The sequence below is a fragment of the Amia ocellicauda genome, unplaced genomic scaffold (genome assembly GCF_036373705.1).
Source record: "Amia ocellicauda isolate fAmiCal2 unplaced genomic scaffold, fAmiCal2.hap1 HAP1_SCAFFOLD_29, whole genome shotgun sequence".
NCBI lineage: Eukaryota > Metazoa > Chordata > Actinopteri > Amiiformes > Amiidae > Amia > Amia ocellicauda.
In genome coordinates this window covers 1,277,598-1,399,493 of record NW_027102854.1, presented here as the reverse complement: position 1 = coordinate 1,399,493, position 121,896 = coordinate 1,277,598, and the positions used below count along the sequence as shown (strand labels likewise).

At 43.3% G+C, this 121,896-nt stretch overlaps 9 non-coding genes and 40 pseudogenes across 9 annotated transcripts; 29 read left to right on the top strand and 20 right to left on the bottom strand.

The window, feature by feature from the left end:
* Window positions 1-10,716: 10,716 nt before the first annotated feature.
* LOC136727849 (uncharacterized) lies at window positions 10,717-10,835 on the top strand (annotated as a pseudogene).
* Window positions 10,836-11,048: 213 nt separating this feature from the next.
* Window positions 11,049-11,167, top strand: LOC136727983 (uncharacterized; annotated as a pseudogene).
* Window positions 11,168-11,386: 219 nt separating this feature from the next.
* Window positions 11,387-11,505, top strand: LOC136728304 (5S ribosomal RNA). Its single transcript, XR_010808661.1, has one exon. It is a non-coding gene; the product is annotated as a 5S ribosomal RNA (ribosomal RNA).
* A 219-nt stretch (window positions 11,506-11,724) lies between these two features.
* LOC136728453 (uncharacterized) lies at window positions 11,725-11,843 on the top strand (annotated as a pseudogene).
* Window positions 11,844-12,060: 217 nt separating this feature from the next.
* On the top strand, window positions 12,061-12,179 carry LOC136728514 (uncharacterized; annotated as a pseudogene).
* Window positions 12,180-12,389: 210 nt separating this feature from the next.
* Window positions 12,390-12,508, top strand: LOC136728414 (uncharacterized; annotated as a pseudogene).
* Window positions 12,509-12,727: 219 nt separating this feature from the next.
* On the top strand, window positions 12,728-12,846 carry LOC136728725 (uncharacterized; annotated as a pseudogene).
* Window positions 12,847-13,056: 210 nt separating this feature from the next.
* On the top strand, window positions 13,057-13,175 carry LOC136727941 (uncharacterized; annotated as a pseudogene).
* Window positions 13,176-13,396: 221 nt separating this feature from the next.
* On the top strand, window positions 13,397-13,515 carry LOC136728300 (5S ribosomal RNA). The gene has a single exon (XR_010808658.1). It is a non-coding gene; the product is annotated as a 5S ribosomal RNA (ribosomal RNA).
* A 220-nt stretch (window positions 13,516-13,735) lies between these two features.
* LOC136727773 (uncharacterized) lies at window positions 13,736-13,854 on the top strand (annotated as a pseudogene).
* A 210-nt stretch (window positions 13,855-14,064) lies between these two features.
* On the top strand, window positions 14,065-14,183 carry LOC136728303 (5S ribosomal RNA). Its single transcript, XR_010808660.1, has one exon. It is a non-coding gene; the product is annotated as a 5S ribosomal RNA (ribosomal RNA).
* A 219-nt stretch (window positions 14,184-14,402) lies between these two features.
* LOC136728645 (uncharacterized) lies at window positions 14,403-14,521 on the top strand (annotated as a pseudogene).
* A 217-nt stretch (window positions 14,522-14,738) lies between these two features.
* On the top strand, window positions 14,739-14,857 carry LOC136728547 (uncharacterized; annotated as a pseudogene).
* A 210-nt stretch (window positions 14,858-15,067) lies between these two features.
* LOC136728413 (uncharacterized) lies at window positions 15,068-15,186 on the top strand (annotated as a pseudogene).
* A 226-nt stretch (window positions 15,187-15,412) lies between these two features.
* LOC136728641 (uncharacterized) lies at window positions 15,413-15,531 on the top strand (annotated as a pseudogene).
* A 210-nt stretch (window positions 15,532-15,741) lies between these two features.
* Window positions 15,742-15,860, top strand: LOC136727743 (uncharacterized; annotated as a pseudogene).
* A 210-nt stretch (window positions 15,861-16,070) lies between these two features.
* LOC136727940 (uncharacterized) lies at window positions 16,071-16,189 on the top strand (annotated as a pseudogene).
* A 220-nt stretch (window positions 16,190-16,409) lies between these two features.
* LOC136728342 (5S ribosomal RNA) lies at window positions 16,410-16,527 on the top strand. Its single transcript, XR_010808696.1, has one exon. It is a non-coding gene; the product is annotated as a 5S ribosomal RNA (ribosomal RNA).
* Window positions 16,528-16,746: 219 nt separating this feature from the next.
* LOC136728546 (uncharacterized) lies at window positions 16,747-16,865 on the top strand (annotated as a pseudogene).
* A 210-nt stretch (window positions 16,866-17,075) lies between these two features.
* LOC136728486 (uncharacterized) lies at window positions 17,076-17,194 on the top strand (annotated as a pseudogene).
* A 215-nt stretch (window positions 17,195-17,409) lies between these two features.
* Window positions 17,410-17,528, top strand: LOC136728127 (uncharacterized; annotated as a pseudogene).
* Window positions 17,529-18,083: 555 nt separating this feature from the next.
* Window positions 18,084-18,202, top strand: LOC136728339 (5S ribosomal RNA). The gene has a single exon (XR_010808693.1). It is a non-coding gene; the product is annotated as a 5S ribosomal RNA (ribosomal RNA).
* Window positions 18,203-18,426: 224 nt separating this feature from the next.
* LOC136728742 (uncharacterized) lies at window positions 18,427-18,545 on the top strand (annotated as a pseudogene).
* Window positions 18,546-18,763: 218 nt separating this feature from the next.
* LOC136727752 (uncharacterized) lies at window positions 18,764-18,882 on the top strand (annotated as a pseudogene).
* A 209-nt stretch (window positions 18,883-19,091) lies between these two features.
* LOC136728655 (uncharacterized) lies at window positions 19,092-19,210 on the top strand (annotated as a pseudogene).
* A 205-nt stretch (window positions 19,211-19,415) lies between these two features.
* On the top strand, window positions 19,416-19,534 carry LOC136728129 (uncharacterized; annotated as a pseudogene).
* Window positions 19,535-19,750: 216 nt separating this feature from the next.
* Window positions 19,751-19,869, top strand: LOC136728529 (uncharacterized; annotated as a pseudogene).
* Window positions 19,870-20,090: 221 nt separating this feature from the next.
* LOC136728564 (uncharacterized) lies at window positions 20,091-20,209 on the top strand (annotated as a pseudogene).
* Window positions 20,210-40,620: 20,411 nt separating this feature from the next.
* Window positions 40,621-40,735, bottom strand: LOC136728244 (U5 spliceosomal RNA). The gene has a single exon (XR_010808608.1). It is a non-coding gene; the product is annotated as a U5 spliceosomal RNA (small nuclear RNA).
* A 6,462-nt stretch (window positions 40,736-47,197) lies between these two features.
* LOC136728268 (5S ribosomal RNA) lies at window positions 47,198-47,316 on the bottom strand. Its single transcript, XR_010808629.1, has one exon. It is a non-coding gene; the product is annotated as a 5S ribosomal RNA (ribosomal RNA).
* A 216-nt stretch (window positions 47,317-47,532) lies between these two features.
* Window positions 47,533-47,651, bottom strand: LOC136728191 (uncharacterized; annotated as a pseudogene).
* Window positions 47,652-47,856: 205 nt separating this feature from the next.
* Window positions 47,857-47,975, bottom strand: LOC136728512 (uncharacterized; annotated as a pseudogene).
* A 216-nt stretch (window positions 47,976-48,191) lies between these two features.
* On the bottom strand, window positions 48,192-48,310 carry LOC136727994 (uncharacterized; annotated as a pseudogene).
* Window positions 48,311-48,523: 213 nt separating this feature from the next.
* On the bottom strand, window positions 48,524-48,642 carry LOC136728044 (uncharacterized; annotated as a pseudogene).
* A 547-nt stretch (window positions 48,643-49,189) lies between these two features.
* LOC136728680 (uncharacterized) lies at window positions 49,190-49,308 on the bottom strand (annotated as a pseudogene).
* Window positions 49,309-49,528: 220 nt separating this feature from the next.
* On the bottom strand, window positions 49,529-49,647 carry LOC136728405 (uncharacterized; annotated as a pseudogene).
* A 213-nt stretch (window positions 49,648-49,860) lies between these two features.
* On the bottom strand, window positions 49,861-49,979 carry LOC136728668 (uncharacterized; annotated as a pseudogene).
* A 211-nt stretch (window positions 49,980-50,190) lies between these two features.
* LOC136728535 (uncharacterized) lies at window positions 50,191-50,309 on the bottom strand (annotated as a pseudogene).
* A 209-nt stretch (window positions 50,310-50,518) lies between these two features.
* Window positions 50,519-50,637, bottom strand: LOC136728440 (uncharacterized; annotated as a pseudogene).
* A 220-nt stretch (window positions 50,638-50,857) lies between these two features.
* LOC136728207 (uncharacterized) lies at window positions 50,858-50,976 on the bottom strand (annotated as a pseudogene).
* A 211-nt stretch (window positions 50,977-51,187) lies between these two features.
* LOC136727806 (uncharacterized) lies at window positions 51,188-51,306 on the bottom strand (annotated as a pseudogene).
* A 219-nt stretch (window positions 51,307-51,525) lies between these two features.
* Window positions 51,526-51,644, bottom strand: LOC136727852 (uncharacterized; annotated as a pseudogene).
* A 219-nt stretch (window positions 51,645-51,863) lies between these two features.
* Window positions 51,864-51,982, bottom strand: LOC136727930 (5S ribosomal RNA). Its single transcript, XR_010808553.1, has one exon. It is a non-coding gene; the product is annotated as a 5S ribosomal RNA (ribosomal RNA).
* Window positions 51,983-52,202: 220 nt separating this feature from the next.
* LOC136728122 (uncharacterized) lies at window positions 52,203-52,321 on the bottom strand (annotated as a pseudogene).
* Window positions 52,322-52,532: 211 nt separating this feature from the next.
* Window positions 52,533-52,651, bottom strand: LOC136728737 (uncharacterized; annotated as a pseudogene).
* Window positions 52,652-52,869: 218 nt separating this feature from the next.
* On the bottom strand, window positions 52,870-52,988 carry LOC136728416 (uncharacterized; annotated as a pseudogene).
* A 220-nt stretch (window positions 52,989-53,208) lies between these two features.
* Window positions 53,209-53,327, bottom strand: LOC136728485 (uncharacterized; annotated as a pseudogene).
* A 220-nt stretch (window positions 53,328-53,547) lies between these two features.
* LOC136728118 (uncharacterized) lies at window positions 53,548-53,666 on the bottom strand (annotated as a pseudogene).
* A 50,148-nt stretch (window positions 53,667-103,814) lies between these two features.
* Window positions 103,815-103,929, top strand: LOC136728246 (U5 spliceosomal RNA). The gene has a single exon (XR_010808609.1). It is a non-coding gene; the product is annotated as a U5 spliceosomal RNA (small nuclear RNA).
* Window positions 103,930-121,896: the final 17,967 nt, after the last annotated feature.

The following is a 121,896-nucleotide window of genomic DNA, read 5'->3' as shown; positions in this document are numbered from 1 at the left end:
TCTCTCACAATGGGAGTGACTGTGGCTATTCTCTCTTGCATAGCATTGATGTGCTCGACTACACTCCGGAAAGGAGTGGACTCGTGTTCCCACGTTTCACGGGCTATGTCTAATATCCCCCTGGGGTGCCTCCCATATAACAGTTCAAAAGGCGAAAAGCCCAGGGAAGCCTGTGGGACTTCCCTAATGGCAGACATCAAGTAGGGCAGCATGAATTCCCAATTTTTCCCATCCTTATCGATTACCTTTCTTAGCATGGACTTCAGGGTCCTATTAAATCTCTCAACCAACCCATCTGTTTGTGGGTGGTAGACTGATGTTCTCAACTGCTTAACCTGCAACAATTTACACAGATCGGTCATAACCTTAGACATAAAGGGTGTGCCCTGATCTGTTAATATCTCCCTCGGTATCCCCACCCTACTACACATCAACATTAGCTCTTTTGCAATACCTTTTGAAGCCATGGTCCGCAGTGGAATGGCTTCTGGGTACCTGGTGGCATAATCCAAAATAACCAGTATATACTGATGCCCTCTGGCTGATTTCGGGAGAGGTCCCACCACATCCATAGCTATCCTAGCAAAGGGGGTCTCTATGATGGGCAAAGGGACCAGTGGGCTTCTGAAGGCTGGTTTAGGAGCATGTAGTTGACATTCAGGACATGAGCTACAATGTTCTGTCACGTCTGCATGTACGCCTGGCCAGTAAAACCTCCTCAGGAGTCTATCCTTGGTTTTGTCCATCCCCAGATGTCCCCCCAGGATATGCCCATGTGCCAGATTGAGAACTGTTCGTCTGAATGGGGTGGGAACTAGCAATTGCTCCACAATGTCCACCCCTATCTTATTTACACGGTACAATAGGTCATTTTTTACCATAAAATAAGGATAAGCTGTTGGCGGGTTTGCAGTAGTCATAGGGGTCCCATTTACTACCTTCACATTTTCTTTAGCATAGTGTAGAGTGAGATCTCGCACCTGTGCGCTGCCAAAATCAGTGGGGAGTCCCTCTAACACTGACACTTCTACATTGTCAGCTTCAGGGGTCTCTATGAATGGATTCTCACCCACCCTGCTAGTGCTGGGTTCCTCACCCTCCATAGGGTCATCTACGTCACTACATTCCACCCCTATGTTTTCAGTTTAATTTTCCCCAACAGGCAGGCATAAAATACCGGTTTCTCTTTCCCCATATCACACACATTACATTGCATTGGTTCCTCTCTACCTGGGCAGTGGGCCGCAATATGTCCTACTTTGTCACAATTGTAGCAGACAATTGGTTGTGATGGTGACCCCCTATAACCCTTAGTCTCGGCTTTAGGCCCCACCTTTGCCCCCCCCAGTCTTGCTCTTTTCTTCCAACCCAGCGCGTCATGTTTCCCAGAGTACTTTGGAACCATCTTACCCGGTCCGCTGGTTCGTCATGGCCTGGGGAATGAGTTTTTAACCTCCGGTACATGCTGTGCTGCTCCGGCTGTATAGAACCGCTCTACAATGGCCACCAAGGTGTCAGCGGACAGCACCTCATTCTGGCCAACCCAGCGTCGAACGTCCTTGGGCAAACAGCGTTGGTAGTTGTCAAGGACTATGGCCTCCACCACCTCGGCTGATGAATGGACCTCTGGCTGTAGCCATTTCCTGGCCAGATGGATCAGATCAAACATCTGCGTTCGGATTGGTTGTCCTGGTTTGTAGGCCCACTGCTGAAACCGATGTGCCCTCACTGCGGTGGTCACGCCCAATCGGGTCATTATCTCCGCTTTCAATTTATCATAGTCCTGGGCGTCCTTCAGCTCCAGATCAAAGTACGCTTTCTGTGCATCCCCTGCCAGATAAGGTGCCACAAGCCCTGCCCAGGAATCTTTTGGCCATCCCTCTCTCTGCTGTCCTCTCAAAGGTCATAAGGAAGGCCTCAACATCGTCCTGTTTTGTCATTTTCTGCAGAAAGTGATTGGTGCGGGGAGTGGAATGGGTTGCAGCCCCCTGTGGACCAATCCTGGTTGCAAGTGCTTCAACACTCTCTTTCAGCTCTTTAGTCACCTTTTCCTGCTCTTCTCTAAACATTTTATTTGTATCATGCTGGACCTGCAGTGCTTCCTGATGCATCCGCATAGCATCCTGGTTAGCCACCTGCTGCACCCTGGTCGCTTCCTGTTGGGCTATTACAGCCTGTAGTTTTTTTTTTTTGGATAAAAAAATTCACTCAGCCAGTCTGGGTTTCATGAGGTGCTGCCCGCATTCTACACCAAATGTGACAAAACGCCTTGGCTGTACACATGTGCGGGTCTTCTCTGTGATCTTCTTAGGAGTAAAAACCAGTCATGACCCAGGGAGGAGGTTGCAAATACAGGGCTGTGCCTGTATGTTTACTTCAAACAAAACAAATCTGAAAACAAAACCTAACTCACACTGAAGTTGTAACTAATCTTACATAATCATTCTATTTTAAACAAAGTCTGGAATAAATAAGTCTTGGCTTTCTCCTTATGAGCTACCTCTGTTTTCCAGATAACTCACCCTATTGTCTCTCACTTCTCTCTCTCTCAGGCCCGCCTTATATACCTGGTGAATAATTGAGGAAGTAACACCAAGTGACCACATTAGGTGCTAGAATGGCTGCCTGAGGGTTTCTGGGGAGTGTAGTTGCCTAGGGTCGGTATTCTACCCTAGAGTACACACCTTGCAGCAGACCTGGCCTGACATATCTGCCATGTATGACCCTGCCCCTTGGTTTGTCACAATACATACATACATACATATACACGGAAAATAAATAATAGAATTATGAATCACAATAAGATGTAATGAAGTACAGAAAAAGAAAATGTAATAAAATGCGATCTTTAATACATACAAATAAAGAAAATAGGTATACCATTTCCAGATTCCTTTTTTGAAATACAATGACATGCATTACAAACGAGTATTTACATTATATTTACAGCCGGTGCTCGTGTGTCACTGTGTCCCTCAGGCTGTGGTTGGCGCTGACATATTGGGCAGAATGTGTCCCTTATTTTGGGCTAAAGCTTTCTGTGGAGGGGAACGTGGATCAGTTTGTACCATTTTTGGGAGGATCTGCCTTGTTGGGGCGGAGCTGTGATCCAGGTGAACAGCAGATCGGGCATAGGTGGGCATGTGGGCAGAGGAGTAGGAAGGCCGGTCAGGCAAATTAGCTTGCTAAGATACGCAGCAGCAGCAAGCAGCCCCCCCATCCAGCCAGCCAGCCAGTCTGGCTGGCAGTGACTGAGTGGTTGACAGACGGCAAGCAACGGAATGTACGTGCTCTGTGATGTCATAGCAGTCAGCTGAGAGAGGCTCGTGATGTCATGGCTGAGCTGGCTGGCTGTCTGGCTGGCTGGCTCTGTGTGTGTGTGTGTGTGTGTGTGTGTGTGCGTGTGTCTGTCTGTCTGTCAATTCATTTCAATTCAATTCAAAGGTGCTTTATTGGCATGATCTATCACAATATTGCCAAAGCAGATACAAATGTTCTATCAATCAAGACAAAACATTGCAATACAAGATTCAGTGGAACAAATATAGTACACATTGAAATAAAATTAAGTAGGATATAAACCATATTTGTTGTTTGTATCAAAATTTGTGTCATGACATCAGAAAAATCACTGTTTTTATTTTGTTTTGCAAATGGAGTGCCACAGGCTGGTGTCTACACACTGTCTCGCAGGCTGTGGCAGGTGGATACATATTGCGCTGCTAAGAAGGCAGTGCGCTCCTCCTCTCCCAGCAGGACGGGGAGTTTGCAGCAATCGGGGATCATGCTGAACTCAGGGATATGCATTTTTAATATTTTAAAGTATGTCTCCCTGATTTTTGTGTATTTAGGGCAGGACAGCAGGAAATGCGCCTGTGTTTCGACCTCCCCGAGGTCACACTGGCTGCACAGCCGCTCTTCTCTGGCAACCCAGAATTTTCTGTAGCGGCCTTTTTCAATGGCGAGGCTGTGGTCACTGAGCCTGTATTTAGTTAGATTTTGTCTCTCTTTTATATTTTGGATTTTTAAGTATTCAGCCAATGTAATGTTTCTATTCAGGGCCCGGTAGCATTCCAATTTGTTTTGTAATTCTAATTCGTGTCTCTAATCTTTTGTGTATTTGCTTTTCAGGTACATGTCAATTTTCCCAATTGTAGTTGTTTTGGTCATTGTGTGTTCGGGCTCTGTGAGCCTCAGAGCCGTGGGGGCGTTTCTGTGTACGTGTAAGATGTTTTTATTAAATTCTAGGTGGAATATTTCCATGGGGCTTTTGTCCCAATTGCTGTTATTGAGGTTCATGAGGGGACCCCACACTTCGCTCCCATATAGCAGGATTGGTTGGATGATGGAGTTTAATATTTTAATCCAAATAGTTATTGGTATTGTTGTTTTCCCAAATTGTGTCTTTATGGCATAAAATGCCCGGCGTGCCTTGTCTTTTAATGCGTTTATAGCCAGGCTGAAGCTCCCTGACGCACTGATGGTCAGGCCAAGGTAGTTGTATCTGGTGCAGTGCTCTAATCCAGTGCTGCCCAGAGTGAAGCGGTACCTGTTTCCCTGAGATGGGGCTTTTTTCTGGAAAACCATAACTCTGGTCTTGTCCAGATTGACTGCCAGGGCCCATTTCTGACAGTACTGCTCTAGCAGCGCCAGGTTCTGCTGAAGCCCCTGCTCTGTGGGCGACAGCAGCACCAGGTCGTCTGCGTAGAGCAGGAACTTGATCTCTGTGTCATGGAGAGTTAGGCTGCGGGCGTCAGACTGCTCCAACACTGTGGCCAACTCGATGATGTAGATGTTGAACAGTGTTGGACTCAGACTGCAGCCCTGTCTCACTCCCCGCCCCTGAGTGAAGAACTCTGTTCTTGAGTTGCCAATTTGAACTCCGCATTTGTTTTCAGAATACATTGATTTAATGATGTCATAAACTTTACCCCCTACACCACTCTGTAGAAGTTTATAAAATAATCCCTTGTGCCAGATTGAGTCAAATGCCTTTCTAAAGTCTACAAAACAGGCAAATATTTTTCCTTTATTGTTTTGGGTATATTTATTTATGAGGGTGTGTAGAGTGTAAATATGATCGGTTGTGCGGTGTTTTGGTAGGAAGCCAATCTGACTCTTATTCAGGACATTGTGCTTGGTAAGGAAGGCCAGTATCTGGGCGTTGATGATACTGCAGAACACCTTCCCCAGGTTACTGCTCACACAGCTGCCCCAGTAGTTATTGGGGTCTAATTTGTCTCCACTTTTAAAAATCGGGGTGATCAATCCTTGATTCCCGACCTCAGGGAAACACCCGGCTCTCAGCACCAGGTTAAAGAGTTTGAGCAGAGCCTCCTGCAGCTGCGGGCTGCTGTGCTTCAGCATCTCAGGGCTGATGCTGTCGGGGCCGCTGGCTTTCCTGGGTTTGAGGATTTTGAGTTGATGTTTTAGTTCCTGTATTGTAAATGGGTTATCTAAGGGATTTTGGTTATTCTTAATGATTTCTTCCAATTTATTTAGGTTTTTTAATATTTTAACCTGTTCTGGCTTTGGATTGTTTTCAACATTTTGGTAAAGTTTTTCAAAGTGTGTTTTCCAGATTTCTCCATTTTGAATTGGTATTTCATTTTTTGTTTTTGGGGTATTTATTCTGCCCATATAGTGGTCTTTTTTCTTACTGAGGAGTTGCTTGTAGTGCCGCAGGGCCTGGCAGTAGCTGAGGTGAGCCTCCTGGTTGTCGGGCTCTCTGTGTTTAGTGTTGGAGAGATGTCTCAGGTGTTTCCTAGAAGTTTCACACTCCTGGTCACACCACTGTTCTTTTTTTCTTTTAGACGATTTCATATTTTGGTTTTTAATTGTTTTAATGTTTGATTTTAAAGCCAGTCTCTCAAATATTTCATTCAGTGTTTTGGTGGCTGAGTTTATTCCGTTTTGGTTTATTTGATAGTGTGAGGATTGATATCTGTCTAACATGTTTTCAATCTCATAACTATTCAGGGCTCTTGTGTAGTTCTCTGTGCTGGGCTCTGACCATCTCTAACTGGGTGGCAGGGAGACCAGTTTTGTGGGAAGTTTGGCTCTGACTTGTGGCTGCGCTGATCTTTTTAGGTAAAGTGTTATTTGGCTGTGGTCTGATAGTGGAGATTGTTGTCTGACTATAAACGCATTGTTGGCTTGTGGGTCCAGGTCAGTTATGGCGTAGTCCACCACACTGCTTCCCAGAGCCGAGCAGTATGTGAATCTCCCCAGAGAGTACCCCCTGGTCCTGCCATTGATGATATATAGACCCAGGCTTTTACATAGGCGCACTACCTGCTTCCTGCTCTTGTTTACCACGCTGTCGTGGCTGTGTCAGTGTGGAGGTGTGTGTGTGGCACAGCGGGGAGTCTCCGAACAGGTGTGTGTTCCCCTCTGTATTGATGTAGTCCATCTCTCTGCCAGTCCTGGCATTGAGATCGCCACACAGCAGTACAGAGCCCAGGGTCTGGAAGTGGCAGATTTCGTTTTGAAGCTCATGAAAGCCTTCCTCATTATAGTAGGGGGAGTCTGCGGGTGGCATATAAATTGCACATAGGTATATATCTGTGTTATTTTGTAGGGTGTCTTTTCTGATTTTCATCCACAGGTGTGTGTCTCCTCTCTGTACTGGGCATAGGGCTGCTCGGAGCTCCTCCCTGTACCACACGATAATCCCCCACGAGGCCCTGCCACACCTGACTTTGGGTTTTTTATAGGAGGGCACAATCAGCTCCCTGTATCCATTGTATCCATCCAGTGTATAGACATATCTGCACAGCACCAAGTCTCTACAAGAATGAAAACATCTGAACTATTTACAGTGTTGATCAGTTCAGGGCCTGTGCTCTTCATTCCAAAAGTTGAGGAGCGTAAACCCTGCATATTCCAACTGCTTATTTTAAAGGACATGTTAATATATTTTATTATACTTGTCTCTTCTACATAAGAAAGTTTAATTTGTGGTCTACAACTGATATTATATTACTATTAATAATTATATATGGATATACATAATAATCACTCAAAGATTTTATCTTTGCATCAAAATATCAGAATAATTAAATCACATTTTTTCTTACTCTCCATCTCCACAACCATATATATGTGTGTTGAGGCTCAGTTAACTCAGCAGTGTGGTACAGATGACACTGAGGAGTTGCCTTATCTGGGCCAGCTGGGCAGCATCGGGCCTCCAGGCTCTGGAAGCCGCTGCTGCGTGGCTGTGTGGCTGTGCTGGTCCCCGGCTGTCCGCTCTGCTGTGCTGGACGGGCCCTCTGGGGATGGGGGGGTGGGGAATGGGGCCGCGGGGTCTCAGGGGCTGGGGCTGGGGTGGAGCTGGTGGCTGGGGATGTGGCCGGGGGCTGGGGGGTTTGCTCCTGGTCTCGAGGTGGGGGTGTGTGGGGTTTCGGCCCAGGGTTGTGTCCTTGAGGACCTTTGAGATGATCCTCACACCCGTCTTGTTGAGGTGGACGTGGTCATACAGGTGATGTGGCTGGATGTCTCAGTGGTGTGCCAGGTGGACGTTGGGGAGGAGGGCACATCTTCGGGACACTTCTGCGTTGATGGCCTGGATGATGTGCAGGGGCACGTCTGTGTGGGGCAGCAGTGTGGAGATGGAAATTTTGGCAGTTGGGAATTCCTCTGTGGCTTTCGTTGCTACCTGTCTCAGGGCTGAGGCCACATCGCCCCTGCGGGCACTCAGGTCGTTAGTGCCGGTGTGGATGAGGATGTGTTTGACTTGGCAAAGCCTCCTCTTGGAGAGCAGCTCCAGGGCTCTCTGTGCTGTGGAGCACCAAAGCTTTTTCACTTTTCGCCCAGGGAAGAGGCGCCTCTCAACCAGGAACTTCCCATTGGATTCGCTCAGAATGACCACCTCTGCGTTGACCTGCCACTCCGGGTTTGCGTCGGGAGTGGTGGGGGCAGCGGGTGTGTTTTGGGGGAGTGGCGTTTCAGGGGGTTGTGTATTAGTGGCAGGTCTGGTGATAGTGGGTGTGTCAGGAGTGGTGGGGAGTGTGGGTGGATCAGTGGGTGCGTCAGGGGTTGGAGGTGTTGTGGGGTCAGTGCAGTGCAGTCTCTGTGCTCCAGTGATGTGTAGCTCCTCTCTTAGCTCCTCCAGCTGGCTCTGCTGGCTCTGCAGGCTCCTTAGCTGGCTGTGCTGGGGTGTCCTGGTCAGCTCCTCCCTCGCTCTGCGCAGCTCCGTCCTCAGGGTTTGGCTCTGCTCCTCCAGGTCTCTCACTGCTGCTCTCAGCTCATGGATCTCAGCCTTGTGCTGCATCTTTAGTCTGTGCATCTCATCCCGGAGCTGATCGCACAAGGAGGTCTGGGCCAGGGTGCTCAAGGTCTGCTCCCTGAACTCCGCAAACTCCAGCTCCAGCACTGATAGGCATTCCTTTAGTGTTTTAATGTTGCTGGAGAGTTTTGGGGAGACAGGGGGGCAGTCTGTGGGAGATGGGGCACTGTCTGGCTCCGTGTGGCTGGGGGCAGACTGCAGGGTGGCCGGCTCTGGCTCTTGTTTCTCTACCTCAGTCTGCTGCTTTGAGGTGTGGAAGCCGAGAGCTAATTGGTCCAGGCTGCTCTCGCTGCCCTGCACCATGATGGTCCCGTTGTGGTATACATTAAAAGTGAGCATCACACTGTCTGTGTCTTTCTCTACCAGCACTGAGATCTGCCTGCCTCTGCTAATGCCCCTCTTGTTGTTATTGGGGTATGTCTGGCACAGGGTTTTGTGAAAGGCGGTGTAGAACAGTAGATTGTTCTTGACCCTGTTTTCTCCTTTACCGGTGTAGTCTAGGATGAGGGTCTAAGGAGATGCTCTCATCACAGCTTGTTTGTAGTCCTTCTTAGCCTGTGCAGAGCGAATGTCTTCAGGGTATCGGATTTCAAAAGGCAGCTCTGCAGTCAGACTGCTGTTCGATAGATATCTATCAGTCTCAGTGGCAGTTGGGCTCTCTCCTACTGTCACTCTATTCAAATCGGAGCTCTGCATTTTCATTGGCTGAGTCAACTACTGAGAATGCTTATTTATTTTATTAACACATATTTTTTTGTTTAAATATTTGTCTCTTACCTCCAATTCTTGTCTTCAGCTTTTCTTTTCTGACTTTTCTTCCTGAACTGTCTCTCTGCTTTCTTCTTTTTGTGTTTCTCTTAAAATTATTATTTTTTGAATACTTTTTCTTCTGAATTTCTATTCCATGTCTTCTGTGTATGTTTATAGTGCTATATATTCATTTGTAAATCACAAATTAAATCCGCTTATGTATAAAAACAAATGTTTTTAAGGAGCTCATATTCCTCTCTCTCTCTCTCTCTCTCTCTCTCTCTCTCTCTCAATTCATTTCATTTGTATTGTCAAAGCAATTGGACATACATACACATACATACATATACACTCACCTAAAGGATTATTAGGAACACCTGTTCAATTTCTCATTAATGCAATTATCTAATCAACCAATCACATGGCAGTTGCTTCAATGCATTTAGGGGTGTGGTCCTGGTCAAGACAATCTCCTGAACTCCAAACTGAATGTCTGAATGGGAATGAAAGGTGATTTAAGCAATTTTGAGCGTGGCATGGTTGTTGGTGCCAGACGGGCCGGTCTGAGTATTTCACAATCTGCTCAGTTACTGGGATTTTCACGCACAACCATTTCTAGGGTTTACAAAGAATGGTGTGAAAAGGGAAAAACATCCAGTATGCGGCAGTCCTGTGGGCGAAAATGCCTTGTTGATGCTAGAGGTCAGAGGAGAATGGGCCGACTGATTCAAGCTGATAGAAGAGCAACTTTGACTGAAATAACCACTCGTTACAAACAAGGTATGCAGCAAAGCATTTGTGAAGCCACAACACGTACAACCTTGAGGCAGATGGGCTACAACAGCAGAAGACCCCACCGGGTACCACTCATCTCCACTACAAATAGGAAAAAGAGGTGAGACATTCAGATGGTAGAGTCAGAATTTGGCGTAAACAGAATGAGAACATGGATCCATCATGTCTTGTTACCACTGTGCAGGCTGGTGGTGGTGGTGTAATGGTGTGGGGGATGTCTTCTTGGCACACTTTAGGCCCCTTAGTGCCAATTGGGCATCGTTTAAATGCTACGGCCTACCTGAGCATTGTTTCTGACCATGTCCATCCCTTTTTGACCACCATGTACCCATCCTCTGATGGCTACTTCCAGCAGGATAATGCACCATGTCACAAAGGTCGAATCATTTCAAATTGGTTTCTTGAACATGACAATGAGTTCACTGTACTAAACTGGCCCCCACAGTCACCAGATCTCAACCCAATAGAGCATCTTTGGGATGTGGTGGAACGGGAGCTTCGTGCCCTGGATGTGCATCCCACAAATCTCCATCAACTGCAAGATGCTATCCTATCAATATGGGCCAACATTTCTAAAGAATGCTTTCAGCACCTTGTTGAAGCAATGCCACGTAGAATTAAAGCAGTTCTGAAGGCGAAAGGGGGTCAAACACAGTATTAGAATGGTGTTCCTAATAATCCTTTAGGTGAGTTCATCGTAGCTCTTAATACTCTCTTTCTGTCTGGAGAAGATATAATTGAAGAATTGTACACGTACCCGGCTACTTTCAACACCCTTTGCTGCACTGGTATTTTTCCCTCTATTTTTCTTTTTTTTTTTTGCTGGCAGTTCCGTCAATACCCGCCAGCCTTTAAGAGACATCATGCAGCCAGGCCTCTCGGCTTGCGGCCACACCATCCTGAACGCGCCCGATCTCGTCAGATCTCGGAAGCTAAACGGGGCAGGACCTGGTCAGTACATGAATGTGAGACCTCCTGGAAATACCTCGTGCTGCAAGCTTTTACGTCTCCAGGGTAACTTTATCGTAACTCTTAATACTCTCTATCTGTCTGGAGGAGATATAATTGAAGTATTGTACACGTACCCAGCTACTGTCAACACCCTTTGCTGCACTGATATTTTTCCATCCATTTTTTTTTTTTTTTTTTTTTTGCTTGAAGTTCTGTCAATACCCGCCAACCTTTAAGAGACATCATGCAGCCAGGCCTTTCGGCTTGTGGCCACTACATCCTGAACTCGCCCGATCTCGTCAGATCTTGGAAGCTCAACGGGGCAGGGCCTGGTCAGTACTTGGATGGGAGACCTCCTAGAAATACCAGGTGCTGCAAGCTTTTTACGTCTCCTGGGTAACTTCATCGTAGCTCTTAATACTCTCTTTCTGTCTCTAGGAGATATAATTGAAGAATTGTACACGTACCCGGCTACTTTCAACACCCTTTCCTGCACTGATATTTTTCCCTCCATTTTTCTATTTTTTTTTTTTTTTTTTTGCTGGAAGTTCCGTCAATACCCGCCAACCTTTAAGAGACATCATGCAGCCAGGTCTCTCGGCTTGCGGCCACACCGTCCTGAACGCGCCCGATCTTGTAAGATCTCGGAAGCTAAACGGGGCAGGGCCTGGTCAGTACTTGGATGGGAGACCTCCTGGAAATACCTGGTGCTGCAAGCTTTTACGTCTCCTGGGTAACTTTATCGTAGCTCTTAATTCTCTCTTTCTGTCTGGAGGAGATATAATTGAAGAATTGTACACGTACCCGGCTACTTTCAACACCCTTTGCTGCACTGATATTTTTCCCTCCATTTTTCTATTTTTTTTTTTTTTTTTTTTGCTGGAAGTTCCGTCAATACTTACCAGCCTTTAAGAGACATCATGCAGCCAGGTCTCTTGGCTTGCGGCCACACCGTCCTGAACGCGCCTGATCTCATCATATCTCGGAAGCTAAACGGGGCAGGGCCTGGTGAGTATTTGGATGGGAGACCTCCTAGAAATACCAGGTGCTGCAAGCTTTTTACGTCTCCTGGGTAACTTCATCGTAGCTCTTAATACTCTCTTTCTGTCTGCAGGAGACATAATTGAAGTTTTGTACACGTACCCAGCTACTGTCAACACCCTTTGCTGCACTGATATTTTTCCATCCATTTTTCTTTTTTTTTTTTTTTTTTTGCTGGAAGTTCCGTCAATACCCGCCAACCTTTAAGAGACATCATGCAGCCAGGCCTCTTGGCTTGCAGCCACACCGTCCTGAATGCGCCCGATCTCGTAAGATCTCGGAAGCTAAACGGGGCAGGGTCTGGTCAGTACTTGGATGGCTGACCTCCTAGAAATACCAGGTGCTGCAAGCTTTTTACGTCTCCTGGGTTACTTCATCGTAGCTCTTAATACTCTCTTTCTGTCTGCAGGAGATATAATTGAAGAATTGTACACGTACCCGGCTACTTTCAACACCCTTTGCTGCACTGGTATTTCTCCTTCCATTTCTCTTTTTTTTTTTTGCTGGATGTTCCGTCAAAACCCACCAGCCATTAATAGACATCATGCAGCCCGGCCTCTTGGCTTGCAGCCACACCGTCCTGAACGCCCCCGATCTCATCAGATCTTGGAATTTAAACGGGGCAGGGCCTGGTCAGTACTTGGATGGGTGACCTCCTGGAAATGCCAGGTGCTGCAAGCTTTTTACGTCTCCTGGGTAACTTCATCGTAGCTCTTAATACTTTCTTTCTGTCTGGAGGAGATATAATTGAAGAATTGTACACGTACCCGGCTACTTTCAACAGCCTTTGCTGCACTGATATTTTTCCCTCCATTTTTCTTTTTTTTTTTTTTTTTTTTTGCTGGAAGTTCCGTCAATACCCGCCAGCCTTTAAGAGACATCATGCAGCCAGGCCTCTTGGCTTGCGGCCACATTGTCCTGAACGCGCCTGATCTCGTCAGATCTCGGAAGCTAAACGGCGCAGGGCCTGATCAGTACTTGGATGGGAGACCTCCAGGAAATACCTGGTGCTGCAAGCTTTTTACGTCTCCTGGGAAACTTCATCGTAGCTCTTAATACTCTCTATCTGTCTGGAGGTGTTATAATTGAGAAATTGTACACGTACCCGGCTACTTTCAAAACCCTTTGCTGCACTGGTATTTTTCCCTCTATTTTTCTTTTTTTTTTTTGCTGGCAGTTCCGTTGATACCCGCCAGCCTTTAAGAGACATCATGCAGCGAGGCCTCTTGGCTTGAGGCCACACCGTCCTGAAGACGCAAGATCTCGTCAGATCTCGGAAGAAAAACTGGGCAGGGCCTGGTCAGTAATTGGATGGGTGACCTCCTGGAAATACCAGGTGCTGCAAGCTTTTTACATCTCCTGGGTAACTTCAGCGTAGCTCTTAATACTCTCATTCAGTCTGGAGGAGATATAATTGAAGAATTGTACATGTACCCGGCTACTTTCAACACCCTGTCCTGCACTGATATTTTTCCCTCCATTTTTCAATTTATTTATTTTTTATTTTTTGCTGGAAGTTCCGTCAATACCCGCCAGCCTTTAAGAGACATCATGCAGCCAGGCCTCTTGGCTTGCGGCCACACCGTCCTGAACACGCCCGATCTCGTCAGATCTCGGAAGCTAAACGGGGCAGGGCCTGGTCAGTACTTGGATGGGAGACCACCTGGAAATACCTGGTGGTGCAAGCTTTTTACGTCTCCTGGGAAACTTCATCGTAGCTCTTAATACTCTCTATCTGTCTGGAGGAGATATAATTGAAGTATTGTACACGTACCCGGCTACTTTCAACAGCCTTTGCTGCACTGATATTTTTCCCTCCATTTTCCTTTTTTTTTTTTTTTTTTTTTTGCTAAAAGTTCCGTCAATACCCGCCAGCCTTTAAGAGACATCATGCAGCCAGGCCTCTTGGCTTGCGGCCACACCGTCCTGAACGCGCCCGATCTCGTCAAATCTCGGAAGGTAAAAGTGGCAGGGCCTGGTCAGTACTTGGATGGGTGACCTCCTTGAAATACCTGGTGCTGCAAGCTTTTTACGTCTCCTGGGTAACTTCATCGTAGCTCTTAATACTCTCTTTCTGTCTCCAGGAGATATAATTGAAGAATTGTACACGTACCCGGCTACTTTCAACACCCTTTGCTGCACTGGTATATTTCCCTCTATTTTTCTTTTTTTTTTTTGCTGGCAGTTCCGTCAATACCCGCCAGCCTTTAAGAGACATCATGCAGCCAGGCCTCTCGGCTTGCGGCCACACCGTCCTGAACGCGCCCGATCTTGTAAGATCTCGGAAGCTAAACGGGGCAGGGCCTGGTCAGTACTTGGATGGGAGACCTCCTGGAAATACCTGGTGCTGCAAGCTTTTACGTCTCCTGGGTAACTTTATCGTAGCTCTTAATTCTCTCTTTCTGTCTGGAGGAGATATAATTGAAGAATTGTACACGTATCCGGCTACTTTCAACACCCTTTGCTGCACTGATATTTTTCCCTCCATTTTTCTATTTTTTTTTTTTTTTTTTTTGCTGGAAGTTCCGTCAATACTTGCCAGCCTTTAAGAGACATCATGCAGCCAGGTCTCTTGGCTTGCGGCCACACCGTCCTGAACGCGCCTGATCTCATCATATCTCGGAAGCTAAACGGGGCAGGGCCTGGTCAGTACTTGGATGGCTGACCTCCTAGAAATACCAGGTGCTGCAAGCTTTTTACGTCTCCTGGGTAACTTCATCGTAGCTCTTAATACTCTCTTTCTGTCTGGAGGAGACATAATTGAAGTATTGTACACGTACCCAGCTACTGTCAACACCCTTTGCTGCACTGATATTTTTCCATCCATTTTTCTTTTTTTTTTTTTTTTTTTGCTGGAAGTTCCGTCAATACCCGCCAACCTTTAAGAGACATCATGCAGCCAGGCCTCTCGGCTTGTGGCCACACCGTCCTGAATGCGCCCGATCTCGTAAGATCTCGGAAGCTAAACGGGGCAGGGTCTGGTCAGTACTTGGATGGCTGACCTCCTAGAAATACCAGGTGCTGCAAGCTTTTTACGTCTCCTGGGTTACTTCATCGTAGCTCTTAATACTCTCTTTCTGTCTGCAGGAGATATAATTGAAGAATTGTACACGTACCCGGCTACTTTCAACACCCTTTGCTGCACTGGTATTTCTCCCTCCATTTCTCTTTTTTTTTTTTGCTGGATGTTCCGTCAAAACCCGCCAACCATTAATAGACATCATGCAGCCCGGCCTCTTGGCTTGCAGCCACACCGTCCTGAACGCCCCCGATCTCATCAGATCTTGGAATTTAAACGGGGCAGGGCCTGGTCAGTACTTGGATGGGTGACCTCCTGGAAATGCCAGGTGCTGCAAGCTTTTTACGTCTCCTGGGTAACTTCATCGTAGCTCTTAATACTCTCTTTCTGTCTGGAGGAGATATAATTGAAGAATTGTACACGTACCCGGCTACTTTCAAAACCCATTACTGCACTGATATTTTTCCCTCCATTTTTCTTTTTCTTTTTTTTTTTTTTTTTTTTTTGCTGGAAGTTCCGTCAATACCCGCCAGCCATTAAGAGACATCATGCAGCCAGGCCTCTCGGCTTGCGGCTACATTGTCCTGAACGCGCCTGATCTCGTTAGATCTCGGAAGCTAAACGGGGCAGGGCCTGATCAGTACTTGGATGGGAGACCTCCAGGAAATACCTGGTGCTGCAAGCTTTATACGTCTCCTGGGAAACTTCATCGTAGCTCTTAATACTCTCTATCTGTCTGGAGGTGTTATAATTGAGAAATTGTACACGTACCCGGCTACTTTCATCAGCCTTTGCTGCACTGGTAATTTTCCCTCTATTTTTTTTTTTTTTTTTTGCTGGCAGTTCCGTCAATACCCGCCAGCCTTTAAGAGACATCTTGCAGCCAGGCGTCTCGGCTTGCGGCCACACCATCCTGAACGCGCCCGATCTCGTCAGATCTCGGAAGCTAAACGGGGCAGGACCTGGTCAGTACTTGGATGGGAGATCTTCTGGAAATATTAGGTGCTGCCAACTTTTTACGTCTCCTGGGAAACTTCATCGTAGCTCTTAATACTCTCTTTCTGTCTGGAGAATATATAATTGAAGAATTGTACACGTACCCGGCTACTTTCAAAACCCTTTGCTGCACTGGTATTTTTCCCTCTATTTTTCTTTTTTTTTTTTGCTGGCAGTTCCGTTGATACCCGCCAGCCTTTAAGAGACATCATGCAGCCAGGCCTCTTGGCTTGAGGCCACACCGTCCTGAAGACGCAAGATCTCGTCAGATCTCGGAAGAAAAACTGGGCAGGGCCTGGTCAGTAATTGGATGGGTGACCTCCTGGAAATACCAGGTGCTGCAAGCTTTTTACATCTCCTGGGTAACTTCATCGTAGCTCTTAATACTCTCTATCTGTCTGGAGGAGATATAATTGAAGTATTGTACACGTACCCGGCTACTTTCAACAGCCTTTGCTGCACTGATATTTTTCCCTCCATTTTCCATTTTTTTTTTTTTTTTTTTTTGCTGGAAGTTCCGTCAATACCCGCCAGCCTTTAAGAGACATCATGCAGCCAGGCCTCTTGGCTTGCGGCCACACCGTCCTGAACGCGCCCGATCTCATCAGATCTCGGAAGCTAAAGGGGCAGGGCCTGGTCAGTACTTGGATGGGTGACCTCCTGGAAATACCAGGTGCTGCAAGCTTTTTACGTCTCCTGGGTAACTTCATCATAGCTCTTAATACTCTCTTTCAGTCTGCAGGAGATATAATTGAAGAATTGTACACGTACCCGGCTACTTTCAACACCCTTTCCTGCACTGATATTTTTCCCTTCATTTTTCTATTTTTTTTTTTTTTTTTTTGCTGGAAGTTCCGTCAATACCCGCCAACCTTTAAGAGACATCATGCAGCCAGGCCTTTCGGCTTGTGGCCACAACGTCCTGAATGCGCCCGATCTCGTCAGATCTCGGAAGCTAAACGGGGCAGGGCCTGGTCAGTACTTGGATGGGAGACCTCCTAGAAATAACAGGTGCTGCAAGCTTTTTACGTCTCCTGGGTAACTTCATCGTAGCTCTTAATACTCTCTTTCTGTCTCCAGGAGATATAATTGAAGAATTGTACACGTACCCGGCTACTTTCAACACCCTTTGCTGCACTGGTATATTTCCCTCTATTTTTCTTTTTTTTTTTTGCTGGCAGTTCCGTCAATACCCGCCAGCCTTTAAGAGACATCATGCAGCCAGACATCTCGGCTTGCGGCCACACCGTCCTGAACGCGCCCGATCTCGTCAGATCTCGGAAGCTAAACGGGGCAGGACCTGGTCAGTACTTGAATGTGAGACCTCCTGGAAATACCTGGTGCTGCAAGCTTTTACGTCTCCTGGGTAACTTTATCGTAGCTCTTAATACTCTCTATCTGTCTGGAGGAGATATAATTGAAGAATTGTACACGTACCCGGCTACCTTCAACACGCTATGCTGCACTGATATTTTTCCCTCCATTTTTCTTTTTTCTTTTGTTTTTTGCTGGAAGTTCCATCAATACCCTCCAGCCTTTAAGAGACATCATGCAGCCAGGCCTCTTGGCTTGAGGCCACACCGTCCTGAAGACGCAAGATCTCGTCAGATCTCGGAAGAAAAACTGGGCAGGGCCTGGTCAGTAATTGGATGGGTGACCTCCTGGAAATACCAGGTGCTGAAAGCTTTTTACATCTCCTGGGTAACTTCAGCGTAGCTCTTAATACTCTCATTCAGTCTGGAGGAGATATAATTGAAGAATTGTACATGTACACGGCAACTTTCAACACCCTGTCCTGCACTGATATTTTTCCCTCCATTTTTCTATTTATTTATTTTTTATTTTTTGCTGGAAGTTCCGTCAATACCCGCCAGCCTTAAAGAGACATCATGCAGCCGGGCCTCTCGGCTTTCGGCCACACCGTCCTGAATGCGCCCAATCTCGTCAGATCTCAGAAGCTAAACGGGGCAGGACCTGGTCAGAACATGAATGTGAGACCTCCTGGAAATACGTGGTGCTGCAAGCTTTTACATCTCCTGGGTAACTTTATCGTAGCTCTTAATACTCTCTATCTGTCTGGAGGAGATATAATTGAAGTATTGTACACGTACCCAGCTACTGCCAACACCATTTGCTGCACTGATATTTTTCCATCCATTTTTCTTTTTTTTTTTTTTTTTTGCTGGAAGTTCCGTCAATACCCGCCAACCTTTAAGAGACATCATGCAGCCAGGCCTCTCGGCTTGCGGCCACACCGTCCTGAACGCGCCCGATCTCGTAAGATCTCGGAATTTAAACGGGGCAGGGCCTGGTCAGTACTTGGATGGGTGACCTCCTGGAAATGCCAGGTGCTGCAAGCTTTTTACGTCTCCTGGGTAACTTCATCGTAGCTCTTAATACTCTCTTTCTGTCTGGAGGAGATATAATTGAAGAATTGTACACGTACCCGGCTACTTTCAAAACCCATTACTGCACTGATATTTTTCCCTCCATTATTCATTTTCTTTTTTTTTTTTTTTTTTTTGCTGGAAGTTCCGTCAATACCCGCCAGCCATTAAGAGACATCATGCAGCCAGGCCTCTCGGCTTGCGGCCACACCGTCCTGAACGCGCCCGATCTCGTCAGATCTCGGAATTTAAACGGGGCAGGGCCTGGTCAGTACTTTTATGGGTGACCATCTGGAAATACGAGGTGCTGCAAACTTTTTACGTCTCCTGGGTAACTTCATCGTAGCTCTTAATTCTCTCTTTCTGTCTGGAGGAGATATAATTGAAGAATTGTACACGTACCCGGCTACTTTCAACAGCCTTTGCTGCACTGATATTTTTCCCTCCATTTTTCTTTTTTTTTTTTTTTTTTTTGCTGGAAGTTCCGTCAATACCCGCCAGCCTTTAAGAGACATCATGCAGCCAGGCCTCTTGGCTTGCGGCCACATTGTCCTGAACGCGCCTGATCTCGTTAGATCTCGGAATCTAAACGGGGCAGGGCCTGATCAGTACTTGGATGGGAGACCTCCAGGAAATACCTGGTGCTGCAAGCTTTTTACATCTCCTGGGAAACTTAATCGTAGCTCTTAATACTCTCTATCTGTCTGGAGGTGTTATAATTGAGGAATTGTACACGTACCCGGCTACTTTCATCAGCCTTTGCTGCACTGGTATTTTTCCCTCTATTTTTCTTTTTTTTTTTTGCTGGCAGTTCCGTCAATACCCGCCAGCCTTTAAGAGACATCATGCAGCCAGGATCTCGACTTGCAGCCACACTGACCTGAACGTGCCTGATCTTGTCAGATCTCAGAAGCTAAACGGGGCAGGGCCTGGTCAGTACTTGGATGGGAGACCTCCTGGAAATACCTGGTGCTGCAAGCTTTTTAGTCTCCTGAGTAACTTCATTGTAGCTCTTGATACTCTCTTTCTGTCTGGAGGTGTTATAATTGAGGATTTGTACACGTACCCGGCTACATTCAACACCATTTGCTGCACTGGTATTTTTCCCTCCATTTTTCTTTTTTTTGGTGGAAGTTCCGTCAATACCCGCCAGCCTTTAAGAGACATCATGCAGCCAGGCTTTTTGGCTTGCGGCCACACCGTCCTGAACGCGCCCGATCTTGTCAGATCTAGGAAGCAAAACGCGGCAGGACCTGGTCAGTATTTGGATTGGTGACCTCCTGGAAAAACTAGGTACTGCAAGCTTTTTACGTCTCCTGGGTAACTTCATCGTAGCTCTTAATACTCTCTTTCTGTCAGGAGAAGATACAATTGAAGAAATGTACACGTACCCGGCAACTTTCAACACCCTTTGCTGCACTGATATTTTTCCCTCCAGTTTTCTTTTTTCTTTTTTTTTTTGCTGGAAGGTCCGTCAAAACCCGCCCGCCTTTAAGAGACATCATGCTGCCAGGCCTCTCGGCTTGCGGACACGCCGTCCTGAACGCGACCGATCTCCTCAGATCTCGGAAGCTAAACAGGGCAGGGCCTGGTCAGTACTTGGATGGGTGACCTCCTGGAAATACCAGGTGCTGCAAGCTTTATACGTCTCCTGGGTGACATCATCGTAGATCTTAATACTCTCTTTCTGTCTGGAGGAGATATAATTGAAGAATTGTACACGTTCCCGGCTACTTTCAACACCCTTTCCTGCACTGTTATTTTTCCCTCCATTTTTTTATTTTTTTATTTTTTATTTTTTGCTGGAAATTCCGTCAATACCCGCCAGCCTTTAAGAGACATCATGCAGCCAGGCATCTCGGCTTGCGGCCACACCGTCCTGAACGTGCCCGATCTCGTCAGACCTTGGAAACTAAACGGGCCAGGGCCTGGTTAGTACTTGGATGGGTGACCTCCAGGAAATACCAGGTGATGCAAGCTTTTTACGTCTCCTGGGTAACTTCATCGTAGCTCTTAATACTCTTTATCTGTCTGGAGGAGATATAATTGAAGTATTGTACACTTTGTCTTAGGGACAGTCTGGCTAGCAGTGACTGAGTGGTTGACAGACGACAAGCAACGGAATGTACGTGCTCTGTGATGTCATAGCAGTCAGCTGAGAGAGGCTCGTGATGTCATCGCTGAGCTGTCTGTCTGTCTGTCTGTCTCTCTCTCTCTCTTTCTCTCTCTCTCTCTCTCTCTCTCTCTCTTCCTCTCAATTCAATTCATTTGTATTGTCAAAGCAATTGGACATACATACATACATATATATATATATATATATATATATATACATACATACATACATCCATACATGCTAGAAAGTCATTACTATGTTATCTTAAAGGCTAACTAAGCAGAACATATATCATTATAGAACAGAGTTCATAGGTCAACACATGGTTTTAGGGAACAGGCACGTAGGTCATACCGTTTGACAATGTCTCCAAGGTTCTCATCGTAAATAACAAACAGAAATCAAACTATCTTCTGGGCTGACCTTCTAGCTTGACCGTATCTTTCTTAAGTATACAAGAGAGAAAAACAGGTGTAAGAAAATAATTTCTAATTTTCCTTCTACACATATATACATACATACATACATATGTAGCGTTATGTTGGGTGTATTTGGATAAGAGCATTTGGGCTCTGAGCTGAAGCACTGATCTAAAGAAGACCTCTCCCCCCCCAAAGTTATCAGATTTCCTTAGCTCATCAGCTTGGAACTGGTTTGCATCAAAGTGACAGTTTTGGGGAGGATGGCACCGAGAAGAGGCCAAATAGTTTGGAATTCTGCTATGAGATGTCTGGAGAAAGGGGCCTGTAGGTGATAAAAACTCTTTGAAGTGGATGAGAGCCGAAATCCCGACATAGAGCTACGAACCCAGGCCAACCGGCATTTCCAAAAGATGGCATGGATTGACATCAGTCATAAATCCAAAGTCACAAAAGATTAAGTCTGTTTTAGTTACTTGTGATAAATTGTTGATATCCTAAGCGTTGGCATTAGAGTCATTAGGTGATTAATCGAGTACTGTTCTGTTGGGTTGTTACTGAATAGCCAAAACAATGATTACCCAAATGTCCCCATGTGAAGCATTGATTGTTAAGGTACCAGGAACAGAGATTCCTGAATTCCTTGGACGCCTAGGCAGTTTGGACTTTGAAGTAGAGTCGCGTTGAACTCAGTTGGTAAACGACACTACGACGCAACTCGAAAAAGAGTCGATAGAGGTGATGAAAGTTATGGCTAGCTTAGCGCTTGCGAGCTCAAGGGTAGTGAACTGGATCATAAGCAAGTTTGAAAAACTGAAAAAGCTAGGAGAAAAGTATGCTAAAGCGAAAGAAGAAAGAGCCAAACGGCATGGAATGGTTTTAGAATTTGAAGGAAAGCTAGATACTTGTGGAAAACAAGTCATTGTGTTGAATGCTGAAAAAGAGGACTTAATTGAACAGAGAGAGCAATTAGGAAATGATTTAAGACAATGTCAAGTTGAATTGGAAACAACTCTGATCCAAGTAAAAGGTCTGCAAAATGACAGATGTAAAGCGGTTGAAAATGAAAGGATAGTTTTGAAGGACCGGGATGTTTTGGAAATGCGTCTTTGCAAAACAGTCAGGGAGAAAGATTTGGGCACTGTAAAAATGGAGATACTCGAAGGCGAGGTCATACATTTAAAAAGGGACAGTGAAGAAATGAGGAGAGTAAATCAGGTGCTTAGGGGAGAACTCAAATCAACTGAAGTTGAAAATGAGCATCTCAAGCAACAAATAGGGGCCCTGAAAGCTGCCTCTTGGTGGGCTGCAAAGCTGACACCTGACAGCATAAAGGAACAGCCGGAACCGGCCAATGCACGGAGTCGCACACCGTCTCCACATTTAGGCCCCGGGTTGCCTCGTCCTGATCGTACCCCTCCCTGTAGTCTTTCTCCACCCAGGGTAAGAAGCTCGTCGCACAGACGAACTTCCTCTCCCGAGAGTCCAGACCGAAAGGTTAACATGCGCCAGTTGAGAGAACTGGCTAAAGATTGTGAAACCTTTAACCCAGCAGACAAGGAAGGAAATGTGGAAGCGTATATTAAGGACATTAAGTATGCTTTGAGTTTCTATCCTGAGGCTACGGAGAAGGAAAAGGTTCTCCTAATCCGCAAAACTACCTCTCGCCAAGTCCATTCTTGGATGGAGAGGCAAGGGTCCATGGTCTGCGATAGGTTTCAACGCTTGTGCAGAGCATTAGTTAGGGACTATTCCAGGTTCATTGATCCAGTGGCAGCAGTGACTGCCGCACACCAGATCAAACAGGGTAAGCATGAGTCCCCCCGTGATTACTATGAAAAGCTTAGGAAAACCTATTTTGCGGGTCAAGATCGACCCGGGGCCGAGGAAGAGGTGAGCTTTAAAGGGTTGTTTGTTGCTAATTTGTTCCCAACGATTAAGGAAATGATCATATTACATGCAGACGCAATGTATATGAACATAGCTGAAATTCGAAAAAATGGCACAGAAAGCTTGGGAAAGCAAGTACAATAGCACTTCTGATCGTAAAGATTCAAGCACCCAAGTACTGGCAAGGCGCTCTGAGAGCCCTATTTCTCCACTGGAGTTAGAGGGGACAGAGATTCAAAGAAGGAAAGAACCTCCCAAGGATGGAATCCAAGACACCCAGGCTTACAATAAAAAAAAGAAATCTGCTCCTAGCCTAGGTGGGTTAACTCAGTCTCTGAGCAATGTTGCAGTTTCTGAGCTACTGCTACGCTTAGCTCTGCTCCCTTTGCCCCCTCTTCCCAAACTGGAAGTTAGTAGCCAGGGTAAAGGGCCGGACTCGCCACCTAAGGAATGACTAGCTCTGGAACCACCCCCTGTCCCCGCCTCTGTGTTTTTGATTGGATGTGAGGAACAGCAGGGGGGTTTCTCTGACACATCAGCCCACTGGGACCTCCCAGTGGGGGAAGTTGCCTGCAGGCAAGCTGAACCTTTGGTGATGTTACTGGGTGATCTGACACAGAGAGGCAGAGCCAAGCAAGTTTACATAGAAGTGACCATTGAGAATGTGTGGGAGTGAGGAGCCTTGTTGGACACTGGGGCTGAAATTTGTTTAATGTCTGCCACCACAATGGGCAACCTGAAACAAATTATGGAAACCTCAGACCAACGACTGAAAGTGGAAGCTTGTAGTGTGAACATTACAAGTTACACAGAGACTAAGGCACAGCTCACTCAAAAGGCATTGTTAGAGTTCACCTTTGGGAAGATTAAGTTGGTTCATCCAGTTTATATTTCCAAATTTGAAACAGAGAAATTGATCATTGGTCAGGATCTATTGAACAGGTTGTGGGCTCAAGTTGAATCACCAAAGCCGGTGGAATTGAATGACAGATATGATACAGCCACCAAGGTACAACTTCCCAATGAGACCATTTTTTGTGCATGTCCCTAAAGGGGGCACCGGCTTACCATGTAAGCCAACCATTCGAACCCAGGTCCCTACCAACTATTATAGACATAGTGAAGGTCAGGTGCCTGAATAACACCTGAATTCCCAGTCACCTCCCTCTGTTAATCAACTTCCACCTATTGGTTACCGTCAGTAACCATACTCAATACTGAGTAATACCAATAGTTTTTTTGTTTTAATGTACTTGTGTTATAATATGTAACCTGTATATGTGCTAGTATAGGATTGTCAATTTGATTGGAATACATTCTGCTTAAATAATGAACTATTAGTTTGTTTTCTTTGATTTCTCGGGGTCATGAATGGTGAAGTCCACTGTTGAATTCTGTTACATAACTTTGAGATAAATGCTTAACGTCTTATTTTGTCTTGAAGGGGATAACGTCCTAGTCAACCTCAGTCCCATTCAAGAAAGGGGGTATGTAGCGTTATGTTGGGTGTATTTGGATAAGAGTATTTGGGCTCTGAGCTGAAGCACGGATCTAAAGAAGACCTCTCCCCCCCAAAGTTATCAGATTTCCTTAGCTCATCAGCTTGGAACTGTTTGCATCAAAGTGACAGTTTTGGGGAGGATGGCACCGAGAAGAGGCCAAATAGTTTGTTATTCTGCTATGAGATGTCTGGAGAAAGGGGCCTGTGGGTGATAAAAACTCTTTGAAGTGGATGAGAGCCGAAATCCCGACATAGAGCTACGAACCCAGGCCAACCGGCATTTCCAAAAGATGGCATGGATTGACATCAGTCATAAATCAAGCCCCCCTCCAATAGGACACTGGGGGCTGAAACCGAAATCCAATCTCAAGAACTCAGGAACCAATCACCTATTGATCTGACAGACTATAAAGGACAAACACGGCCTTTCTTTCTCTCTCTCTCTCACCTGAACCAGTAACTCGCTGCCACAGCTCAACCTGTAGCTCTGTTGCCCGAACCGGAACCAGAAACCAACAAAGTCTTTGCCGGCAACAGAAGAGTTAAACTGGGAGAAGGAGATTGAGCCGTACAAAGAATTCTTTTAAAGGACTTTATTAAATAAAGAACTGTACAGACTGCGCTTCCCGCCTGTGCCCACCTGATCAGTGGAGTTTTACAGCTGGACAAATGACTAAGTCGACTGAATACGAAAGTGTCAGTCATTTAAATAGCTATTTGAGTTTTAAGAAACTTGACCCTTGGAACAAACAGGGCCCTGCTTTCCTCAAAGACTTTGTCTTCAAGTAACTACGGTGGAAACCTGCTTACAAAGAAGATTTTGTGCACAACCTTGGAGCCTTCAAACCAGTGGAAAATCTGTTTGGAAACGACTCTACTTTCGCGAAACCCCAACTTCCAGGTGCATCGACTGAGTGGAAGTTCTTGGACAAAGCCGAACCGGACTGCCTTTGTTCCAAACCACACAGACCTCGTGCCGTGTGCTGTTATCTGAGCCCGAAGCCAGAGAGGCCTCTCTGCGACGAAGTTCAGATAAGTTTAACAGTTTGGAGTTCATGATTCATGACATTTGAGAAATCAATTAGAAATGTTAATCTGTGATTCATAACTCTAGAATGTGTAATATCATTTAGTTTTCTTAAATATAAATGTGTGTTGCATTAAACTGTTTTGTTGATAATTTTAGAAATAAAATCTGTCAACGCCGAGAAATATCTTCTCATTCCTGTTTAACTGTTTAGTCTGAAATTGACACAAGTTAATGGACACCAGATTATAGGTGGCCCTGGCTATCCTTAATCATTGAATAATAATCAGTTAAGGGAAATTGTGGTAACAAGTAATGATAGGATCTTTCTCTCCACCTAAACGTTAATGAGACTGATATATATATAACGAGAAGTTACCTGACATAAATACTAACCTGCGTAGTTATTTAATGTCTGACTAATAATACTAACAAGAGACTCACCTTCATCTTACTAACTGGTATTGTAGTCAATGTGTTTATAACCTCTTTTGTTTAACGATTTGTGTTATCATATGCGATCCCATGGTCTTTGATTTGGTCACGGAAGTGATTTGTCTTTGATTTGTTGATATAGAGTTGAATTTTAATTAGTTTTTCCCTTTTGTATAATTAGTGTAGTGCTACATTTAGTCTTTGTTTTGAATAAATTTGACAATTTATATCTTTGGAATTGGTGTCTGCGTCCAATTATTACAGAAATTGAGTTCTACAAGATTCCAGGATTCGTGATAAGGTGATACTATAAATTCACTTCTTTAATTGAAATTTATAAGTGTACCTTACGCTACAGGTGGAACGGGAGCTTCGTGCCCTGGATGTGCATCCCACAAATCTCCATCAACTGCAAGATGCTATCCTATCAATATGGGCCAACATTTCTAAAGAATGCTTTCAGCACCTTGTTGAATCAATGCCACGTAGAATTAAGGCAGTTCTGAAGGCGAAAGGGGGTCAAACACAGTATTAGTATGGTGTTCCTAATAATCCTTTAGGTGAGTGTATATGGAAAAGGAACAATATGTGTACATCTCTGCATATGGTGCCCTAACAGATGTGCAAGTTACATGACAGACAGACACTCACACACACTTTCAAAGACAGACAGACAGACAGACACTCACACACACTTTCACACACTCACTTTCACAGACAGACAGACACAGACACAGACACACTCACTTTCACACAGAGACAGGCACATTTTCACACAGAGACAGACACACAAACACACACAAACAGACACAGACACACATACTTTGACAGACAGACAGACAGACACATGCATATTATGGGTCTTTGTTGGGTAGTGAAATGGGTAGCATCAGTCGCAGTGTGGGTAATGTCAGGGAGCCAATCATAGTCCCCGTTATTTGCATATCGTGCAAAGCATTCTGGGAAAAGCAACTAAACACGTTTAGTCATGTATTTGTCCATAGTTTACACATGAGATGAAAGAGACAGTATGACGTATTGAGCACCTGGGATTCCTCATGTGTATGTGAGGGGCAGAGGAACCGGATCCCAAGTGTGCGTCCCAGGTGCTATAGGTTTCAAAGCATGCAGGGGAATAGGCACCCCACCCTGACACCTATAGAAGACTGGATAGGGAGATATAAATAGCAATGGGGAGACTCTTGTACTTGGTGTGGCTCTATCCATATAGTGGGGCCAGCAGCCACTTAGCAGGTGTAGCAATAGAAGCTCAGCCTGGGGAGACTGGATTTAGCATTTCCTCTCCATTTTGATAACTATCCATAATCATTTCTGCAAAATACTTCTATGATACCTATGTATGTTTTTTACTTGTACTATATTATACTATCAAGTATCAGTGTACACATACAATGTGACCTGTTACATTAATACAGAGGCCACGGAAGGCCAGATCACTAATAGCCACTGTCCCCTGATATTACACTTTTTTACAATCACTTTGGCACTCATTTCAGAACCTTGATGTCATTTTTCAAAACTCTAGACACTAAACTCACACCCGATGATCAAAATGCACATTTTTCAAAACTCTAACACTTTTTTACAATTGCTTGGATACAATACACATCAACCTCAGATCATTTGTTCATTGAACTAAAATGACACAACTTAACATCAAAGTATTACCATTTCAAAATGCAATTCACACATTACATCTGAGATCACTGTCTATTCATTTCATTACAAAGATCTAACTATCAATTGATACAGCTGCTCAAAATGATAAGTGACTGTTGCATTACTCTTAATGCATAGTTTTATGGAAACTGACAAACAGTATTCCATGTTTCGATCATGAAAGTTTCAGGATAATGAGATCCATTGACACCAATAACCGAGGAGCATGGTTTCTTAGGGTTACCATAGACTTGACTGTGTCTTCTTGTTTGTGAAGGAACAGGACTGTGTTTTCCTGTCTGGGTTCCCGCAGGCTTAAGTGTGTTTGTAAACTGCAGCGTAGGTTTGACCTACTATTAGAAAAAAAAAAAAAAAGGAGCGCTAATTAATTGTTCAATATCTGATACGCCGGTGATAATATAAAATAACGTGTTTATAGTTTATAGAAGTTTATAGTGTTTATGGTAAATGAAGAAAAGTCATTAAGTTATATACAAGTTCTATAAATGCAAACATTGAAAAGCATGTTTGTTGTTATTCCTATATAGGATTTAGTATTATTTGTGTTTTCTTGTTTTTTGCTATGTTTTCTCCCCTGTCGTTTATTGTTATTTTGCGGGCTTGCACGCCTTGGTTGTTGTGTACAAAACGATACATAGAAAATGGGAAAACGTGTTACTGTGTGGGAACAGCTCTAGTAAGACGGGCGACCCGCCACTTAAAGGTACACATGTAAGGTACATGTATGATAACTATGGAGTGAAGCGGTGCGTTTGACTGGACAATAGGTGACAGAAAATTAAGGTTTCCAGAAGATGGGACTTTTGATTCAGATAGACTTGAGCACCTAAAAACGGTTTTGCAAAATAGGAATACAAAGCATTAAGAAATGAGAAACCAAAGCTAGCTATCTTAAAACATTTGTTAGAGAAAAGAAAGAAAAGACAACAGGCATAATTCAATCTGAATGCCCCGAAGACAAATTAAAAATATATATATATATGTTTTTCAGTATAAATGACAGTCCTCAAGATACTGAAGGAAAATTACTAGATAAGTAATAAATAAGGGTAGTTTGAGACACTGCAGGTCAATATAACATGCCAACCAAAACCATGGTATCTGAATTTACTATGGATATAAATTAATATGTGTCTCTTTGTATGTTTGTACGTTTTCAGTTTGCGCAAGGTAAATGTCCATATTTTGACTTTTTCATGTACTGTATAGTCCAGAATATGACTAAGAGAGTCATAAGTCACAAATAGTTACAGAATGATAGCTAAAAAACGCCAGTTAAATATGTTGTAATAACAGACCTACAAGAAAGTCAGCATTTAACTGTACACAGAATGCTATTGCAAACAGAAATAATAATACAAAATTAAGTTATTTAAATAGGTCTTACGAATACAGAAGTTAAAAGTAACATGTTAGAAATGGAATTAGAGCCAAATTTAGAAATAGGAATCCGAGGCAACCACAAACATTCGGTGAAGGTTTCTTACATATTGATAAATAGATAACCAGATACTCCAGGAAATTAACGATGTGCTCATTTGGAAGCTATGAGTTCCACAATGAAGAGTTTTTAAATCCCTAGAAATAGATCCCTAAATACAATGTGTAGGTAAGAAATTAACTATTGATCAGTTCAATCTGGATTCAGGAACAGTTCTTCTGAACCTGTACTGGTGTAGATTGGACTTCAATAGGAGGAAGTGACACAATAAAGACATGAGCCGCGCAGGAGGACAGTCTTAGTGCCCACGCAGGTTCTTAGTTGGGGAAATCATTGACTGGACACATTTTTTGAAAATGTGCTTTCCTGAAGTACCTGGACATCATTATTGAGATCAATGAAAAGGCTTATTTTCCAAAGATTAAATACATTCATTAACTACAATAATGTAGTGAAATGTATATAAATAGTAATAATACAAATCGATCAAATATAACTTGCATTTTCTTGTAAGAAATTAGGAATAGGAGAAAGAACAGCTGTTGGGATGCAGTGCGATGTTATCCAAAATTGAAAGCGGTTGAGAAAGGAGAGTTTGTTCTGTGTGAGACAAATGTACTGCCACGAGAGACTCTGATGGTGATTGACTGGAATATGAGGGAAAATAATGAAGTTACTACAGGTATAACTAAAGGTGTAACATAACTAATTTAATGAAACATAGTCATGGCAAGTTATAAAACTGTTTGGAAATAGTCCTTTCACAAACAGAAATACCCTATCAATTAGGAAGAGGGGGGCAGCGGGCAAGGGCCGTATGTGCTCCTCTGCTCCCCCTGTTCGCCTGAGCAGACAAGCAGCCTGAGATGAGAGAGAGAGAGAGAGAGAGAGAGAGAGAGAGAGAGAAGTCAGAGACAAGGCAGAGACTGTAAGTACGTGTAAGGGTTCATAACTTATTACAAACAGAGCAAGAGTGTAATGAATGGTAATTTACACTGCTTGTATTAATAATGATAATAATATTGATGTTGATACAGACGAATACATCACATACTAGATGACAACCGCATAAAACTAATAATAATGAAAATAGGAATAATAGGAGTATGGAAATAATTTCAAATTATGGTTTATTGGTAAAAAATGAATTGAGAAACAAAGATTAATAACTGCCATCATTTACCCAACTACTATTAACTATGGTGTTGAAGGAGCTGCTGTAATAGTTATTGTAATGTTCTCAGGTATTTAAGTTAGATAAAAGGACAAAGATAAGCACATTGTTTTGAAACTTTGACAACTCCACACAAAAAGAGTATCTACACTAGGAAGTAAAGCTGATTCAATAAACACAGGAGATATGATGCTGCTGACGACAGCTGAGTGCTGTACTGAAATAATTTGATAAATGAGATAAATTGGAATCAAGATTATTATTATTTTGAATTGTCCCTTTACTAGAAACCTTATAGATTGTGCGAATGTCAACTAATGTGATAGAGATGCCTTTTATAAGGACGATCTCTGATGTTGTGTGAACCACACATTGTGTCTTCAGACTGATTTATTCCACATGGCAGATATGCATATTATGAATCGTGTCCTGAAGGAACCGATGTCTGACCCATATGGAGAAGATGCTGGTGTTCTTGTTGAGACACAGTAGGCCGAGGGCGCGGCTTTAAAGACAGCCTCACAGCAACTTGAACAGACCAATGCTGAGGTCCACTACGCTGAAGTGATGCTTGACTCAGTGGAGAAATAAGTTAAAATACTATAATTAAAGGTTTTCCAGATTATAGGAATCTACAATATATTGTGAAACTGCTCAGATGACGTCCGCAGTAGCACATATTCTTCTATTGATAGTTTAATTTATAATGTACTATTAGTGGAGATGTCACATTATTCAAATGAATAGAATGACAGCCATGAAGTCAGAATCAGTCCATTGCCCTTCACTTAAGATTTGTACAATGTATAATGTTTATAAATCAAAACGCAACAAATATATGTACAATACAGTTTACAAACTGAATTTGTAAAAAAGAATGTTTTGCTGACTTTTGTATTCTCTTTGAAGCAACAAAATGTATGTGTTATGTATGTCGTAACTAGGGTTTGACTTTTATGACCTGGGGCTGGATGAAATTTAATTTGAGATGCACTGTAAAAGCTCCAGGAAATTGCAACTGGCCACTGCACCTTCCATAAGAGAGCTCAAACATTTGCTAATGCATTGGTTGCCTCACAGGCACTCTTTCCCTGGTTTGCCCATGTGGCGCATGGTGTTGGCCACACGGGCAAAGGGGGGATGTGTGCATCAGTCTTTTAAATTGGTTTGCCCCAGGTTTTATAGTAACAGCTTAGCAATATTGTAGAACTTGCCACATTTGTCAAGCTCATAATCCTGCAATATGCAAATAGATTGTGTTCAAAAGCTTAAATGTTGTGGATATGAATATATACTAGTAATAATATATAGGTGTTCTAAATGGGTTGAAGCCTATCCCGTAGGAAGGCTGAAGTAGTAAAAGTAGCAAAAATACAGTTAAGGGATGTTATATGTAGATTTCGCATTCCAGGGAAATTTCCAGTGATAGGAACACTCACTTCACTGGGACAATAGTGCAGGAACTATGCAAAGCCCTGCGAGGTAAACAACATTTTCACTGCCCCATCAGGCTCAGTCAGCTGGAGCAGTGGAGAAACAAAATGGGATATTAAAGAATAAGCTGTCTAATATATGCAAACAAACAGGACTCAAACGTCCAGATCCCCTTCCTATAGTCCTAATGACAATGAAATCGTCAGCAAATTGAGAAAAACAGGTCTTTCTCCGTGTGAGATTATTATGGGATGACTTATGAGACTCTCCATCACTCCTCCATTGTCTGTAAGGGAAATGGACATCCACTTGATGGATGATGCTATGTTGTCTTTTTGTATGGGACTAACACGTGCTTTCGAAGCTGTCCATTCACAGATGAAAGCCGCCCAGACTGAACCATCCCAGCAGGTTTACCACCCCTTCCAGCAAGGTGACTGTGTATATCAAAGCACACAAGAGAAAGTCCTCCCAACAGCCCAGGTGGACAGGGCCCTACCAGGTGCTCCTGACCACCCACACAGCTGTGAAGTGCCTAGGAACGACGACATGGATCCACTCCTCACACTGCAAACTTGCCAATCGAGGCGAACAGCACAACCCTGGTGGAGAACAGAGGGATAAAGGAATTGTTCTTCCACATCAGATTTGACATTACTGTATGTATGCAGGCCCTTGTAATTGCTTTTCCAATACTGCCAACTGGTTATTGATGATTGATTTCACATTGTGGTACGAGTATCGAGTGAAATGAGTGCTATCCACCTCAACAACACAGCGATAACATGGAGCCGGCAGGTGATCCAGGTCACAATAGAGGTCAAGCAGTGGGAGGAGGAAGACGTGGTGGTCAAAGGTGTAGCGTAAGGTACACTTATAAAATTCAATTAAAGAAGTGAATTTATAGTATCACCTTATCACGAATCCTGGAATCTTGTAGAACTCAATTTCTGTAATAATTGGACGCAGACACCAATTCCAAAGATATAAATTGTCAAATTTATTCAAAAACAAAGACTAAATGTAGCACTACATTAATTATACAAAAGGGAAAAACTAATTAAAATTCAACTCTAGATCAACAAATCAAAGACAAATCACTTCCGTGACCAAATCAAAGACCATGGGATCGCATATGATAACACACAAATCATTAAACAAAAAAGGTTATAAACACATTGACTACAATACCGGTTAGTAAGACGAAGGTGAGTCTCTCATTAGTATTGTTAGTCAGACATTCAATAACTATGCAGGTTAGTATTTATGTCAGGTAACTTCTCGTTATATATATATCAGTCTCATTAACGTTTAGGTGGAGAGAAAGATCCTATCATTACTTGTTACCACAATTTCCCTTAACTGATTATTATTCAATGATTAAGGATAGCCAGGGCCACCTATAATCTGGTGTCTATTAACTTGTGTCAATTTCAGACTAAACAGTTAAACAGGAATGAGAAGATATTTCTCGGCGTTGACAGATTTTATTTCTAAAATTATCAACAAAACAGTTGAATGCAACACACATTTATATTTAAGAAAACTAAATGATATAACACATTCTAGAGTTATGAATCACAGATTAACATTTCTAATTGATTTCTCAAATGTCATGAATCACAAACTCCAAACTGTTAAACTTATGTGAACTTCGTCGTAGAGAGGCCTCTCTGGCTTCGGGCTCAGATAACAGCACACGGCACGAGGTCTGTGTGGTTTGGAACAAAGGCAGTCCGGTTCGGCTTTGTCCAAGAACTTCCACTCAGTCGATGCACCTGGAAGTTGGGGTTTCGCGAATGTAGAGTCTTTTCCAAACAGATTTTCCACTGGTTTGAAGGCTCCAAGGTTGTGCACAAAATCTTCTTTGTAAGCAGGGTTCCACCGTAGTTACTTGAAGACAAAGTCTTTGAGGAAAGCAGGGCCCTGTTCGTTCCAAGGGTCAAGTTTCTTAAGACTCAAATAGCTATTTAAATGACTTTCGTATTCAGTCGACTTAGTCAATTGTCCAGCTGGATGGCTGGGCACAGGCGGGCAGCGCAGTCTGTAAAGTTCTTTATTTAATAAAGTCCTTTAAAAGAATTCTTCGTACGGCTCAATCTCCTTCTCCCAGTTTAACCCTTCTGTTGCTGGTAAAGACTTAGTTGGTTTCTGGTTCCGGTTCTGGCAACAGAGATACAAGTTGAGCTGTGGCAGCGAGTTACTGGTTTAGGTGAGAGAGAGAGAGAGATGCCGTGCGTTACCCTTTATACGCCTGTCAGATCAATAGGTGATTGGTTCTTTAGTTTGTGAGATTGGATTTCGGCTTCAGCCCCCAGTGTCCTATTGGAGGGGGGCTTGATTTATGACTGATGTCAATCCATGCCATCTTTTGGAAATGCCGGTTGGCACGGGTTCGTAGCTCTGTGTCGGGATTTCGGCTCTCGTCCATTTCAAAGAGTTTTTATTTCCTACAGGCCCCCTTCCCCAGACATCTCACAGCAGGGATTCCAAGCTATTTGGCCCATTCTTGGTGCCATCCTCCCAAGACTGTCACTTTGATGTAAACCAGTTCACATGCTGATGAGTTAAGGAAATCTGATAAATTTGGGGGGGAGAGGTCTTCTTTAGATCAGTGCTTCAGCTCAGAGCTAAAATGCTCTTATCAGAATACACCCAACATAACGCTACACTGGTTAATTCTGTTCTGGGAAAACCACAATCCTGCAGGTTTAATAAGTCTCTCTACACATCAGTCCCTGAGTACCTTCAACCAATGGTCATTTTGACCAATTAAGCCCAAGAATTGAGTCAATTAAGTTGTCATGGACTACCCAGTGAAGACGTGAACTCACGACTAGGTCACACTGTGAGCTCACCAGAGCAGACATTACACTGAGCTCACTGTGAGCTCACTTAGCGCTTTTCCAGCGACATGGTGCCGGTGCTGGAGCCGGAGCTGCTGCTCGGCCTGGGATCCAGCTGATCTTTTTTGAACCGGCCCGCTTTTCCACCGGTTTTGACGTCACTGGATGTGGGCGTTCCCAAGCATGGAGTAGAAGTGGAGAAACACAGCAATAGTAATCAGCACCGAGGCGACTGCGTCTTTAAACCCCATTTAACATCACAATCAAACTCATTCCGCGTCTATGGCAAATCGTAACCCTAATGTTACAAATGTTCCCTAAACACCTATTTTGCAGGATCAATAAAAAATTATTAGGATTTTTTAAACTTTTACTGACACACATAGTTAATAGCAATGTGTTATAACTTTACCGAAAATAATAATCTGTATATCTTTAATTGTTTAGACGTTATTAAGATATAATGCATCTTTCACATAGGGAACATTTGTAACATGTTAGGAAAAACAAACAAATGATTTGAAAATATTCATAATTACAGCATACAATTTGTCAGGCTTCATAACAATGGTATTTATAACATACTCTGTAAAAATCAAGCAAATAGCATTTGTGGTTCACGAGAAAATATGTATATATAATCAAAGCTATCAGACTATAGCAGCCGGTGTATGAAGACACATACGATTATACAGCATTATTTGGCAGCTTCGCAAGACCTAATTTTAAACGTTGTTGGTAAGTTAGATAATTAGTGGGGACCCGCTATTTGCAGTTCTTCCCCTCCATAATTGCTAAAATAAAGTTTTACTGACATTTTATTGACCCTACCACTGCATAGGGCACATCTGTAACATGAACGCTACTGAATGGCACATACATTGAAAACTACGGAGAACTGAGACAAATCCACTTTACACTTCATAAATAATCTTAAAACGTTTCCAACCAAGGCAACACCCACTTGAAATACGTTCATTCTCATTTTTGGTAAACAAAAAGAGAGATTGTTACATATGTTCCCTATGATGCATCTACAGAGAGAGAGAGACAGACAGACACTAACTCTCTCTCTCTCTCTCTCTCTCTCTCTCTCTCTCAGCTGGGAGTGTGTGGGAGGGGTCTGCAGTGAGCGGGAGTGCTGCTGAGAGCTCTGTCCTTTGGCTGCGTTTTTTTGTTGCTTTACTTTTTTCAGTTTGTTTATTTTGTCTTCTGTTTTCAGTGCTTTTCTTATTGTGGGGGAACAGGGGAGGGGAGGGGGGAGTACCGGTAGTTCTTCCCGGGTCGGGGGGTCGGACCCCCTGAATGCGTCTTTTGAAAAACTGACCCGACGCCATGGAGTCAAGATCGCTCCGGTGCAGTTCTGCCCCCTAGAGCAGTGTGTGTTAGCGGTTGGGGAGGTAGCAGGGTGTGAAAATATCAAGTCTGCTGCCATTGTTATCTTCTTAAAAACCACTGATCTGCTCAATCAGCTAGTGGCTAATGGCACAGTGTTAGACGACACTTTCACCCCGGTGTTGCCGCTCGCTGCTCCTGCCCGGAAGGTAACGCTGTCTAACGTCCCTCCGTTCATCCGCACCGGCTCGGGCAGCTGATGTCCGGCATTAAGAGGGTCCCGCTGGGCTGCAAAGCCCCGCAACTGAAACACGTCGTGTCCTTCCGAAGGCAGCTGTATATGATCCTCAATAACATCAATGAGGATCTTAATGTCTCCGAAGTTGGATCTCTCTTGCTGCCACCACCACGAAGATTGCTCTTTAGTAATGTTGGAAAGTCAAAGACAGCAACCGTCAGGGTTCTTGCATATGACGTATTCGTGCTGCACCTCTCTGCAAGGATCCAGGACAGTTTGTCAATGTAAACTCCAGTGCCTGGGAATATTTCCACCTAAAAGACAATGGTAAATAAAAAACAAGTTTATCCCCAAACTATTCTTATATTATGTTAAGTGGAATACATTATCAGTAAGGCTGTGATTTTGTTACAGAAATGTGTTATTAAAGACCACAGTATGTCTCAATTCTAAGTTTATTAATTTACAGACATAATAAAGTCAGTGAATCTGTGACACCCATAATTCAATTACATTCTTATTATCAACTATAACTATGAATATAACTGATAATGTAGCATCATTAGATTGTTTACAACCAATATTTGTTTTCAATATATATATTTTTACCTTGTCTTTGTAATATTGTAGACCAAGAGTGTTATACCTGTTTTGGTGATTCTTTGTCAGATTCAGAACAATTTGCTGTGGGGCTGTCAGAACCACTTGATGGTGACACACTTTTGTCTTCATTGCTGATAAATGTGGCTTTTGTTACAATTTTTTTCAGATTGTCCAAAAGGTCTGGAATCTCTGGAGAAAAAAACCTTAGTATTAAATGATAATCATTTCTAGTAATATATTTAATACAAAGTGAAAACAAAACCATCAATGCCTGCAATTATACTTGAGAGACTTGCTCTATGTTATTGGCAAACTGACCTTTTTGTGGGTCATTAACATTAGCTACGAAAAAAATAAAAAAGATAAAATACAACAATTACCAGGTCTAATGTAATGCATATAGTCATTAATGTAGGATTATGAAGTTATGTTGAAAAACTTTATTTAATAATCAGTATTATTAAACTATTAGACAGTGCACATTAAGAGTCTGTATTGTGGTTCTAGATTACTTCAGTATGATCAACTATAATACATTACTCTGGAATCTAAATTACTGAAGAATAACATTTATCAAGGTAAGGAATTATTTGCTATAAATAAAAAAACTTACCATCAACCATACGGTTTCGAAGACATTGGTTTTCATTTTTAAGTCTTGTGTTTTCCTTTTCGAGCTGCTTAACTTTTTGCTGTAGCTCAACTTCACTGGACTCTTTAAATGTCTGTAGAATATGACGGGATCTAATTCTTGAAGCTCCATCGGTTTTCTTTCTTATTTTGTGCTGTATTCAGAGAGGAAAAGAGTTTAAAATGAAAATATATATATATATGAATATGATTAAAAAAAAACAATCCTGCAATACATTTATTTAATATTTGCAGTAATTATCTCACCGGTAACTGTGGTTCATCAAGGTCACTATCATCTGAAATTTGAAGTTTTTTGTTTGGTTTAGGTACTCTCTTCATTTTAGGACAGGGCATTTTTGTTAGGTCATTAAGTTTTCTTCTTAGTTCGCCTTCTTTTCCTAAAATAAAAATAAAATAAATAAAACCCTGCATTATGTCCACAGATATTTGGGGATTATATTTATTTGTCATAAAAATACTGTGCTTTGACCATACAAATTAAGATGAACAGCCAACACTGAATCAAAACTGAAGTTAAATTATATCTGGTTTAATTTATTTTGTGATTTGGGGGATTTTATTGTAAAGCACAACACACAATAAATCGTTCTTACAAATGCCAGTCAAGTATGACGAGTTTTTAGCGCCCTCACCACCACCTACCATGTTATAAGAGTATGTTAGAAGTACAACACATTAATAACTTAAACATTCATTTCAAATATACTGTGATTGTATATATCAAATAGCATGTAAAGACTTTAATGTTTTTTTTTTTTAAATAAACATTGTTACCAGTCATAATGATCTGCGCTTCATGGACAGGCCATCCACCTTTTGGAGGTTTGTTCGTGTCTCTCCACTCTGCTCTGAAGTTTCGAGTCGTCTCTTCGTCATCATCAGCAATGCTGAATAAATCAAAATTGCGAAAGCAAGCAGTGGGAATCACGCTGTAAGAGTCTTTGTCGACCCCGCTTTCCCACTTCACCAACGCGTGCATCACCGCCATACTACCTTCACCTTCTCGTCCGTTTTTTCTGCGCCTTTTTCCCCCGACAAGTCACGGCACAAAAAACAGTCCCGCTCTGCATTCTGGTACTTGGCGTTCTTAATAACACCAACAGGGTGTAATCGCATAGACCACTCGAGTATAAAGTACTACATATCCCATCTGTTACAGTTTTTTTTCTTCTTCTGAAACTGCAAGCGCACTACATAAAGTTTGGCAAATGAAGAAATTTGGATGATGAGTTTACAATCTTATAAACAGTATTTAAGTAAACCTAGATATGCAATTCCAAAAAGAACAGCATCGAGATGGAGAAACAGGATACAAAAATAATAATACAATGTTTATACTTTTTGTATTTTAATTACAGTATGTAATTATTGCCTTTTGATTTACATTTACAGAAAAAGAACGGCGGCAAACGTGGACTACCCAACAAGAAGCAACAAAGTTACTAAAATATCAGATTCTCAGGTAAGCTTCATGCAGCCATACATGTATAATTATAAAATCAATCCAAAAAATAGACCTTGTTTACCCTACAACTGATTTGAGTGTTAATTCTATTTAAGATATAAAAAAATATTTTGTTTTCTGAACTAATAATCTGTGAACATTCTATTATCTCTATAATTTTAATAAATACATTTATTTTATTATTGGTGGAACATTATATTTTTCAGCTCAGATGATTTCACATACCATCAATTTTTCTGTTAATAAATGTGCAAAAACAAATCAGATGGATAGGCCCCTACATATGAACATTAAGTTAAAGGCCTAGAGTGAGTGTTCTTCACTTCCAGTCATGGCGGGCCACAATCCAGCTCTTTGTAACTCATCAACAACCAAAGACCTGGGAAAAGGGTTAAATGGCTTCAGTTAAGCCAATTAGGTAATTAAGAGCTCAACTGGAAAAAAAACAGCAGGCATAGGGGTACTTTAGGACCACAGTCACTGATATAACCTACAATGTTGTTGTAATGAAAATCAGCAGACAGTGTGCCTCCTCCAGGACTAAGGTTGAGAAGCACTGGTCTTGAAGACCACAATAACAATCGACCTCAAGGGCTAGGGATATTCGAGGTGATGCTAAACCAGTCCTGAATGTTTAAATATAATGTTATTTTCTTGTAGTGTGCCGTTGCTGTTAATGCAACCAGTTATATTGAGCCATCAAATACAGAAGCTGACGAAAGACATCAACATGTAAATTTAGTTGTAAATTTAAAGTGTGTGTGAAAAGTATTTTGTATATGGAGATTAACCCATAGTTTCACAGATAAATTGTGGACCAGTGATATTCAGGATCTTCAAAACAAGTCCTGAATGCTCAAACTTAACACTTCTTTTTTTAGAGTGTCGTTGCTGTCAATCCAGCCAGTGATGTGGAGCCATCAGATACAGAAGCTGATGAAAAACAACATGTAAATTTCCTAAATTAATATGGTGCATCAAAATACTTATTTAGCACTTTCAACTGTTTCTTTGTGATTCCTAAAATTACTTTACAGGCTGGGGCTGGGGGAAGACACTGCGCCTGCCTGGAGAAGCCTGTACAAGCCCCCCTCAATAAGAGAGCTGGCAATCTGCAGTGGAGGGTGTTACACACCATTATTGCTGTCAATTCTTTTATTACTGTTCTTAACCCTGCTGTGTCCGACGCCTGCCCATTCTGTGCTCAGAGAGAGACCGTGTTTCACTGTTTCAGCACTTGCTCTCGGTTGTCACCCATTTTTAGTCTTTTAACTCGTCTTTTTACTGATCTTAACCTGATTTTTAACACAAAGGTTTTTATTTTAGGGGCGCGATACACCAGAAAGACCAAACATGTGGACCAGCTGGTAAACTTCTTGCTGGGCCAGGCTAAAATGGCCGTCTATAAGACTAGGAAGAACAGAGTGTGTGGGGAGGGCAGTGAGGATGCAGTGAGAGTGTTTGCCATGCTGGTCAAGTGCAGAGTCAGACTAGAGTTTAACTATTACAGGCTGATGAATGATTTGGAGAGTTTTGAACAGGTCTGGTGTATTAATGATGCCCTTTGTGAATTGTATGACGGGGAGTTGGTTTTTATTATGTAATTCATTTATAGGGTTTAGTATTTGATGGTTGTTTTGTTGTGTGTATTGGGTTGCTTTCTTTAAAAGTGTACAGATCAGTGGCGGAGTTAATGCTTGTTGGGGGGAGACAAACAAAGGGGAACACTATTTTTTATTTATTTATTTATTTTCTTTTGTATGAATTATTGCGTGTTGCAAACAGGCAATGAAGTCTGATAAAAGTCAAAAAGTCTCTCTCTCTCTCACACACACACACACAGCCAGCAAGACACACAGAGCCAGCCAGCTCAGCGATGACATCACAAACATCTCTCTCAGGTGACTCCTATGACATCACAGAGCACGTACATTCCGTTGCTTGCCGTCTGTCAACCACTCAGTCACTGCCAGCCAGACTGGCTGGCTGACTGGATGGTGGGGCTGCTTGCTGCTGCTGCGTACCTTAGCAAGCTTATTTGCTTGACCGGCCTTCCTCCTCCGCCCACATGCCCACCTATGTCCGATCTGCTGTTCACCTGGATCACAGCTCCGCCCCAACAAGGCAGAGCCTCCCAAGAATGGTACAGACTCACCCACGATCCCCTCCACGGAAAGCTATAGCAAAAGGCAAAAGCATTATACGTAATGAAGAGGAACCCGAGTCCAAGACGCATCCGACCAGCCATACATATTTGTGTGTATTAAAGATCACATTTTATTACATTTAGATTTTCTGTACTTTATTACATCTTTTTGTGATTTTTAAATGTATTGTTTCTTTTCCTTATATATGTATGTATGTATGTATGTATGTGTGTGTGTGTCTGTGTGAAAGTGTATGTGTTTGTGTGTCTCTGTGTGAAAGTGAGTGTGTGTGTGTCTGTCTCTGTGTTTGTGTGTCTGTCTCTGTGTGAAAGTGAGTGTGTGTGCGTGTGTCTGTCTGTGAAAGTGTGTGTGTGTGTGTGGGTGTGACAGTGTGTATGAGTGTCTGTCTGTCATGTAACTCGCACATCTGTGAGGGCACCATTTTTGCAGAAAGAGATGTACACATTTTGGAGCAACATATGCTGCCATCCAGACATCGTCTTTTCCAGGGACATCCCTGCATTTTTCAGCAGGATAACGCCAAACCACATTCTGCCCAGATTACAAGCGCATGGTTGCGTAGGCAGAGAGTGCGGGTGCTAGCATGGCCTGCCTGCAGTCCTGACCTGTCTCCGAATTGAGAATGTGTGGCGCACTATGAAGTGCAAATTAAGACAACGAAGGCCCTGTGCAGTTGCGCAGCTGAGGAAATGCATAATGGATGAATGGGGGGAAATCCCACTTGCTAAACTTAACCAAGTGGTGTCTTCAGTGCCCAAGTGCTTAATAAGTGTTATTAAAAGAAAAGGTGATGTTACATAGTGGTAAACAGTCGACTGTCCCAACTTTCTTGGTTTCTTTTCACTGCTAATGAGATGCTGTAGAGTGAGTTAGTTATATTGCTTTCAGGAGCTCTAATCGTATTGATGAGTTCATGCAGCATTTGTAATTGAATTTCAAAAAGAAATCCTTGCTGTCTGGCCTGTGTGTATGAGATGTACTCTGTCAATCTTTGGCTAACAACTGAAACATTGGTAGAACAGAAATGGCAACATAAAAAAGAAAAGTACATTTTAAAAGAGCACATTAAATAGGATGAATATACAGTTTTTTACAATCACTTTGTCACTAATTTCAGAACCTTGATGTCATTTTTCAAAACTCTAGACACAAAACTCAAAACGGTCATCACTTGTAACACAGGCTGTCCAATGTTCAAAACATTGCATTGTGCATTCATATCTTTAAAGAAACCTAGCACTTGCAGACTTGTTGGTTCAAATAACTCATTTATCATGAAATACCATAGTAACATAGTAACACAGAAGATACCGATAGTTTCACTGTGTAGTTGTTCGTACAATCATTAAATATTGTAGTACAAAATATGTGATACATGTTTCATTATGGTACTACACATAAATACATCACTGTAAAAGGACTAGTAGAGAGAATACTACAGACACAGTGGAATCATTGAACAAAATCTGAAATGTATTGATGCAATACAATCAAATCACACCATAGGTTTCTTTGAAGCCATGCAACAATAATTAGCTACAAAAAAGAACAAAACTACAGTAAAATGTCAACTGCAGTGTTCCTCACCTGGCTTAGTGTAAAACAAAGGATTGATTACTGTACTTCTGAATTTCCATCAGCCCTGTGTTCAGGTTCAGGTTCTCACAACCATTTTTCACAAGAGGCATCTTGAAACTGAACATACCTGAACATACTCAGTCATCAGCTGCTTCACTCTGTCTGCATTTCTTTCAAAAGGCACACTATACTCTGTGCTACACATTGGTATGCAGTATACAGTCATTTGACAATTGAGAGTAGCCTAATGTTTAGTGCATGCTGAAGACTTGCCGCTTCTCAGTACGGACATTTCTGATGATTGAGGCCACAGTTGATCCTGAGTTGATTCTGAGGTTTGATTGAATCATTGTAGCTGCCTCAGTCATGGTCATTCCATGATTTACAACATGCTCTACAACTATTTCTCGGATTTCACTGGACACTATTTGCTGTTGCTGCCGCTGTCTGGTCCGTGGCCTTGTCCTCTACCACGTTCCCCCAACACCTCTCAAATGAGGCCCATGGCTGCCTCTCTGGTGAGGCCTAAGCCCTCCTCTATGACGAGGCCCACGACCACCTCTCAGAAGGGGTGCATGTCCCCTTCCATTCCTTTGACCACCACGTCTTCCTCCTCCCACTGCTTGACCTCTATTGTGACCTGGATGACTTGCCGGCTCCATGTTATCACTGTGTTGCTGGGGTGGATAGCACTCATTTCACTCGATACTCGTACCACAATGTGAAATCAATCATCAATAACCAGTTGGCAGTATTGGAAAAGCAATTACAAGGGCCTGCATACATACAGTAATGTCAAATCTGATGTGGAAGAACAATCATCTTCAACCAGGTTGGAGCGTTAGTTGCAATGCCTTTAATACACGCAGCGTGGAGAGGAACAGTGACTCAAGTAGATCCCAAAGTCGCTCTGCCTTCATTTTAACAGTCAGAGCTTTTATACACAAAAATCAAAGAGCTGGTTATAATCAGAAAGTCATTACTATGTTATCTTAAAAGTTAGCTAAGCAGAATTTATATAATTATAGGACAGAGTTCATAGATCAACACATGGATTAGGGAGCAGGCACTTCAATCATACTGTTTGACATTGTCTCCAAGATTCTCATCGTAAATAACAAACAGAAATCAAACTACCTTCTGGCCTGACCTTCTAGCTTGACCTTATCTTTCTTAAGTATACAAGAGAGAAAAACAGGTATTAGAGAAAAAATTTCTAACTTTCCTTCCACACTGCAAACATGGTGTGGAAAAGTGCTACATGATGATGAATGATGATGAAATATTACATCCATAGATAATGTAGTCCAACTGGTTCATGCTCCTCGTTTATTGATGTCAATGGATCTCATTATCCTGAAACTTTCATGATCGAAACATGGAATATTGTTTGTCAGTTTCCATAAAATTATGCATTAAGAGTAATGCAACAGTCACTTATCATTTTGAGCAGCTGTATCAATTGATAGTTAGATCTTTGTAATGAAATGAATAGACAGTGATCTCAGATGTAATGTGTGAATTGCATTTTGAAATGGTAATACTTTGATGTTAAGTTGTGTCATTTTAGTTCAATGAACAAATGATCTGAGGTTGATGTGTATTGTATCCAAGCAATTGTAAAAAAGTGTTAGAGTTTTGAAAAATGTGCATTTTGATCATCGGGTGTGAGTTTAGTGTCTAGAGTTTTGAAAAATGACATCAAGGTTCTGAAATGAGTACCAAAGTGATTGTAAAAAAGTGTAATATCAGGGGACAGTGGCTATTAGTGATCTGGCCTTCCGTGGCCTCTGTATTAATGTAACAGGTCACATTGTATGTGTACACTGATACTTGATAGTATAATATAGTACAAGTAAAAAACATACATAGGTATCATAGAAGTATTTTGCAGAAATGATTATGGATAGTTATCAAAATGGAGAGGAAATGCTAAATCCAGTCTCCCCAGGCTGAGCTTCTATTGCTACACCTGCTAAGTGGCTGCTGGCCCCACTATATGGATAGAGCCACACCAAGTACAAGAGTCTCCCCATTGCTATTTATATCTCCCTATCCAGTCTTCTTTAAGTGTCAGGGTGGGGTGCCTATTCCCCTGCATGCTTTGAAACCTATAGCACCTGGGACGCACACTTGGGATCCGGTTCCTCTGCCCCTCACATACACATGAGGAATCCCAGGTGCTCAACACGTCATACTGTCTCTTTCATCTCATGTGTAAACTATGGACAAATACATGACTAAACGTGTTTAGTTGCTTTTCCCAGAATGCTTTGCGCCACGATATGCAAATAACGGGGACTATGATTGGCTCCCTGACATTACCCACACTGCGACTGATGCTACCCATTTCACTACCCAACAAAGACCCATAATATGCGTGTGTCTGTCTGTCTGTCTGTCAAAGTATGTGTGTGTGTGTCTGTGTGTGTCTGTGTCTGTCTATCTGTGTGTGAAAGTGTGTGTGTGTCTGTCTGTCTGTCTGTCATGTAACTTGCACATCTGTGAGGGCACCACTAATGCAGAAAGAGATGTACACATATTGTTTATTTTCCATATATATGTATGTATGTATGTATGTATGCATGTCCAATTGCTTTGACAATACAAATGAATTGAATTGAGAGGGAGAGAGAGAGTAAGAGAGAGAGAGAGAGACAGACAGACAGACAGACAGAGAGACACACACACACACACACACACACACACAGAGAGCCAGCCAGCCAGCTCAGCGATGACATGACGAGCCTCTCTCAGCTTACTGCTATGACATCACAGAGCACGTACATTCCGTTTAACAAATCGTTAAACAAAAAAGGTTATAAACACATTGACTACAATACCGGTTAGTAAGACGAAGGTGAGTCTCTCGTTAGTATTATTAGTCAGACATTAAATAACTACGCAGGTTAGTATTTATGTCAGGTAACTTCTCGTTATATATATATCAGTCTCATTTACGTTTAGGTGCCGAGAAAGATCCTATTTGTTACCACAATTTCCCTTAACTGATTATTATTCAATGATTAAGGATAGGCAGGGCCACCAATAATCTAATGTCTATTAACTTGTGTCAATTTCAGACTAAACAGTTAAACAGGAATGAGAAGATATTTCTCGGCGTTGACAGATTTTATTTCTAAAATTATCAACAAAACAGTTTAATGCAACTCACATTTATATTTAAGAAAACTAAATGATATTACACATTCTAGAGTTATGAATCACAGATTAACATTTCTAATTGATTTCTCAAATGTCATGAATCACAAACTCCAAACTGTTAAACTTATGTGAACTTCGTCGCAGAGAGGCCTCTCTGGCTTCGGGCTCAGATAACAGCACACGGCACGAGGTCCGTGTGGTTTGGAACAAAGGCAGTCCGGTTCGGCTTTGTCCAAGAACTTCCACTCAGTCGATGCACCTGGAAGTTGGGGTTTCGCGAATGTAGAGTCTTTTCCAAACAGATTTTCCATTGGTTTGAAGGCTCCAAGGTTGTGCACAAAATCTTCTTTGTAAGCATGGTTCCACCGTAGTTACTTGAAGACGAAGTCTTTGAGGAAAGCAGGGCCCTGTTTGTTCCAAGGGTCAAGTTTCTTAAGACTCAAATAGCTATTTAAGTGACTGACACTTTCGTATTCAGTCGACTTAGTCAATTGTCCAGCTGTAAAACTCCACTGATCAGGTGGGTCTGTGAAGTTATTTATTTAATAAAGTCCTTTAAAATAATTCTTCGCTCAATCTCCTTCTCCCAGTTTAACTCTTCTGTTGCCGGCAAAGACTTGGTTGGTTTCTGATTCCGGTTCTGGCAACAGAGCTACAGGTTGAGCTGTGGCAGCGAGTTTCTGGTTCAGGTGAGAGAGAGAGAGAGAGAGAGAAAGACTGTCCGCTGTTCCTTATAGTCTGTCAGATCAGTAGGTGATTGGTCCCTGAGTTCTTGAGATTGGATTTCGGTTTCAGCCCCCAGTGTCCTATTGGAGGGAGGCTTTATTTATGACTGATGTCAATCCATGCCATCTTTTGGAAATGCCGGTTGGCCTGGGTTCGTAGCTCTATGTCGGGATTTCGGCTCTCATCCACTTCAAAGAGTTTTTATCACCTACAGGCCCCTTTCTCCAGACATCTCATAGCAGAATTCCAAACTATTTGGCCTCTTCTCGGTGCCATCCTCCCCAAAACTGTCACTTTGATGCAAACCAGTTCCAAGCTGATGAGCTAAGGAAATCTGATAACTTTGGGGGGGGAGAGGTCTTCTTTAGATCAGTCCTTCAGCTCAGAGCCCAAATGCTCTTATCCAAATACACCCAACATAACGCTACATATGTATGTATGTATGTATATATGTGTAGAAGGAAAATTAGAAATTATTTTCTTACACCTGTTTTTCTCTCTTGTATACTTAAGAAAGATACGGTCAAGCTAGAAGGTCAGCCCAGAAGATAGTTTGATTTCTGTTTGTTATTTACGATGAGAACCTTGGAGACATTGTCAAACGGTATGACCTACGTGCCTGTTCCCTAAAACCATGTGTTGACCTATGAACTCTGTTCTATAATGATATATGTTCTGCTTAGTTAGCCTTTAAGATAACATAGTAATGACTTTCTAGCATGTATGGATGTATGTATGTATGTATATATATATATATATATATATATATATATATATATATATATGTATGTATGTATGTCCAATTGCTTTGACAATACAAATGAATTGAATTGAGAGGAAGAGAGAGAGAGAGAGAGAGAGAGAGAAAGAGAGAGAGAGAGACAGACAGACAGACAGACAGCTCAGCGATGACATCACGAGCCTCTGTCAACCACTCAGTCACTGCTAGCCAGACTGTCCCTAAGACAAAGTGTACAATACTTCAATTATATCTCCTCCAGACAGAAAGAGAGTATTAAGATCTACGATGATGTTACCCAGGAGACGTATAAAGCTTGCAGCACCTGGTATTTCCAGGAGGTCTCCCATCCAAGTACTGACCAGGCCCTGCCCTGTTTAGCTTCCGAGATCTGATGAGATCGGTCGCGTTCAGGACGGCGTGGCTGCAAGCTGAGAGGCCTGGCAGCATGATGTCTCTTAAAGGCGGGAGGGTTTTGACGGACCTTCCAGCAAAAAAAAAAAGAAAAGAGAAAAATGGAGGGAAAAATATCAGTGCAGCAAAGGGTGTTGAAAGTTGCCGGGTACGTGTACATTTCTTCAATTGTATCTTCTCCTGACAGAAAGAGAGTATTAAGAGCTACGATGAAGTTACCCAGGAGACGTAAAAAGCTTGCAGTACCTAGTTTTTCCAGGAGGTCACCAATCCAAATACTGACCAGGTCCTGCCACGTTTTGCTTCCTAGATCTGACAAGATCGGGCGCGTTCAGGACAGTGTGGCCGCAAGCCAAAAAGCCTGGCTGCATGATGTCTCTTAAAGGCTGGCGGGTATTGACGGAACTTCCAGCAAAAAAAAGAAAAATGGAGGGAAAAATACCAGTGCAGCAAATGGTGTTGAAAGTAGCCGGGTACGTGTACAAATCCTCAATTATAACACCTCCAGACAGAAAGAGAGTATTAAGAGCTACAATGAAGTTACTCAGGAGACTAAAAAGCTTGCAGCACCAGGTATTTCCAGGAGGTCTCCCATCCAAGTACTGACCAGGCCCTGCCCCGTTTAGCTTCCGAGATCTGACAAGATCGGGCACGTTCAGGTCAGTGTGGCCGCAAGCCTAGAGAGCTGGCTGCATGATGTCTCTTAAAGGCTGGAGGGTATTGACGGAACTTCCGGCAAAAAAACAAAGAAAAAAGAAAAATGGAGGGAAAAATATCAGTGCAGCAAAGGGTGTTCAAAGTAGCCGGGTACGTGTACAATTCTTCAATTATATCTCCTCCAGCCTGAAAGAGAGTGTTACGAGCTACGATGAAGTTACCCAGGAGACGTATAAAGCTTGCAGCACCTGGTATTTCCAGGAGGTCACCCATCCAAGTACTGACCAGGACCTGCCCCGTTCAGCTTACGCGATCTGACGAGATCGAGCGCGTTCAGGACGGTGTGGACACAAGCCGAGAGGCCCGGCTGCATGATGTCTCTTAATGGTTGGCGGGTATTGACGGAACTTCCAGCAAAAAAAAAAAAAAAGAAAAACGGAGGGAAAAATATCAGTGCAGCAAAGGATGTTGAAAGTAGCCAGGTACGTGTACAATACTTCAATTATATCTCCTCCAGACAGAAAGAGAGTATTAAGAGCTACGATGAAGTTACCCAGGAGACGTAAAAAGCTTGCAGAACCAGGTATTTCCAGGAGGTCCCACATTCAAGTAATGACCAGGCCCTGCCCCGTTTAGCTTCCGAGATCTGACGAGATGGGGCGCGTTCAGGACGGTGTGGCCGCAAGCCAAGAGGCCTGGCTGTATGATGTCTCTTAAAGGCTGGAGGGTATTGATGGAACTTCCAGCAAAAAAAAAAAAAAAAGAAAAACGGAGGGAAAAATATCAGTGCAGCAAAGGGTGTTGAAAGTAGCCGGGTACATGTACAATTCTTCAATTATATCTCCTCCAGACAGAAAGAGAGTATAAAGAGCTACGTTGAAGTTACCCAGGAGACGTAAAAGCTTGCAGCACCAGGTATTTCTAGGAGGTCTCACATTCAAGTACTGACCAGGTCCTGCCCCGTTTACCTTCCGAGATCTGATGAGTTCGGGCGCGTTCAGGTCTGTGAGTCCGCAAGCCGAGATGCCTGGTTGCATGATGTCTCTTAAAGGCTGGCGGATATTGACGGAACTTCCAGAAAAAATAAAAAATAAAAAGATAAATGGCGGGAAAAATATCAGTGCAGCAAAGGGTGTTGAAAGTAGCCGGGTACGTGTACAATTCTTCAATTATATCTCCTCCAGACAGAAATAGAGTATTAAGAGCTACGATGAAGTTACCCAGGAGACGAAAAAGCTTGCAGCACCTGGTATTTCCAGGAGGTCACCCATCCAAGTACTGACGAGGCCCTGCACCGTTTAGCTTCCGAGATCTGATGAGATCGACCGCATTCAGGACGGTGTGGCCGCAAGCCAAGCAGCCTGGCTGCATGATGTCTCTTAAAGGCTGGCGGGTATTGACGGAATTTCCAGCATAAAAAAAAAAAAAAAAAAAAGAGAAATGGAGGGAGAAATACCAGTGCAGCAATGGGTGTTGAAAGCAGCCGGGTACGTGTACAATTCTTCAATTATATCTCCTGCAGTCAGAAAGAGAGTATTAAGAGCTACGATGAAGTTACCCAGGAGACGTAAAAAGCTTGCAGCACCTGGTATTTCTAGGAGGTCAGCCATCCAAGTACTGACCAGGCCCTGCCCCGTTTAGCTTCCGAGATCTTACGAGATCGGGCGCATTCAGGACGGTGTGGCCACAAGCCGAGAGGCCTGGCTGCATGATGTCTCTTAAAGGTTGGCGGGTATTGACGGAACTTCCAGCAAAAAAAAAAAAAAAAGAAAAATGGATGGAAAAATATCAGTGCAGCAAAGCGTGTTGACAGTAGCTGGCTACGTGTACAATACTTCAATTATGTCTCCTCCAGACAGATAGAGAGTATTAAGAGCTACGATAAAGTTACCCAGGAGACGTAAAAGCTTGCAGCACCAGGTATTTCCAGGAGGTCTCACATTCAAGTACTGACCAGGTCCTGCCCCGTTTAGCTTCCGAGATCTGACGAGATCGGGCGCGTTCAGGATGGTGTGGCCGTAAGCCGAGAGGCCTGGCTGCATGATGTGTCTTAATGGTTGGCAGGTATTGACGGAACTGTCAGCAAAAAAAAAAGAAGAGAAATGGAGGGAGAAATACCAGTGCAGCAAAGGGTGTTGAAAGTAGCCGGGTACGTGTACAATACTTGAATTATGTCTCCTCCAGACAGAAAGAGAGTATTAAGAGCTACGATGAAGTTACCCAGGAGACGTAAAAAGCTTGCAGCACCTGGTATTTCTAGGAGGTCAGCCATACAAGTACTGACCAGGCCCTGCCCCGTTTAGCTTCCGAGATCTTACGAGATCGGGCGCATTCAGGACGGTGTGGCCACAAGCCGAGAGGCCTGGCTGCATGATGTCTCTTAAAGGTTGGCGGATATTGACGGAACTTCCAGCAAAAAAAAAAAAGAAAAATGGAGGGAAAAATATCAGTGCAGCAAAGGCTGTTGAAAGTAGCCGTGTACGTGTACAATACTTCAATTATATCTCCTCCAGACAGAAAGAGAGTACTAAGAGCTACGATGAAGTTACCCAGGAGACAAAAAAGCTTGCAGCACCAGGTATTTCCAGGAGGTCACCCATCCAAGTACTGACCAGACCCTGCCCCTTTTACCTTCCGAGATCTGACGAGATCGGGCGCGTTCAGGACGGTGTGGCCGCAAGCCAAGAGGCCTGGCTGCATGATGTCTCTTAAAGGCTGGCGGGTATTGACGGAACTTCCAGCAAAAAATAAAAAATAAATAAATAGAAAAATGGAGGGAAAAATATCAGTGCAGGACAGGGTGTTGAAAGTAGCCGGGTACATGTACAATTCTTCAATTATATCTCCTCCAGACTGAATGAGAGTATTAAGAGCTACGCTGAAGTTACCCAGGAGACGTAAAAGCTTGCAGCACCAGGTATTTCCAGGAGGTCTCACATTCAAGTACTGACCAGTTCCTGCCCCGTTTAGCTTCCGAGATCTGACGAGATCGGGCGCGTTCAGGACTTTGTGTCCGCAAGCCGAGAGGCCTGGCTGCATGATGTCTCTTAAAGGTTGGCGGGTATTGACGGAACTTCCAGCAAAAAAAAAAAAAAGAAAAATGGATGGAAAAATATCAGTGCAGCAAAGGGTGTTGAAAGTAGCCGGGTACATGTACAATTCTTCAATTATATCTCCTGCAGACTGAAAGAGAGTATTAAGAGCTACGATGAAGTTACCCAGGAGACGTAAAAGCTTGCAGCACCAGGTATTTCCAGGAAGTCTCACATTCATGTACTGACCAGGTCCTGCCCCGTTTAGCTTCCGAGATCTGACGAGATCGGGCGCGTTCAAGATGGTGTGGCCGCAAGCCGAGATGCCTGGCTGCATGATGTCTCTTAAAGGCTGGCGGGTATTGACGGAATTTCCAGCAAAAAAAAAAATAAAAAAATAGAAAAATGGAGGGAAAAATATCAGTGCAGGAAAGGGTGGTGAAAGTAGCCGGGTACGTGTACAATTCTTCAATTATATCTCCTGGAGACAGAAAGAGAGTATTAAGAGCTACGATGAAGTTACCCAGGAGACGTAAAAAGCTTGCAGCACCTGGTATTTCCAGGAGGTCTCCCATCCAAGTACTGATCAGGCCCTGCCCCGTTTAGATTCCGAGATCTAACGAGATCAGTCGCGTTCAGGACAATGTGGCCGCAAGCCAAAAGGCCTGGCTGCATGATGTCTCTTAAAGGCTGGCGGGTATTGACGGAACTTCCAGCAAAAAAAAAAAAAAAAAAAAATGGAAAATGGAGGGAAAAATATCAGTGCAGCAAAGGCTGTTGAAAGTAGCCGGGTACGTGTACAATACTTCAATTATATCTCCTCCAGACAGATAGTGAGTATTAAGAGCTACGATGAAGTTTCCCAGGAGACGTAAAAGCTTGCAGCACCAGGTATTTCCTGGAGGTCTCCCATCCAAGTACTGACCAGGCCCTGCCCCGTTTAGCTTCCGAGATCTGACGAGATCGGGCGTGTTCAGGACGGTGTGGCCGCAAGCCAAGAGGCCTGGCTGCATGATGTCTCTTAAATGCTTGCGGGTATTGACGGAACTTCCAGCAAAAAATAAAAAATAAATAAATAGAAAAATGGAGGGAAAAATATCAGTGCAGGACAGGGTGTTGAAAGTAGCCGGGTACATGTACAATTCTTCAATTATATCTCCTCCAGACTGAATGAGAGTATTAAGAGCTACGCTGAAGTTACCCAGGAGACGTAAAAGCTTGCAGCACCAGGTATTTCCAGGAGGTCTCACATTCAAGTACTGACCAGGTCCTGCCCCGTTTAGCTTCCGAGATCTGACGAGATCGGGCACGTTCAGGACTTTGTGTCCGCAAGCCGAGAGGCCTGGCTGCATGATGTCTCTTAAAGGTTGGCGGGTATTGACGGAACTTCCAGCAAAAAAAAAAAAAAGAAAAATGGATGGAAAAATATCAGTGCAGCAAAGGGTGTTGAAAGTAGCCGGGTACATGTACAATTCTTCAATTATATCTCCTCCAGACAGATAGAGAGTATTAAGAGCTACGATAAAGTTACCCAGGAGACGTAAAAGCTTGCAGCACCTGGTATTTCTAGGAGGTCTCCCATCAAAGTACTGACCAGGCCCTTCCCCGTTTAGCTTCCGAGATGAGACGAGATCGGGCGCATTCAGGACAGTGTGGCCACAAGCCGAGAGGCCTGGCTGCATGATGTCTCTTAAAGGCTGGAGGGTATTGACGGAACTTCCAGCAAAAAAAAAAAAAAAAAAAAAGAAAAATGGATGGAATAATATCAGTGCAGCAAAGGGTGTTGACAGTAGCTGGGTACGTGTACAATACTTCAATTATATCTCCTCCAGACAGAAAGAGAGTATTAAGAGCTACGATGAAGTTACCCAGGAGACGAAAAAGCTAGCAGCACCTGGTATTTCCTGGAGGTCTCCCATCCAAGTACTGACCAGGCCCTGCCCCGTTTAGCTTCCGAGATCTGACGAAATCGGGCGTGTTCAGGACGGTGTGGCCGCAAGCCAAGAGGCCTGGCTGCATGATGTCTCTTAAAGGCTGGCGGGTATTGACGGAACTTCCAGCAAAAAATAAAAAATAAATAAATAGAAAAATGGAGGGAAAAATATCAGTGCAGGACAGGGTGTTGAAAGTAGCCGGGTACATGTACAATTCTTCAATTATATCTCCTCCAGACTGAATGAGAGTATTAAGAGCTACGCTGAAGTTACCCAGGAGACGTAAAAGCTTGCAGCACCAGGTATTTCCAGGAGGTCTCACATTCAAGTACTGACCAGGTCCTGCCCCGTTTAGCTTCCGAGATCTGACGAGATCGGGCGCGTTCAGGACGGTGTGGCCGCAAGCCGAGATGTCTGGCTGCATGATGTCTCTTAAAGGCTGGCGGTTATTGACGGAATTTCCAGAAAAAAAAAAAAAAAAAAAAATAGAAAAATGGAGGGAAAAATATCAGTGCAGGAAAGGGTGTTGAAAGTAGCCGGGTACGTGTACAATTCTTCAATTATGTCTTCTCCAGACAGAAAGAGAGTATTAAGAGCTACGATGAAGTTCCCCAGGAGACGTAAAAAGCTGGCAGCACCTGGTATTTCCAGGAGATCTCCCATCGAAGTACTGACCAGGCCCTGCCCCGTTTAGTTTCCGAGATCTGACGAGATCGGGCGCGTTCAGGACTTTGTGTCCGCAAGCCGAGAGGCCTGGCTGCATGATGTCTCTTAAAGGCTGGAGGGTATTGACGGAACTTCCAGCAAAAAAAAAAAAAAAAAAAAAAAAAATGGAGGGAAAAATATCAGTGCAGCAAAGGGTGTTGAAAGTAGCCGGGTACGTGTACAATACTTCAATTATATCTCCTCCAGACAGAAAGAGAGTATTAAGAGCTACGATGAACTCACCTAAAGGATTATTAGGAACACCATACTAATACTGTGTTTGACCCCCTTTCGCCTTCAGAACTGCTTTAATTCTACGTGGCATTGCTTCAACAAGGTGCTGAAAGCATTCTTTAGAAATGTTGGCCCATATTGATAGGATAGCATCTTGCAGTTGATGGAGATTTGTGGGATGCACATCCAGGGCACGAAGCTCCCGTTCCACCACATCCCAAAGATGCTCTATTGGGTTGAGATCTGGTGACTGTGGGGGCCAGTTTAGTACAGTGAACTCATTGTCATGTTCAAGAAACCAATTTGAAATTATTCGACCTTTGTGACATGGTGCATTATCCTGCTGGAAGTAGCCATCAGAGGATGGGTACATGGTGGTCAAAAAGGGATGGACATGGTCAGAAACAATGCTCAGGTAGGCCGTAGCATTTAAACGATGCCCAATTGGCACTAAGGGGCCTAAAGTGTGCCAAGAAGACATCCCCCACACCATTACACCACCACCACCAGCCTGCACAGTGGTAACAAGACATGATGGATCCATGTTCTCATTCTGTTTACGCCAAATTCTGACTCTACCATCTGAATGTCTCACCTCTTTTTCCTATTTGTAGTGGAGATGAGTGGTACCCGGTGGGGTCTTCTGCTGTTGTAGCCCATCCGCCTCAAGGTTGTACGTGTTGTGGCTTCACAAATGCTTTGCTGCATACCTCGTTTGTAACGAGTGGTTATTTCAGTCAAAGTTGCTCTTCTATCAGCTTGAATCAGTCGGCCCATTCTCCTCTGACCTCTAGCATCAACAAGGCATTTTCGCCCACAGGACTGCCGCATACTGGATGTTTTTCCCTTTTCACACCATTCTTTGTAAACCCTAGAAATGGTTGTGCGTGAAAATCCCAGTAACTGAGCAGATTGTGAAATACTCAGACCGGCCCGTCTGGCACCAACAACCATGCCACGCTCAAAATTGCTTAAATCACCTTTCATTCCCATTCAGACATTCAGTTTGGAGTTCAGGAGATTGTCTTGACCAGGACCACACCCCTAAATGCATTGAAGCAACTGCCATGAGATTGGTTGATTAGATAATTGCATTAATGAGAAATTGAACAGGTGTTCCTAATAATCCTTTAGGTGAGTGTATATGTATGTATGTGTATGTATGTCCAATTGCTTTGACAATACAAATGAAATGAATTGAGAGAGAGAGAGAGAGAGAGAGAGAGAGACAGACAGACTGACAAACACAAACAGACACACACACACACACACACACACACACAGACACACACACAGCCAGCCAGCCAGCCAGCCAGCCAGCTCAGCGATGACATCACAAGCCTCTCTCAGCTGACTGCTATGACATCACAGAGCATGAACATTCCGTTGCTTGCCGTCTGTCAACCACTCAGTCACTGCCAGCCAGACTGGCTGGCTGGCTGGATGGGGGGGCTGCTTGCTGCTGCTGTGTACCTTAGCAAGCTTATTTGCTTGACCGGCCTTCCTACTCCTCTGCCCACATGCCCACCTATGCCCGATCTGCTGTTCACCTGGATCACAGCTCCGCCCCAACAAGGCAGATCCTCCCAAAAATGGTACAAACTGATCCACGTTCCCCTCCACAGAAAGCTTTAGCCCAAAATAAGGGACACATTCTGCCCAATATGTCAGCGCCAACCACAGCCTGAGGGACACAGTGACACACGAGCACCGGCTGTAAATATAATGTAAATACTCGTTTGTAATGCATGTCATTGTATTTCAAAAAAGGAATCTGGAAATGGTATACCTATTTTCTTTATTTGTATGTATTAAAGATCACATTTTATTACATTTTCTTTTTCTGTACTTCATTACATCTTATTGTGATTCATAATTCTATTATTTATTTTCCGTGTATATGTATGTATGTATGTATTGTGACAAACCAAGGGGCAGGGTCATACATGGCAGATATGTCAGGCCAGGTCTGCTGCAAGGTGTGTACTCTAGGGTAGAATACCGACCCTAGGCAACTACACTCCCCAGAAACCCTCAGGCAGCCATTCTAGCACCTAATGTGGTCACTTGGTGTTACTTCCTCAATTATTCACCAGGTATATAAGGCGGGCCTGAGAGAGAGAGAAGTGAGAGACAATAGGGTGAGTTATCTGGAAAACAGAGGTAGCTCATAAGGAGAAAGCCAAGACTTATTTATTCCAGACTTTGTTTAAAATAGAATGATTATGTAAGATTAGTTACAACTCCAGTGTGAGTTAGGTTTTGTTTTCAGATTTGTTTTGTTTGAAGTAAACATACAGGCACAGCCCTGTATTTGCAACCTCCTCCCTGGGTCATGACTGGTTTTTACTCCTAAGAAGATCACAGAGAAGACCCGCACATGTGTATAGCCAAGGCGTTTTGTCACATTTGGTGTAGAATGCGGGCAGCACCTCATGAAACCCAGACTGGCTGAGTGAATTTTTTTATCCAAAAAAAAAAAAACTACAGGCTGTAATAGCCCAACAGGAAGCGACCAGGGTGCAGCAGGTGGCTCACCAGGATGCTATGCGGATGCATCAGGAAGCACTGCAGGTCCAGCATGATACAAATAAAATGTTTAGAGAAGAGCAGGAAAAGGTGACTAAAGAGCTGAAAGAGAGTGTTGAAGCACTTGCAACCAGGATTGGGCCACAGGGGGCTGCAACCCATTCCACTCCCCGCACCAATCACTTTCTGCAGAAAATGACAAAACAGGACGATGTTGAGGCCTTCCTTATGACCTTTGAGAGGACAGCGGAGAGAGGGATGGCCAAAAGATTCCTGGGCAGGGCTTGTGGCACCTTATCTGGCAGGGGATGCACAGAAAGCGTACTTTGATCTGGAGCTGAAGGACGCCCAGGACTATGATAAATTGAAAGCGGAGATAATGACCCGATTGGGCGTGACCACCGCAGTGAGGGCACATCGGTTTCAGCAGTGGGCCTACCAACCAGGACAACCAATCCGAACGCAGATGTTTGATCTGATCCATCTGGCCAGGAAATGGCTACAGCCAGAGGTCCATTCATCAGCCGAGGTGGTGGAGGCCATAGTCCTTGACAACTACCAACGCTGTTTGCCCAAGGACGTTCGACGCTGGGTTGGCCAGAATGAGGTGCTGTCCGCTGACACCTTGGTGGCCATTGTAGAGCGGTTCTATACAGCCGGAGCAGCAGAGCATGTACCGGAGGTTAAAAACTCGTTCCCCAGGCCATGACGAACCAGCGGACCGGGTAAGATGGTTCCAAAGTACTCTGGGAAACATGACGCGCTGGGTTGGAAGAAAAGAGCAAGACTGGGGGGGGCAAAGGTGGGGCCTAAAGCCGAGACTAAGGGTTATAGGGGGTCACCATCACAACCAATTGTCTGCTACAATTGTGACAAAGTAGGACATATTGCGGCCCACTGCCCAGGTAGAGAGGAACCAATGCAATGTAATGTGTGTGATATGGGGAAAGAGAAACCGGTATTTTATGCCTGCCCTGTTGGGACGGATGTTTTCATAGGCGGAGTACCTAATCCAAAACACATGTGTACAGTGATAGTCGATGAGAAAGAAGTGGCTGCTCTACTCGACTCTGGCAGTATGGTTACACTGGTCACAGAAAAATTAGTAGCGACCAACAAGCTGGATAGACATCAGGAGCTCAGTATCACATGCACACATGGTGACACACGCCCCTATCCCACAGCCCTTGTAAACATACAGACAGAGGCCGGGAAACTAGATTACGAAGTCGGTGTGGTACCCAACATGCCATATGATGTGATACTGGGACGATATTTTCCTAATTTTGGAAAACTAGATAGAAAACATAGTAAATTGGAAATGCACACTGAAAACTGTAAGCCAGAAGTTGCCTCGATCCCACAACTAGAGCTAAAAGTAGACCTGGTTCCAGTTGAGTCGACAGTGAAGGTTTTGGTTGGGGAAAATTAAACTGAAAACATAGGGGTGGAATGTAGTGACGTAGATGACCCTATGGAGGGTGAGGAACCCAGCACTAGCAGGGTGGGTGAGAATCCATTCATAGAGACCCCTGAAGCTGACAATGTAGAAGTGTCAGTGTTAGAGGGACTCCCCACTGATTTTGGCAGCGCACAGGTGCGAGATCTCACTCTACACTATGCTAAAGAAAATGTGAAGGTAGTAAATGGGACCCCTATGACTACTGCAAACCCGCCAACAGCTTATCCTTATTTTATGGTAAAAAATGACCTATTGTACCGTGTAAATAAGATAGGGGTGGACATTGTGGAGCAATTGCTAGTTCCCACCCCATTCAGACGAACAGTTCTCAATCTGGCACATGGGCATATCCTGGGGGGACATCTGGGGATGGACAAAACCAAGGATAGACTCCTGAGGAGGTTTTACTGGCCAGGCGTACATGCAGACGTGACAGAACATTGTAGCTCATGTCCTGAATGTCAACTACATGCTCCTAAACCAGCCTTCAGAAGCCCACTGGTCCCTTTGCCCATCATAGAGACCCCCTTTGCTAGGATAGCTATGGATGTGGTGGGACCTCTCCCGAAATCAGCCAGAGGGCATCAGTATATACTGGTTATTTTGGATTATGCCACCAGGTACCCAGAAGCCATTCCACTGCGGACCATGGCTTCAAAAGGTATTGCAAAAGAGCTAATGTTGATGTGTAGTAGGGTGGGGATACCGAGGGAGATATTAACAGATCAGGGCACACCCTTTATGTCTAAGGTTATGACCGATCTGTGTAAATTGTTGCAGGTTAAGCAGTTGAGAACATCAGTCTACCACCCACAAACAGATGGGTTGGTTGAGAGATTTAATAGGACCCTGAAGTCCATGCTAAGAAAGGTAATCGATAAGGATGGGAAAAATTGGGAATTCATGCTGCCCTACTTGATGTCTGCCATTAGGGAAGTCCCACAGGCTTCCCTGGGCTTTTCGCCTTTTGAACTGTTATATGGGAGGCACCCCAGGGGGATATTAGACATAGCCCGTGAAACGTGGGAACACGAGTCCACTCCTTTCCGGAGTGTAGTCGAGCACATCAATGCTATGCAAGAGAGAATAGCCACAGTCACTCCCATTGTGAGAGAGCACCTAAGGCAGGCACAGGAACACCAACAATTCGCCTATAATCGTCAGGCTACACTGAGGGTGTTCCAGCCTGGTGATAGGGTGTTGGTGTTGGTTCCCACTGTAGAATGTAAATTTCTGGCTACGTGGATGGGACCTTATGAGATTATAGAGCGAATACGGGAAGTGAACTATAAGGTTCAGCAACCCGGCCGCCGACCCCCAGAACAAATATATCATGTCAACTTAATAAAAGCCTGGAAGGACAGGGAAGTGTTGATGTTGACTTACCCCCCTCAGCCACTAGGGACACCGAAGGTGAATATTGCAGCTGCCTTGTCACCTGACCAGTTGAAGGAGGTGAACGACTTGATAATACGTAATAGGGAAGTTTTCTCAGGCATACCGGGGCGTACCCATTTAGTCTCTCACAACATTGTGTCTCTCCCAGGAAAGAAGGTAAATATGAGGCCTTACAGGGTACCAGAAGCTCGCAGGAACACTATTAGAAATGAGGTTAAGGAAATGCTGGAGGCAGGGGTTATTGAAGAATCCCACAGTGAGTGGTCCAGCCCTATAGTCATGGTTTCCAAACCTGATGGCTCCTGGAGATTCTGTAATGATTTTAGAAAGGTTAATGAAATTTCAAAGTTTGATGCATACCCAATGCCCCGAGTAGATGAATTGTTAGAGAATATTGGGAATGCTCGCTATATTTCAACTATTGACTTAGCCAAGGGCTACTGGCAGATTCCCTTGACCCCGGGTGCCAAAGAAAAAACAGCCTTTGCAACCCCAGATGGTCTGTTTCACTACACAGTGATGCCCTTTGGCCTGCATGGTGCTCCTGCCACCTTTCAAAGGTTGATGGACCACATACTTAGACCACACAGGACGTATGCGGCAGCATATTTAGATGATGTGGTCATTCACAGTCCAGATTGGGAATCACATTTGTCTCAGCTCCAAGCGGTATTGGATTCAATACATGCAGCAGGCCTGATGGCTAATCCAACCAAATGCAATTTGGGGTTGGAAGAGGCCAAATACTTGGGCTATACAGTAGGGAGGGGTATGGTGAAACCCCAAATATCCAAGGTTGAAGCCATAAACTCTTGGCCTAGGCCTGTCAATAAAAAGCAGGTTAGGGCATTTTTAGGGTTAACTGGGTATTACCGGAGGTTTATTCCCAACTATGCTACCTTAGTGGCCCCTCTGACTGATATGACTAAGGCTACAGAACCCAATATGGTTAGATGGGGTGATACAGCAAACCGGGCTTTCCGGAGCCTACAGGAGGCGCTCTGCCGCAACCCCGTTTTAATGGTACCTGACTTTCAGAAAGAATTTATAGTCCAGACGGACGCCTCTGAGGTGGGGATCGGAATGGTTTTGTCCCAAAGAATGGGTGATCACGAACACCCGGTGTTGTTCCTTAGCAGAAAGTTGGAATCCAATGAAATAAATTATTTGGTAGTTGAAAAAGAATGTTTGGCAGTGAAGTGGGCTTTGGACAGTCTTCGATACTATTTGTTGGGCAGGCACTTCACCCTGATCACTGACCATGCCCCCCTCACTTGGATGCATCGTTCGAAAGACAGGAATGCCTGTGTGATGAGGTGGTTTTTGAGTCTCCAACATTTTCATTTCACCCTGCAGCACAGGCCAGGGAAGGCCATGGGGAATGTTGATGGGCTGTCCCGGGTGCATGCTTTTTTGCGGCTGTCGCTCGACCTATGGGGTCGCAGCTGGGGGGGAGGATGTGGGACAAACCAAGGGGCAGGGTCATACATGGCAGATATGTCAGGCCAGGTCTGCTGCAAGGTCTGCACTCTAGGGAAGAAAACCGACCCTAGACAACTACACTCCCCAGAAACCCTCAGGCAGCCTAATGTGGTCACTTGGTGCTACTTCCTCAATTATTCACCAAGTATATAAGGCGGAAAGATAGAGTCAAGCTAGAAGGTCAGGCCAGAAGCTAGTTTGATTTCTGTTTGTTATTTACGATGAGAACCTTGGAAACAATGTCAAACGGTATGACCTACGTGCCTGTTCCCTAAAACCATGTGTAGACCTATGGACTCTGTTCTATAATGATATATGTTCTGCTTAGTTAGCCTTTAAGATAACATAGTAATGACTTTCTAGCATGTATGCATGTATGTATGTATATATATATATATATATATATATATATATATATATTTGTATGTATGAATGTATGTATGTCCAATTGCTTTGACAATACAAATGAATTGAATTGAGAGGGAGAGAGAGAGAGAGAGAGAGAGAGAGAGACAGACAGACTGAAAAACAGACAAACAGACACACACACACACACACAGACATACACACACACACACAGAGCCAGCCAGCCAGCAAGCTCAGCGATGACATCACGAGCCTCTCTCAGCTGACTGCTATGACATCACAGAGCACGTACATTCCGTTGCTTGCCGTCTGACAACCACTCAGTCACTGCCAGCCAGACTGGCTGGCTGGCTGGATGTGGGGGATGCTTGCTGCTGCTGCGTACCTTAGCAAGCTTATTTGCTTGACCGGCCTTCCAACTCCTCTGCCCACATGCCCACCTATGCCCGATCTGCTGTTCACCTGGTCACAGCTCCGCCCCAACAAGGCAGATTCTCCCAAAAATGGTACAAACTGATCCACGTTCCCCTCCACGGAAAGCTTTAGCCCAAAATAAGGGACAAATTCTGTAACAACATAATGGATGCCCACCCAACCTGTGACAAAACTGAGATAAAAGAAAAACGCCAGTCCTCCTGGGGGAGGGACACACAGCCACCCTGGCTGCCCAATATGTCAGCGCCTACCACAGCCTGAGGGACACAGTGACACACGAGCACCGGCTGTAAATATAATGTAAATACTCGTTTGTTATGCATGTCATTGTATTTCAAAAAAGGAATCTGGAAATTTTTTTACATTTTCATTTTCTGTACTTCATTACATCTTATTGTGATTCATAATTCTATTATTTATTTTCCGTGTAGATGTATGTATGTATGTATGTATGTATGTATGTATATGTATGTATGTCCAATTGCTTTGACAATACAAATGAATTGAATTGAGAGGGAGAGAGAGAAAGAGAGAGAGAGAGAGAGAGAGAGAGAGAGAGAGAGAGAGAGAGAGAGAGAGGAATATGAGCTCCTAAAAAACATTTGTTTTTATACATAAGCGGATTTAATTTGTCATTTACAAATGAATATATAGCACTATAAACATACACAGAAGACATGGAATAGAAATTCAGAAGAAAAAGTATTCAAAAAATAATAATTTTAAGAGAAACACAAAAAGAAGAAAGCAGAGAGACAGTTCAGGAAGAAAAGTCAGAAAAGAAAAGCTGAAGACAAGAATTGGAGGTAAGAGACAAATAATTAAACAAAAAAATATGTATTAATAAAATAAATAAGCATTCTCAGTAGTTGACTCAGCCAATGAAAATGCAGAGCTCCGATTTGAATAGAGTGACAGTAGGAGAGAGCCCAACTGCCACTGAGACTGATAGAAATCTATCGAACAGCAGTCTGACTGCAGAGCTGCCTTTTGAAATCCGATACCCTGAAGACATTCGCTCTGCACAGGCTAAGAAGGACTACAAACAAGCTGTGATGAGAGCATCTCCTGAGACCCTCATCCTAGACTACACCGGTAAAGGAGAAAACAGGGTCAAGAACAATCTACTGTTCTACACCGCCTTTCACAAAACCCTGTGCCAGACATACCCCAATAACAACAAGAGGGGCATTAGCAGAGGCAGGCAGATCTCAGTGCTGGTAGAGAAAGACACAGACAGTGTGATGCTCACTTTTAATGTATACCACAACGGGACCATCATGGTGCAGGGCAGCGAGAGCAGCCTGGACCAATTAGCTCTCGGCTTCCACACCTCAAAGCAGCAGACTGAGGTAGAGAAACAAGAGCCAGAGCCGGCCACCCTGCAGTCTGCCCCCAGCCACACGGAGCCAGACAGTGCCCCATCTCCCACAGACTGCCCCCCTGTCTCCCCAAAACTCTCCAGCAACATTAAAACACTAAAGGAATGCCTATCAGTGCTGGAGCTGGAGTTTGCGGAGTTCAGGGAGCAGACCTTGAGCACCCTGGCCCAGACCTCCTTGTGCGATCAGCTCCGGGATGAGATGCACAGACAAAAGATGCAGCACAAGGCTGAGATCCATGAGCTGAGAGCAGCAGTGAGAGACCTGGAGGAGCAGAGCCAAACCCTGAGGACGGAGCTGCGCAGAGCGAGGGAGGAGCTGACCAGGACACCCCAGCACAGCTAGCTGAGGAGCCTGCAGAGCCAGCTGGAGGAGCTAAGAGAGGAGCTACACATCACTGGAGCACAGAGACTGCACTGCACTGACCCCACAACACCTCCAAACCCTGACGCACCCACTGATCCACCCACACTCCCCACCACTCCTGACACACCCACTATCACCAGACCTGCCACTAATACACAACCCCCTGAAACGCCACTCCCCCAAAACACACCCGCTGCCCCCACCACTCCCGACGCAAACCCGGAGTGGCAGGTCAACGCAGAGGTGGTCATTCTGAGCGAATCCAATGGGAAGTTCCTGGTTGAGAGGCGCCTCTTCCCTGGGCGAAAAGTGAAAAAGCTTTGGTGCTCCACAGCACAGAGAGCCCTGGAGCTGCTCTCCAAGAGGAGGCTTTGCCAAGTCAAACACATCCTCATCCACACCGGCACTAACGACCTGAGTGCCCGCAGGGGCGATGTGGCCTCAGCCCTGAGACAGGTAGCAACGAAAGCCACAGATGAATTCCCAACTGCCAAAATTTCCATCTCCACACTGCTGCCCCGCACAGACGTGCCCCTGCACATCATCCAGGCCATCAACGCAGAAGTGTCCCGAAGATGTGCCCTCCTCCCCAACGTCCACCTGGCACACCACTGAGACATCCAGCCACATCACCTGTATGACCACGTCCACCTCAACAAGACGGGTGTGAGGATCATCTCAAAGGTCCTCAAGGACACAACCCTGGGCCGAAACCCCACACACCCCCACCTCGAGACCAGGAGCAAACCCCCCAGCCCCCGGCCACATCCCCAGCCACCGGCTCCACCCCAGCCCCAGCCCCTGAGACCCCGCGGCCCCATTCCCCACCCCCCCATCCCCAGAGGGCCCGTCCAGCACAGCAGAGCGGACAGCCGGGGACCAGCACAGCCACACAGCCACGCAGCAGCGGCTTCCAGAGCCTGGAGGCCCGATGCTGCCCAGCTGGCCCAGATAAGGCAACTCCTCAGTGTCATCTGTACCACACTGCTGAGTTAACTGAGCCTCAACACACATATATATGGTTGTGGAGATGGAGAGTAAGAAAAAATGTGATTTAATTATTCTGATATTTTGATGCAAAGATAAAATCTTTGAGTGATTATTATGTATATCCATATATAATTATTAATAGTAATATAATATCAGTTGTAGACCACAAATTAAACTTTCTTATGTAGAAGAGACAAGTATAATAAAATATATTAACATGTCCTTTAAAATAAGCAGTTGGAATATGCAGGGTTTACGCTCCTCAACTTTTGGAATGAAGAGCACAGGCCCTGAACTGATCAACACTGTAAATAGTTCAGATGTTTTCATTCTTGTAGAGACTTGGTGCTGTGCAGATATGTCTATACACTGGATGGATACAATGGATACAGGGAGCTGATTGTGCCCTCCTATAAAAAACCCAAAGTCAGGTGTGGCAGGGCCTCGTGGGGGATTATCGTGTGGTACAGGGAGGAGCTCCGAGCAGCCCTATGCCCAGTACAGAGAGGAGACACACACCTGTGGATGAAAATCAGAAAAGACACCCTACAAAATAACACAGATATATACCTATGTGCAATTTATATGCCACCCGCAGACTCCCCCTACTATAATGAGGAAGGCTTTCATGAGCTTCAAAACGAAATCTGCCACTTCCAGACCCTGGGCTCTGTACTGCTGTGTGGCGATCTCAATGCCAGGACTGGCAGAGAGATGGACTACATCAATACAGAGGGGAACACACACCTGTTCGGAGACTCCCCGCTGTGCCACACACACACCTCCACACTGACACAGCCACGACAGCGTGGTAAACAAGAGCAGGAAGCAGGTAGTGCGCCTATGTAAAAGCCTGGGTCTATATATCATCAATGGCAGGACCAGGGGGTACTCTCTGGGGAGATTCACATACTGCTCGGCTCTGGGCAGCAGTGTGGTGGACTACGCCATAACTGACCTGGACCCACAAGCCAACAATGCGTTTATAGTCAGACAACAATCTCCACTATCAGACCACAGCCAAATAACACTTTACCTAAAAAGATCAGCGCAGCCACAAGTCAGAGCCAAACTTCCCACAAAACAGGTCTCCCTGCCACCCAGTTAGAGATGGTCAGAGCCCAGGACAGAGAACTACACAAGAGCCCTGAATAGTGATGAGATTGAAAACATGTTAGACAGATATCAATCCTCACACTATCAAATAAACCAAAACGGAATAAACTCAGCCACCAAAACACTGAATGAAATATTTGAGAGACTGGCTTTAAAATCAAACATTAAAACAATTAAAAACCAAAATATGAAATCGTCTAAAAGAAAAAAAGAACAGTGGTGTGACCAGGAGTGTGAAACTTCTAGGAAACACCTGAGACATCTCTCCAACACTAAACACAGAGAGCCCGACAACCAGGAGGCTCGCCTCAGCTACTGCCAGGCCCTGCGGCACTACAAGCAACTCCTCAGGAAGAAAAAAGACCACTATATGGGCAGAATAAATACCCCAAAAACAAAAAATGAAATACCAATTCAAAATGGAGAAATCTGGAAAACACACTTTGAAAAACTTTACCAAAATGTTGAAAACAATCCAAAGCCAGAACAGGTTAAAATATTAAAAAACCTAAATAAATTGGAAGAAATCATTAAGAATAACCAAAATCCCTTAGATAACCCATTTACAATACAGGAACTAAAACATCAACTCAAAATCCTCAAACCCAGGAAAGCCAGCGGCCCCGACAGCATCAGCCCTGAGATGCTGAAGCACAGCAGCCCGCAGCTGCAGGAGGCTCTGCTCAAACTCTTTAACCTGGTGCTGAGAGCCGGGTGTTTCCCTGAGGTCGGGAATCAAGGATTGATCACCCCGATTTTTAAAAGTGGAGACAAATTAGACCCCAATAACTACTGGGGCAGCTGTGTGAGCAGTAACCTGGGGAAGGTGTTCTGCAGTATCATCAACGCCCAGATACTGGCCTTCCTTACCAAGCACAGTGTCCTGAATAAGAGTCAGATTGGCTTCCTACCAAAACACAGCACAACCGATCATATTTACACTCTACACACCCTCATAAATAAATATACCCAAAACAATAAAGGAAAAATATTTGCCTGTTTTGTAGACTTTAGAAAGGCATTTGACTCAATCTGGCACAAGGGATTATTTTATAAACTTCTACAGAGTGGTGTAGGGGGTAAAGTTTATGACATCATTAAATCAATGTATTCTGAAAACAAATGCGGAGTTCAAATTGGCAACTCAAGAACAGAGTTCTTCACTCAGGGGCGGGGAGTGAGACAGGGCTGCAGTCTGAGTCCAACACTGTTCAACATCTACATCATCGAGTTGGCCACAGTGTTGGAGCAGTCTGACGCCCGCAGCCTAACTCTCCATGACACAGAGATCAAGTTCCTGCTCTATGCAGACGACCTGGTGCTGCTGTCGCCCACAGAGCAGGGGCTTCAGCAGAACCTGGCGCTGCTAGAGCAGTACTGTCAGAAATGGGCCCTGGCAGTCAATCTGGACAAGACCAGAGTTATGGTTTTCCAGAAAAAAGCCCCATCTCAGGGAAACAGGTACCGCTTCACTCTGGGCAGCACTGGATTAGAGCACTGCACCAGATACAACTACCTTGGCCTGACCATCAGTGCGTCAGGGAGCTTCAGCCTGGCTATAAACGCATTAAAAGACAAGGCACGCCGGGCATTTTATGCCATAAAGACACAATTTGGGAAAACAACAATACCAATAACTATTTGGATTAAAATATTAAACTCCATCATCCAACCAATCCTGCTATATGGGAGCGAAGTGTGGGGTCCCCTCATGAACCTCAATAACAACAATTGGGACAAAAGCCCCATGGAAATATTCCACCTAGAATTTAATAAAAACATCTTACACGTACACAGAAACGCCCCCACGGCTCTGAGGCTCACAGAGCCCGAACACACAATGACCAAAACAACAACAATTGGGAAAATTGACATGTACCTGAAAAGCAAATACACAAAAGATTAGAGACACGAATTAGAATTACAAAACAAATTGGAATGCTACCGGGCCCTGAATAGAAACATTACATTGGCTGAATACTTAAAAATCCAAAATATAAAAGAGAGACAAAATCTAACTAAATACAGGCTCAGTGACCACAGCCTCGCCATTGAAAAAGGCCGCTACAGAAAATTCTGGGTTGCCAGAGAAGAGCGGCTGTGCAGCCAGTGTGACCTAGGGGAGGTCGAAACACAGGCGCATTTCCTGCTGTCCTGCCCTAAATACACAAAAATCAGGGAGACATACTTTAAAATATTAAAAATGCATATCCCTGAGTTCAGCATGATCCCCGATTGCTGCAAACTCCCCGTCCTGCTGGGAGAGGAGGAGCGCACTGCCTTCTTAGCAGCGCAATATGTATCCACCTGCCACAGCCTGCGAGACAGTGTGTAGACACCAGCCTGTGGCACTCCATTTGCAAAACAAAATAAAAACAGTGATTTATCTGATGTCATGACACAAATTTTGATACAAACAACAAATATGGTTTATATCCTACTTAATTTTATTTCAATGTGTACTATATTTGTTCCACTGAATCTTGTATTGCAATGTTTTGTCTTGATTGATAGAACATTTGTATCTGCTTTGGCAATATTGTGATAGATCATGCCAATAAAGCACCTTTGAATTGAATTGAAATGAATTGACAGACAGACAGACACACGCACACACGCACACACACACACACACACACACACACACACAGAGCCAGCCAGCCAGACAGCCAGCCAGCTCAGCCATGACATCACGAGCCTCTCTCAGCTGACTGCTATGACATCACAGAGCACGTACATTCCGTTGCTTGCCGTCTGTCAACCACTCAGTCACTGCCAGCCAGACTGGCTGGCTGGCTGGATGGGGGGGCTGCTTGCTGCTGCTGCGTATCTTAGCAAGCTAATTTTCCTGACTGGCCTTCCTACTCCTATGCCCAAATGCCCACCTAAGCCCGATCTGCTGTTCACCTGGATCACAGCTCCGCCCCAACAAGGCAGATCCTCCCAAAAATGGTACAAACTGATCCACGTTCCCCTCCACGGAAAGCTTTAGCCCAAAATAAGGGACACATTCTGTAACAACATAACGAATGCCCACCCAACCTGTGACAAAACTGAGAAAAAAGAAAAACGCTCAGTCCTCCTGGTGGAGGGACACACAGCCACCCTGGCTGCCCAATATGTCAGCGCCTACCACAGCCTGAGGGACACAGTGACACACGAGCACCGGCTGTAAATATAATGTAAATACTCGTTTGTAATGCATGTCATTGTATTTCAAAAAGGAATCTGGAAATAGTAAACCTATTTTCTTTATTTGAATGTATTAAAGATCACATTTTATTACATTTTCTTTTTCTGTACTTCATTACATTATATTGAGATTCATAATTCTATTATTTATTTTCCGTATGTATGTATGTATGTATTATTGTATGGAAGGAAAGTTAGAAATTATTTTCTCAAACCTGTTTTCCTCTCTTGTATACTTAAGAAAGATAAGGTCAAGCTAGAAGGTCAGGAGGCCATAAGGTAGTTTGATTTCTGTTTGTTATTTACGATGAGAACCTTGGAGACAATGTCAAACGGTATGACCTACGTGCCTGTTCCTTAAAACCATGTGTAGATCTATGAACTCTGTTCTATAATGAAATATGTTCTGCTTAGTTAGCCTTTAAGATAACATAGTAATGATTTTCTAGCATGTATGTATGTATGTATGTATGTCCAATTGCTTTGACAATACAAATGAATTGAATTGAGAGGGAGAGAGAGAGAGAGAGAGAGAGAGAGAGAGAGAGAGAGACAGACAGACAGACAGACTGACAAACACAAACAGACACACACACACACACACACACAGACACACACACAGCCAGCCAGCCAGCCAGCCAGCCAGCTCAGCGATGACATCACAAGCCTCTCTCAGCTGACTGCTATGACATCACAGAGCATGAACATTCCGTTGCTTGCCGTCTGTCAACCACTCAGTCACTGCCAGCCAGACTGGCTGGCTGGCTGGATGGGGGGGCTGCTTGCTGCTGCTGCGTATCTTAGCAAGCTAATTTTCCTGACCGGCCTTCCTACTCCTATGCCCAAATGCCCACCTAAGCCCGATCTGCTGTTCACCTGGATCACAGCTCCGCCCCAACAAGGCAGATCCTCCCAAAAATGGTACAAACTGATCCACGTTCCCCTCCACAGAAAGCTTTAGCCCAAAATAAGGGACACATTCTGCCCAATATGTCAGCGCCAACCACAGCCTGAGGGACACAGTGACACACGAGCACCGGCTGTAAATATAATGTAAATACTCGTTTGTAATGCATGTCATTGTATTTCAAAAAAGGAATCTGGAAATGGTATACCTATTTTCTTTATTTGTATGTATTAAAGATCACATTTTATTACATTTTCTTTTTCTGTACTTCATTACATCTTATTGTGATTCATAATTCTATTATTTATTTTCCGTGTATATGTATGTATGTATGTATTGTGACAAACCAAGGGGCAGGGTCATACATGGCAGATATGTCAGGCCAGGTCTGCTGCAAGGTGTGTACTCTAGGGTAGAATACCGACCCTAGGCAACTACACTCCCCAGAAACCCTCAGGCAGCCATTCTAGCACCTAATGTGGTCACTTGGTGTTACTTCCTCAATTATTCACCAGGTATATAAGGCGGGCCTGAGAGAGAGAGAAGTGAGAGACAATAGGGTGAGTTATCTGGAAAACAGAGGTAGCTCATAAGGAGAAAGCCAAGACTTATTTATTCCAGACTTTGTTTAAAATAGAATGATTATGTAAGATTAGTTACAACTCCAGTGTGAGTTAGGTTTTGTTTTCAGATTTGTTTTGTTTGAAGTAAACATACAGGCACAGCCCTGTATTTGCAACCTCCTCCCTGGGTCATGACTGGTTTTTACTCCTAAGAAGATCACAGAGAAGACCCGCACATGTGTATAGCCAAGGCGTTTTGTCACATTTGGTGTAGAATGCGGGCAGCACCTCATGAAACCCAGACTGGCTGAGTGAATTTTTTTATCCAAAAAAAAAAAAACTACAGGCTGTAATAGCCCAACAGGAAGCGACCAGGGTGCAGCAGGTGGCTCACCAGGATGCTATGCGGATGCATCAGGAAGCACTGCAGGTCCAGCATGATACAAATAAAATGTTTAGAGAAGAGCAGGAAAAGGTGACTAAAGAGCTGAAAGAGAGTGTTGAAGCACTTGCAACCAGGATTGGGCCACAGGGGGCTGCAACCCATTCCACTCCCCGCACCAATCACTTTCTGCAGAAAATGACAAAACAGGACGATGTTGAGGCCTTCCTTATGACCTTTGAGAGGACAGCGGAGAGAGGGATGGCCAAAAGATTCCTGGGCAGGGCTTGTGGCACCTTATCTGGCAGGGGATGCACAGAAAGCGTACTTTGATCTGGAGCTGAAGGACGCCCAGGACTATGATAAATTGAAAGCGGAGATAATGACCCGATTGGGCGTGACCACCGCAGTGAGGGCACATCGGTTTCAGCAGTGGGCCTACCAACCAGGACAACCAATCCGAACGCAGATGTTTGATCTGATCCATCTGGCCAGGAAATGGCTACAGCCAGAGGTCCATTCATCAGCCGAGGTGGTGGAGGCCATAGTCCTTGACAACTACCAACGCTGTTTGCCCAAGGACGTTCGACGCTGGGTTGGCCAGAATGAGGTGCTGTCCGCTGACACCTTGGTGGCCATTGTAGAGCGGTTCTATACAGCCGGAGCAGCAGAGCATGTACCGGAGGTTAAAAACTCGTTCCCCAGGCCATGACGAACCAGCGGACCGGGTAAGATGGTTCCAAAGTACTCTGGGAAACATGACGCGCTGGGTTGGAAGAAAAGAGCAAGACTGGGGGGGGCAAAGGTGGGGCCTAAAGCCGAGACTAAGGGTTATAGGGGGTCACCATCACAACCAATTGTCTGCTACAATTGTGACAAAGTAGGACATATTGCGGCCCACTGCCCAGGTAGAGAGGAACCAATGCAATGTAATGTGTGTGATATGGGGAAAGAGAAACCGGTATTTTATGCCTGCCCTGTTGGGACGGATGTTTTCATAGGCGGAGTACCTAATCCAAAACACATGTGTACAGTGATAGTCGATGAGAAAGAAGTGGCTGCTCTACTCGACTCTGGCAGTATGGTTACACTGGTCACAGAAAAATTAGTAGCGACCAACAAGCTGGATAGACATCAGGAGCTCAGTATCACATGCACACATGGTGACACACGCCCCTATCCCACAGCCCTTGTAAACATACAGACAGAGGCCGGGAAACTAGATTACGAAGTCGGTGTGGTACCCAACATGCCATATGATGTGATACTGGGACGATATTTTCCTAATTTTGGAAAACTAGATAGAAAACATAGTAAATTGGAAATGCACACTGAAAACTGTAAGCCAGAAGTTGCCTCGATCCCACAACTAGAGCTAAAAGTAGACCTGGTTCCAGTTGAGTCGACAGTGAAGGTTTTGGTTGGGGAAAATTAAACTGAAAACATAGGGGTGGAATGTAGTGACGTAGATGACCCTATGGAGGGTGAGGAACCCAGCACTAGCAGGGTGGGTGAGAATCCATTCATAGAGACCCCTGAAGCTGACAATGTAGAAGTGTCAGTGTTAGAGGGACTCCCCACTGATTTTGGCAGCGCACAGGTGCGAGATCTCACTCTACACTATGCTAAAGAAAATGTGAAGGTAGTAAATGGGACCCCTATGACTACTGCAGACCCGCCAACAGCTTATCCTTATTTTATGGTAAAAAATGACCTATTGTACCGTGTAAATAAGATAGGGGTGGACATTGTGGAGCAATTGCTAGTTCCCACCCCATTCAGACGAACAGTTCTCAATCTGGCACATGGGCATATCCTGGGGGGACATCTGGGGATGGACAAAACCAAGGATAAACTCCTGAGGAGGTTTTACTGGCCAGGCTTACATGCAGACGTGACAGAACATTGTAGCTCATGTCCTGAATGTCAACTACATGCTCCTAAACCAGCCTTCAGAAGCCCACTGGTCCCTTTGCCCATCATAGAGACCCCCTTTGCTAGGATAGCTATGGATGTGGTGGGACCTCTCCCGAAATCAGCCAGAGGGCATCAGTATATACTGGTTATTTTGGATTATGCCACCAGGTACCCAGAAGCCATTCCACTGCGGACCATGGCTTCAAAAGGTATTGCAAAAGAGCTAATGTTGATGTGTAGTAGGGTGGGGATACCGAGGGAGATATTAACAGATCAGGGCACACCCTTTATGTCTAAGGTTATGACCGATCTGTGTAAATTGTTGCAGGTTAAGCAGTTGAGAACATCAGTCTACCACCCACAAACAGATGGGTTGGTTGAGAGATTTAATAGGACCCTGAAGTCCATGCTAAGAAAGGTAATCGATAAGGATGGGAAAAATTGGGAATTCATGCTGCCCTACTTGATGTCTGCCATTAGGGAAGTCCCACAGGCTTCCCTGGGCTTTTCGCCTTTTGAACTGTTATATGGGAGGCACCCCAGGGGGATATTAGACATAGCCCGTGAAACGTGGGAACACGAGTCCACTCCTTTCCGGAGTGTAGTCGAGCACATCAATGCTATGCAAGAGAGAATAGCCACAGTCACTCCCATTGTGAGAGAGCACCTAAGGCAGGCACAGGAACACCAACAATTCGCCTATAATCGTCAGGCTACACTGAGGGTGTTCCAGCCTGGTGATAGGGTGTTGGTGTTGGTTCCCACTGTAGAATGTAAATTTCTGGCTACGTGGATGGGACCTTATGAGATTATAGAGCGAATACGGGAAGTGAACTATAAGGTTCAGCAACCCGGCCGCCGACCCCCAGAACAAATATATCATGTCAACTTAATAAAAGCCTGGAAGGACAGGGAAGTGTTGATGTTGACTTACCCCCCTCAGCCACTAGGGACACCGAAGGTGAATATTGCAGCTGCCTTGTCACCTGACCAGTTGAAGGAGGTGAACGACTTGATAATACGTAATAGGGAAGTTTTCTCAGGCATACCGGGGCGTACCCATTTAGTCTCTCACAACATTGTGTCTCTCCCAGGAAAGAAGGTAAATATGAGGCCTTACAGGGTACCAGAAGCTCGCAGGAACACTATTAGAAATGAGGTTAAGGAAATGCTGGAGGCAGGGGTTATTGAAGAATCCCACAGTGAGTGGTCCAGCCCTATAGTCATGGTTTCCAAACCTGATGGCTCCTGGAGATTCTGTAATGATTTTAGAAAGGTTAATGAAATTTCAAAGTTTGATGCATACCCAATGCCCCGAGTAGATGAATTGTTAGAGAATATTGGGAATGCTCGCTATATTTCAACTATTGACTTAGCCAAGGGCTACTGGCAGATTCCCTTGACCCCGAGTGCCAAAGAAAAAACAGCCTTTGCAACCCCAGATGGTCTGTTTCACTACACAGTGATGCCCTTTGGCCTGCATGGTGCTCCTGCCACCTTTCAAAGGTTGATGGACCACATACTTAGACCACACAGGACGTATGCGGCAGCATATTTAGATGATGTGGTCATTCACAGTCCAGATTGGGAATCACATTTGTCTCAGCTCCAAGCGGTATTGGATTCAATACATGCAGCAGGCCTGATGGCTAATCCAACCAAATGCAATTTGGGGTTGGAAGAGGCCAAATACTTGGGCTATACAGTAGGGAGGGGTATGGTGAAACCCCAAATATCCAAGGTTGAAGCCATAAACTCTTGGCCTAGGCCTGTCAATAAAAAGCAGGTTAGGGCATTTTTAGGGTTAACTGGGTATTACCGGAGGTTTATTCCCAACTATGCTACCTTAGCGGCCCCTCTGACTGATATGACTAAGGCTACAGAACCCAATATGGTTAGATGGGGTGATACAGCAAACCGGGCTTTCCGGAGCCTACAGGAGGCGCTCTGCCGCAACCCCGTTTTAATGGTACCTGACTTTCAGAAAGAATTTATAGTCCAGACGGACGCCTCTGAGGTGGGGATCGGAGTGGTTTTGTCCCAAAGAATGGGTGATCACGAACACCCGGTGTTGTTCCTTAGCAGAAAGTTGGAATCCAATGAAATAAATTATTTGGTAGTTGAAAAAGAATGTTTGGCAGTGAAGTGGGCTTTGGACAGTCTTCGATACTATTTGTTGGGCAGGCACTTCACCCTGATCACTGACCATGCCCCCCTCACTTGGATGCATCGTTCGAAAGACAGGAATGCCCGTGTGATGAGGTGGTTTTTGAGTCTCCAACATTTTCATTTCACCCTGCAGCACAGGCCAGGGAAGGCCATGGGGAATGTTGATGGGCTGTCCCGGGTGCATGCTTTTTTGCGGCTGTCGCTCGACCTATGGGGTCGCAGCTGGGGGGGAGGATGTGGAACAAACCAAGGGGCAGGGTCATACATGGCAGATATGTCAGGCCAGGTCTGCTGCAAGGTCTGCACTCTAGGGAAGAAAACCGACCCTAGACAACTACACTCCCCAGAAACCCTCAGGCAGCCTAATGTGGTCACTTGGTGCTACTTCCTCAATTATTCACCAAGTATATAAGGCGGAAAGATAGAGTCAAGCTAGAAGGTCAGGCCAGAAGCTAGTTTGATTTCTGTTTGTTATTTACGATGAGAACCTTGGAAACAATGTCAAACGGTATGACCTACGTGCCTGTTACCTAAAACCATGTGTAGATCTATGAACTCTGTTCTATAATGATATATGTTCTGCTTAGTTAGCCTTTAAGATAACATAGTAATGACTTTCTAGCATGTATGCATGTATGTATGTATATATATATATATATATATATATATATATTTGTATGTATGAATGTATGTATGTCCAATTGCTTTGACAATACAAATGAATTGAATTGAGAGGGAGAGAGAGAGAGAGAGAGAGAGAGAGAGAGAGAGACAGACAGACTGAAAAACAGACAAACAGACACACACACACACACACAGACATACACACACACACACAGAGCCAGCCAGCCAGCCAGCTCAGCGATGACATCACGAGCCTCTCTCAGCTGACTGCTATGACATCACAGAGCACGTACATTCCGTTGCTTGCCGTCTGACAACCACTCAGTCACTGCCAGCCAGACTGGCTGGCTGGCTGGATGTGGGGGATGCTTGCTGCTGCTGCGTACCTTAGCAAGCTTATTTGCTTGACCGGCCTTCCAACTCCTCTGCCCACATGCCCACCTATGCCCGATCTGCTGTTCACCTGGTCACAGCTCCGCCCCAACAAGGCAGATTCTCCCAAAAATGGTACAAACTGATCCACGTTCCCCTCCACGGAGAGCTTTAGCCCAAAATAATGGACAAATTCTGTAACAACATAATGGATGCCCACCCAACCTGTGACAAAACTGAGAAAAAAGAAAAACGCCAGTCCTCCTGGGGGAGGGACACACAGCCACCCTGGCTGCCCAATATGTCAGCGCCTACCACAGCCTGAGGGACACAGTGACACACGAGCACCGGCTGTAAATATAATGTAAATACTCGTTTGCTATGCATGTCATTGTATTTCAAAAAAGGAATCTGGAAATTTTTTTACATTTTCATTTTCTGTACTTCATTACATCTTATTGTGATTCATAATTCTATTATTTATTTTCCGTGTAGATGTATGTATGTATGTATGTATGTATGTATGTATATGTATGTATGTCCAATTGCTTTGACAATACAAATGAATTGAATTGAGAGGGAGAGAGAGAAAGAGAGAGAGAGAGAGAGAGAGAGAGAGAGAGAGAGAGAGAGAGAGAGGAATATGAGCTCCTAAAAAACATTTGTTTTTATACATAAGCGGATTTAATTTGTCATTTACAAATGAATATATAGCACTATAAACATACACAGAAGACATGGAATAGAAATTCAGAAGAAAAAGTATTCAAAAAATAATAATTTTAAGAGAAACACAAAAAGAAGAAAGCAGAGAGACAGTTCAGGAAGAAAAGTCAGAAAAGAAAAGCTGAAGACAAGAATTGGAGGTAAGAGACAAATAATTAAACAAAAAAATATGTATTAATAAAATAAATAAGCATTCTCAGTAGTTGACTCAGCCAATGAAAATGCAGAGCTCCGATTTGAATAGAGTGACAGTAGGAGAGAGCCCAACTGCCACTGAGACTGATAGAAATCTATCGAACAGCAGTCTGACTGCAGAGCTGCCTTTTGAAATCCGATACCCTGAAGACATTCGCCCTGCACAGGCTAAGAAGGACTACAAACAAGCTGTGATGAGAGCATCTCCTGAGACCCTCATCCTAGACTACACCGGTAAAGGAGAAAACAGGGTCAAGAACAATCTACTGTTCTACACCGCCTTTCACAAAACCCTGTGCCAGACATACCCCAATAACAACAAGAGGGGCATTAGCAGAGGCAGGCAGATCTCAGTGCTGGTAGAGAAAGACACAGACAGTGTGATGCTCACTTTTAATGTATACCACAACGGGACCATCATGGTGCAGGGCAGCGAGAGCAGCCTGGACCAATTAGCTCTCGGCTTCCACACCTCAAAGCAGCAGACTGAGGTAGAGAAACAAGAGCCAGAGCCGGCCACCCTGCAGTCTGCCCCCAGCCACACGGAGCCAGACAGTGCCCCATCTCCCACAGACTGCCCCCCTGTCTCCCCAAAACTCTCCAGCAACATTAAAACACTAAAGGAATGCCTATCAGTGCTGGAGCTGGAGTTTGCGGAGTTCAGGGAGCAGACCTTGAGCACCCTGGCCCAGACCTCCTTGTGCAATCAGCTCCGGGATGAGATGCACAGACTAAAGATGCAGCACAAGGCTGAGATCCATGAGCTGAGAGCAGCAGTGAGAGACCTGGAGGAGCAGAGCCAAACCCTGAGGACGGAGCTGCGCAGAGCGAGGGAGGAGCTGACCAGGACACCCCAGCACAGCTAGCTGAGGAGCCTGCAAAGCCAGCTGGAGGAGCTAAGAGAGGAGCTACACATCACTGGAGCACAGAGACTGCACTGCACTGACCCCACAACACCTCCAACCCCTGACGCACCCACTGATCCACCCACACTCCCCACCACTCCTGACACACCCACTATCACCAGACCTGCCACTAATACACAACCCCCTGAAACGCCACTCCCCCAAAACACACCCGCTGCCCCCACCACTCCCGACGCAAACCCGGAGTGGCAGGTCAACGCAGAGGTGGTCATTCTGAGCGAATCCAATGGGAAGTTCCTGGTTGAGAGGCGCCTCTTCCCTGGGCGAAAAGTGAAAAAGCTTTGGTGCTCCACAGCACAGAGAGCCCTGGAGCTGCTCTCCAAGAGGAGGCTTTGCCAAGTCAAACACATCCTCATCCACACCGGCACTAACGACCTGAGTGCCCGCAGGGGCGATGTGGCCTCAGCCCTGAGACAGGTAGCAACGAAAGCCACAGAGGAATTCCCAACTGCCAAAATTTCCATCTCCACACTGCTGCCCCGCACAGACGTGCCCCTGCACATCATCCAGGCCATCAACGCAGAAGTGTCCCGAAGATGTGCCCTCCTCCCCAACGTCCACCTGGCACACCACTGAGACATCCAGCCACATCACCTGTATGACCACGTCCACCTCAACAAGACGGGTGTGAGGATCATCTCAAAGGTCCTCAAGGACACAACCCTGGGCCGAAACCCCACACACCCCCACCTCGAGACCAGGAGCAACCCCCCCAGCCCCCGGCCACATCCCCAGCCACCGGCTCCACCCCAGCCCCAGCCCCTGAGACCCCGCGGCCCCATTACCCACCCCCCCATCCCCAGAGGGCCCGTCCAGCACAGCAGAGCGGACAGCCGGGGACCAGCACAGCCACACAGCCACGCAGCAGCGGCTTCCAGAGCCTGGAGGCCCGATGCTGCCCAGCTGGCCCAGATAAGGCAACTCCTCAGTGTCATCTGTACCACACTGCTGAGTTAACTGAGCCTCAACACACATATATATGGTTGTGGAGATGGAGAGTAAGAAAAAATGTGATTTAATTATTCTGATATTTTGATGCAAAGATAAAATCTTTGTGTGATTATTATGTATATCCATATATAATTATTAATAGTAATATAATATCAGTTGTAGACCACAAATTAAACTTTCTTATGTAGAAGAGACAAGTATAATAAAATATATTAACATGTCCTTTAAAATAAGCAGTTGGAATATGCAGGGTTTACGCTCCTCAACTTTTGGAATGAAGAGCACAGGCCCTGAACTGATCAACACTGTAAATAGTTCAGATGTTTTCATTCTTGTAGAGACTTGGTGCTGTGCAGATATGTCTATACACTGGATGGATACAATGGATACAGGGAGCTGATTGTGCCCTCCTATAAAAAACCCAAAGTCAGGTGTGGCAGGGCCTCGTGGGGGATTATCGTGTGGTACAGGGAGGAGCTCCGAGCAGCCCTATGCCCAGTACAGAGAGGAGACACACACCTGTGGATGAAAATCAGAAAAGACACCCTACAAAATAACACAGATATATACCTATGTGCAATTTATATGCCACCCGCAGACTCCCCCTACTATAATGAGGAAGGCTTTCATGAGCTTCAAAACGAAATCTGCCACTTCCAGACCCTGGGCTCTGTACTGCTGTGTGGCGATCTCAATGCCAGGACTGGCAGAGAGATGGACTACATCAATACAGAGGGGAACACACACCTGTTCGGAGACTCCCCGCTGTGCCACACACACACCTCCACACTGACACAGCCACGACAGCGTGGTAAACAAGAGCAGGAAGCAGGTAGTGCGCCTATGTAAAAGCCTGGGTCTATATATCATCAATGGCAGGACCAGGGGGTACTCTCTGGGGAGATTCACATACTGCTCGGCTCTGGGCAGCAGTGTGGTGGACTACGCCATAACTGACCTGGACCCACAAGCCAACAATGCGTTTATAGTCAGACAACAATCTCCACTATCAGACCACAGCCAAATAACACTTTACCTAAAAAGATCAGCGCAGCCACAAGTCAGAGCCAAACTTCCCACAAAACTGGTCTCCCTGCCACCCAGTTAGAGATGGTCAGAGCCCAGCACAGAGAACTACACAAGAGCCCTGAATAGTGATGAGATTGAAAACATGTTAGACAGATATCAATCCTCGCACTATCAAATAAACCAAAACGGAATAAACTCAGCCACCAAAACACTGAATGAAATATTTGAGAGACTGGCTTTAAAATCAAACATTAAAACAATTAAAAACCAAAATATGAAATCGTCTAAAAGAAAAAAAGAACAGTGGTGTGACCAGGAGTGTGAAACTTCTAGGAAACACCTGAGACATCTCTCCAACACTAAACACAGAGAGCCCGACAACCAGGAGGCTCGCCTCAGCTACTGCCAGGCCCTGCGGCACTACAAGCAACTCCTCAGTAAGAAAAAAGACCACTATATGGGCAGAATAAATACCCCAAAAACAAAAAATGAAATACCAATTCAAAATGGAGAAATCTGGAAAACACACTTTGAAAAACTTTACCAAAATGTTGAAAACAATCCAAAGCCAGAACAGGTTAAAATATTAAAAAACCTAAATAAATTGGAAGAAATCATTAAGAATAACCAAAATCCCTTAGATAACCCATTTACAATACAGGAACTAAAACATCAACTCAAAATCCTCAAACCCAGGAAAGCCAGCGGCCCCGACAGCATCAGCCCTGAGATGCTGAAGCACAGCAGCCCGCAGCTGCAGGAGGCTCTGCTCAAACTCTTTAACCTGGTGCTGAGAGCCGGGTGTTTCCCTGAGGTCGGGAATCAAGGATTGATCACCCCGATTTTTAAAAGTGGAGACAAATTAGACCCCAATAACTACTGGGGCAGCTGTGTGAGCAGTAACCTGGGGAAGGTGTTCTGCAGTATCATCAACGCCCAGATACTGGCCTTCCTTACCAAGCACAGTGTCCTGAAAAAGAGTCAGATTGGCTTCCTACCAAAACACCGCACAACCGATCATATTTACACTCTACACACCCTCATAAATAAATATACCCAAAACAATAAAGGAAAAATATTTGCCTGTTTTGTAGACTTTAGAAAGGCATTTGACTCAATCTGGCACAAGGGATTATTTTATAAACTTCTACAGAGTGGTGTAGGGGGTAAAGTTTATGACATCATTAAATCAATGTATTCTGAAAACAAATGCGGAGTTCAAATTGGCAACTCAAGAACAGAGTTCTTCACTCAGGGGCGGGGAGTGAGACAGGGCTGCAGTCTGAGTCCAACACTGTTCAACATCTACATCATCGAGTTGGCCACAGTGTTGGAGCAGTCTGACGCCCGCAGCCTAACTCTCCATGACACAGAGATCAAGTTCCTGCTCTATGCAGACGACCTGGTGCTGCTGTCGCCCACAGAGCAGGGGCTTCAGCAGAACCTGGCGCTGCTAGAGCAGTACTGTCAGAAATGGGCCCTGGCAGTCAATCTGGACAAGACCAGAGTTATGGTTTTCCAGAAAAAAGCCCCATCTCAGGGAAACAGGTACCGCTTCACTCTGGGCAGCACTGGATTAGAGCACTGCACCAGATACAACTACCTTGGCCTGACCATCAGTGCGTCAGGGAGCTTCAGCCTGGCTATAAACGCATTAAAAGACAAGGCACGCCGGGCATTTTATGCCATAAAGACACAATTTGGGAAAACAACAATACCAATAACTATTTGGATTAAAATATTAAACTCCATCATCCAACCAATCCTGCTATATGGGAGCGAAGTGTGGGGTCCCCTCATGAACCTCAATAAAAACAATTGGGACAAAAGCCCCATGGAAATATTCCACCTAGAATTTAATAAAAACATCTTACACGTACACAGAAACGCCCCCACGGCTCTGAGGCTCACAGAGCCCGAACACACAATGACCAAAACAACAACAATTGGGAAAATTGACATGTACCTGAAAAGCAAATACACAAAAGATTAGAGACACGAATTAGAATTACAAAACAAATTGGAATGCTACCGGGCCCTGAATAGAAACATTACATTGGCTGAATACTTAAAAATCCAAAATATAAAAGAGAGACAAAATCTAACTAAATACAGGCTCAGTGACCACAGCCTCGCCATTGAAAAAGGCCGCTACAGAAAATTCTGGGTTGCCAGAGAAGAGCGGCTGTGCAGCCAGTGTGACCTAGGGGAGGTCGAAACACAGGCACATTTCCTGCTGTCCTGCCCTAAATACACAAAAATCAGGGAGACATACTTTAAAATATTAAAAATGCATATCCCTGAGTTCAGCATGATCCCCGATTGCTGCAAACTCCCCGTCCTGCTGGGAGAGGAGGAGCGCACTGCCTTCTTAGCAGCGCAATATGTATCCACCTGCCACAGCCTGCGAGACAGTGTGTAGACACCAGCCTGTGGCACTCCATTTGCAAAACAAAATAAAAACAGTGATTTATCTGATGTCATGACACACATTTTGATACAAACAACAAATATGGTTTATATCCTACTTAATTTTATTTCAATGTGTACTATATTTGTTCCACTGAATCTTGTATTGCAATGTTTTGTCTTGATTGATAGAACATTTGTATCTGCTTTGGCAATATTGTGATAGATCATGCCAATAAAGCACCTTTGAATTGAATTGAAATTAATTGACAGACAGACAGACACACGCACACACACACACACACACACACTCACACAGAGCCAGCCAGCCAGACAGCCAGCCAGCTCAGCCATGACATCACGAGCCTCTCTCAGCTGACTGCTATGACATCACAGAGCACGTACATTCCGTTGCTTGCCGTCTGTCAACCACTCAGTCACTGCCAGCCAGACTGGCTGGCTGGCTGGATGGGGGGGCTGCTTGCTGCTGCTGCGTATCTTAGCAAGCTAATTTGCCTGACCGGCCTTCCTACTCCTATACCCAAATGCCCACCTAAGCCTCGTTTGTAATGCATGTCATTGTATTTCAAAAAGGAATCTGGAAATAGTAAACCTATTTTCTTTATTTGAATGTATTAAAGATCACATTTTATTACATTTTCTTTTTCTGTACTTCATTACATTATATTGAGATTCATAATTCTATTATTTATTTTCCGTATGTATGTATGTATGTATTATTGTATGGAAGGAAAGTTAGAAATGATTTTCTCAAACCTGTTTTTCTCTCTTGTATACCTAAGAAAGATAAGGTCAAGCTAGAAGGTCAGGAGGCCATAAGGTAGTTTGATTTCTGTTTGTTATTTACGATGAGAACCTTGGAGACAATGTCAAACGGTATGACCTACGTGCCTGTTCCTTAAAACCATGTGTAGATCTATGAACTCTGTTCTATAATGAAATATGTTCTGCTTAGTTAGCCTTTAAGATAACATAGTAATGATTTTCTAGCATGTATGTATGTATGTATGTATGTCCAATTGCTTTGACAATACAAATGAATTGAATTGAGAGGGAGAGAGAGAGAGAGAGAGAGAGAGAGAGAGAGACAGACAGACTGAAAAACAGACAAACAGACACACACACACACACACACACACAGACACACACACAGCCAGCCAGCCAGCCAGCCAGCCAGCTCAGCAATGACATCACAAGCCTCTCTCAGCTGACTGCTATGACATCACAGAGCATGAACATTCCGTTGCTTGCCGTCTGTCAACCACTCAGTCACTGCCAGCCAGACTGGCTGGCTGGCTGGATGGGGGGGCTGCTTGCTGCTGCTGTGTACCTTAGCAAGCTTATTTGCTTGACCGGCCTTCCTACTCCTCTGCCCACATGCCCACCTATGCCCGATCTGCTGTTCACCTGGATCACAGCTCCGCCCCAACAAGGCAGATCCTCCCAAAAATGGTACAAACTGATCCACGTTCCCCTCCACAGAAAGCTTTAGCCCAAAATAAGGGACACATTCTGCCCAATATGTCAGCGCCAACCACAGCCTGAGGGACACAGTGACACACGAGCACCGGCTGTAAATATAATGTAAATACTCGTTTGTAATGCATGTCATTGTATTTCAAAAAAGGAATCTGGAAATGGTATACCTATTTTCTTTATTTGTATGTATTAAAGATCACATTTTATTACATTTTCTTTTTCTGTACTTCATTACATCTTATTGTGATTCATAATTCTATTATTTATTTTCCGTGTAGATGTATGTATGTATGTATGTATGTATGTATGTATGTATGTATGTATGTATGTATATGTATGTATGTCCAATTGCTTTGACAATACAAATGAATTGAATTGAGAGGGAGAGAGAGAAAGAGAGAGAGATAGAGAGAGAGAGAGAGAGAGAGAGAGAGAGAGGAATATGAGCTCCTAAAAAACATTTGTTTTTATACATAAGCGGATTTAATTTGTCATTTACAAATGAATATATAGCACTATAAACATACACAGAAGACATGGAATAGAAATTCAGAAGAAAAAGTATTCAAAAAATAATAATTTTAAGAGAAACACAAAAAGAAGAAAGCAGAGAGACAGTTCAGGAAGAAAAGTCAGAAAAGAAAAGCTGAAGACAAGAATTGGAGGTAAGAGACAAATAATTAAACAAAAAAATATGTATTAATAAAATAAATAAGCATTCTCAGTAGTTGACTCAGCCAATGAAAATGCAGAGCTCCGATTTGAATAGAGTGACAGTAGGAGAGAGCCCAACTGCCACTGAGACTGATAGAAATCTATCGAACAGCAGTCTGACTGCAGAGCTGCCTTTTGAAATCCGATACCCTGAAGACATTCGCCCTGCACAGGCTAAGAAGGACTACAAACAAGCTGTGATGAGAGCATCTCCTGAGACCCTCATCCTAGACTACACCGGTAAAGGAGAAAACAGGGTCAAGAACAATCTACTGTTCTACACCGCCTTTCACAAAACCCTGTGCCAGACATACCCCAATAACAACAAGAGGGGCATTAGCAGAGGCAGGCAGATCTCAGTGCTGGTAGAGAAAGACACAGACAGTGTGATGCTCACTTTTAATGTATACCACAACGGGACCATCATGGTGCAGGGCAGCGAGAGCAGCCTGGACCAATTAGCTCTCGGCTTCCACACCTCAAAGCAGCAGACTGAGGTAGAGAAACAAGAGCCAGAGCCGGCCACCCTGCAGTCTGCCCCCAGCCACACGGAGCCAGACAGTGCCCCATCTCCCACAGACTGCCCCCCTGTCTCCCCAAAACTCTCCAGCAACATTAAAACACTAAAGGAATGCCTATCAGTGCTGGAGCTGGAGTTTGCGGAGTTCAGGGAGCAGACCCTGAGCACCCTGGCCCAGACCTCCTTGTGTGATCAGCTCCGGGATGAGATGCACAGACTAAAGATGCAGCACAAGGCTGAGATCCATGAGCTGAGAGCAGCAGTGAGAGACCTGGAGGAGCAGAGCCAAACCCTGAGGACGGAGCTGCGCAGAGCGAGGGAGGAGCTGACCTGGACACCCCAGCACAGCTAGCTGAGGAGCCTGCAGAGCCAGCTGGAGGAGCTAAGAGAGGAGCTACACATCACTGGAGCACAGAGACTGCACTGCACTGACCCCACAACACCTCCAACCCCTGACGCACCCACTGATCCACCCACACTCCCCACCACTCCTGACACACCCACTATCACCAGACCTGCCACTAATACACAACCCCCTGAAACGCCACTCCCCCAAAACACACCCGCTGCCCCCACCACTCCCGACGCAAACCCGGAGTGGCAGGTCAACGCAGAGGTGGTCATTCTGAGCGAATCCAATGGGAAGTTCCTGGTTGAGAGGCGCCTCTTCCCTGGGCGAAAAGTGAAAAAGCTTTGGTGCTCCACAGCACAGAGAGCCCTGGAGCTGCTCTCCAAGAGGAGGCTTTGCCAAGTCAAACACATCCTCATCCACACCGGCACTAACGACCTGAGTGCCCGCAGGGGCGATGTGGCCTCAGCCCTGAGACAGGTAGCAACGAAAGCCACAGAGGAATTCCCAACTGCCAAAATTTCCATCTCCACACTGCTGCCCCGCACAGACGTGCCCCTGCACATCATCCAGGCCATCAACGCAGAAGTGTCCCGAAGATGTGCCCTCCTCCCCAACGTCCACCTGGCACACCACTGAGACATCCAGCCACATCACCTGTATGACCACGTCCACCTCAACAAGACGGGTGTGAGGATCATCTCAAAGGTCCTCAAGGACACAACCCTGGGCCGAAACCCCACACACCCCCACCTCGAGACCAGGAGCAAACCCCCCAGCCCCCGGCCACATCCCCAGCCACCGGCTCCACCCCAGCCCCAGCCCCTGAGACCCCGCGGCCCCATTCCCCACCCCCCCATCCCCAGAGGGCCCGTCCAGCACAGCAGAGCGGACAGCCGGGGACCAGCACAGCCACACAGCCACGCAGCAGCGGCTTCCAGAGCCTGGAGGCCCGATGCTGCCCAGCTGGCCCAGATAAGGCAACTCCTCAGTGTCATCTGTACCACACTGCTGAGTTAACTGAGCCTCAACACACATATATATGGTTGTGGAGATGGAGAGTAAGAAAAAATGTGATTTAATTATTCTGATATTTTGATGCAAAGATAAAATCTTTGAGTGATTATTATGTATATCCATATATAATTATTAATAGTAATATAATATCAGTTGTAGACCACAAATTAAACTTTCTTATGTAGAAGAGACAAGTATAATAAAATATATTAACATGTCCTTTAAAATAAGCAGTTGGAATATGCAGGGTTTACGCTCCTCAACTTTTGGAATGAAGAGCACAGGCCCTGAACTGATCAACACTGTAAATAGTTCAGATGTTTTCATTCTTGTAGAGACTTGGTGCTGTGCAGATATGTCTATACACTGGATGGATACAATGGATACAGGGAGCTGATTGTGCCCTCCTATAAAAAACCCAAAGTCAGGTGTGGCAGGGCCTCGTGGGGGATTATCGTGTGGTACAGGGAGGAGCTCCGAGCAGCCCTATGCCCAGTACAGAGAGGAGACACACACCTGTGGATGAAAATCAGAAAAGACACCCTACAAAATAACACAGATATATACCTATGTGCAATTTATATGCCACCCGCAGACTCCCCCTACTATAATGAGGAAGGCTTTCATGAGCTTCAAAACGAAATCTGCCACTTCCAGACCCTGGGCTCTGTACTGCTGTGTGGCGATCTCAATGCCAGGACTGGCAGAGAGATGGACTACATCAATACAGAGGGGAACACACACCTGTTCGGAGACTCCCCGCTGTGCCACACACACACCTCCACACTGACACAGCCACGACAGCGTGGTAAACAAGAGCAGGAAGCAGGTAGTGCGCCTATGTAAAAGCCTGGGTCTATATATCATCAATGGCAGGACCAGGGGGTACTCTCTGGGGAGATTCACATACTGCTCGGCTCTGGGCAGCAGTGTGGTGGACTACGCCATAACTGACCTGGACCCACAAGTCAACAATGCGTTTATAGTCAGACAACAATCTCCACTATCAGACCACAGCCAAATAACACTTTACCTAAAAAGATCAGCGCAGCCACAAGTCAGAGCCAAACTTCCCACAAAACTGGTCTCCCTGCCACCCAGTTAGAGATGGTCAGAGCCCAGCACAGAGAACTACACAAGAGCCCTGAATAGTGATGAGATTGAAAACATGTTAGACAGATATCAATCCTCACACTATCAAATAAACCAAAACGGAATAAACTCAGCCACCAAAACACTGAATGAAATATTTGAGAGACTGGCTTTAAAATCAAACATTAAAACAATTAAAAACCAAAATATGAAATCGTCTAAAAGAAAAAAAGAACAGTGGTGTGACCAGGAGTGTGAAACTTCTAGGAAACACCTGAGACATCTCTCCAACACTAAACACAGAGAGCCCGACAACCAGGAGGCTCGCCTCAGCTACTGCCAGGCCCTGCGGCACTACAAGCAACTCCTCAGGAAGAAAAAAGACCACTATATGGGCAGAATAAATACCCCAAAAACAAAAAATGAAATACCAATTCAAAATGGAGAAATCTGGAAAACACACTTTGAAAAACTTTACCAAAATGTTGAAAACAATCCAAAGCCAGAACAGGTTAAAATATTAAAAAACCTAAATAAATTGGAAGAAATCATTAAGAATAACCAAAATCCCTTAGATAACCCATTTACAATACAGGAACTAAAACATCAACTCAAAATCCTCAAACCCAGGAAAGCCAGCGGCCCCGACAGCATCAGCCCTGAGATGCTGAAGCACAGCAGCCCGCAGCTGCAGGAGGCTCTGCTCAAACTCTTTAACCTGGTGCTGAGAGCCGGGTGTTTCCCTGAGGTCGGGAATCAAGGATTGATCACCCCGATTTTTAAAAGTGGAGACAAATTAGACCCCAATAACTACTGGGGCAGCTGTGTGAGCAGTAACCTGGGGAAGGTGTTCTGCAGTATCATCAACGCCCAGATACTGGCCTTCCTTACCAAGCACAGTGTCCTGAATAAGAGTCAGATTGGCTTCCTACCAAAACACAGCACAACCGATCATATTTACACTCTACACACCCTCATAAATAAATATACCCAAAACAATAAAGGAAAAATATTTGCCTGTTTTGTAGACTTTAGAAAGGCATTTGACTCAATCTGGCACAAGGGATTATTTTATAAACTTCTACAGAGTGGTGTAGGGGGTAAAGTTTATGACATCATTAAATCAATGTATTCTGAAAACAAATGCGGAGTTCAAATTGGCAACTCAAGAACAGAGTTCTTCACTCAGGGGCGGGGAGTGAGACAGGGCTGCAGTCTGAGTCCAACACTGTTCAACATCTACATCATCGAGTTGGCCACAGTGTTGGAGCAGTCTGACGCCCGCAGCCTAACTCTCCATGACACAGAGATCAAGTTCCTGCTGTACGCAGACGACCTGGTGCTGTTGTCGCCCACAGAGCAGGGGCTTCAGCAGAACCTGGCGCTGCTAGAGCAGTACTGTCAGAAATGGGCCCTGGCAGTCAATCTGGACAAGACCAGAGTTATGGTTTTCCAGAAAAAAGCCCCATCTCAGGGAAACAGGTACCGCTTCACTCTGGGCAGCACTGGATTAGAGCACTGCACCAGATACAACTACCTTGGCCTGACCATCAGTGCGTCAGGGAGCTTCAGCCTGGCTATAAACGCATTAAAAGACAAGGCACGCCGGGCATTTTATGCCATAAAGACACAATTTGGGAAAACAACAATACCAATAACTATTTGGATTAAAATATTAAACTCCATCATCCAACCAATCCTGCTATATGGGAGCGAAGTGTGGGGTCCCCTCATGAACCTCAATAACAACAATTGGGACAAAAGCCCCATGGAAATATTCCACCTAGAATTTAATAAAAACATCTTACATGTACACAGAAACGCCCCCACGGCTCTGAGGCTCACAGAGCCCGAACACACAATGACCAAAACAACAACAATTGGGAAAATTGACATGTACCTGAAAAGCAAATACACAAAAGATTAGAGACACGAATTAGAATTACAAAACAAATTGGAATGCTACCGGGCCCTGAATAGAAACATTACATTGGCTGAATACTTAAAAATCCAAAATATAAAAGAGAGACAAAATCTAACTAAATACAGGCTCAGTGACCACAGCCTCGCCATTGAAAAAGGCCGCTACAGAAAATTCTGGGTTGCCAGAGAAGAGCGGCTGTGCAGCCAGTGTGACCTAGGGGAGGTCGAAACACAGGCGCATTTCCTGCTGTCCTGCCCTAAATACACAAAAATCAGGGAGACATACTTTAAAATATTAAAAATGCATATCCCTGAGTTCAGCATGATCCCCGATTGCTGCAAACTCCCCGTCCTGCTGGGAGAGGAGGAGCGCACTGCCTTCTTAGCAGCGCAATATGTATCCACCTGCCACAGCCTGCGAGACAGTGTGTAGACACCAGCCTGTGGCACTCCATTTGCAAAACAAAATAAAAACAGTGATTTTTCTGATGTCATGACACAAATTTTGATACAAACAACAAATATGGTTTATATCCTACTTAATTTTATTTCAATGTGTACTATATTTGTTCCACTGAATCTTGTATTGCAATGTTTTGTCTTGATTGATAGAACATTTGTATCTGCTTTGGCAATATTGTGATAGATCATGCCAATAAAGCACCTTTGAATTGAATTGAAATGAATTGACAGACAGACAGACACACGCACACACGCACACACACACACACACACACACACACACAGAGCCAGCCAGCCAGACAGCCAGCCAGCTCAGCCATGACATCACGAGCCTCTCTCAGCTGACTGCTATGACATCACAGAGCACGTACATTCCGTTGCTTGCCGTCTGTCAACCACTCAGTCACTGCCAGCCAGACTGGCTGGCTGTCTGGATGGGGGGGCTGCTTGCTGCTGCTGCGTACCTTAGCTAGCTTATTTGCTTGACCGGCCTTCCAACTCCTCTGCCCACATGCCCACCTATGCCCGATCTGCTGTTCACCTGGATCACAGCTCCGCCCCAACAAGGCAGATCCTCCCAAAAATGGTACAAACTGATCCACGTTCCCCTCCATGGAAAGCTTTAGCCCAAAATAAGGGACACATTCTGTAACAACATTACGAATGCCCACCCAACCTGTGACAAAACTGAGAAAAAAGAAAAACGCTCAGTCCTCCTGGTGGAGGGACACACAGCCACCCTGGCTGCCCAATATGTCAGCGCCTACCACAGCCTGAGGGACACAGTGACACACGAGCACCGGCTGTAAATATAATGTAAATACTCGTTTGTAATGCATGTCATTGTATTTCAAAAAGGAATCTGGAAATAGTAAACCTATTTTCTTTATTTGAATGTATTAAAGATCACATTTTATTACATTTTCTTTTTCTGTACTTCATTACATTATATTGAGATTCATAATTCTATTATTTATTTTCCGTATGTATGTATGTATGTATTATTGTATGGAAGGAAAGTTAGAAATTATTTTCTCAAACCTGTTTTTCTCTCTTGTATACTTAAGAAAGATAAGGTCAAGCTAGAAGGTCAGGAGGCCATAAGGTAGTTTGATTTCTGTTTGTTATTTACGATGAGAACCTTGGAGACAATGTCAAACGGTATGACCTACGTGCCTGTTCCTTAAAACCATGTGTAGATCTATGAACTCTGTTCTATAATGAAATATGTTCTGCTTAGTTAGCCTTTAAGATAACATAGTAATGATTTTCTAGCATGTATGTATGTATGTATGTATGTCCAATTGCTTTGACAATACAAATGAATTGAATTGAGAGGGAGAGAGAGAGAGAGAGAGAGAGAAACAGACAGACAGACAGACTGACAAACACAAACAGACACACACACACACACACACACACACACACACACACAGACACACACACAGCCAGCCAGCCAGCCAGCCAGCCAGCTCAGCGATGACATCACGAGCCTCTCTCAGCTGACTGCTATGACATCACAGAGCACGTACATTCCGTTGCTTGCCGTCTGACAACCACTCAGTCACCGCCAGCCAGACTGGCTGGCTGGCTGGATGGGGGGGCTGCTTGCTGCTCCTGCGTACCTTAGCAAGCTTATTTGCTTGACCGGCCTTCCAACTCCTCTGCCCACATGCCCACCTATGCCCGATCTGCTGTTCACCTGGTCACAGCTCCGCCCCAACAAGGCAGATTCTCCCAAAAATGGTACAAACTGATCCACGTTCCCCTCCACGGAAAGCTTTAGCCCAAAATAAGGGACAAATTCTGTAACAACATAATGGATGCCCACCCAACCTGTGACAAAACTGAGAAAAAAGAAAAACGCCAGTCCTCCTGGGGGAGGGACACACAGCCACCCTGGCTGCCCAATATGTCAGCGCCTACCACAGCCTGAGGGACACAGTGACACACGAGCACCGGCTGTAAATATAATGTAAATACTTGTTTGTTATGCATGTCATTGTATTTCAAAAAAGGAATCTGGAAATAGTAAACCTATTTTCTTTATTTGTATGTATTAAAGATCACATTTTTTTACATTTTCATTTTCTGTACTTCATTACATCTTATTGTGATTCATAATTCTATTATTTATTTTCCGTGTAGATGTATGTATGTATGTATGTATGTATGTATGTATGTATGTATGTATATGTATGTATGTCCAATTGCTTTGACAATACAAATGAATTGAATTGAGAGGGAGAGAGAGAAGAGAGAGAGAGAGAGAGAGAGAGAGAGAGAGAGAGAGAGAGAGGAATATGAGCTCCTAAAAAACATTTGTTTTTATACATAAGCGGATTTAATTTGTCATTTACAAATGAATATATAGCACTATAAACATACACAGAAGACATGGAATAGAAATTCAGAAGAAAAAGTATTCAAAAAATAATAATTTTAAGAGAAACACAAAAAGAAGAAAGCAGAGAGACAGTTCAGGAAGAAAAGTCAGAAAAGAAAAGCTGAAGACAAGAATTGGAGGTAAGAGACAAATAATTAAACAAAAAAATATGTATTAATAAAATAAATAAGCATTCTCAGTAGTTGACTCAGCCAATGAAAATGCAGAGCTCCGATTTGAATAGAGTGACAGTAGGAGAGAGCCCAACTGCCACTGAGACTGATACAAATCTATCGAACAGCAGTCTGACTGCAGAGCTGCCTTTTGAAATCCGATACCCTGAAGACATTCGCTCTGCACAGGCTAAGAAGGACTACAAACAAGCTGTGATGAGAGCATCTCCTGAGACCCTCATCCTAGACTACACCGGTAAAGGAGAAAACAGGGTCAAGAACAATCTACTGTTCTACACTCAGTACCCCACCGCCTTTCACAAAACCCTGTGCCAGACATACCCCAATAACAACAAGAGGGGCATTAGCAGAGGCAGGCAGATCTCAGTGCTGGTAGAGAAAGACACAGACAGTGTGATGCTCACTTTTAATGTATACCACAACGGGACCATCATGGTGCAGGACAGCGAGAGCAGCCTGGACCAATTATCTCTCGGCTTCCACACCTCAAAGCAGCAGACTGAGGTAGAGAAACACGAGCCAGAGCCGGCCACCCTGCAGTCTGCCCCCAGCCACACGGAGCCAGACAGTGCCCCATCTCCCACAGACTGCCCCCCTGTCTCCCCAAAACTCTCCAGCAACATTAAAACACTAAAGGAATGCCTATCAGTGCTGGAGCTGAAGTTTGCGGAGTTCAGGGACTAAAGATGCACCACAAGGCTAAGATCCATAAGCTGAGAGCAGCAGTGAGAGACCAGGAGGAGCAGAGCCAAACCCTGAGGACGGAGCTGCACAGAGCGAGGGAGGAGCTGACCAGGACACCCCAGCACAGCCAGCTGAGGAGCCTGCAGAGCCAGCTGGAGAAGCTAAGAGAGGAGCACAGAGACTGCACTGCACTGACCCCACAACACCTACAACCCCTGACGCACCCACTGACGCACCCACTGATCCACCCACACTCCCCACCACTCCTGACACCCCCACTATCACCAGACCTGCCACTAATACACAAACCCCTGAAACGTCACTCCCCTAAAACACACCCGCTGCCCCCACCACTCCCGACGCAAAACCCGGAGTGGCAGGTCAACACAGAGGTGATCATTCTGAGCGACTCCAATGGGAAGTTCCTGGATGAGAGGCGCCTCTTCCCTGGGCGAAAAGTGAAAAAGCTTTGGTGCCCGACAGCACAGAGAGCCCTGGAGCTGCTCTCCAAGAGGAGGCTGTGCCAGGTCAAACACATCCTCATCCACACCGGCACTAACGACCTGAGTGCCCGCAGGGGCGATGTGGCCTCAGCCCTGAGACAGGTGGCAAAGAAAGCCACAGAGGAATTCCAAACTGCCAAAATCACCATCTCCACACTGCTGCCCCGCACAGACGTGCCCCTGCACATCATCCAGGCCATCAACGCAGAAGTATCCCGAAGATGTGCCCTCCTCCCCAACGTCCACCTGGCACACCACTGAGACATCCAGCCACATCACCTGTATGACCACGTCCACCTCAACAAGACGGGTGTGAGGAAGGTCCGTTTTTAGTGTTTCTCTGAACACATCCAAGCTTACCTAGGCGCTACATATTATTTTCAATTACCCGTAATTCTGATCTGTATTTTGGCTTGTTAATAGAAGTTATTGAAGTTGGACTCCTAATTCAAAATAACCAATATGTATCTCAACGTAATTTACTGACAGACATCACTCTTTATCACTTTCACTTTTGAAGGAACTGCTTTGTATTCTGTGTATTGTTTTATTGTAGTGCTGCTTCCTTTCTTGGCCAGGTTTTACTTGCAAAAGTGATTTTATTCTCAATGTAAGCTCAAAGTCAAATAGTTTAAATAAGAAAACAATGTATTGAAATGAGAACATCATGAACCTGTGTAATTGTGCTGAAGGACAAGCACTGAAAGCAGAGAGAATTTTGTGTTTGGCATTGAATAGCCTTAAAGAAAACTATGCCGTTTTTGGAAACTTTCATATTTAAGTTGAATGTAGGCAAAAACATTCCAGTCACTCTGAAGAGAGAATACAGTTTACTGTGCGAATAAGTAGCCCCTGAATTGAAGATAAAAATCAAAAGTGCTGTTCGTAATTAGTTTACACTTTTACATCAGATGTCTTGTTTTTGCGTTCCAAATTGAGGAGTTGTGGCATATAATGTAAATGAAGTTACTTCACTAGTAGTGCGATTTCTACGTTGTGTATGTGTGTTTGTATATATGAACTCATACATTTTTTAAAGATTGTATTTGGAAAACAAATTCAGGTATAGCACGTGTCCCCCTTTTGAATGGGTTCTATATATAACATTTTAAAACGAATGGTTCTGTGTAGAACGCTATGTTTGGGGGTTCTTCATGTAACCCCTTTGAAGGGGTTCTACATAGAACCATAAAGGGATCCACCAGAGCGATTACTCGAGGAACCCTTTATGGTTCTGTGCAGAACAATTTCTTCTAAGAGTGTGGAGTGTTGCCACACAATTTCTCTCAGAGGGCTTTTGACCAATGGCAATCCAATCCTGAATGACGTCACCACTATCCTGTTGTACTTTATGGGAGAGATGTATTAAGTAGTTTATAATGAGAAGAATAACAATAATCACCTGTTTTTCATAGGTTTTGTATCCATGGTCTCCTTCATATTAGGAAAGGAAGTTGATCCATAGCCTACTCAGAGACAACTGAGAGTTGGTCTCTGAGCAGCAGCACAAAGGGGTCGAGTCTCTCAATGTCCGTGTGTTGGAGATATTCCACCATATTGGTCCCAGCCTTTAAAACAATGTTAAAGAAGATGTTAAAGATATTGTAGAAATATATTGCAGAAGAGCAGAACTACAATCACACTTTTTCAATGCTATTGCTGTTTTCTACCTCCCTGGTGAGGTACCAATGCGGGAAGTTTGAGAGAGTATTTCTAAAATGTGTATGATCCAATACACACAGTTATTTAAAAAGCTGACGTCTTGTACATGCTCACCAGAACCAAGCCTAATTAAATAACACATTTAATATTAAATAAGTACATGTGCAGTAGCCACTTGGACAATTACAGATCCCCAGGTCAAAACACAACAGAAAGACATGGAAGATCGTATTTTCAAATCACATCTGTGGCCCCCCTAACTGTAATTTGGTATTAGTGGGTCAAAGGATTTATTTGGTTCAAGTGATAATAAGATCATATTTTGAAAACAAACACTACAGGATGTCATATTTAAAATGACTGTGAGTACCTTTCTTTAGTGACGGTTCTGAGGGGGGCAGGGATTAGTTGAGTGTGCTAATTGGAGCTGTGAAGTGTGCAGAGAAAATACAAATGTTTTCTTTTAATATGAAAACAAAGAACTTTTTTTTAACACCGACCTGGGATTGTGTTTCTTTCCAAGTTTCCTTATTGTTTCTGAGAAGAGACTGTTCACTTGCAAAGTGAACTGGACCCGTGTGACTCGCAGGTAAGGAGAGCCCGTGTTGAACTAAGATGGCTACAGTGAGTTTTCCTGGACAAAGCTCGGGCAAAGGATAGCGCAGAGTGCACCTGCACCTGAGATTGTGTTGAGAAGCTTTGTGATAAGAGCAGGTAAAGAGGGAAAAGAAACACAAGTATTTTCTTTGTTTGAAGAACACATTTTGTTTTAACTGAAACGGGACTACAACTTTTGAAAGGGAAATAGTTGCTAGTGCACTGTATTTGTATTGAGTTTATTAGAAGAAAAAAAGCTTATATTTTGGACAGAACGAACTCGTTTGGCATGCAACTAGCAGCAAACGATGTGAAGCAAACAAAACAGTTAGCAAGTTAGCAAGTTAGCAAGTTACAGTCTGTCCTAGGTCCGGGGGTGCTTATGGTTGTTTATGGGTTCCCTTACCTTAGCCAGTGTCATGTACGGGTGTCCGTACCTTACTGGAGTGTTTGTTTTTATTATAATATATATACATAATATAATATATAATAATGTAATATTTCAGATAAATCGTCACAGTGAGTGACACCAGCATTATTGGTTTTTTGAGAAATAAAAAAACAGAATGTAGAGAAGAAAATGTTGGAAGGAAGTTGGGAGAAAGACTGGTCTCCGAAGGAGCACCGGGACTGGTGGAAGCAACAACAACCAGATAAGACAGAGAAAGGAATTGTGATATTGTGTCAGGTTGGTGAGAATCAAGAAAAGAAAATAACAGAAATGGAAGATCATCATAAACAGTAATGTGAATTGAGAGAAGAAGTTGTGAAAAATACGATAGAATTAATAGAACTACAAGGCAAATTAGAAGGGCAAGAAAAGTGGTCAGAAAAGGTGAAGGTGTAGGTGCGCGATGTGCTGCCGTGTTAGGAGCGCATCGCGACACAGATCACTCCGAGGACGACAGGCCCGATTGGGTAAGATACCGCAGAAGTATAAGATTACAACTATAGAATAAGTAAGCTCAAGTAATATAAAATGCTTTACAGGAGAAAAGTAATAATGGAAAGGAAGAGTAAAAGAGAAGGTGTCCTAGGATTATGGGAATCATTATTGAGATCAATGGCCTATTGGCTAATATTTTGTTAGGTACATATATGACTTCAATAAACGAATAATGGAGTGACATCTGTATAAATATAAATAAAACATATTGATAAAAAAATCTGAATACATTTCTTGTAAGAAATTAAGAATAGGAGAAAGAATAGCTGTTAGAATGCAGAGCAATGTTAACCAAAGTTGAAGAGGGTTTGAGTAAGTTGACGAGGGTCTGAGTAAGTTGATAAGGCTTGGGAAGCAGGAAAAGGTGAGTTTGATGTGTGTGAGACAAATGTGCTGCCACTTTTAGCACAGAGAGCTTCTGATGGTGATTGAATGAAACGTGGGAAAATAAATAAACTTGATGTAGGATAAATGAATAAATAATTGAATGAGATATGAGCCGCAGAGACCTCCCACATTGGAAAGTGGACTACAGCAGATAATCCTCTCCTCTCCCAGGGCAGGGTGATTAAGTGGGGACGCGTGTGAAGAGTGCAGGTGGACCCAGGTGAGTTGTGAAAGAAAGAAGAAACAAAAATAATAAGGCACGCGTGCAAACAATCAAAATAATACTAAGTGAATAACAAATTAAACAATAAAGTGAAAGATAATCAACACACAAAATAATGGCAATATAGAACCAAACAAAATACACAAGCCATATTGCATAAAGTGAAGTGAAATATAAATATAATAAGTAATGGTGATTAAGGAGCTAATTAACACCGTCCGTGACATTTACATTGGTTGGGTGTGTGGATACCAGTAATAATTTTTGTTTTATTGAAATACAAAATAATTCTATTTTTCCGAAGTGCTGAACTTTAATACAGTCTAGAAAGATTAATATTTTTTGTCTTGGGCTATATTATTATTACCATAGTTTTTCTATTGTATAAGTATCTTGGAGTAGAGGCATAGGTGGGCATGTGGGCAGAGGAGTAGGAAGGCCGGTCAAGCAAATAAGCTTGCTAAGGTACGCAGCAGCAGCAAGCAGCCCCCACATCCAGCCAGCCAGCCAGTCTGGCTGGCAGTGACTGAGTGGTTGACAGACGGCAAGCAACGGAATGTACGTGTTCTGTGATGTCATAGCAGTCAGCTGAGAGAGGCTCGTGATGTCATCGCTGAGCTGGCTGGCTGGCTGGCTGGCTGGCGTGCTGGCTGGCTCTGTGTGTGTGTGTGTTTGTGTGTGTGTCTGTTTTTCTGTTTGTCAGTCTGTCTGTCTGTCTGTCTCTCTCTCTCTCTCCCTCTCAATTCATTTGTATTGTCAAAAGCAATTGGACATACATACATACATTCATACATATATATATATATATATATATATATATATATATATATATATACATACATACATACATACATACATGCTAGAAAGTCATTACTATGTTATCTTAAAGGCTAACTAAGCAGAACATATATCATTATCGAACAGAGTTCATAGGTCTATACATGGTATTAGGGAACAGGCACGTAGGTCATTCTGTTTGACATTGTCTCCAAGGTTCTCATTGTAAATAACAAAGAGAAATCAAACTACCTTATGGCCTCCTGACCTTCTAGCTTGACCTTATCTTTCTTAAGTATACAAGAGAGAAAAACAGTTGTGAGAAAAGAATTTCTAACTTTCCTTCCACACATACATACATACATACATACATACATACATACAAACCAGAGGCATGCAAAAAAATATAAAGAGGAAGAAAATGTTGTATAGCACATACAAAAGGGATGGTGATGAAACAAAATACATAGAATATGTTGAGCTGCAAAGAGATCTTAAGAAAGGGATCAGGAAAGCAAAGAGGGAAATAGAAAGAAACATAGCTCTTGGAGCTACAACCAATGCAATGAGCTTTTTTCAAAATTACAACAGCAAGCAGTCAATTAAGGAGGAGGTGAAACAGATAAAGGGCAAAAATGGAGGTATCTTGGAAAACGAACAAGATGTGGCAAATATTCTAAATGAGTATTTCACAGAGGTTTTTACAAAAGAAAAAACAGATGACATGCCACAGGTTGACAATCAATCCAGTCAAACCCTAAGAGAGATCAGGATAAATGAGGAGGAGGTACTAAAGGGACTAGCAGAATTAAAATCAAACAAATCACCTGGGCCAGATGGGATATTTCCAACAGTACTTAAAGAAATGAGGGAAATTATGTATAGGCCGTTAACTCGATTATTTCAAATGACACTTAGAACAGGGGATGTTCCCACTGACTGGAAGACAGCAAATTTCATACCAATCCACAAGAAAGGGGACAAAACTGAGCCAGGAAATTACAGACCAATCAGTCTCACCTGCATCACCTGTAAAATGTTGGAAAAAATGATTAGACAGAAAATAGAGGAGCATCTCAATGAAAACCATATTCTTGGAGATAGTCAACATGGGTTTAGACGAGGCAGATCATGTCTTACTAACTTAATACATTTTTTTGAACATGCAACTGCAGCTGTAGATCACGTGAATGCATATGATATGATATACTTAGATTTCCAAAAAGCTTTTGATAAGGTTCCACACCAAAGACTGATCCTCAAATTGGAAGCTGTAGGCATTCAGGGTAATGTAAGTAGATGGATTATGAACTTGTTGATGTATAGGAAACAGATTAGAGGAGTCACTTCTAACTGGAGTGAGGTTGTTAGTGGAGTTCCACAGGGATCAGTACTAGGGCCTTTGCTTTTACTAATCTATATTAATGATCTGGACTCTGGGATACTTAGCAACCTTGTCAAATTTGCAGATGATACTAAAATAGGTGGCTTAGCAGATACAATCTTGGCAGCACATGCTATTCAGAGGAACTTAGATAAATTCAGTTGTGGGCTGACACCTGGCAAATGAAATTCAATGTGGACAAGTGCAAGGTAATACATGCAGTAAAACAAAAATGTCCACTATAATTACACTATGGGAGGTACAGATCTAGATGAAGTAATGCATGAGAAAGACCTAGGAATCTATGTGGATTCACTTTCTCCATCCAAACAATGTGGGGAAGCAATACAAAAGGCATACAGAATGCTAGGGTATATCGTCAAAAGTGTAGAATTTAAGTAATGTTAAGACTGTACAATGCGCTAGACCTCATCTGGAATACTGTGTACAGTTCTGGGCACCACACTTCAAGAAGGATATTGCTGCTTTAGAGACAGTTCAGAGGAGAGCAACCAGACCTATTCCAGGTCTGAAGGGAAAGTCCTACTCGGAGAGACTGAGGGAACTGAACCTTTTCACCCTGGAACAGAGGAGATTACGTGGGGACTTGATCCAAGTCTTCAAAATCATGAAAGGTTCCTCAAACCAGAGGAGCTTTTCCAGATCAGCAGGGACACACGCACCAGGGGACAACAAATGGAAATTGGGCTTCAAGGCATTCAAGATGGAAAGTGGTAGAAGCTGAAAGTTTGGGAACATTTCAAAATAGACTGGATAGGATCCATGGATCACTTAGATATTAATGGACACCAAACGAGCATGATGGGTCGAATGGCCTCCTCTCGTTTGTAAACTTTCTTATGTTCTTATGTTCTTATGTTCTTATGAATGTTCCCTAAGCATGTTTCAAATGTTCCCTAATTTATGTTACAAATGTGCCTTAGCACCTCTCTCTCTCTCTCTCTCTCTCTCTCTGTCTCAATTCAGTGCATTTGTATTGTCAAAGCAATTGGACATGCATACATACATACATACATATATATGGAAAATAAACAATATGTGTACATCTCTGCATTAATGGTGCCCTAACAGATGTGCAAGTTACATGACAGACAGACAGACAGACACTCACACACACTTTCACACACACACACACACACACACTTTCACAGACAGACAGACAGACAGACACACACACACACACACACACTTGTATACCTGACACGTATAGAAGACTGGATAGGGAGATATAAATAGCAATGGGGAGACTCTTGTACTTGGTGTGGCTCTATCCATATAGTGGGGCCAGCAGCCACTTAGCAGGTGTAGCAATAGAAGCTCAGCCTGGGGAGACTGGATTTAGCATTTCCTCTCCATTTTGATAAGTATCCTTAATCATTTCTGCAAAATACTTCTATGATACCTATGTATGTTTTTTACTTGTACTATATTATACTATCAAGTATCAGTGTACACATACAATGTGACCTGTTACATTAATACAGAGGCCACGGAAGGCCAGATCACTAATAGCCACTGTCCCCTGATATTACACTTTTTTACAATCACTTTGGCACTCATTTCAGAACCTTGATGTCATTTTTCAAAACTCTAGACACAAAACTCACACCCGATGATCAAAATGCACATTTTTCAATTGCTTGGATACAATACACATCAACCTCAGATCATTTGTTCATTGAACTAAAATGATACAACTTAACATCAAAGTATTACCATTTCAAAATGCAATTCACACATTACATCTGAGATCACTGTCTATTCATTTCATTACAAAGATCTAACTATCAATTGATACAGCTGCCCAAATGATAAGTGACTGTTGCATTACTCTTAATTCATAGTTTTATGGAAACTGACGAACAGTATTCCATGTTTCGATCATGAAAGTTTCAGGATAATGAGATCCATTGACACCAATAACCGAGGAGCATGAACCAGTTGGACTACATTATCTATGGATGTAATATTTCATCATCATTCATCATCATGTAGCACTTTTCCACACCATGTTTTCAGTGTGGAAGGAAAGTTAGAAATTCTTTCTCTAATACCTGTTTTTCTCTCTTGTATACTTAAGAAAGATAAGGTCAAGCTAGAAGGTCAGGCCAGAAGGTAGTTTGATTTCTGCTTGTTATTTACGATGAGAATCTTGGAGACAATGTCAAACAGTATGATTGAAGTGCCTGCTCCCTAATCCATGTGTTGATCTATGAACTCTGTCCTATAATGATATAAATTCTGCTTAGCTAACTTTTAAGATAACATAGTAATGACTTTCTGATTATAACCAGCTCTTTGATTTTTGTGTATAAAAGCTCTGACTGTTAAAATGAAGGCAGAGCGACTTTGGGATCTTCTTGAGTCACTGTTCCTCTCCACGCTGCGTGTATTAAAGGCATTGCAACTAACGCTCCAACCTGGTTGAAGATGATTGTTCTTCCACATCAGATTTGACATTACTGTATGTATGCAGGCCCTTGTAATTGCTTTTCCAATACTGCCAACTGGTTATTGATGATTGATTTCACATTGTGGTACGAGTATCGAGTGAAATGAGTGCTATCCACCCGAGCAACACAGTGATAACATGGAGCCGGCAGGTCATCCAGGTCACAATAGAGGTCAAGCAGTGGGAGGAGGAAGACGTGGTGGTCAAAGGAATGGAAGGGGACATGCACCCCTTCTGAGAGGTGGTCGTGGGCCTCGTCATAGAGGAGGGCTTAGGCCTCACCAGAGAGGCAGCCATGGGCCTCATTTGAGAGGTGTTGGGGGAACGTGGTAGAGGACAAGGCCACGGACCAGACAGCGGCAGCAACAGCAAATAGTGTCCAGTGAAATCCGAGAAATAGTTGTAGAACATGTTGTAAATCATGGCATGACCATGACTGAGGCAGCTACAATGATTCAATCAAACCTCAGAATCAACTCAGGATCAACTGTGGCCTCAATCATCAGAAATGTCCGTACTGAGAAGCGGCAAGTCTTCAGCATGCACTAAACATTAGGCTACTCTCAATTGTCAAATGACTGTATACTGCATACCAATGTGTAGCACAGAGTATAGTGTGCCTTTTGAAAGAAATGCAGACAGAGTGAAGCAGCTGATGACTGAGTATGTTCAGGTATGTTCAGTTTCAAGATGCCTCTTGTGAAAAATGGTTGTGAGAACCTGAACCTGAACACAGGGCTGATGGAAATTTAGAAGTACAGTAATCAATCCTTTGTTTTGCTTTTTACACTAAGCCAGGTGAGGAACACTGCAGTTGACATTTTACTGTAGTTTTGTTCGTTTTTGTAGCTAATTATTTTTGCATGGATTCAAAGAAACCTATGGTGTGATTTGATTGTATTGCATCAATACATTTCAGATTTTGTTCAATGATTCCACTGTGTCTGTAGTATTCTCTCTACTAGTCCTTTTACAGTGATGTATTTATGTGTAGTACCATAATGAAACATGTATCACATATTTTGTACTACAATATTTAATGATTGTACGAACAACTACACAGTGAAACTATCGGTATCTTCTGTGTTACTATGTTACTATGGTATTTCATGATAAATGAGTTATTTGAACCAACAAGTCTGCAAGTGCTAGGTTTCTTTAAAGATATGAATGCACAATGCAATGTTTTGAACATTGGACAGCCTGTGTTACAAGTGATGACCGTTTTGAGTTTTGTGTCTAGAGTTTTGAAAAATGACATCAAGGTTCTGAAATTAGTGACAAAGTGATTGTAAAAAACTGTATATTCATCCTATTTAATGTGCTCTTTTAAAATGTACTTTTCTTTTTTATGTTGCCATTTCTGTTCTACCAATGTTTCAGTTGTTAGCCAAAGATTGACAGAGTACATCTCATACACACAGGCCAGACAGCAAAGATTTCTTTTTGAAATTCAATTACAAATGCTGCATGAACTCATCAATACGATTAGAGCTCCTGAAAGCAATATAACTAACTCACTCTACAGCATCTCATTAGCAGTGAAAAGAAACCAAGAAAGTTGGGACAGTCGACTGTTTACCACTATGTAACATCACCTTTTCTTTTAATAACACTTATTAAGCACTTGGGCACTGAAGACACCACTTGGTTAAGTTTAGCAAGCGGGATTTTCCCCCATTCATCCATTATGCATTTCCTCAGCTGCGCAACTGCACAGGGCCTTCGTTGTCTTAATTTGCACTTCATAGTGCGCCACACATTCTCAATTCGGAGACAGGTCAGGACTGCAGGCAGGCCATGCTAGCACCCGCACTCTCTGCCTATGCAACCATGCGCTTGAAATCTGGGCAGAATGTGGTTTGGCGTTATCCTGCTGAAAAATGCAGGTACGTCCCTGGAAAAGACGATGTCTGGATGGCAGCATATGTTGCTCCAAAATGTGTACATCTCTTCTGCAAAAATGGTGCCCTCACAGATGTGCGAGTTACATGACAGACAGACAGACAGACACTCACACACACTGTCACACCCACACACACACTTTCACAGAGAGACATATACACACACACACACACACACACACACACACACACTTTCACACAGAGACAGGCACACACACGTACAGACACACACACATACATACATACATATGGAAAAGAAACAATACTTTTATAAATCACAATAAGATGTAATAAAGTACAGAAAAACTAAATGTAAGAAAATGTGATCTTTAATACACACAAATATGTATGGCTGGTCGGATGCGTCTTGGACTCGGGTTCCTCTTCATTACGTATAACGCTTTTGCCTTTTGCTAAAGCTTTCTGTGGAGGGGATCGTGGGTGAGTTTGTACCATTCTTGGGGGGCTCTGCCTTGTTGGGGCGGAGCTGTGATCCAGGTGAACAGCAGATCGGGCATAGGTGGGCATGTGGGCAGAGGAGTAGGAAGGCCGGTCAAGCAAATAAGCTTGCTAAGGTACGCAGCAGCAGCAAGCAGCCCCCCCATCCAGCCAGCCAGCCAGTCTGGCTGGCAGTGACTGAGTGGTTGACAGACGGCAAGCAACGGAATGTACGTGCTCTGTGATGTCATAGCAGTCAGCTGAGAGAGGCTCGTGATGTCATCGCTGAGCTGGCTGGCTGGCTGGCTCTGTGTGTGTGTGTGTCTGTGTCTGTCTGTTTTTCTGTTTGTCAGTCTGTCTGTCTGTCTGTCTCTCTCTCTCTCTCTCTCTCTCTCTCTCTCTCTCTCTCTCTCTCTCCCTCTCAATTCAATTCATTTGTATTGTCAAAGCAATTGGACATACATACATACATACATACATATATGTAGCGTAAGGTACACTTATACATTTCAATTAAAGAAGTGAATTCATAGTATCACCTTATCACGAATCCTGGAGTCTTGTAGAACTCAATTTCTGTAATAATTGGACGCAGACACCAATTCCAAAGATATAAATTGTCAAATTTATTTAAAAACAAAGACTAAATGTAGCACTACACTAATTATACAAAAGGGAAAAACTAATTAAAATTCAACTCTAGATCAACAAATCAAAGACAAATCACTTCCGTGACCAAATCAAAGACCATGGGATCCCATAGGATAACACACAAATCGTTAAACAAAAAAGGTTATAAACACATTGACTACAATACCGGTTAGTAATTCTAGGAATCACTAAGAAACAGTTGAAAGTGCTAAATTGCAGTTTCAGAAGATGAAAAAAAACTGTAACTGATGGGATATGTAGTATTTTATACTCGAGTGGTCTATGCGATTACACCCTGTTGGTGTTATTAAGAACGCCAAGTACCAGAATGCAGAGCGGGACTGTTTTTTGTGCCGTGACTTGTTGGGGGAAAAAGGCGCAGAAAAAACGGACGAGAAGGTGAAGGTAGTATGGCGGTGATGCACGCGTTGGTGAAGTGGGAAAGCGGGGTCGACAAAGACTCTTACAGCGTGATTCCCACTGCTTGCTTTCGCAATTTTGATTTATTCAGCATTGCTGATGATGACGAAGAGACGACTCGAAACTTCAGAGCAGAGTGGAGAGACACGAACAAACCTCCAAAAGGTGGATGGCCTGTCCATGAAGCGCAGATCATTATGACTGGTAACAATGTTTATTTAAAAAAAAAACATTAAAGTCTTTACATGCTATTTGATATATACAATCACAGTATATTTGAAATGAATGTTTAAGTTATTAATGTGTTGTACTTCTAACATACTCTTATAACATGGTAGGTGGTGGTGAGGGCGCTAAAAACTCGTCATACTTGACTGGCATTTGTAAGAACGATTTATTGTGTGTTGTGCTTTACAATAAAATCCCCCAAATCACAAAATAAATTAAACCAGATATAATTTAACTTCAGTTTTGATTCAGTGTTGGCTGTTCATCTTAATTTGTATGGTCAAAGCACAGTATTTTTATGACAAATAAATATAATCCCCAAATATCTGTGGACATAATGCAGGGTTTTATTTATTTTATTTTTATTTTAGGAAAAGAAGGCGAACTAAGAAGAAAACTTAATGACCTAACAAAAATGCCCTGTCCTAAAATGAAGAGAGTACCTAAACCAAACAAAAAACTTCAAATTTCAGATGATAGTGACCTTGATGAACCACAGTTACCGGTGAGATAATTACTGCAAATATTAAATAAATGTATTGCAGGATTGTTTTTTTTTAATCATATTCATATATATATATATTTTCATTTTAAACTCTTTTCCTCTCTGAATACAGCACAAAATAAGAAAGAAAACCGATGGAGCTTCAAGAATTAGATCCCGTCATATTCTACAGACATTTAAAGAGTCCAGTGAAGTTGAGCTACAGCAAAAAGTTAAGCAGCTCGAAAAGGAAAACACAAGACTTAAAAATGAAAACCAATGTCTTCGAAACCGTATGGTTGATGGTAAGTTTTTTTATTTATAGCAAATAATTCCTTACCTTGATAAATGTTATTCTTCAGTAATTTAGATTCCAGAGTAATGTATTATAGTTGATCATACTGAAGTAATCTAGAACCACAATACAGACTCTTAATGTGCACTGTCTAATAGTTTAATAATACTGATTATTAAATAAAGTTTTTCAACATAACTTCATAATCCTACATTAATGACTATATGCATTACATTAGACCTGGTAATTGTTGTATTTTATCTTTTTTATTTTTTTCGTAGCTAATGTTAATGACCCACAAAAAGGTCAGTTTGCCAATAACATAGAGCATAGATGGTTTTGTTTTCACTTTGCATTAAATATATTACTAGAAATGATTATCATTTAATACTAAGGTTTTTTTCTCCAGAGATTCCAGACCTTTTGGACAATCTGAAAAAAATTGTAACAAAAGCCACATTTATCAGCAATGAAGACAAAAGTGTGTCACCATCAAGTGGTTCTGACAGCCCCACAGCAAATTGTTCTGAATCTGACAAAGAATCACCAAAACAGGTATAACACTCTTGGTCTACAATATTACAAAGACAAGGTAAAAATATATATATTGAAAACAAATATTGGTTGTAAACAATCTAATGATGCTACATTATCAGTTATATTCATAGTTATAGTTGATAATAAGAATGTAATTGAATTATGGGTGTCACAGATTCACTGACTTTATTATGTCTGTAAATTAATAAACTTAGAATTGAGACATACTGTGGTCTTTAATAACACATTTCTGTAACAAAATCACAGCCTTACTGATAATGTATTCCACTTAACATAATATAAGAATAGTTTGGGGATAAACTTGTTTTTTATTTACCATTGTCTTTTAGGTGGAAATATTCCCAGGCACTGGAGTTTACATTGACAAACTGTCCTGGATCCTTGCAGAGAGGTGCAGCACGAATACGTCATATGCAAGAACCCTGACGGTTGCTGTCTTTGACTTTCCAACATTACTAAAGAGCAATCTTCGTGGTGGTGGCAGCAAGAGAGATCCAACTTCGGAGACATTAAGATCCTCATTGATGTTATTGAGGATCATATACAGCTGCCTTCGGAAGGACACGACGTGTTTCAGTTGCGGGGCTTTGCAGCCCAGCGGGACCCTCTTAATGCCGGACATCAGCTGCCCGAGCCGGTGCGGATGAACGGAGGGACGTTAGACAGCGTTACCTTCCGGGCAGGAGCAGCGAGCGGCAACACCGGGGTGAAAGTGTCGTCTAACACTGTGCCATTAGCCACTAGCTGATTGAGCAGATCAGTGGTTTTTAAGAAGATAACAATGGCAGCAGACTTGATATTTTCACACCCTGCTACCTCCCCAACCGCTAACACACACTGCTCTAGGGGGCAGAACTGCACCGGAGCGATCTTGACTCCATGGCGTCGGGTCAGTTTTTCAAAAGACGCATTCAGGGGGTCCGACCCCCCGACCCGGGAAGAACTACCGGTACTCCCCCCTCCCCTCCCCTGTTCCCCCACAATAAGAAAAGCACTGAAAACAGAAGACAAAATAAACAAACTGAAAAAAGTAAAGCAACAAAACAACGCAGCCAAAGGACAGAGCTCTCAGCAGCACTCCCGCTCACTGCAGACCCCTCCCACACACTCCCAGCTGAGAGAGAGAGAGAGAGAGAGAGAGTTAGTGTCTGTCTGTCTCTCTCTCTCTGTAGATGCATCATAGGGAACATATGTAACAATCTCTCTTTTTGTTTACCAAAAATGAGAATGAACGTATTTCAAGTGGGTGTTGCCTTGGTTGGAAACGTTTTAAGATTATTTATGAAGTGTAAAGTGGATTTGTCTCAGTTCTCCGTAGTTTTCAATGTATGTGCCATTCAGTAGCGTTCATGTTACAGATGTGCCCTATGCAGTGGTAGGGTCAATAAAATGTCAGTAAAACTTTATTTTAGCAATTATGGAGGGGAAGAACTGCAAATAGCGGGTCCCCACTAATTATCTAACTTACCAACAACGTTTAAAATTAGGTCTTGCGAAGCTGCCAAATAATGCTGTATAATCGTATGTGTCTTCATACACCGGCTGCTATAGTCTGATAGCTTTGATTATATATACATATTTTCTCGTGAACCACAAATGCTATTTGCTTGATTTTTACAGAGTATGTTATAAATACCATTGTTATGAAGCCTGACAAATTGTATGCTGTAATTATGAATATTTTCAAATCATTTGTTTGTTTTTCCTAACATGTTACAAATGTTCCCTATGTGAAAGATGCATTATATCTTAATAACGTCTAAACAATTAAAGATATACAGATTATTATTTTCGGTAAAGTTATAACACATTGCTATTAACTATGTGTGTCAGTAAAAGTTTAAAAAATCCTAATAATTTTTTATTGATCCTGCAAAATAGGTGTTTAGGGAACATTTGTAACATTAGGGTTACGATTTGCCATAGACGCGGAATGAGTTTGATTGTGATGTTAAATGGGGTTTAAAGACGCAGTCGCCTCGGTGCTGATTACTATTGCTGTGTTTCTCCACTTCTACTCCATGCTTGGGAACGCCCACATCCAGTGACGTCAAAACCGGTGGAAAAGCGGGCCGGTTCAAAAAAGATCAGCTGGATCCCAGGCCGAGCAGCAGCTCCGGCTCCAGCACCGGCACCATGTCGCTGGAAAAGCGCTAAGTGAGCTCACAGTGAGCTCAGTGTAATGTCTGCTCTGGTGAGCTCACAGTGTGACCTAGTCGTTAGTTCACGTCTTCACTGGGTAGTCCATGACAACTTAATTGACTCAATTCTTGGGCTTAATTGGTCAAAATGACCATTGGTTGAAGGTACTCAGGGACTGATGTGTAGAGAGACTTATTAAACCTGCAGGATTGTGGTTTTCCCAGAACAGAATTAACCAGTGTAGCGTTATGTTGGGTGTATTCTGATAAGAGCATTTTAGCTCTGAGCTGAAGCACTGATCTAAAGAAGACCTCTCCCCCCCAAATTTATCAGATTTCCTTAACTCATCAGCATGTGAACTGGTTTACATCAAAGTGACAGTCTTGGGAGGATGGCACCAAGAATGGGCCAAATAGCTTGGAATCCCTGCTGTGAGATGTCTGGGGAAGGGGGCCTGTAGGAAATAAAAACTCTTTGAAATGGACGAGAGCCGAAATCCCGACACAGAGCTACGAACCCGTGCCAACCGGCATTTCCAAAAGATGGCATGGATTGACATCAGTCATAAATCAAGCCCCCCTCCAATAGGACACTGGGGGCTGAAGCCGAAATCCAATCTCACAAACTAAAGAACCAATCACCTATTGATCTGACAGGCGTATAAAGGGTAACGCACGGCATCTCTCTCTCTCTCTCACCTAAACCAGTAACTCGCTGCCACAGCTCAACTTGTATCTCTGTTGCCAGAACCGGAACCAGAAACCAACTAAGTCTTTACCAGCAACAGAAGGGTTAAACTGGGAGAAGGAGATTGAGCCGTACGAAGAATTCTTTTAAAGGACTTTATTAAATAAAGAACTTTACAGACTGCGCTGCCCGCCTGTGCCCAGCCATCCAGCTGGACAATTGACTAAGTCGACTGAATACGAAAGTCATTTAAATAGCTATTTGAGTCTTAAGAAACTTGACCCTTGGAACGAACAGGGCCCTGCTTTCCTCAAAGACTTTGTCTTCAAGTAACTACGGTGGAACCCTGCTTACAAAGAAGATTTTGTGCACAACCTTGGAGCCTTCAAACCAGTGGAAAATCTGTTTGGAAAAGACTCTACATTCGCGAAACCCCAACTTCCAGGTGCATCGACTGAGTGGAAGTTCTTGGACAAAGCCGAACCGGACTGCCTTTGTTCCAAACCACACGGACCTCGTGCCGTGTGCTGTTATCTGAGCCCGAAGCCAGAGAGGCCTCTCTGTGACGAAGTTCACATAAGTTTAACAGTTTGGAGTTTGTGATTCATGACATTTGAGAAATCAATTAGAAATGTTAATCTGTGATTCATAACTCTAGAATGTGTTATATCATTTAGTTTTCTTAAATATAAATGTGTGTTGCATTCAACTGTTTTGTTGATAATTTTAGAAATAAAATCTGTCAACGCCGAGAAATATCTTCTCATTCCTGTTTAACTGTTTAGTCTGAAATTGACACAAGTTAATAGACACCAGATTATAGGTGGCCCTGGCTATCCTTAATCATTGAATAATAATCAGTTAAGGGAAATTGTGGTAACAAGTAATGATAGGATCTTTCTCTCCACCTAAACGTTAATGAGACTGATATATATATAACGAGAAGTTACCTGACATAAATACTAACCTGCATAGTTATTGAATGTCTGACTAACAATACTAATGAGAGACTCACCTTCGTCTTACTAACCGGTATTGTAGTCAATGTGTTTATAACCTTTTTTGTTTAATGATTTGTGTGTTATCATATGCGATCCCATGGTCTTTGATTTGGTCACGGAAGTGATTTGTCTTTGATTTGTTGATCTAGAGTTGAATTTTAATTAGTTTTTCCCTTTTGTATAATTAATGTAGTGCTACATTTAGTCTTTGTTTTTGAATAAATTTGACAATTTATATCTTTGGAATTGGTGTCTGCGTCCAATTATTACAGAAATTGAGTTCTACAAGATTCCAGGATTCGTGATAAGGTGATACTATAAATTCACTTCTTTAATTGAATTTTATAAGTGTACCTTACGCTACACCTTTGACCACCACGTCTTCCTCCTCCCACTGCTTGACCTCTATTGTGACCTGGATCACCTGCCGGCTCCATGTTATCGCTGTGTTGTTGAGGTGGATAGCACTCATTTCACTCGATACTCGTACCACAATGTGAAATCAATCATCAATAACCAGTTGGCAGTATTGGAAAAGCAATTACAAGGGCCTGCATACATACAGTAATGTCAAATCTGATGTGGAAGAACAATTCCTTTATCCCTCTGTTCTCCACCAGGGTTGTGCTGATCGCCTCGATTGGCAAGTTTGCAGTGTGAGGAGTGGATCCATGTCGTCGTTCCTAGGCACTTCACAGCTGTGTGGGTGGTCAGGAGCACCTGGTAGGGCCCTGTCCACCTGGGCTGTTGGGAGGACTTTCTCTTGTGTGCTTTGATATACACAGTCATCTTGCTGGAAGGGGTGGTAAACCTGCTGGGATGGTTCAGTCTGGGCGGCTTTCATCTGTGAATGGACAGCTTCGAAAGCACGTGTTAGTCCCATACAAAAAGACAACATAGCATCATCCATCAAGTGGATGTCCATTTCCCTTACAGACAATGGAGGAGTGATGGAGAGTCTCATAAGTCATCCCATAATAATCTCACACGGAGAAAGACCTGTTTTTCTCAATTTGCTGACGATTTCATTGTCATTAGGACTATAGGAAGGGGATCTGGACGTTTGAGTCCTGTTTGTTTGCATATATTAGACAGCTTATTCTTTAATATCCCATTTTGTTTCTCCACTGCTCCAGCTGACTGAGCCTGATGGGGCAGTGAAAATGTTGTTTACCTCGCAGGGCTTTGCATAGTTCCTGCACTATTGTCCCAGTGAAGTGAGTGTTCCTATCACTGGAAATTTCCCTGGAATGCGAAATCTACATATAACATCCCTTAACTGTATTTTTGCTACTTTTACTACTTCAGCCTTCCTACGGGATAGGCTTCAACCCATTTAGAACACCTATATATTATTACTAGTATATATTCATATCCACAACATTTAAGCTTTTGAACACAATCTATTTGCATATTGCAGGATTATGAGCTTGACAAATGTGGCAAGTTCTACAATATTGCTAAGCTGTTACTATAAAACCTGGGGCAAACCAATTTAAAAGACTGATGCACACATCCCCCCTTTGCCCGTGTGGCCAACACCATGCGCCACATGGGCAAACCAGGGAAAGAGTGCCTGTGAGGCAACCAATGCATTAGCAAATGTTTGAGCTCTCTTATGGAAGGTGCAGTGGCCAGTTGCAATTTCCTGGAGCTTTTACAGTGCATCTCAAATTAAATTTCATCCAGCCCCAGGTCATAAAAGTCAAACCCTAGTTACGACATACATAACACATACATTTTGTTGCTTCAAAGAGAATACAAAAGTCAGCAAAACATTCTTTTTTACAAATTCAGTTTGTAAACTGTATTGTACATATATTTGTTGCGTTTTGATTTATAAACATTATACATTGTACAAATCTTAAGTGAAGGGCAATGGACTGATTCTGACTTCATGGCTGTCATTCTATTCATTTGAATAATGTGACATCTCCACTAATAGTACATTATAAATTAAACTATCAATAGAAGAATATGTGCTACTGCGGACGTCATCTGAGCAGTTTCACAATATATTGTAGATTCCTATAATCTGGAAAACCTTTAATTATAGTATTTTAACTTATTTCTCCACTGAGTCAAGCATCACTTCAGCGTAGTGGACCTCAGCATTGGTCTGTTCAAGTTGCTGTGAGGCTGTCTTTAAAGCCGCGCCCTCGGCCTACTGTGTCTCAACAAGAACACCAGCATCTTCTCCATATGGGTCAGACATCGGTTCCTTCAGGACACGATTCATAATATGCATATCTGCCATGTGGAATAAATCAGTCTGAAGACACAATGTGTGGTTCACACAACATCAGAGATCGTCCTTATAAAAGGCATCTCTATCACATTAGTTGACATTCGCACAATCTATAAGGTTTCTAGTAAAGGGACAATTCAAAATAATAATAATCTTGATTCCAATTTATCTCATTTATCAAATTATTTCAGTACAGCACTCAGCTGTCGTCAGCAGCATCATATCTCCTGTGTTTATTGAATCAGCTTTACTTCCTAGTGTAGATACTCTTTTTGTGTGGAGTTGTCAAAGTTTCAAAACAATGTGCTTATCTTTGTCCTTTTATCTAACTTAAATACCTGAGAACATTACAATAACTATTACAGCAGCTCCTTCAACACCATAGTTAATAGTAGTTGGGTAAATGATGGCAGTTATTAATCTTTGTTTCTCAATTCATTTTTTACCAATAAACCATAATTTGAAATTATTTCCATACTCCTATTATTCCTATTTTCATTATTATTAGTTTTATGCGGTTGTCATCTAGTATGTGATGTATTCGTCTGTATCAACATCAATATTATTATCATTATTAATACAAGCAGTGTAAATTACCATTCATTACACTCTTGCTCTGTTTGTAATAAGTTATGAACCCTTACACGTACTTACAGTCTCTGCCTTGTCTCTGACTTCTCTCTCTCTCTCTCTCTCTCTCTCTCTCTCTCTCATCTCAGGCTGCTTGTCTGCTCAGGCGAACAGGGGGAGCAGAGGAGCACATACGGCCCTTGCCCCCTGCCCCCCTCTTCCTAATTGATAGGGTATTTCTGTTTGTGAAAGGACTATTTCCAAACAGTTTTATAACTTGCCATGACTATGTTTCATTAAATTAGTTATGTTACACCTTTAGTTATACCTGTAGTAACTTCATTATTTTCCCTCATATTCCAGTCAATCACCATCAGAGTCTCTCGTGGCAGTACATTTGTCTCACACAGAACAAACTCTCCTTTCTCAACCGCTTTCAATTTTGGATAACATCGCACTGCATCCCAACAGCTGTTCTTTCTCCTATTCCTAATTTCTTACAAGAAAATGCAAGTTATATTTGATCGATTTGTATTATTACTATTTATATACATTTCACTACATTATTGTAGTTAATGAATGTATTTAATCTTTGGAAAATAAGCCTTTTCATTGATCTCAATAATGATGTCCAGGTACTTCAGGAAAGCACATTTTCAAAAAATGTGTCCAGTCAATGATTTCCCCAACTAAGAACCTGCGTGGGCACTAAGACTGTCCTCCTGCGCGGCTCATGTCTTTATTGTGTCACTTCCTCCTATTGAAGTCCAATCTACACCAGTACAGGTTCAGAAGAACTGTTCCCGAATCCAGATTGAACTGATCAATAGTTAATTTCTTACCTACACATTGTATTTAGGGATCTATTTCTAGGGATTTAAAAACTCTTCATTGTGGAACTCATAGCTTCCAAATGAGCACATCGTTAATTTCCTGGAGTATCTGGTTATCTATTTATCAATATGTAAGAAACCTTCACCGAATGTTTGTGGTTGCCTCGGATTCCTATTTCTAAATTTGGCTCTAATTCCATTTCTAACATGTTACTTTTAACTTCTGTATTCGTAAGACCTATTTAAATAACTTAATTTTGTATTATTATTTCTGTTTGCAATAGCATTCTGTGTACAGTTAAATGCTGACTTTCTTGTAGGTCTGTTATTACAACATATTTAACTGGCGTTTTTTAGCTATCATTCTGTAACTATTTGTGACTTATGACTCTCTTAGTCATATTCTGGACTATACAGTACATGAAAAAGTCAAAATATGGACATTTACCTTGCGCAAACTGAAAACGTACAAACATACAAAGAGACACATATTAATTTATATCCATAGTAAATTCAGATACCATGGTTTTGGTTGGCATGTTATATTGACCTGCAGTGTCTCAAACTACCCTTATTTATTACTTATCTAGTAATTTTCCTTCAGTATCTTGAGGACTGTCATTTATACTGAAAAACATATATATATATATTTTTAATTTGTCTTCGGGGCATTCAGATTGAATTATGCCTGTTGTCTTTTCTTTCTTTTCTCTAACAAATGTTTTAAGATAGCTAGCTTTGGTTTCTCATTTCTTAATGCTTTGTATTCCTATTTTGCAAAACCGTTTTTAGGTGCTCAAGTCTATCTGAATCAAAAGTCCCATCTTCTGGAAACCTTAATTTTCTGTCACCTATTGTCCAGTCAAACGCACCGCTTCACTCCATAGTTATCATACATGTACCTTACATGTGTACCTTTAAGTGGCGGGTCGCCCGTCTTACTAGAGCTGTTCCCACACAGTAACACGTTTTCCCATTTTCTATGTATCGTTTTGTACACAACAACCAAGGCGTGCAAGCCCGCAAAATAACAATAAACGACAGGGGAGAAAACATAGCAAAAAACAAGAAAACACAAATAATACTAAATCCTATATAGGAATAACAACAAACATGCTTTTCAATGTTTGCATTTATAGAACTTGTATATAACTTAATGACTTTTCTTCATTTACCATAAACACTATAAACTTCTATAAACTATAAACACGTTATTTTATATTATCACCGGCGTATCAGATATTGAACAATTAATTAGCGCTCCTTTTTTTTTTTTTTTCTAATAGTAGGTCAAACCTACGCTGCAGTTTACAAACACACTTAAGCCTGCGGGAACCCAGACAGGAAAACACAGTCCTGTTCCTTCACAAACAAGAAGACACAGTCAAGTCTATGGTAACCCTAAGAAACCATGCTCCTCGGTTATTGGTGTCAATGGATCTCATTATCCTGAAACTTTCATGATCGAAACATGGAATACTGTTTGTCAGTTTCCATAAAACTATGCATTAAGAGTAATGCAACAGTCACTTATCATTTTGAGCAGCTGTATCAATTGATAGTTAGATCTTTGTAATGAAATGAATAGACAGTGATCTCAGATGTAATGTGTGAATTGCATTTTGAAATGGTAATACTTTGATGTTAAGTTGTGTCATTTTAGTTCAATGAACAAATGATCTGAGGTTGATGTGTATTGTATCCAAGCAATTGTAAAAAAGTGTTAGAGTTTTGAAAAATGTGCATTTTGATCATCGGGTGTGAGTTTAGTGTCTAGAGTTTTGAAAAATGACATCAAGGTTCTGAAATGAGTGCCAAAGTGATTGTAAAAAAGTGTAATATCAGGGGACAGTGGCTATTAGTGATCTGGCCTTCCGTGGCCTCTGTATTAATGTAACAGGTCACATTGTATGTGTACACTGATACTTGATAGTATAATATAGTACAAGTAAAAAACATACATAGGTATCATAGAAGTATTTTGCAGAAATGATTATGGATAGTTATCAAAATGGAGAGGAAATGCTAAATCCAGTCTCCCCAGGCTGAGCTTCTATTGCTACACCTGCTAAGTGGCTGCTGGCCCCACTATATGGATAGAGCCACACCAAGTACAAGAGTCTCCCCATTGCTATTTATATCTCCCTATCCAGTCTTCTATAGGTGTCAGGGTGGGGTGCCTATTCCCCTGCATGCTTTGAAACCTATAGCACCTGGGACGCACACTTGGGATCCGGTTCCTCTGCCCCTCACATACACATGAGGAATCCCAGGTGCTCAATACGTCATACTGTCTCTTTCATCTCATGTGTAAACTATGGACAAATACATGACTAAACGTGTTTAGTTGCTTTTCCCAGAATGCTTTGCGATATGCAAATAACGGGGACTATGATTGGCTCCCTGACATTACCCACACTGCGACTGATGCTACCCATTTCACTACCCAACAAAGACCCATAATATGCGTGTGTCTGTCTGTCTGTCTGTCAAAGTATGTGTGTGTGTGTCTGTGTGTGTCTGTGTCTGTCTGTCTGTCTGTGTGTGAAAGTGTGTGTGTGTCTGTCTGTCTGTCTGTCATGTAACTTGCACATCTGTGAGGGCACCACTAATGCCGAAAGAGATGTACACATATTGTTTATTTTCCATATATATGTATGTATGTATGTATGCATGTCCAATTGCTTTGACAATACAAATGAATTGAATTGAGAGGGAGAGAGAGAGAGAGAGAGACAGACAGACAGACAGACAGAGAGACACACATACACACACACACACACACACACACACAGAGAGCCAGCCAGCCAGCCAGCCAGCTCAGTGATGACATGACGAGCCTCTCTCAGCTTACTGCTATGACAGCACAGAGCACGTACATTCCGTTTAACAAATCGTTAAACAAAAAAGGTTATAAACACATTGACTACAATACCGGTTAGTAAGACGAAGGTGAGTCTCTCGTTAGTATTATTAGTCAGACATTAAATAACTACGCAGGTTAGTATTTATGTCAGGTAACTTCTCGTTATATATATATCAGTCTCATTAACGTTTAGGTGGAGAGAAAGATCCTATCATTACTTGTTACCACAATTTCCCTTAACTGATTATTATTCAATGATTAAGGATAGCCAGGGCCACCTATAATCTGGTGTCTATTAACTTGTGTCAATTTCAGACTAAACAGTTAAACAGGAATGAGAAGATATTTCTCGGCGTTGACAGATTTTATTTCTAAAATTATCAACAAAACAGTTGAATGCAACACACATTTATATTTAAGAAAACTAAATGATATTACACATTCTAGAGTTATGAATCACAGATTAACATTTCTAATTGATTTCTCAAATGTCATGAATCACGAACTCCAAACTGTTAAACTTATCTGAACTTCGTCGCAGAGAGGCCTCTCTGGCTTCGGGCTCAGATAACAGCACACGGCACGAGGTCCGTGTGGTTTGGAACAAAGGCAGTCCGGTTCGGCTTTGTCCAAGAACTTCCACTCAGTCGATGCACCTGGAAGTTGGGGTTTCGCGAATGTAGAGTCTTTTCCAAACAGATTTTCCACTGGTTTGAAGGCTCCAAGGTTGTGCACAAAATCTTCTTTGTAAGCAGGTTTCCACCGTAGTTACTTGAAGACAAAGTCTTTGAGGAAAGCAGGGCCCTGTTCGTTCCAAGGGTCAAGTTTCTTAAGACTCAAATAGCTATTTAAATGACTGACACTTTCGTATTCAGTCGACTTAGTCAATTGTCCAGCTGTAAAACTCCACTGATCAGGTGGGTCTGTAAAGTTATTTATTTAATAAAGTCCTTTAAAAGAATTCTTCGTACGGCTCAATCTCCTTCTCCCAGTTTAATTCTTCTGTTGCCGGCAAAGACTTGGTTGGTTTCTGGTTCCGGTTCTGGCAACAGAGCTACAGGTTGCGAGTTTCTGGTTCAGGTGAGAGAGAGAGTAAGAGAGAGAGACCGTGCGCTGTTCTTTATAGTCTGTCAGATCAATAGGTGATTGGTTCTTGATTTTTTTAGATTGGATTTCGGTTTCAGCCCCCAGTGTCCTATTGGAGGGGGGCTTGATTTATGACTGATGTCAATCCATGCCATCTTTTGGAAATGCCGGTTGGCCCGGGTTCGTAGCTCTATGTCGGGATTTCGGCTCTCGTCCACTTCAAAGAGTTTTTATTACCTACTGGCCCCTTTCTCCTATCTCATAGCAGGATTCCAAACTATTTGGCCTATTCTCGGTGCCATCCTCCCCAAAACTGTCACTTTGATGTAAACCAGTTCCAAGCTGATGAGTTAAGGAACTCTGATAACTTTTGGTGGGGGGAGAAGTCTTCTTTAGATCAGTGCTTCAGCTCAGAGCTAAAATGCTCTTATCAAAATACACCCAACATAACACTACAATAATATATGGTTTGCTAAGTTGTAAATAATGGCTAAAATGCATTTACTGTGCATTCGGTTAATCATTAATTACTAGGTTTATGTTTATTCATTGCATGAATGTGGATCCTTCAAATGTTTAATAAATAATGACTAATATGTAAAGTTAAAAATTAATTACGAGTGTGTTTGTGCTTAACTAATGCATACTTCTGGCCCCTTAAAATAAAGTGTTATCAGATCTCCTTTGAGATATGACTCCCTGCCCTTCAGGTTCTGCAACGTTGAATAAATAAACTTAGATAGCCGCGACTGTTTCCCAAAAATGTATTGTTTCAAATATGCCGTTTAACAGCATTTGTTAGGGGTGTAACGTTACGGTACACAAAACTGACAGTTCGGTACGTACCTCGGTTTTGAAGTCTCGGTTCGTTATGGGTTCGGTACAGCGGGGGGGGGGAACTAAACATTAATTCCGTTGTGCATGTTTCTAAGCTATGCAAAAGAGATTTCACTTCTTTCTCAGTCTGTCTGGTGATGCATAGCCCACATAGGGCACGTGCAACACATAACACAACATTTAGAAAGTGGGTGACACTTATTTTGTTACATATAAGAGCGACACTACTCCAGACACTCCCTTGCTCGTGATCTAAAGTTAGACAGAGATGCTGTGCTTGGCTGGGGTCACCTATCAGACAGGCCTCACACTTATCAACTAATTCACGGCCAATACAATGTTGTAACACTAGCGCAATAATGCCCTTTATGGTGTGTGTCATCACTAGTGTTACATGATCATCATAGTTTTTACAATTATATCTCGGAACTTCCCTGTCTGAATCAAAACTCTTGTGGGTTCTAGCAAGGCAAGAACAGAAGCATGCAATGTTCAATCTTGTTCGGGGTCTTAAAGAGTTGACAGAGGAATCCATATCACTGGTGTCTGGTACTCCACTATTCTAATGAAGAGAAAAGAAAATAACACTTAAAACTGTAATGTGTGTCGGTCAGTAAAGAAGTACACAACTATACACAGTTGTAGGACCTCTATATTTACCTCTCTTTCCATTGATGGTCCAACTCCATCATCAGTGTCTGAGGTTTTATCCTCCCTGCCATGTTCATGGTCCTTGTCATCATCTTCAGACTCATCACCAGTGTTGACACCTTCGTCTTCATCAGACATTGGGAGAGCATCCCTGGGGCTCGGAGGAGGAGCGCTGACACTATTCTTTTGATAAACATACAAAGAAGAAAACATGCATTTAAATTCACTTTGCATTGAAATTTATATATACACACATACGGCCTAACAGCATGTAAACACCGGCATACGTTTAAAATTAATAATAATATTCTAAACACGTTTTTAAAGTAAAATAAAGTGTTACCTCTTTTGGGTCCCTGTCTTCCGACCATCTTAATTTTGTGTTAGGTGCCCCCGCATCTTCATCAGCAGCGTGGTCGCTATGGGGTGTCTTCTTAGCTGGTGTAGCCATAGTGCGCTATGGGGGTTTCCACCAGTTACCGCAGACCTGTTCTGTCCCGAACGGGTGACATGTTTTCTGTGTTTACCAGCATGCTCTTTATACTGTAAATGGTGGCCGGCGGCTCTACAGAGGAGGCGGGGTGTGGGTGGGGTTGGGGGCGTGTGTGGGGACACGTGGGTAAATGGGGGGCAGTGGCTCTACAGAGGAGGAGGAGTGTGGGCGGAGTTGGGTGCGTGTATGGGTGCCACGTGGGTACAGTCATTTGTACCCATTAGGCTCGTGTCCATAACAAATATGTGATAACAATTTATCTCTCCAAATGGTCACCTCACCCAGTGTGTACACGTTGTTTTGAACGTGAGACCATGACCATAGCACGCATAGATACAGATGTCTGTTGGAGATCAACTTTATCGGAGTGAAATAGACACCCCAACATACCGCCCCAACTGAATTCTGTAATAAGAACAACATTTTTGGCGGTTTCCTGGTATGTTATGTGGAATACAATTTTGTGTGATTCTTAGAAAAATTATGAAATACCATTTTGCCCCCCCATAAATAAGCCGCTCCAAGCAGTTAATTTTACACATCCAATATAATATATGAAGGGACACACTCTTCATAATGGCATCTGACTGGGGTCCATTTGATGAGGAAGAGCTAGTAAATGCGTTGTCATGTATTGATGGTAAGAATGTTTTTTATAGTAATAGAGTTGGGTTTAAAAGTGTTAGTATATCATGCATAGTTCATGGTTTGTATAATTTAAGGTGAGAGAGAACCGAGATATTACAGCACAGAATAACAGAGCCGAGACTGTCGGGCCGAGCACCCCGCAGGGGACCACGGAGAGTGGAACTCACAACCCCCAACGCCTACGTCCCGAACAGCGCCTTCCAAACCGCAGGAGACACGTGTTCTGAAGGTGGGCCAAAGCAATGTGTTTAATGGCCAGTTTTATTCAGATTTCATGGTATGCCATAGAACAAGTTGTTACATATTATGAATTAATTACATCTTCTAAAACATAATATCGTGTACATTTATGTGACCAATGTTTGTTTTTTGATTTGACAGTTGTTTAACCCACATAACTACACACTCCCCCACCCACCCCAAGTCACAGAGCAAACTTTGAATGGAGGTGTGTAACATTCACCGTTTTTACCAATGTTATTAATAATAATAATAATAATAATAATAATATTATATTTTGTATTTGTTCGAAATGTAGTGAAAAGTCACTGTATAAAGTGTAATTGACATGTTTGTTTTATTATAGCTAAAAATGCGGCACAGCCTGCATTGCCCTGCTTGAGAGGCGTGTCAAGTGGAAAACAGCTGAAGAGATCCGATCGTGCTGATAAAGGGAGGTCCGTTCTACAGCGGGGGAGACAGCCACCAGTCACACAAAGGGGAAACACAGCGCCCAGAAAAGCCCTGAGTAAGACAAACCGGGTGGCACACGACACCACCGATGTGGGGGTGCAATGTGTGAAAGTGAACCGACCGAGCTCCGCTACTGTAAAAAGAGGTAAACGGGGTAAAAGCACAGTTAAAGCCACCACTAGTGGGGATACTGAGATGAAATGTGATCAATCACCCTGTGTTGACATACAGACCCCTGGTGATTGTAGGGCCCTGGTGTTTAGCAAGATATGCAGTCAGCTTGTGGAGGCGTTAAACACCGCTCAGTGCAAAATACATGTTTTGACAAATTTGTTAAAACAAATAGGGAATTGACCCGTTTCTGATGAGAGTTTGATGAATCTGTAATTCACACTGTGAATCAATCAGTCTCTGCAAGATCGAGAAGGGTTGTTACAAAAAACAACCAATTCTGAAAACAACAATTGACAAACAATGAAAAAGGAGAAGCACAAAAACTGTCAGTCTGCTTGTGTAATTAGGGGGGTAATGCGAAATAAAATTAATGCTGCGAAAAGAATGCTGCGTAGGCTTAAATTTAGAACAAATGTGTCACAATTAGCACGGTCACAGACACTGTTGC